The sequence below is a fragment of the Stegostoma tigrinum genome, chromosome 8 (assembly GCF_030684315.1).
Source record: "Stegostoma tigrinum isolate sSteTig4 chromosome 8, sSteTig4.hap1, whole genome shotgun sequence".
NCBI lineage: Eukaryota > Metazoa > Chordata > Chondrichthyes > Orectolobiformes > Stegostomatidae > Stegostoma > Stegostoma tigrinum.
In genome coordinates this window covers 60,823,154-60,945,049 of record NC_081361.1, presented here as the reverse complement: position 1 = coordinate 60,945,049, position 121,896 = coordinate 60,823,154, and the positions used below count along the sequence as shown (strand labels likewise).

Below are 121,896 nucleotides of genomic sequence, written 5' to 3'. Positions count from 1 at the left end.
CATTTAAGATGTATCATTTACGATGAATGGGCAGGGAGCAGAGAGATACAGATCCTTGGAAAATATGAAGGGTCTAGGCCCGAAACGTCAGCTTCTGTGCTCCGGAGATGCTGTTTGGCCTGCTGTGTTCATCCAGCCTCACATTTTATTATCTTGGAAAATAGGTGACAAGTTTAGATAAAGGATCTGGATCAGCGCAGGCCTGGAAGGCCGAAAGGCCTGTTCCTGTGCTGTAATTTTCTTTGTAATTGTTCAATGTAGTTGATTCTTAACCGCCATCTGGGCAATTAGGGATGGGCAATAAATGCTGCCTGGTCAGTGACAGCCTCATCCAGTGAATGAATTTTTAAAAATCTGCTCCATCACTTTCAACGATGCGCATTCATATCGCCCCAAATGTCTCTGTTCCTGAGCGATCTTTAGAATTACACCCTGACAAGATGAAATTTTCATAAGATGTCAATTTAAGAAAAAAATGGTTTTTTAATTTCGTGGGTAATGGTAAAAATAATTTATGAGGAAGACGTGGGCGGTGGCAATTTTAATTTGGTGAGACTGCAAAGCTGAAATTTAAATTTAAAGAGTCAAAATGAAAGAATTTGGAAAGAAAACTGCAAAACTAGCTATTCTTTTGTATTTTTCAAAATAAATGTTTTTAAAGCAATGTTTCATTTCCCTGAAGGCATTACTGTAATTGAGCTTCTCTTAATGGTTTTATTATTGCAATGTTACTATTTATTTCAGCAAAGTGTCTCTTTACAGCATGCAGAGCAGTCCAGCACAGAAGACACGATTTTAACTGCAGCAATCAGTAATACATAAATGAATGCTTTTCGAACTGTTTTGATAAATGTCTTGCTACAAACACTTATTTCACTAATGAGATATAAAACAAACCCTAAATAAAACACTAAATAAAATCCCAACATTCTTGTTAGCCAAAATATGCCCAGCAGAAGACATTAACTGTCAACAGGATGGCAGCATTAATGTTGCACACTTTTTGCCACAAAGGTTTTTCTTCAATGCTGGTTAACTTTTTCTGGATGGCATCACTTTCCTCTTTTGAGAGTTCAGGTTTCTGCTGTACCTTCAGACCACATAAACAAAACAATAGCTTTTTCCATGGGGGTGGTTCCACTGTTTTAACAGAAGTAAACACAGTAAGATCAAACAAAACAAGCAGCTTCAGCTGTAACAAACAAGCAGTGTTGAAAACTATGCTTCTTAAAATAAATGCATCGAGAAATGGATTTTTGGGGTCGATAATAGTCATGCTGACAATATAAGTGTTTTGATGACCTACACAGTGACACATATGCACGACTGGAACCATAGAAGGGGGCTATTCAACCCATCTTGTCCGTGCCACCCTAAAGACATCAGATGTCCTTTCTAATCCCATCTTGCTGCACACAGCCCTGAAAATCCCTGCAGTTTACAGCGCTTAAGGTGTAAAACTTTAAGTCTTAATCATGTCAAGTTATCAGCAAGTTAAAGGAAATATGGAGATGCAGTGCAACTTGTAAATCTCCAGAATTGACTGGCTTGATCAACACTATACTGTTCACTTCACATACACAATATCATACCTAAATGCTTTTCATTGTTAGTTAGGACTTGCTCGTTTTACACAGAAAGATAGGGCTGGAATTTAACTGCATGAGCACCTTGTTAACAATGCAAATCTATTTCTCAGGCCCAGAAAGGGAACAACTTAACTCGTTCAATCTCATTCCCACGTGTAATAAATCAACCCGAAAGAACAACATTGTGGGCTGAAGGGCCTGTTCTGTGCTGTACTGTTCTATGTTCTAACTGCGGATGCTGTAAATCAGGAACAAAAACGGAAGTTGTTGGTAAAGCCCAGCAGGTCTGGCAGCATCTTTGAAGAAAAAAATCAGAGTTAACATTTCAGGTTGAGTGATGCTTCCTCAGAGTTCTGGGGAAGGGTCACCGGACCTGAAACATTAACTCTAAAACTTGGAGACAGAAAAGGATTGTGGATGCTGGAAGCTACAGTCAAAAAATGTGAAGTTGGAAAAGCACAGCAGGTCAGACAGCATCCGAGCAGCGGGAAACATTTCAGGTTGGAACAATTCTCCAGGACTAGGGAGGGGGAGGGAAACCCAGAAATAACTGGGGTGGGGGTTGGAGATGGGGGGTGGGTAGGTGGGATTGAGGTATGTGAATGCAGGTAGAGGCTTAATGTGGTTGGTCAGTGGGAAGGGTGGAGTGGATAGGTGAGTCGGAAGATGGACTGGTTGTGGTTGGAGAGATTTTGAAGCTGATGAAGTCAATATTCACATCCTTGGGCTGTAAGCTCACGAGGCAAAATATCAGGTATTGTTACTCGACCTTACATTTGACCCCGCTCTGACAGAGAAGGCCAAAGATGGACATGTCACCAGGGGAATGGGAGTGGGAATTAAAATGGATGGCAACCGGAATGTCAGGCTGGTTGGGGCATGTAGAGTGCAGATGCTCCCTGAACCAGTCTTCGAATTTGCATTTGGTCTCCGCGATATAGAGGAGACCACATCAGGGGAAACGGATACAGTAGGTGAGGTTGTATGAAATGCAGGTGAATCACTGCCAGATTTGTTTTGGGATCTTGGATGGAGGTGCGAGGGGAGGTGTAGGGGCAGGTGTAGCACCTCCTGCGGTTGCAGGGAGAGGTACCGGTTGGGGCGGAGGGGTTGGTGGGGAGTGTGGAGCTGACAAGGGAGTCGCGGAGTGAATGTTCCCTATGGAAAGCGACAGGGGTGAGGAGGGAAATATCCTTTTGGTGGTGGGGTCCGATTGTAGGTGTGGAAATGTTGGAGGATGTTACGTTGTATTTGGAGGTTGGTGGGGTGGTATGTGAGGACTAAGAGGACTCTACCCTAATTGTTGGGGGAAGGTGGTTTGAGGGCAGAAGCACGGGGAATGGGGGAGATGCAGTCAAGGTTATCCTTAATAACAGAGGAGGGGAAGTGACCGTCCCTAAAGTAGGAGGATATCTGGGATGTTCTGGAGTAGAATGCCTCATCATGGGAGCAGATGCGGCAGAGGCGAAGGAATTGGGAGTATGGGATCACATTTTTCAGAGGAGGGTGGGTGAGAGGAGGTGTAGTCAAGGTAGTTGTGGGAGTCAGTGGGTTTGAAATGGATGTCAGTGGTGAGTCAGTTACTGGAGATGGAGACAGAGATGTCCAGGAAGGGAAGGGAGGTCTCAGAAATGGCCAGGTGAATTTGAGGTCACGGTGAAAGGTGTTGGCAAAGTTGATAAACTGAGCTCCTCAGAGGAGCATAACGCAGCACCAATACCGTCATCAATGTAGTGGAGAAAGGGTGTGGGATGATACCAGTGTAGTTGTTGAAGAGGGGCTGTTTCACGAATCCTACAAAGAGGCAGGCATAGCTTGGGCCCATGTGGGTGCCCATGGCCACTCCTTTGGTTTGTAGAAAGTGGGAAGAATCAAAAGAAAAGTGAATGAGAGTGTTGGTGGACAGGGAATGGTTGGGACTACAGGAGATGAAGAACTGAAGGGTTTTTAGGCCATTCTCGTGGAGGATACAGGTGTACAGGGACTGAACGTCCATGGTGAAGATGTGGTGTTGGGGTCTAGGGAATTGTAAGTTTTGGAAAAGCTGCAAGGTATGGGCTGTGTTCCGAATGTAAGTGGGGAGTTTATGAACCTATGGGAAAAGAATTGAGTCAAAGTAGGAAGAGAAGAGCTCAGTGGGACAGGAGCAGGCAGAGACAATGGGGTCACCTGGGGCAGACAGGTTTATGGATTTTGGGAAGGAGTTAGAAACAGGCACTGTGGGCATGGGGGCAATCAGGCTGGAGGTTGTGGACAGGAGATCCCTTGAGGTGATGAGGTTGATGGTCTGGGAGATGATGTCTTGGTGATCAGAGGTGGGGTCATGATCGAGGGGAGCGTAGAAGGTGGTGGCGATGAGGCCAGACGCTAACTCTCCCAACCAGTCCCTCTACACCAACACTCCCATTCACTTTGCAGAACTAGTTCGCACCCTCAACAATTTTGCCTTTGATTCTTCCCACTTCCTACAAACCAAAGGAATGGCCGTGGGCACCTGCATGGGCCCAAGCTATGCATGCCTCTTTGTAGGATTCGTGAAACAGCCCCTCTTCCACAACTACACTGGTATCATCCCTCACCCTTTCTCTGCTACATTGATGACTGTATTGGTGCTGCCTTATGCTCCTGTGAGGCGCTCAAACAGTTTATCAACTTTGCCAGCACCTTTCACCGTGACCTCAAATTCACCCGGGCCATTTCGGACACCTCCCTTCCCTTCCTGGACCTCTCTGTCTCCATCTCCAGTAACCGACCCACCACTGACATCCATTTCAAACCCACTGACTCCCACAACTACCTTGTCTACTCCTCCTCTCACTCACCCTCCTGTAAAAATGTTATCCCATACTCCTAATTCCTCCGCCTCTGCCGCATCTGCTCCCAGGATGAGGCATTCTACTCCAGAACATCCCAGATATCCTCCTACTTTAGGGACGGTTGTTTCCCCTCCTCTGTTATTAAGGATAACCTCGACTGCATCTCCCCCATTCCCCGTGCTTCTGCCCTCCTCCCAACAACAATTAGGGTAGAGTCCTCTTAGTCCTCACATACCACCCCACCAACCTCCAAATACAATGTAACATCCTCCAACATTTCCATCACCTACAATCGGACCCCACCACCAAAAAGATATTTCCCTTCTCACCCCTGTCCACTTTCCGTAGGGAACATTCACTCCACGACTCCCTTGTCAGCTCCACACTCTCCACCAACCTCTCTGCCCCACCCGGTACCTCTCCCTGCAACTGCAGGAGGTGCTACACCTGCCCCTACACCTCTCCTCGCACCTCCATCCAAGGTCCCAAACAATCCTTCCAGATTTAACAGTGATTCACCTGCACTTCATCCAACCTGATCTACTGTATCCATTCCTCTCAATGTGGTCTCCTCTATTTCAGGGAGATCAAACGCAGACACAGGGATGAGTTCACGGAACATCTGCGCTCTGCACGCACCAACTAGCCCGACCTTCCAGTTGCCATCCATTTTAATTCACCCTCCCACTCCCATTCCCCTGGTGACATGTCCATCTTTGGCCTCCTCCACTGTCAGAGTGAGGCCACATGTGAACTGGAGGAACAACACCCGATTATTTCGCCTCGGGAGCTTACAGCCCAAGGGTGTGAATATTGACTTCACCAGCTTCAAAATCTCTCCACCCACAACCAGTCCATTTTTCGACTCACCTATCCACTCCACCCTTCCCACTGACCAACGACAATAACCCTCTCCCTGCATTCACCTATCTCCATCCCACCTACCCTCCCCCCATCTCCACCCCCAATCCATTTATTTCTGGGTTTCCCTCCCCCCTCCCTAGTTCTGGAGAAGGCTTCTGACCTGAAGCGTTGACTTTCCTGCTCTGACCTGCTGTGCTTTTCTTGCTCCACACTTATTGACATTAACTCTGATTTTTCTTCACAGATGCTGCCAGACCTGCTGAGTTTTTCCAGCAAGTTCTGTTACTGTTCCCACTTATAATAAATTGTTGTTAGAGATCTAAAACAGTGTCAGATCTTATCGTTAATTCTTTTCCTATTTTTCGTTTCAGCCTTGCTTCTCTGTCTCTCAATCTGATCTGTCCCACTATTTATTTTTCTTTCTTTGATTGATTTTGCATTGATTATTGCTGGTTCTCTGCCATTCTCCTTCATTTTGGTGACATTTCATTGGCTTAGGAGAACACACCGGTCCAATTATTCACTAAGACCCCAGATCTTCCATTGGCCTGGTCATTCCATCTAAGATGCCCGCAAGTTATCCTGCAATATTTTTCAATAAAATCTTTTATTCCCTTCTCCTTTTCACAATTTGCAATGTTCCTTGCTGTTTTTTGTTCTATCTTTTTACTTTTTGGTTCAGACCTCTTTTCCCCTTCTCAGTCTCTTCTAGTGAATTTCCAGTCTGGAAAGCATATGATCTGAACAGCATGTCACCGACATTTGTAGATCATTTGGCAGAGAATGCATGTCCTAATTGGACTGGGATCACTGGAAGAACTACTACTAGCATATCTAATGAATAGTATGCGTCAATACCATTGATTTTAGCCCTTTTCAGAAACTCATCTCTCATTTACCTCCTTCATGTAGTCCTTCATCCTCCTTAACAGACTGCACTTCATCATTACTCTCATCTGTCTTTTGTTGGATCCAGGAATCATCCGATTTAGTAACTGGGGCTTCTTCATATCTAGACCACCATGTTAATCGAACCAGCTTTGAAAATATAAATAATTGCAATAATTTACTCTCGGAATTACAGCTGTACGTGCAGAGTAACTTGTCTTGTTGTTAGTACAACACTATATTAAAAAGATGTCTGCTGGAACTTCACTGGTAACATATTGGCCACTTACAACTTTGTGCTCAAATTAGATCAGGAGAAAAATAGCAGGGTACCACTATTTGCAGCAACAATTAACGGCCTCTTGAGGACCTGTCAGGGTCAGTTCCCAATTGCATGCAATTATCCCAGCTCCAGCCAAGACACGAAAGAGGTGACCCACCTGAAAGCAAGACCAGTGTTAGCGTGTCTGGTGGTCTGGGGGATAGCGAGGTAGCAGCTACTTCTACATCAGCACTAGTTTGTGCAGGATCATGGGGCTGGACACAGGCTAGTGGGTGGCTGCTGACATTAACCCCCTGGTGTTTGCTTTCAAACTCCTGCTAGCTTTCCCAAGAGCCCAGCTCCAGAATCCTGGAACTCCCTTCCTAAAGAACTGTGGGTGTCCCTTAAACATCGTCAGTAGCAGTTCAAGAAGGTAACTCATTATCACCTTCTCCAAGGCAATTAAACATGGGCAATAAATGCCGATTCAGCCAACGATGCCCATATTACATGAATTAATAAAACAAAATTCGCATCTGCACTAAAGGTTTTTTAGATCGAGCAGCTTTGGTTCAGACTTTCTGAGCTGCAGCAAAACTCTACACACTGAAGAGGGGGTATGTTTCTACATATTTTGTCCTAGGAGGCAGTCACACCCTTTAGAAGTGGCTCTTATAATTTGGCCAGTGGTCAGGGACAGGGCAGTGTGACTGCAAGTGACACTAGGGCTAGGGATACAGAGAATAGAAGCAAAGAAGCCAAAGCCTTCATAATTGACACAACGGGCTCGAGGTTCTTCATGCTTGTTTAGATGGCAATAGGGGCTGAAAGGTGCATGAGCGAACTGACCATTGTACCATGGTGCAATTTAAGTAGGAGAATCGAATGTAGTGGTAGTGGTGACAATATAGTGAGGATTTACACTTCTCTACAGCAGTGAGAGAGAGGTCATATGTCAGGGTCCCTTCCCCAGTGCAAGCATTCAAGACCTGAGAGGAACTTAACAGTGAGAGGAGAAGGGTCCAGTTATTGTAGACCATGTAGGTACCAATAAATAGGCAAGACAATAAACAGAGCTTGTGTACACTAAGTAGGCATGACTGGAGATGGCAGTGTTGGACAGAGGTGGACAAAGTCAGAAGTCACTTGACTCCAAACACTTCACCTGACAAAGGAACAACATTCCAAAAGCTCGTGATCTCAAATAAACCTGTTGGACTATAACCTGGTATCGCGTGACTTCTGACTTTGTGCAATAAATACAAGGAACTAGCATAAGTTAAGAAGCAGAACCTAAAAGATAAGAACCTCTGGATTATTACTGGAGCCATATGTGAATTATTTTTTATTCATTCATAGAATGTAGGCATCACTGGCTAGGCCAGCATTTATTTCCCATCTCTAATTGCCCAGAGGGTCAACAACTTCAGAGGGTCTGGAGTCACATGTAGACCAGACCAGGTAAGGATGGCAGTTTCCTTTCCTAAAGGACATTAGTGAAACAGATGGGTTTTTCCTGACAATCAGCAATGGATTTATGGTCATCATTAGATTCTTGATTCCTGATTTTTACTGAATTCAAATTCCAGCATCTGCCACGCAGGATTTGATCCCAGGTCCTTGGAACATTACCTGGCACTCCAGATTAACAGCCCAGCAACAACACCATGACACCATAACCTCTCCTTGGTGCAATCGTAATCAGATCAAAGAAATGAATGCGTGGCTCAAAGACTGTTGTGCTAGAAGTGGGTTCCATGGCGCGGAGCACAGTTTTGGGGAAAGAGGGGGTTGTATCACTGGGATGGTCTACATCTGAGCCATGCTGGAGTATAACCACTTAACTCGGGAATAGAGATCCTTTTCAACAAAATACTTAGGTCAAGAGATTCACATTTAGGAAGATACGGTAAATCAGAGTGGAGAAAAGACAAGCGAGAACAGTATTAATGTAAAAAAAATGAAGAACAGATAGTGACAGGATGGCATGGAGAGTACAAATCTGAGCGTGAACCAACAGATATGGCTTGAGGTTAAACAAATAATATAAGGACAAAACTGAAGGCACCGTATGTGAATGTGCATTGCAGAGGGAGGCTAATGTCCTGGGGTCAGTGATTGAAATCCCACCACAACAGATAGCAAAATTTAAACTGAATAATAAAATCTGGAATTTTAAAAAAAGATTAGCCTATTGCTGGTCACCGTCATAAAAACCCAACTGGTTTGTCAGTCCTCTTTAGAGAAAGCAACTTAGAAAGTGAGGAGAGGGTTGGTTTTTCTCATTAATTATGGCATTAGCACAATAGGGAGGGATGATTTATGTTCAGGAAAGCAGTTTGAGAGGAGTTAAGAAAAGATAAAGGCAAGAAGTCACCTGTGGGAATAGCGATAAGGCCCCCAAACACTAACTACATGGTTGGATGGAATATGAAGGATGAAATAATGGAGCTTGTCAAAACTTTTCTACATACACACCAGAAAAATCAGCACAGTTACTTGCAAGAGCACATTTTGGAGTTAACCTGAATTAGGGCATACTAGACCTAGTATTATGGATTGAGACTGAATTAATTAATAACCCCTTAGGATTCAGCAACTAGTAACATGATTGCATTTTATATTAACTCTGAGAGAGAGATTGAGTAGGTCCAAAACTAGCATTTTAAACTTAAATAAGGGCAATTATAACAGGAATGAAAACAGCTAACTGAAGTGAACTAGCAAATTGGGTTAAGGGATAGGTCAACATTTTCAGTGGCAGGCATTTAAAAGGATTTTTCAGAATACACAGAATTGTGACGAGTAGGAAAAATACCAAAGGAAAGATCCACCATTCATGATTAACTGGAAAGAGTGAACATAATATCAAACTTTAAAAAAAAGCATACAATTGTGCAAAAACAGCTGGTAGTTCAGCAAATTGTTTAGAATATACTAAACAGCAAAGAAAGATTCAGGGCTGAATCATATAGTTTTTGACTGGTGGAGTGATTCTCACTGTATAATCTCAAACTGACCACTTTTCCACCATCTCTGTGAGCATCACATCCCATTTCGACTCCATCGTACCATGTGCCATTCCAAAGCAACTTGCCACCCACCAGAGATACCCAAACTGACTGGCATCCTTGGAGCAGTGCCATATTTAAAAGTCCATTGTGCTCCTGGACAAGCACTGTCCATCCAGAGCTCTCATGCCCAGTTCCTAATATTTGGCCAGGGCATGACTGACAGGATGTAATTGGTGCCCCTCTGTGTGGGCATGGTCCTGAAGCTTCTGCTCCCACCCTGGTCCCACGGTGGAGGCCAGGAAACCAACCATAGCAGTCTGGTCTGAGGTTCTCACCCATGTTAAAGCAGCCTCAGCCACCTGCAGGAATACCTGATGCTGTAGATATGAATTCAATGCCTCTGCCACTCCCTAAGTATAATTGTCACCATTTCACTCTGATCCTCAAACTCATTCTATCTCTGCTACTACACACACCTACACACCTCACACTAAGAATCATACTCTATCACTCTCACAAATTCATGCAACATCTTCCCCACTCACCCTCACCCATCCTAAACTTCGATATCACCAACTCTGCTGGGTTGTTTATTGACAACTGCAAAAAGCTCCTGGCTTTGTGTTTTTGCTAAACGACGTGGCAACACAGCAATATTGTGGGCGCCTGCTTTCTCTGGATCGGGGGAACTTTGCAAACAGGCAAGGCAATGCAAGGCAGGAATCCTGCAAGCATTTCGGTACGTTCAGAGCTAGCACTATGACAGTGAATGAAGAGCTTAGAAATGCAGCCTGGTCCAGGCAATGAGCTAGTTATATGTCCCTGAGTGCTCAGTGTCCTTACAACAGTATTGCAATGACAGTTGCCAATGCCACCCAAAACACAGCATCAAATTGCAAAATCAAGCTATATGGAAATGTGCCAGGAGAGTTCATAGTGGCTGGCTCATGGAGTCATACAGTCATACAGCAATGGGACAGCTGCTTCAAGCCAACCAGTCCTTGCTGATCATAATCTCAAAATAAACTAGTCCCACCTGCCTGCACTTGGCCCATATCCCTTGAAACATTTCTTATTCATGCACTTATCCAAATGTTTTTAAATTTTGTAACTGCATCCACCACTTCCTCTGGAAGTTCATTCATAAGCATTTTTTTTTGCGTTTTTGATGATGTCAAAACTGAATCAAAATAGAAAGCTTACACTACTGAAATGTAGTACCTGTAAGAAATCCAAATGTAAAATCTAGAAATAAGCCTGCAATCTCAGGAGGTGATACAAGATCCACACTACCCTCAGTCCAGCATTTTACAACACTTCCCAACATGTCAGATGCCAATGTTTGTGGAAATGGAGAATGTAAAGGCTGATGCCTATGGAGTGTGTCCTGTATGTGTTGGTGCCTAGTGTCCAAAATGGAGGTCATTTGGTTTATAATTTTATATGTTCATATTCTCTACGTACAGCCCAGAAAGCAGAACCCAAATAACTGAAGGCATAACCAGAAAGACTTACAGATTGTTACCAGACAGCTGACATATGGCCCATCAGCCATGATTTAAATGGCAGAGTGGACTTGATGGGCCGAATGGCCTTACTTCCACTCCTATGTGTTATGGTCTTATGGACATATGAATCGTGCGAATGTATGGCTCTGAACAAAAATTGATCTTTTTCACTATTCCTGAAACCACTTCCTTGCTTCGAAAGCGCTGCACTCTTCTGATGTCACAGATTCCCTCTGATATTCTCATTGTCCACTCTCCCCAATCCCACTTCCACCCTCCTCTTATGTCAAAGTGTTTCCTGGTGCAGATGAATCCAGAAATAATATAGGCTTACAACTGAGGCCAAAAGATGTAGAACCATCAATGGGAAGTAGCATCACAGACACTTCAGTATCTCTGCAGTCAATGGCAAGTTGAAAGAAATACCTATACACTGGGTACAGTACAACCAGCAGGTGGCAGCATAACACTAGACAGAGGAGTCTGAAGCAACCAATTAGTATCTGTTACAGAACTTGCTTCTACTGTATTGTAAATGCAGAATGTATCTAACTGAACATCGATCTGTAACTATCCATATATTTTACTGAATGTAGTGGAAGGGAATAAGTTATCAATGGGATACCTGATAACACTACCAGCCATAACAACAGTTTGAATAATATTTATTGTACAGAAGGCCTTACTTCAGAGTAATGCTGAGTTCACTCTCTGCTCTCTGTATAATGTGTGGTTAACAAAATATTCTGCTAAGACCTGCTCCCATCCATCTCTGAGCATGCTTACCACATAAAAAATGAAAAACCTTTTTGCCTAAAGAATGAGAACTGCACCCAAGAGTGCCTGGTACTGCCGTGAAATCTAAACAAAGGCAAGTTACAGGGGAAAAAAAAACCAGCAATCAGAATGCTCGGAATTTCCCCACCCTTGAGAGTTACGGAAGTAGATAAAGGGTGGACGCTGGGAAGTTGTTTCCATTAGGCAGGGAGTCTAAGACCCATGGGCACCGCCTTAGAATTAGAGGGGGTAAATTTAAAACGGAAATGAGGAGACATTTCTTCAGCCAGAGAGTGGTGGGCCTGTGGAATTCATTGCCACGGAGTGCAGTGGAGGCCGGGACGTTAAATGTCTTCAAGGCAGAGATCGACAAATTCTTGTTCTCACAAGGAATTAGGTAGGGGCTACGGGGAGAGTGCAGGGAAGTGGAGTTAAAATGCCCATCAGCCATGATTTAAATGACAGAGTGGACTCGATGGGCTGAATGGCCTTACTTCCACTCCTATGTCTTATGGTCTTAAGGATAGATTTCTGATTACCAATGATATAAAGTATTGTGGGGATAGTGTGAGTAAAAGGAATTGAAGTGTTCAATCAGTGATGATCATATTAAGGGAGGGAGTAGACTAGGAAGGCTGAGTGGCCTGTTCCTGTTCCTAAGCCAGAGAAACTGTACTCAGATCTCCAACTCATATACAAGGTGGTATCAGAGATAATGGGAACTGCAGATGCTGGAGAATTCCAAGATAATAAAATGAGAGGCTGGATGAACACAGCAGGCCAAGCAGCATCTCAGGAGCACAAGGTGGATGGCTTGTGAAATCAACGTGAAAACTGACACAGTTCCAGTCAGAATTCCCCAAGCAATTCATGGATCTGAGGAAACTGATTCCACCTCATCATGTTATGTTAAGGCATGATGGAAAAAGAAACAAATTTCCTTCTTCACCCTCTTGTACAGAAAGTCAGATGAGGAATTGAAACAATCTGCCCTGGAGGCATTATCACAATTAGGGCAGCCTATCAGCTGGTGGTCAGGGATAATCCCTTCCCTGAAGCCCAATGATTCACAATGTATCTGCATAGACCTCAGGCAGTGAAATGAGGCTTTGAAAGGGAGGTGCAGCCCAGGGACTCTTCTAGACCAAACCCTGCTGGAGCTTGGTTTTTACTAAACTGGACATGAACGATAGTTTATGGTAGCTAACTTTAGATCTAGTTTGGGAGATAGTATTACAATTGGCTGGCTTTTGGAACCACATCTGTACTGGATATTTTTCAATGAACCATGAATGGCACGGGTGAAAGGCAGGAGGGAGTTACCCACCACATGGACAACATCCTTATCCATGGATCCAATGTGCAGGAACAAGATACATGGGTGCTTGCAGAACACAGAACTCATGTTTCACCATAAATGTGAGCTCTCTAAACCTAGGATCAATGTTTTCCAATGTATCATCCATGCATCAGTCATCAAAGCTGATCCCTATCAGACAAAAGCCATCAGGGATTCCCATTTCCTTGCTATCTTATAGGGCCTCGATGGTTTATAGCACGGTCAATCGACGGGGGACTCCTCCCTTGTTTGGTGCAGGTGAGTGAACCACTAACAATTACTAGAACAGGGCTAGGGCGGGTATTGGGATGAACACCAACAGAAATCATTTGAAAATCAAGCTCATGTCAATTCCAGTGCTAACTCATTATAACCTAGATCTTCCCAATATCGCCACAGCAGAGACTTCATGCATCAGCTGGGAGCCAGGCTGTTCCAGACTCAAAGAGACAGTACTTTCAGGACACTGGCAACAATGACATGATTCTGTTCATAGGCAGGGCTAGAAAGGCCTATTGATAGACTCTTCACTCTCATCCAGATGGCAGCACCTTCAGATGCACCTTTCTGTCTTCAGAAGTTGTTTCTCGTTGTATCATCATTTTGCGATGTTTAAAACCACTGCCTGGTCCTGCCTCAGCCACTGAAATACCACTGCTCAAGGAAATTCTCACGAGATACACAGCATTGCAGACTTGGTCATTGTAGATAAGTTCACAATGACTACTTCAAATACTTACTGAAGACCTAAGTTTTACATCAATTAGTATGAGAAAGGTGTCTCAATGTTAAAAGCCCTGTTGAAGAAGAATGACGATACTAACATAGTTTTACTAAACTACTCCTCCAGACCACTACTTAATAATCTGGCTCCGGCGAAAGACTATAAACTCAGCTCCTGGCCTATACACTTACAGTAGTTATAAAGGCAGCTCCTGGACTGCAACTGACAGAAACCCAGAAATGGACAAGATCCCTATACACCTGCATTCCGCATGCAGATGGCCTCAAGGCCCTCCGCTTCTTCCTGTCCCGCAGGCCCGACCAGTCCCCCTCCACCGACACTCTCATCCGCCTAGCTGAACTCGTCCTCACCCTCAACAACTTCTCTTTTGACTCCTCCCACTTCCCACAGACTAAGGGGGTGGCCATGGGCACCCGCATGGGCCCCAGCTATGCCTGCCTCTTTGTAGGTTACGTGGAACAGTCCCTCTTCCGCACCTAGACAGGCCCCAAACCCCACCTCTTCCTCCGGTACATTGATGACGGTATCGGCGCCGCCTCTTGCTCCCCAGAGGAGCTCGAACAGTTCATCCACTTCACCAACACCTTCCACCCCAACCTTCAGTTCACCTGGGCCATCTCCAGCACATCCCTCACCTTCCTGGACCTCTCAGTCTCCATCTCAGGCAACCAGCTTGTAACTGATGTCCATTTCAAGCCCACCGACTCCCACAGCTACCTAGAATACACCTCCTCCCACCCACCCTCCTGCAAAAATTCCATCCCCTATTCCCAATTCCTCCGCCTCCGCCGCATCTGCTCCCACGATAAGACATTCCACTCCCGCACATCCCAGATGTCCAAGTTCTTCAAGGACCGCAACTTTCCCCCCACAGTGATCGAGAACGCCCTTGACCGCGTCTCCCGTATTTCCCGCAACACATCCCTCACACCCCGCCCCCGCCACAACCGCCCTAAGAGGATCCCCCTCGTTCTCACACACCACCCTACCAACCTCCGGATACAACGCATCATCCTCCGACACTTTCGCCATTTACAATCCGACCCCACCACCCAAGACATTTTTCCATCCCCTCCCCTGTCTGCTTTCTGGAGAGACCACTCTCTCCGTGACTCCCTTGTTCGCTCCACACTGTCCTCCAACCCCACCACACCCGGCACCTTCCCCTGCAACCGCAGGAAATGCTACACTTGACCCTACACCTCCTCCCTCAACCCTATCCCAGGCCCCAAGATGAATTTCCACATTAAGCAGAGGTTCACCTGCACATCTGCCAATGTGGTATACTGCATCCACTGTACCCGGTGCGGCTTCCTCTACATTGGGGAAACCAAGCGGAGGCTTGGAGACCGCTTTGCAGAACACCTCCGCTCAGCTCGCAACAAACAACTGCACCTCCCAGTTGCAAACCATTTCCACTCCCCCTCCCATTCTCTAGATGACATGTCCATCATGGGCTTCCTGCACTGCCACAATGATGCCACCCGAAGGTTGCAGGAACAGCAACTCATATTCCGCCTGGGAACCCTGCAGCCTAATGGTATCAATGTGGACTTCACCAGTTTCAAAATCTCCCCTCCCCCCACTGCACCACACAACCAGCCCAGCTCTTCCCCCCCACCCACTGCATCCCAAAACCAGTCCAACCTGTCTCTGCCTCCCTAACCGGTTCTTCCTCTCACCCATCCCTTCCTCCCACCCCAAGCCGCACCCCCATCTACCTACTAACCTCATCCCACCTCCTTGACCTGTCTGTCTTCCCTGGACTGACCTATCCCCTCCCTACCTCCCCACCTATACTCTCCTCTCCACCTATCTTCTTTTCTCTCCATCTTCGGTCCGCCTCCCCCTCTCTCCCTATTTATTCCAGAACCCTCCCCCATCCCCCTCTCTGATGAAGGGTCTAGGCCCGAAACGTCAGCTTTTGTGCTCCTGAGATGCTGCTTGGCCTGCTGTGTTCATCCAGCCTCACATTTTATTATAATGGACAAGATGACGTCAGGATTCCAAACCACAGTTACCTTTAAAGGATTTAACCCTGCACGGACCTGATCACACCTCCTCCTGAAACACAGGTTTTCCCAGTATCGGAAAACCTGAGTCCAGAACATTTTTACACACATAGTTGAACAAAAGTGGTTCAAAAACAAATCCTTATGGGACATGACTACCCAACTTCTATCACTCTGAATAACTCCCCTTAAATTCTTACACTAAACTAAACTATAGATATACTTCAAGTAATCATGCTATCTGGCCCCTCATACGACATTATTATGTATCTCTCACGTGGCAGCTTAATAAAAGTCTTCTAAAGGTCCATATATACCAAGCCTACATGACAGCCATTATGCGCACTTCCCATTTTTTAAAATCAAGGAAACTGGATCAATCATGTCATATTTTTAGGAATCAATGCTAATTAATCAATCAATTATATTTTCTCACTTGAAACAATTAACTGTCTCAACATTTATTTTGTCACTGACATTAAGGTGACCAGTCTCTCTCCTTGCCTCTCTCTCTCTGGCTTTCTCTCTCTCTCTCCACGCTGTCTCTCACTCAAACACACACACACACACACACACACACACACACACACACACACACACACACACAGAAATGCTGTCGAATACAGAAAATCTAAAAACAATGAAGAGGGAATTTGCTCTCTCCTCATACAAAAGTCTAATTGTTGGGTCAAAATGGTGCAGGCCAAGGTTTAAACGTGTGATCAATCAAGTAATAATGGTCAGCTGGTTCCTGGGTCAGGCATTAAAAGCCAGTCGAACGTGAAATAGTTGGACTACAACCTTGCACATTCATACTTGTATATCTAATTGCATAAACAGATTTTTAGGACAATAAACTCAATCAAAATCCTTTTTTTAAAAAAAGCATAAAACACAAGATTTAAACTGAGGTGGCAGGAGGATGCAAACCGATACAGGGAGACAGAAGAGGGGTAAAGAAGGGCATAGACAAAAAAGGATACTGTTGGTATGGGGGATTTTAGTGATGTGGACAGGTTGGATAGAGTGGGTTTGTTTTCACTGGAATGCAGGAGGTTGAGGAGCGACTAGGTAGAAGTTTGAAGATTTGAAGATAGTTTGAATTTGAAGAAGTTTGAAGGTAGAAGATGTGAGATTGTGAATGGCATGGATAGAGTGAAAAGCATGAGGCTTTTTCCCAGGGTGGAGGGGACACATTTTCAAGGTGTGGTGTGGGGGTGTAGTTTAAAAAAGATGACCGAGGCAAGCTTTTCACATACAAGGGTGACGAGTGTCCAGAATGCGCTGCCAGAGCAGATGTTGGAAGCAGACACAATACTAACTTTCAAGAAGCAGCTGGATGAATACATGAATAGGAAGGGACTAGAGGGATCTGGATCCTGAAAGTGAAGACAGTTTTAATATGGAAGGGTAAAATGTGTCGGCGCAGGCTTGGAGGGCCGAAGGGCCTGTTTCTGTGCTGTACTGTTCTTTGTTCAAAGGACAGAATGAGAAATAAAGGAGATGGGCAAAGAATTCAAGGAAAAAATTCAAACTTCGCCACAGTGCAAATTATAGACTAGTTGGTCTGACTTCGGTAACAAGGAAAATGTTAGAGCTTTGTGTAAAATAGCACAGCGCTTATAAAATTGTGACAGGATCAGACAGAGTGAGCAAGGATTTACAAAATAGGAACAATGCTTCACAAACCAACTAGAATTTGTTGACAATATGACTTGTAGTATTGATAAGGGGGAGACAGTAGATGTAGTTCACTTGGATTTTCAAGGCTTTTGTAGAGCCTTGAACAAAGAGATTAGAATGTAAAGTTAAAGTGCATGGGATTGGGGATTGGTGTTCTGACATGGACAGAGAGCTGGTTGGCAGACAGGAAACAAAGATAGGGATAAATGGGAAAATAAAGCAAGAACTATGGATCCTGGAATTCTGAAACAGAAACAGGAATTACTGGAGAAACTCAACGGGTCTGGCAGTATGTGTGTTGAGAGAGCAGAGTTAATGTTTCAAGACCATGACTCTTCTTCAGAACTGCGCAACATCGAGGGCCGAAGGGCCTGTACTGTGCTGTTATATTGTATGTTCTATGTTCTATGATGGCAGCTAGGAAAAGGTGGTAGAGATCCTGTGAGGAGGATGCAGAGATGCTTCAGGAATTTGGACAAGTTGAGTGAGTGTGAAAATGCATGGTAGATGAGATCTGATATGGATAAATGTGAGATTAATCACTCTGGTAGCAAAAATCGGAAGATATAGATTATTATCTGAATGGTGACAGATTGAGAAAGGGGGAGGTGCAATGAGATCTGGGTGTCCTTGCACACCAGTTGTTGATAGTATGTATGTAGTGCAGCAGGTGGTGAAGATGGCAAATGCTACGTTGGCCGTCAGATAAAATTCTAAAGAGGACGAGACCTGTAAAGCAGGAAGAATGTTCTTGATAGATGCGGAGTGCACAACCAGACGTCACCATTTAAGGAAAGGGATTCAGACTGAAATGAGGAGAAACTTCTTTACCCAGAGAGAGAAGAACGTGTGGAATTCTCTGTCACAGAAAGATGTCGAGACCAAAATGTTCTCAAGAAGCAAGGGATATAGTTCTTAGGGCGTTTGGGATCAAACGGATCAGAAGAAAGATTACTGAGCTGGATGCTCAGCCATGATCATATTGTATAGAGATTGTAGGAACTGCAGATGCTGGAGAATCTGAGAAAACATGGTGTGGAGCTGGATGAACACAGCAGGCCAAGCAGCATCAGAGGAGTGTGAAAGCTTGACGTTTCGGGCCGGGACCCTTCTTCAGAAATAAAATCATATTATAAATCATATAAAGTCATAAATAAAATCATATCAACAAAATCATATTGTATAATTGAGCAGCCTTGAAAGGTAGAATGGTCTAACCCTGCTCCTGTTTTAAATGGAAACAACTAAACAGGCAAGAATTTGGAATACTCTTCATAGACAAAAAGACCAATTTTACATAGATGTAAAACTAAAAAAAAGTTTCTTTAAACTGTCGTGTAAATGGTCAATGCCTATTACTTACATTTTCTTCCTCAATGGGTGGAGTCACTAGGCTGACAGCAGCGATAACAATCGCAGTAAGTATACACAGTAGCAAAGCAAAGTAAAGGTAATGCATATTCTTGAGGATGCCAGGTCTGTTATCCACATCACCACATGATGGAACGTCATAAACAAACTCAATGATCATTCGAATTAGACCCACAGCCAGTCCTGCCATAAGGCCCCAGAAAGCACCCTGTGACATAAACAAAGATGCCCCATTATTTTTACTGCTGATTATTACCAGCAAAGTCAATTTGTTATCTAACTATCACATTCACTACACTATGGAAATAACTATAACGCCCTGTACTGAAAATAATAAATCTTTTTACGTTTTCATTGTAAGCAAGGAGCACATCTATATACAACTTGCTGTGGTGCTACTCATTTATTTCAATTCCAAAAACAAATATTCCTGTTTTATAGGATTATGAAGGACTTTAAATCAGTGAGCAAATTGAATGCCAAACCCTTGGGGGTGAGAGTGGTGGTGGGCAGTGCATTTAATCTGGCAGAAAGGTAGTAGGTGGGTTCTTGAGGCACCTTATACCTCCTGCCCAACTCAGCTAGTTAATTCGCCTCATCATGCTGCTGCTGGTATTAACCCTGTAGTGAGTGTGGGGGGATCGGGGGAGCAACTTGTAATGGGGAAATACAAGCCACTGGCAGCTCTCACTGCTGACCTGCTTACCTGTAAACCTCCCCACCCCTGTGACCATGGGCCCAGTATTGATACATGGTCTTGGGGTAGGGGGCTGTGTCAGCAGCCGGTCCAACGCTGAGCAGCACTGTAACTCAGCAATGCTGCTGGTGCCCAATTAACTGAGTGACACTTAATACAGCCCACCTTCCTTGAAGGATGAAGTACAGGGATCTAACAAGCTAGATGGATAGATCCCCAACATCCCCTGTAAGTACCACCCAATTCCTGAACTTTCCTATTTATCCTTTTACATGCTATCTGCACTAATCTTGTAAATGCACTGGGTTACTGGAGATATCATATTAGACATTGAATCCTTCACATAATTCTGTGGGAGAAATCCTAATGGCAGCACAAGTCTGTGTTTAGGCTATGTGTTATAGATAAATAATGCTAAAACCTGCTGTCGTGGTTAGAACCAGGTGGATCACTGACTGTGAGATCCTTGATTGGGGCTGTTAAACTGGGTCAATCAGGGAGCCCTGGCTGACAGATATAAACAGGAAGTTCAGGATCTCCTTGCTTCAGGGACTGGCTCTGAGCTGGTTAGTCACAGCTGTGCACATGTAAATGAAGGCTGACTTGGTGACAGGATATTGGCCTCTGTGCAATTATTTGGTTTATCAATAACCCACAAAATAGCTGATCTATATTAATCTAAGTGGTCTTTTTTTAAATCCACTCATGGAATATGGGCGCTATGGGCTGGCCAGTATTTTATTGTCTATCTGTAGCTGTTCTTGAGAAGCTGGTGGTGAGCTGCTTTATTGGACTACAGCAGACCATGTGCTGTGGATGGATCCGTTCAGGAGGGAATTCCTGGGTTTTGATGCAGCAACAGTGAAGGAATGGTGGTATACTTCCAAGTCAGGATGATGGGTGGCATGGAGGGTCACTTAGATGTGGTGGTGTTCTGTTACTGGCCCACTTAAAGAACTTCACCTTAGACAAGGGTGGGTGGACCAGCCTCGGGCTTGCTAGGCTCCCAGTAACATTGCAGACACATCAGGACAGTCAGGAGTTTGGTGGGAAGGTCACCCAGGATATTTCTTGGCACCCCCACCTACAAACCCATTGGCAGGGGCCTGTAAAATCCTGCCTGATATGTCTTTTGGATACTGTGCACTTAGGAAGCACATACATCGAAGAGAAACTGATTGAGAGATCCATGTTCTCCGCTGGTGTGATAATGGAATCACCACAGTAAGGCTCAATGCTGTCAGGACAGATAGAAAAAACAACCAGGCCATCATTTCTTTTTGTCAGTGACTGCTATCACAACGCATGTACAATAAACTTTGTTTAAAATTGCACCTTATGAAGTGGCACTCTCGATAAACCTGCTGAAATAATATACCTGAAATACCTGACATTTTTTATATTATTGCAATCTCTACAATAACCAAATAGTCAGTTGAGGGTATGAATGAGAGGGTTATCTGCTGGGGAATTTTTATTTAAGGCAAAGGTGCAGTATTATTTACGTGATTTATGCTGTAAATAAAGTATAACAGTGATATCTATACCCCCTGCATTACATTATTGTGTGTTTTTACATTGACTGTGTGGACGTTTTGATCAACTGGAATATTTGATCAACCAACATTCTCCTTGTCCCACAGGTATCATAGAATCATAGAGTCCCTACACTTGGCCCATCAAGTCCACACCGACCCTCTGAACGGCATCCCACTAGACTCAAACCCCACATCCCATCCCTGCATTTCCTCTTGCTAACCCACCTCACCTGCATATCCCTGGACATTTTGGGCAATTTAGCATGGCCAATCCACCTCACCTGCACATTCAGAAACATTGAAAGCATAGAAACTTGGACCAGGAATAATCCATTCAGCCCTTTGAACCAGTTCCATCATTCTAAAGAACAATACTAATCATCTATCTCAATGTCATATGCCCACTTTCTCCCCATACCCACTAACGCATTAAAATCTAGAAATGTATCTTTCTTTAATATATTCAGTGACTTGGCCTCCACAGGTTTTTCTCATCTCAGTCTTAAATGGTCTACCCAGGGTCCTGCTACTGTGTTCCCCGATTCTGGAATTAGAGAATCAGATTAAAACAGAATTGGAACTTGACAGTAGTAGCCACCCATCAAAAATCCTTCCAGCAACGCCTGTACTTGTATCTGAAGAATTGTCACTTGGCTGAACCCATGAAGTTATAACCCAGACAGTTTGGTGAAACCACGTCTGATTTAGAACCTCAGTTTTCTGCTGACATAAAGGTGCCATTGAACAGCTTTTTTTTAGTCAATCTTTCGTAACACATTGCCTTTATTGATTTTAACAGACATAATCTGTAAAAGATTTAAAGATACCTTCAGCAGGCTGACCATTATTAGAACATTAAAAAAAAACAGCACTTGTAACAACTCTCACCCCGTGGTGTTCCAAGCCAATAAAGGAAACATTAAGAGGGGCGACCAAAAGCATGGTTGGGGAGATATTGAGGACTTGGATTCAGGCAAAATGAATACATTTTGGATTTTAACACCGGTATCAGAAAGTAACAAAGCTGTGAGATGGTCACAGCAATTCGACTGTGTCACAAATTCCCAAATGGGAAATAAAACCTGTCACTGGGTACAGCATCAAGTTTCCCTGAAATATGGTACAGGTTCTTACCTGCTCATTTACTCTCTTCCAGAATACTGCCATAACGAAGAGTGCAGTGATTGGTGGTGCGAGGTAACTTGTAATGGACTGAATGTAGTCAAACAGCTTGCCACTGTTAGCTGTCTGAATAATGGGGATCCACAATATACTGATGACAACTAGGAAAACAATAAATATCCTGACAAAGAAAAGGAAATTAATGTAGAAGCAGGAGAAAAGAACATTACATGCTTTATTTCCCCTGGTGGGGAGGATAACCATGAAAAATGATGTGAAAACAACCTTCAGGCACATCCTAGGCATGGGTCAGGGGTCCCGTATGACTACTACAGATCTCTGTCCTGATTCAGGTCTGTATGTCAACGACCGACTTTATTTATGGAATCATTTTAATAATGGTGAAAGGACTTATGAGATTTTCTTTGTTATGAGGAAGCAGAACAGCACAGTAAAAACATTAAACAATATGAGTGCTCCTCATTGCCGCTTTGTGGACGCTTTTAAAAATAAAAGATGCATTCCTTTCCTTTCGTATGACTGCTGCACAAATAACTCTCCATGAATCTCAAAACAATCATGTTAAGCAGAGTGGAAGACATATGAAAAACCTCTTTCCCATTTATAAATGTTTGCAAGTAGTAAAGACATTAAGGTCGCTTCACAGAAAATGAATACCAAGATAAGAAAGGAAGTTATTAGGACTGGCTAGAACAGATATTGGAAATTTGAATTCAAAGTCTATTAATTTATTAGATCATACCATGTAGGGGTTGCTGGTTAGGCCAATATATATTGTCCATTCACGATTGTCTTTGAGAAGGTAGTTATTCAGTTAAATTAAATGCATCTGGAATACCATTCAGTTCATAACCATGAAGCGGTTATCAGTCAGAAAATCCCTTTTGGTCACTAATGCCCACTGGGGAACCCTTCAACCCTGCAGCAACTAAAATACTATGAATTTATACTAGTCCCACTTTCTAACACTTGGACCATAGCCCTGAATATAATAACATTTCAAGTGCTCATCCTCGTACCTTACAAAAGTTGCGAGGTTTCCCACCTCAGCTACTATCCCAGAAAATGTATTCCAGATTTTCACCACCCTCTGGGTGAAAAATGTTTCCTCAAATCCACTCTCAACCTCCTGCTTTTCATCTTAAAATTATTCCCTCTTGTTACTGATCCTTCGCCGAAAGGAAGTGGCTGTTTTCTATCTAGTCTTCCCACACTCCTCAATCTAATACACCCTTATCATAAGACAATAACATAAGGAGCAGAATTAGGCCATTTGGCCCATTGAGACTGCTCTCCCATTTGATCATGGCTGACATGTTTCTCAATTCCCATTACTCATCAAAAATCTATTGATCTCTGTCTTAAATAAACTCAATGACTTGGCCTCCACAGCTTTCTGCAGCATTGAGTTGCACAGATTAACCAACCCCTGGCTGAAGAAATTCCTCTTGATCTCTGTTCTAAAGTGCCATCGATTCACTCTGAGGCTGTGCCCTCCGGTCCTCGTCTCTCCCACTAGAGGGAAATCTTCGCTGTGCCCACTCTACCCAGGCCTCTCAGTATTCTGAAAGTTTCAATAAAATCCCGCGTCATCCTTTGAAACTTCATTGAGTACAGACCCAGAGTCCTCAACTGCCCCTCATTTGACAAGCTCTTCATTTCCAGGATATGTCTCCTCTGGAAGCCTTCTGATGTCCGTTCATCCTTGCATAGACATGGGGCCCAAAACTGTTCACAATATTCCAAATGCAGCCGAACCAGAGCTTTTTCCAGCCTCAGCAGTGTGTCTCTGCTTTTGTAATCTAACTCTCTTGAAACAAATGTCTGATGAAAGGTGTAAACCTGAAACATTGACTTTCCTGCTCCTCTGATGCTGCCTGACCTGCTGCGTTCCTCCAGTTTAACACTGTATTGACTCTGACTTTAGCATCTGCAGTTCTTGCTATCTCCCAATGACTTAGCACTACTTAAGTGCTGGTCAGTTGCATGCAGTGTCAGGCCAGATTTTCCTCCTCTCTCGACAGGTCCCAAATTTGTGTTCCACAGTCAGCCTGTTGTCCTTGCAATGGACAGGCTTAAATACTGGCCCAGTCAGTCATGTCCACATCATATGAGTGAATTTTAAAAATAAGATGGTAAACAGAGCTCAACCGCTTCTCTCACTACTCAGCTGGACATTGGCACAGCGGTTTAGTACAAGTATTCCCATGTGAGTTTTGCCACATCAGGGTAACCAAACAAGTGACACTGGCTCCTGGTCACCCTGGCATATGCAATACCATTAATGCACAGTTGTACTGGGACGCTTCTAAAGAGCCTTCCAGCCCCAAGGGTGAGATAGGCCTCTACATCTCACTGTGGTGCAAGTGGGAAAAGTGAGAGCACAAGTGACTTAGGGAAGAAGAGCTTAAACCAATAAATGTTTTCCAGAGGAAGTCACTCTCTGCAGACGTTTCAGAATAAATCAGAGTCAAACAGAACATGAAACTCCTCCTTCAGCAGGAAAACTTGGCATACCTCCATTGGAAATGAAAATCTAATGGTTTCTATAATGTGTGATCAATCGTCAATGTCAAGTATACTCCTGGGTGACAAGTTAAAAGTCTAACAAGTGGCAAACACACCCCGGGGCCCTTCCACATGACCTTTTATTGAATACGGTAACGAAGCTCGTTCTTAGTCTCAGCAAAAGTGTGGTTGTCTGAATCAAGGGCCACCCAAAACAGACAGCACACAACCATTCAGCAGTTTGCTACGTCGATGATTCTTATTCTTATTAATATTCCCCTGTAAATCCAACTTTTGAATCATTTTTGCTGGAGTCTGAACCTACCTGCCAACAATCATCAGCTCCAGTTCAGTGGCATTTGACCGAAATCTCTGCCAGATGTCCATGGTGAAGAGTGTGCTGCTGCTGTTAAAGATTGAGGTGAGTGAACTCATTAAAGCAGCCATCAACACTGCTATCATTAGTCCCTTCAAGCCTGGTTCAAAATAAACAAAGAAAATAAAAGCAGTCATTTTGAAGACAATTTTTTTTTGGTGCAGGGACATGTTGGGGAAAGGGGAACAGCAGCCAACACCCAAAACCTCTGAGTTGAAACCCACAAATCTCTATAGTGTAAATTGAGGCCAGTCATAATCTCATTAGTCACTTACCAAGAAATGCGAGTGATTAAATCCTATAATTACTGTTATAATTAAGAGATGATCCACTTACAGGCATTTGTGGTTGTTAACCAATGACCTCAAAAATGAGCAATCCACCAGCCCTGAACAAAAGGGGCAGATTTTTGTCACAAATATATGTGTTGGGAGTCGGCAAATTTTTCTATTCCTATGCTCTGATTGCACCCTGGGAGAAGCCCACTCATCCTATTTTCATGATGGGGAGGTGTGAATGGGCTGGAGATGGGTCCATCCTCAACAGAGATGGGCCTGAAGTGGCCACAGAAGTGATTGGGTGGCAAAGCAAGATGTTTCGAAAGCTCAGCTAAATTTACCAGGTCATCCGCCCAGTCGCAGAGGTTCTCTTGCCTTCATGGTCTGCCCTATACAAGCCCCACGCCTATCCATATTTCCATGGACAGTCCTAGCTTCTTCCATTCCCACTCAACTGGTTGTGTTTTTTTTAGTCATTCAGGGTATGTGGACTTCATTGACTAGTTGGGCATTTACTGCCTATCCCTAGTTGCCCTTGAGAATGTAGATTCCTTTGGGACTGTGTGAACAAAATCTTGTTGGAACGAGGTTAATGACCCTTCTTGGAACTCAACCAAGTCAGTATAATTGGACCATCTGGAAAAATACAGATTTGGTAACTTTCTAGGCTACCTAAGTTGAAGCAGTTGCCAAATGGCCTTATTATGAACGCTTGGCTGAGTTCCAAGAATTACTAATGGACTCAGTTCAGCTGAAATTGATCTAATCAGCTGCAAAGGGGAGTGCTATTTTGTGTAACCAACATCTTTATTAACTTGTAAAACCTGATTTTTCTTTGAAAAGCTTTTTCAAAGCATATATGTTTATTTAGATAAGACTAAGAACTGTGCATTTCAAGTTTCCTTAGTGCGATGTTCAATGAGTGCTTGAATGACAACTTTATGAGTAAGAGGTGTTAGAATTTTTAAAGGGAGTGCTGAATGACTAAGTTTTCTTTTGTTTCATAATTAAAAACTGAAGCTCCCCCCATGGCCCGTTTCCAAGTCAGGGTGGTAATTAGCTCGGAGTTAAATTGGAGTTTGTAGTCACCCCATGTACCTACTGTCCATGTTCTTCTGGACTGTGGTTGTTATCGGTTTGGAGGGCGATACATAGGGAGGCTTTTCTGAATTCTCTAAATTCTGCAGTGCATCTTGTAAATGTTTATTGCTATTGGGCTACTGAGTGCACTGGTGGAGGAAGTGAATACATGTGGATGCGATTCTAATTAAGCAGGCTGCTTTGTCCAGGATGCTGTCAAACTTGTTGGCTGTTGTCGAAGCTGCACACATCTAAATAGACGGGGAGAATTTCACCATACTCCTAATTTGTGCCTTGTAGATGGTAGATAGGCCTTAGGGTGACAGGAGGTGAGTTACTCACTGCAGGATTCCTAGCCACTGACCCACTCTTGTACTCAAAATAGTTGAATGGCTTCTGATCAATGGTAACCCTCACGATGTCAATGTTCAGGATTCACTAATGGTAATGCCATTGAATGTCGAGTGCCGATGTTTAGATTGCCTCTTATTGGAAATGGTCATCACCCAGCACTTTTGTGGTATGAATGCTGTTTGCCCTTATCAACCCAAGTCTGGATTTTGTTCAGGTCTTGCTGAATTTGAACATGGCCTGCCTCAGTCTCTGAGGAATTATGGATGGAGCTGAACACTGTGCAACCATCAGTAAGCATGCTCAGTTCTGACTTTAGGGTGGAGTGAACATCATTGAGATGAAAATGGTTAGGCTTAGGTCACTGTACTGAAAAACTCTCTGGGATTTACTGTGTTTCAGTGGTAGTGTCCCTACCTTTAGATCAGGAGGTCCAGGTTCAGGTCATGCGACACCAAAGGTTAATAATAACATCTCTGTACAGGTTGCTAAGAAACTATCTACCCTGAGGAATTCCTGCAGAGATGTCCACATTGTTGGGTAAATGTTGATTTTTGTAGCCATACTGGAACAGCTTGACTACGAGTGCAGCAAGTTCTGGAGCATATGTCTTTAGCACTATTTAGTACTGGCAGGGTCCATAGCCTTTAAACTCTCCACGTCATTTGCTGTTACGTGGAGTGAAACGAATTGGCTGAAAACGATATCTCTGATGTTGGAGATCTCGGAAGCGGGCTGAGAGGGATCATCCAAATGTCACTTCTCGCTAAAGATTGTTGCAAATGCCTTGCCTTTTACACTGATGCGCTGCACTCCCCCTTCATTGAGGATGGGAACATTTATGGAGTCTCATGTTTCAGTAAGTTAATCGTCCACTACCATTCATGACTGGATGTGGCAGGATTGCAGAACTTAGATATGATCTGTTGGCTGTGGCATTACATTGTTCTATCACTTGCTACTTGTACTGAGCTTGGCAAAATGTTGCAGCGATTCTCACATATGGTCCATAATGCTATCTCTGTCATCAGTAGGAGAGAGAGATTAATGTGGTGAATGGGGTGCCAACTGCTTTGTCCCAGATTGTATTAGAGTTGCATTCATCCAGGCAAAATGGACAGTATTCTATCACACTTCTGACTTGCACTTTGTAGATGGTGGGACAGCTTTAGTAAGTCAGGAACTGTTATTAGCTACTGAGTTTCTAGCCTCTAGACCACTCTTGTACTAGCAGCATTTATACAGCTGATCCAGTTAATGCCTGATCAATGCTAAACTCAGGCTGTTGAGCATTTATGAGTTTGAAGTTGTCCATTGGAAGAAATGTCCAAGGGCCCGATCTGATTAATCTGATGCAACAGTCACCAAAAAACAAGGAGTGAAATAGCTGCAGGCTGGAATACCAGGTGGAAATTGTCCAGCTGTATTTTGTTACTTGTTCAAAACATTTCCACCGGGTAGTTAAGATTCATCCTAATAAATATCTGATTTAAGTGTTTGACACCTAGCAATTAAGGCTTATGTTGTTGATTTTGATGTTTTTGGGAAATTAACTGAACCCACTGAAATTGCCCAAATAGCAGACATCTTTCCATTTGGAATCCAATGGTTTTGTGAATTCTACTTTTGTGGACAAAGTCTGAATAGGCCGTGTCTTGGAGGAGAAAGGGAAGTTAAGTCATCCTGTGCCAGTTACAAGTTCCACTCCGAGCGACTCACCATCCTACTTGGAAATGTATTGCCATTCCTTTAGTGTCACTGGGAATTCCCTCCATAAGGGCATTGTGGGTTAACCTACAGCACATGGACTGCAGCAGTTCAAGAAGGCAACTCAGCACCAACTTCTCATGGGTGACTAAAGACGAGAAATGCCCACATCCCATGAGTAAACAATAAAAAAACGTGAGCTACAGAGTCAGACTGAACTGAATGGTTTGTCTGCCTGACTTCTGTTGGGAAATTGACATCTTGCTGTTGTGGTGCATAATCTGGTGGAAGAAAATAACTTTCAGAATAATGATACAAAATATATCAATTATGAATTAATAACAATAGTTGACGATTTCAACAACCTTGCCTGCGGAAACACCAGGCAGTGGGCAATGAAACAACTAAACAGGTCCTAAATTCATATGTATAAATTTCTGGAACTAAAAGATATGAGTACACACCCACAGGCATGAGTTCCATCACCAGTTTCGGATACGCTATGTTCGAACACCCAACTCTGACCCCGCAGACAGATTCACACACGTTAGGATCCACACAGGCCACCTGATCTGGAAAAGGTCAAATTAAATTCACATTGAAGGAAATATGGTCGGTAAGAGCGTTTTCATTACTTTTAAAAACATTTCAAAACCACAGATCCTACCTTCAACCTTATTTGTGTTGTAAACTTCTGAAACATCCACCGTTCTGCTGGTTTCACAGAGCCTCCTGAATAGGGTTTACTCTCGGGAATGTGCGTTCACAGCACCTGGTATCTTTAAAGATGGCTTCTGTTGGTGCATGTGCGCGAGGACACAGACGATGACAGTCCCTTCATATCAGGGATCTCAGTTACCTCTGTGCCGTGTGACAGCGATGTTGTGAACGCTCAATAATGAGCTGAGATTCTAGTTAATGTTCGCCATCAAACCGGAGACACAGCGGCTTGGGATGTTGGAGGAGGCTGTCTGAATCCACAAGAAGGCCTTCCAATTTCTGGTTGAAGCCTAACTAAATTACTGCTCTATATAGGCATAGAGTCATTTCTGTCTGAGAAAGAATCAAGTTTCATGCAATCCCCTTCTACTATGCTGCCAGTGTCAAGGTGTGACAGTGGAGACACTAACTAATCCCAGAAATCCAAAATAGAAACAACTGTATTTGCATTCAAATGATATAATTCTAACTGCTGTTGGGTGGCTGGCAGTGCCTAATTTCATATTCCTATGCTTTGAAACCTTCATGATTAGAATATTTAACATCTCCAGGACAATCTGGAGCTTCCCCTATGAATAGAGATAATAAAATGTGAGGCTGGATGAACACAGCAGGCCAAGCAGCATCTCAGGAGCACAAAAGCTGACGTTTCGGGCCTAGACCCTTCACCTTCCCCTATGAATGTATGGATTCAGCACCATCTTTCATACAGGCTGCTGCCTCACTGTCACTTTGAAGTGATGACACCTGCAATCCTCTGATTCTGCACATATTCATATGGTGCTGCTTCTAAACACAGTGTTAGCCTTTTCTCTCTAAAATGCAACAGCTGTACAGTGGGGAGGACAGTGGTTCAGTGGTCAGCACCAGGGACCTGGGTTCGATTCCAGCTTTGGGCAACGGTCAGTGCGGAATTTGCACATTATCCCCGTGTCTGCATGGGTTTTCTCTGGGTGCTCTGGTTTCCTACCATGCTCCAAAGATGTGCAGATTTAGGTGGATTGGCCATAGTGTCCAGGGATGTGTCGGCTAGTTGGATTAGCCATGGGAAATGCAGGGTTGCAGGGATAGGGTAGGTGTCCAGGTGGGATGCTCTTTGGACGGTTAGTGTGGACTTGATAGGCCAGGTGGCCTGATTCCACACTGTACTGATCCTATAACTGAAAACATCATTGTTTGTCACTTTACTAACATAGATTAATTCCTGGATATCAGAAGAGCAATTAGAAATCTGAAGATCCATTCTATGAAAGGCAAGTATCACATTCTGAAACTGTGTTAACAATCGTTTCGAAGCAAAGCCTTCTGTTCTTTTAAGCATCAATTTTATACATACCTGGAAAAAGTGCTCTACTAATCATGCCTGGCCAAACAATAAAAAACATAGGCATCATCTTCAGGTATCCTCCAAAAACTGACCCTGCTTTAGCATGAGAAAGGTTTCTTGCTGAAAGGGACCTCTGTACAATTACCTGTTTATGAAGAGACAACTGAAAATAAATGAAATCAGTTCACAAAGTGTCTTCAACTATCATCTCATTAAGGCCGTCATGGTGGCTCAGCGGTTAGCGCTGCAGCTTCACAGTGCTGGGGATCCGGGTTCGGTTCCAGCTTTGGGTGACTGTCTATGTGGAGTTTGCACATTCTCCCCTTGTCTGCGTGGATTTCCTCCCACAGTCCAAAGATGTGCAGGGTTGGTGGATTGGCCACGTTAAATTGCCCATAGTGCCCAGGCATCTTTAGGTTAGGTGGGAAAGTCACAGGAAATACATGGGTAGAGGAATGGGTCTGGGTGGGATGCTCTTTGGAGGGAGCAGTGTAAACCTGTTGGACCAACTGGCCTTTTCCACACTGTAGGGATCTATGAACAATCTATTAATCATAGCAGCAAAGGGAGGGGGAAAGAGAAGCGTTAGGGAATTATATGATTAGGGGTACAGATAGCATTCTCCGTAAATAGGACTGAGAGTCCCACATGGTGTATTGCCTGCCCAATGCCAAGATAAGGAAGATCTCAAATGGATTTGAAAGGACATTAGACTGGGATGGGGAAGATAGTTGTGGTCCATGTTGGGACCAATAACGTAGGCAAATAGTAGGCAAGGCCCTGATTAGAAAATGTCAGGAATTAGGAACAAACTGAAAGAACAGGACCTCAAGGGCTATAATCTCTGGATTGGTAGCTGAACCACATGCAAGTTAGCATAGAGATAAGAAAATTACGGAAGTAAATGAGTGTCTAGTGAAAGAGGGGTCCCATTTCATGGGCAATGGCATCAGTATTGGGACAAGAAGGAACAACATCTTTGGGATGGGTTTCAATGGAAAGGTTAGATAGGGTGGTCACAGGACTTGTAAATGGGGGTGAGGGCTCAGGGACAATTAATAAAATATCAAAGTCAAATAAAAGATCAGAGAGAGTGACGAAACGGTCTGGAGTCTTTCTTCAGCTATGTCAGGTAATGGCAAAACTGTAAGAAGGGTATTTGATTAAAACAGGTTAGGAAAATAAACGGATAAATAAAACATCAGTGCTGAAGGACAGGTTACAACGAGTGGCCTAAATGAGAGTTCCACATACAAATACATGGAGTGTAAGGAATGAGTTAAATGAGGGGCAGGCACGAATTCAAATTGGAACTTATGATATTTTAACCATTATTGAGACATGGCTGTGAAATGGTCAGGATTGGGGACTAAATATACCAGGTTAAAGGTTTGCAAGATGGAGAGGGAAAAGGTAAAGGAGGTGAAATAGTCTTGTTCATTAGAAATCAGATTACTTCAATGGTGATGGCAAAGTATTCAGTGGAGACTGTATGAGTGGAATTGAGGAACACTAAAGGATCTAAAATTGTAATAGATGCTGTATATAAACTCCCTGGTAGCACCTCTGAAGTGTGAGATTGTATAAATGCAGAAATCAGGCAAGTGTGTAGCAAAGGTAGAGTATTAATGGGTGGACCAGCAGTAGGATTTCAACTGTAACATAGAGAGGCAGGTAAGAACCTGACACAAAGGAGGTGAACTTCTGGAGTGTGTCCAGGAACGTTTCCTACAGCAATATGTGCTGGATGCAACAAGGGGACAAGCAATGTTGGATATAATTTTGTAATGAGTAATGAGCGAGATTTAATTCGTCACCTAAGTGTATGTGACCATTTATCAAATAGTGATCATAACATGATTGGTACGCAATGCAGAATTTGAAAGTGAAAATCATGAATCAGCTACTAGATTTTTAGTTTTAGGTAAGGCTGACTTCAGTGAAATGAGACACAGACTGTCCACAACAAAGTGGAAAGTCTGCTAATGGATAAAACAGCTGATAAACAGTGAACAATGTTAAAAGAAACATTTAACACAATACAAAATCAGTTTGTACCCAAGAGGGTACCACTTCACTGAAGAAAAACAGCAGTAGACAATTAAAGAGTTGAGGAATGGCATGAAACTAAAAGAAAAGGCTTACAAAAATGCAAAAACAGCACACTTCCTGCCGAATGCGAAAGGTACAAAGACAAGCAAAGGGCACAAAACAGCTCTTAAGAGCTTCTAAAATGCATTTTGAAAGGAAACACCAAAGTCAATAAGAAGAAATTTTATAGCCACATAAAGGAAAAGCAGGTAGTCAGGAGCAACGTTGGCCCACTAAAGACTGAAAGTGGGAATATTGTTAATGACTATGTGGAAATGGCAGACATGTCAAATTATTACCTTGCCTCAGTATTCACAGTGGGAGAGGAGGATAGCTTGCCGGAAATCCTAATGAAATTAATAATGGATCGGGAAAAGGGATTGAATAAAATTAATACAAAGAAACCTACAGCACAGGGACAGGCCCTTCGGCCCTCCAAGCCTGCGCCGATCAAGATCCTCTGTCTAACCTGTCATCTATTTTCTAACGGTCTGTGTCCATTTACTCCCCGCCCATCCATGTACCTGTCCAAATATATCTTAAAAGACGCTAGCGTGTCTGCGTCTACCACCTCCGCTGGCAACGTGTTCCAGGCACCCACCACCCTCTGTGTAAAGAACTTTCCACGCATACCTCCCTTAAACTTTCCTCTTCTCACTTTGAACTTATGACCCCTAGTAATTGAGTCCCCCACTCTGGGAAAAAGCTTTTTGCTATCCAACCTGTCTATACCCCTCATGATTTTGTAGACCTCAATCAGGTCCCCCCTCAATCTCCGTCTTTCTAATGAAAATAATCCTAATCTATTCAACCTCTCTTCATAGCTAGCACCCTCCATACCAGGCAACATCCTGGTGAACCTCCTCTGCACCCTCTCCAAAGCATCCACATCCTTTTGGTAATGTGGCGACTAGAACTGCACACAGTACTCCAAATGTGGCCGACCCAAAGTCCTGTACAACTGCAACATGACCTGCCAGCTCTTGTACTCAATACCCCGCCCAACGAAGGAAAGCATGCCATATGCCTTCTTGACCACCCTACTGACCTGCGTTGTCACCTTCAGGAAACAATGGACCTGAACACCCAGATCTCTCTGTTCATCAATTTTCCCTAGGACTTTTCCATTTACTGTACAGTTTGCCCTTGAATTTGATCTTCAAAAATGCATCACCTCGCATTTGCCTGGATTGAACTCCATCTGCCATTTATCTGCCCAACTCTCCAGTCTATCTATATTCTGCTGTAATCTCTGACAGTCCCCTTCACTATCAGCTACTCCACCAATCTTAGTGTCATCAGCAAACTTGCTGATCAGACCATCTATACCTTCCTCCAGATCATTTACATATATCACAAACAACAGTGGTCCCAGCACAGATCCCTGTGGAACACCACTGGTCACAGGTCTCCAATTTGAGAAACTCCTTTCTACTACTACCCTCTGTCTCCTGTTGCCTAGCCAGTTTTTTATCCATCTACCTAGCACACCCTGGACCCCATGTGACTTCACTTTCTCCATCAGCCTGCCATGGGGAACGTTATCAAACGTATGTAAAACACCTGTAACAGGGAAAATAATGGAATTAAACAATGACAAATCCCCAGGACCTGATGGTTTCCAACCGAGGCTGTTAAAGGAAATAAGAGAGAACACTTTAGACGTCTTAACTATAATTTTCAGCATTTCCTAAATACTGGAGTCATCTTTCTGGATTGGAAAATTGCACATGTCACTCCACTTTCTAAGATGGGCAAAAGATGAAAATCTATGAATTGTAGACCAGTCAGCCTAAACGTTAACTTTTATTTTTTTCTTCACAGATGCTGCCAGACCTGCTGAGCTTTTCCAGCAACTTCTGTTTTTGTTCCTGATTTACAGCATCTGCAGTTCTTTTGGCTTTTATTCAGTTTGTCCCTTCAAACTTAAGTAAGCCCTTATTCTCTCACAGACATGCAAACACTTTGTGTTATAAATGGACTCATGGGAATGAGGGTTTATAACAGGTTAAAGGCAAAAGGTGGTTAGAAAATGAGGAAAGGGAAAGAAAATTTCATTAAGTAGTCCGTAATATAGACTGCATAATTAGTTACCATAATAATTTCCAGGAATAGATAAAGTGGTCAAATAATTCAAAATCTACAATTGCTATCACATCTTCCTGTCTTTAGGTTGATGTGGTTTACCTGATCAGTGCACCAGCACCATGTAGCAAGCACTGTAAGACCGAATATGAGCCCAGGCCAAGGGATATCACCAGTGACTGGGTCTCGAAACATGTGGAAAGCATCAGCACGTGGAATGTGACATGTAGTGTTTGGCACAGTAACGTTAGGAATTGCCTGGAAATACTTCTCCACCAGTCCTGAGTACCAACCAACTCTGTGAAATCCTGGATTCAAAAAAGATCCTTTTTAGTGCTCCATACCGTGAGGATTTTTTCAGGTCATTCATACATTTTTTTCTGTAAAATATATCAAAATTACATTAAAATATAATGAGGGCTAATATCTACAATATTGTCCATACTTGTGTAAAAGCTGATCTTGTGAAACTGTTGAGCGTATACCTTTTGGTCTAAAATAACATAATGGCCCTGATTTTACCTAAATCAAACCTCGTTGTGATTAATTACACACTTTAAGATTTTAGCAAAGATTTGTAGCTCAGGTTGTTGGTGAAGTTGGTGACTTGCTCACCGAGCTGGCTTGTTCTTGTTCAGATATTTCGTCACCATGATAGGTGACATCATCAGTGGAGCCTCCAATGAAACGATATTATTCTACTCCACTCCGAATTTATACTGTCTGGTCCGTTACGTTGAGTATTGTCATTTCTGGTTTTGAACTGTATGGGTTGTATATGGGGTCCAATTCTATATATCTGTTGATTGCATTAGGGTTGAGAACTGTTAATTACTACAGTTCATTAATTTAAAGGCTAACATGGAACGTTTCAATTTTCCAGCAGCATTTTCCCAGCCAACTGGCAAGGCTACTGTGTACCAAGTGATCAAACATGGTGCCTTTGAGAAAGAATAACAAGTGTGAAGCAGCATGAGTTAATGAGCATTCACAGAACGATCGGATTACAACCTATGGTGCAGTTCAATTCTGTACCTTGAGAGAAACGAAGGAAGTTGAGGTACAGAATTTAACAAGAGAGGCAGCACATACACAAGCATCATTAAAACACGTGACTAAGTCCTCCATCAGGAAACTAAAATCTTAGTGTCTGCCACCCAAACCCAATGACACGATATCAAATAGATGCTGCTTGGCCTGCTGTGTTCATCCAGCTCCACACTTTGTTATCCTGGATTCTCCAGCATCTGCAGTTCCCATTATCTCTGATATCAAATACCACTGTTTTGTCAATTGGCTTGCACTGGAGCTACAGACAAAAACCTATAAACTTCACCAAGCCAGCAAACAAGGTCATTACCAAGATTGCTGAGAAAATATTTCTTGCAAAGACGATTTGCCATGAGAAGACACAGTTCACAATGGTTCCATTACATAGAGCGGTAGCAGTAAATTCAAGCCAATTGTGATATTTAGGGAGAAAGCTCTCCCTAAAGAGACATTCCGGAAAAGTATTGTCATCGTATTCATGAGAAATGGCAAATGGATGAAGGCAGTTGCAGGAAATGGATCAAAGAAATGTGGAATTAGAGATCAGCAGGACTATGTGTAGAAAAAAATTTGCTCATCTGGGATATGTTCAAATCCTGCTTTGTTAGCAATATGTCATGATGTAAATCAGTCAACATCAATATGGCACTTATTCCTGGCAGTCTTATTGATGTTGTTCAGCACTTGGTCGTGTGTTTGTAAATCATTAAGACAACAAGAACAAACAGCATCCATATGATGATGGTGCACAGCCAGGCCACTGGGAAATTGAAGCATTTCAATGTGAACGGTAAAGAATTTGTTATAGTATATATTTATATCGTGTTGGATGAAATGTGGACAGTTTGTAATTCTATAAAAATAAATAAATGGTGGAGAATTAATCCATATTCTTTAACATTATTGATCTTTTACTTTATTCCATCACAGCGGTCTTTTGTGGTTCAAAATCAAACATGAACGGCAATTCCTTAAAAAAATACTGTTCATGTAAAAGGCAACCCCCTGATTTGTGGCCTAAACAACTGGTCTCATTAATTCGACTTGTGTAAGATACACTCAGTATGTTTTGTATCATGCTGTACAGCACCAACAATCCTGTGAATACATCAATAGCTTTCAGGACCATTGTAGGATTTCTCCAAATTTATGCTTCTAACACTTTAATCATTTCAAAATGCAAGTTTACAGGATTTTAAAACATAGAAAATAGAAGTAGAAGTAGGCCATTCAGCCTATTGAGCTCAGTCTGCCATTCAACATCAGTATATCCCTCGACAATAAGCATACCATTTTGGATACTGTTGGGGGGGAGCAACCTACCAGGGGAAGGCCATAGTGGACAGGCCTCTGGCACTGACCCTAGCCCTGTGGCACAGAAAGGAAGGGGGATTCAATAGTAAGAGGCACAGACAGGTGGTTCTGTGGAAACGAACAAGACGAATGGTTGGTATGTTGCCTCCCAGATGCCAGGGTCAGTGATGTCTCAGATCATGTCTTCAAGGTCCTTAAGGGAGAGGGTGTGCAACCAGCAGTCATGGTACACATCGCTACCAACGACATTGGTAGAAAAACGACAGAATGTGAAAAACGAGTACAGGAAGTTAGGCTGGAAGTTGAAGTCCAGGACAAACAGTGTAGATATCTATGCATTACTACTCCTGCCACGTGATAACAAGGTAAGAAATAGGGAGGGAGTGCAGCTAAATACATGGCTACAGGGCTGATGTAGGAGGGAGGGCTTCCATTATGTGGATAATGGGAGCACATTCTGGGGAAGGTGGGACCTGTACAGTAAGGATGGGTTGCACCTGAACCAGAAAGGTACAAATATCCTGGGAGGGAGGTTTGCTCGAGCTATACAGGATGGTTTAAACTAGGTTGGCAGGGGGTGGGGAACCGGATTTGTAATTCAGAGGATGTGGTATTCAGCCTTCCAACAGACACAACAGGGAGTGAGGTTGTTAATACAGAAATGTGGTCAATGGAGCATAACTGTGGACACAGGGGTGGTTTGAAGTGTGTAATACTTCAATACTAGAAGTATCAGAAATAAGGCAAATGAACTCAGAGCATGGGTCAGTACTTGGAGCTACGATGTTGTGGCCATTACAGAAACCTGGGTAACTCAGGGGCACGAATGTTGCTGGAAGTTCCAGGATTTAGATAGTTTAAAAGAAATAGGGAGGGTTGTAAAAGAGGCGGGGGGGCAGCATTGCTAGTCAGGGCTAGTATAGCAGCTACTGAAAGGTAGTTCAAGAATGATATGTCGACAGAGTCAGTTTGGGTTGAGGTCAGGAACAAGAACGGAGCAGACACTTTGTTGGGGTTTTTTTACAGACCTGCTAAAAGGTGCAGAGAAGTGGAGGAATGGATTGGGAGGCAGATACTGGAAAGGTACAAAGTCACAGGGTTGTAGCCAAGGGTGACTTCAACTTTCCACATATTGATTGGAAACATTTTAGTTGTAATAGTTTAGATGGAGCAGATTTTGTCCAGTGCGTTCACGAAGGATTCCTGACACAGTCTGTAGATAGACCAACACGAGGAGAGGCCACTTTGGATTTGGTGCTTGGCAATGAACCGGGCCGAGTGCTAGACCTGTTGCTAGAGAGCATTTTGGCGGGTGTGATCATAACTCTGTTACTTTTACAAGTCATGGAAAAGGATAGGTACATAAGCAGGGTAAGGTTTATAATGGGGAAGGGTATTTATATGTCTGTTAGGCAAGAAGTGGTAACATAAAATGGGAACAGATGCTGTCAGGGAAGAGCACTATTGAAATGTGGAGATTATTTAAGGAATGCATACTGCGTGTGCTCGATCTGTTTGTGGCGGACGATATGAAGGTGGGTCACATTGTGGACAGTGCGGAAGGCTGTTCTAGGTTACAAAGGGACATTGATAGAATGCAGAGCTGGGCTGAGAAGTGGTAGATGGAGTTTAACCCTGAAAAGTGTGAGGTGATTCATTCTGGAAGGACAACCTTGAAAGCAGAATACAGGGTTAATGGAAAGATTCTTGGCAGTGTGGAGGAGCAGAGGGGTCTGGATAGAATTGTTAAGAAGGTGTATGGTGTGTTAGCTTTCATTAACAGAAGGATCGAGTTCAAGAGCTGTGAAGTTGTGATCCAGCTATACAAAAGCCTGGCACGGCCACATCTGGAGTGTTGTGTCCAGTTCTGGTCGTCTCATTACAGGAAAGATGTGGAAGCGTTGGAAAAGGTTCAGACGAGATTTACCAGGATGTTGCCTGGAATGGAGGGAAGGTCTTACGAGGGAAAGGTCGAGAGAGCAAGGGCTTTTCTCTTTAGAACAACGAAGGATGAGAGGTGACTTGATAGAGGTGTACAAAATGATCAGAGGTATAGATAGAGTGGATAGTCAGAGACTTTATCCTCGGGCAGTGGTAGCTATTACGAGGAGACATAGTTTTAAAGCAAGTGGAGGTAGATATAGGAGAGATGTCAGAGGTAGGTTCTTTACTCAAGAGAGTTGTAGGGGCATGAAATGCATTGCTGCCGGAGAGGGTAGTGGAGTCGGCCTCACTAGAGGCATTTAAGCGGCTATTAGATATGCATATGGATGATAGTATAAGGTACAGGTGGAGGTTAGATAGACCTTAGGTTGAGGGTAAAAGTTCAGCACAACATCATGGGCCGAAGGGCCTGTACTGGGCTGTACAGTTCTATGTTCTAACATGATCATAGCTGATCCTGTATGTCAACACCATAGTTTTTCCCCATATTCTTTGACATCTTTAAGCTCTTGAAATCTGTTCCGTTCGTAAACATAATCAGTAAATTAGCCTCCAAAAGCCTAATTCCACAGGTTCATCATCCTCTGAGTGAAGCAACTTCTGCTCAGTGCAAAACAGCTGACTGTACATCCTGACATTGTGACTCCTTGGCCTGGACATCCCAGCCAAGGGAAACACAACTCCACAAACTGTCTGTCCAGCCCTGTCAGATGTTGCATGTTCGACTGAGATCCCATCTCATTTTTCTAAACTCCAGTGAATACAGGCCTAGATGACCCAATGTCCCCTCGTACAGGAAATCTATGATCCCATGAATCCATCTGGTGAACCTTCGCTGCAGTCCTTCTATGGCAAATATATCTCTTCTAAGGCAGAGCAATCAAAGCTGCATACAATACTCCAGTTATGGTCTCACTGAGGCCCTGTACAGGTGCAGCAATATATCCTCGGTCCTGTATTCAAACCCTCTGGCTACGAAGGCTAACACAGCATTTGCCTTCTTGACCATTCACTGCACCTTTCAAATTTGGGACTATTGTGTAGAACTTTCAAGGTGTCTAAGTAAAAAGAATAAACTGCATCAGAAATGTCTCCAATATCAGTATTGTGATGGAAGTTCATAAAATATTGTGATTATTCTGGATGTGAGATTGCTCGCTGAGCTGGAAGGTTCGTTTTCAGACGTTTCGTCACCATTCTAGGTAACATCATCAGTGAGCCTCCGACGAAGCGCTGGTGTTATGTCCCGCTTTCTATTTATCTGGTTAGGTTTCCTTGGGTTGGTGATGTCATTTCCTGCGTTAACAAAGACCCTATACAGACAACAAATAAAACAAACGTCATCTACAAAATAATAAAATGTGAGGCTGGATGAACACAGCAGGCCAAGCAGCATCTCAGGAGCACAATACTATATTCGAGCTACAGGAACGGTGGTCTCGGCGTCCCAAAACTCGAAGTGCAAATACCATCCGCGATAATCCGTAAACGCGAAGCACTAGACATGTCAAGCGATATAGTCATTCGGGCCTCCTTTCAATATAAAGGAGAGAGCAACACAGAGACAGTTGCGGGACTGCGTGAACTCAAAGTCCTAAAGGAAATTGAAAATTTCCAACCCAACACCCGCGGCAACGGTGAGGGGATGATAGACCTGATGGCTGACATCCAAGACATGATGCCGGTAGCACAAAAGGCAAACGAGGGGCGACCGAAACCACCCAATAGGTATGCAGGCTGGAGGGAGTGGGAATTCGAGAAGTGGCAAAAGCTGGAATGGTTCGTCATCTACAAAATACCTTGCAAGAACTGTGACAAACACTACATTGGACAAACAGGCAGAAAGCTAGCCACCAGAATACATGAACATCAACTAGCCACAAAACGACATGACCCACTATCACTTGTATCCCTACATACAGATGAGGAAGGACACCACTTTGATTGGGACAACACATCCATCCTAGGACAAGCCAAACAGAGACACGCACGAGAATTCCTAGAAGCATGGCATTCCAACCGGAACTCCATCAACAAACACATTGATTTGGAGCCCATCTACCATCCCCTGAGAAAAAGAACAGGAAATGACATCACCAACGCAGGAAATGACATCACCAACCCAAGGAAACCTAACCAGATAAATAGAAAGTGGGAAATAACACCAGCGCTTCGTCGGAGGCTCACTGATGATGTTACCTAGAATGGTGATGAAACGTCTGAAAACGAACCTTCCAGCTCAGCGAGCAATCTCACATCCAGAACCTCAACCTGAGCTACAAATCTTCTCAAAACTCATCGTGATTATTATTTAGAAATTTTGCTTCTAATGTAGGCAGAACCAGTTCTAAGTTTAATCTTAGATAACAAAGTGTGGGGCTGGAAGAACACAGCAGGCCAAGCAGCATCTTAGGAGCACAAAATTCTGATGAAGGATCAAGGCCCGAAACGTCAGCTTTTGTGCTCCTCAGATGCTGCTTGGCCTGCTGCGTTCATCCAGCTTCACACTTTGTTATCTCGGATTCTCCAGCATCTGCAGTTCCCATTATCTGAGTTTAATCTTAATATCTCAATTGCTTTGGTTGAAGAATGGGAGAGTACGGTTTCATTTTGAGTTCTAACAGTTGTGCAGAAGTGTCTGCAAATAGTTGTGCAATCATTTAATTCGAGCTTCGAAAAAAATAACCCTCTAGGTAAATCGATCAATGCCTTAGAAAGACAAGGTTAGACAAGAAAAACAGAGATGGGCAGCTGCCTAGCAACAAGGTGTCACGTGACACAAGAAGACAGAAACAAAAGCCAGATGTTTTGGAAAGAGGAAACAATTCTAAAGGTTTCTTTCAGCAAATGTGCAGGTTTCTGTCGTGGACAACAATGGGAGCAAAGCACTTTGGTCTGAAAGGCACTTCTGAGTGGTTTAATGGCAGTAACAGAAGATTCCAGAAACAGAAGGTTGTAGAAGGAAAGTTTAAGGAATCCATATTAAGAAATAAGAGGGCTATGTTAGCAGTTTGTTTAAGATCTCTTCAAGCAACATTAATTGAAGAAGCGAGTATTGGGTCAATGCAGATGTTTGCAGGAAATAAACCACATGCAGCTTTCCTACTGAACGAGGAATTCTGAAGTAGACAAAAACTGAAAGAACTGCAGATGCTGTAAATCAAGAACAAAAACAGAAATTGCTGAAATTGCTCAGCAGGTCTGGCAGCATCTGTGAAGAAAAAATCAGAGTTAACGTTTCGGGTCCTGGAGTTCTGAGGAAGGGTCACTGGACCCGAAACATTAACTCTGATTTTTTCTTCGCAGATGCTGCCAGACCTGCTGAGCTTTTCCAGCAATGTCTGTTTTTGAGCTTTGAAGTAAAAACTGGTGGACCTTTCACTGAGGTTTTGGCATTTCTCAACCTGTTGTTGAGAATAGATAGGGTAAGTATTTACATCTGATATTTGCAATAAAACTGTTTCAACTAGTTCTTGTTAAATGTAAAATTGTTTGCTTTTATTTTCCCTTTTGTGTAATTAACTTTGATGTTCTTTTGCTAAAAGTACACTGGCAGCCACTTATGGAACCTGTTCAGTGACTGACCACCAGGGTTACAAATTGCAAAACAAAACAGATGATCTATCAATATAACACAGTGTGGAGCTGGAGGAACACAGCGGGCCAGGCAACATCAGAGGAGCAGGAGAGCTGACACTTTGGATCAGGACAGTTCTTACTATCTTTGAGATGGTCTATCAAGCAAGGTTTCACCACAGAATGTAATTTGTCGACTATTACCATCAGCTGGGATCATAACAGTATATGTATTAACTTAAATAAAAGTGAAATACTGTGGATGCTGGAAATTCGAAACAAAAACAGAAATTGATAGAAAAACTGAGTAGGACTGGCAGCATCCATAAACAGAAATAAAGAGTTAACATTTTGAGTTGGATATGGCTCCTCTTCAGAACTGTTAAACAGTTCCATTTCTGAATCAGAAGACTATTGGGTCAAACTTCTCCCAGAACTGAGTGAGTAACGGAGATGACTATACACTACTTACCCAGTGATAATGGGAACTGCAGATGCTGGAGAATCCAAGATAATAAAATGTGAGGCTGGATGAACACAGCAGGCCCAGCAGCATCTCAGGAGCACAAAAGCTGACGTTTCGGGCCTAGACCCTTCATCAGAGAGGGGGATGGGGTGAGGGTTCTGGAATAAATAGGGAGAGGGGGGAGGCAGACCGAAACAAGAGAGTTGCAGTGGGAGAGAGATTCCCTGAAGTTGGTCCAGAGCGAGACTGCCCTCCAACCCCACCACACCCGGCACCTTCCCCTGCAACCGCAGGAAATGCTACACTTGCCCCAACACCTCCTCCCTCACACCTATCCCAGGCCCCAAGATGACTTTCCATATTAAGCAGAGGTTCACCTGCACATCTGCCAATGTGGCATGCTGCATCCATTGTACCCGGTGTGGCTTCCTCTACATTGGGGAAACCAAGCGGAGTCTTGGGGACCGCTTTGCAGAACACCTCCGTTCGGTTCGCAATAAACAACTGCACCTCCCAGTCGCAAACCATTTCCACTCCCCCTCCCATTCTTTAGATGACATGTCCATCATGGGCCTCCTGCAGTGCCACAATGATGCAACCCAAAGGTTGCAGGAACAGCAACTCATATTCCGCTTGGGAACCCTGCAGCCCAATGCTATCAATGTGGACTTCACCAGCTTCAAAATCTCCCCTTCCCCCACCGCATCCCAAAACCAGCCCAGTCCATCCCCTCCCTCCACTGCACCACACAACCAGCCCAGCTCTTCCCCCCCCCCACCCACTGCATCCCAAAACCAGTCCAACCTGTCTCTGCCTCCCTAACCTCTCGCCCATCCCTTCCTCCCACCCCAAGCCGCACATCCATCTCCTACCTACTAACCTCATCCCACCTCCTTGACCTGTCCGTCTTCCCTGGACTGACCTATCCCCTCCCTACCTCCCCACCTATACTCTCCTCTCCACCTATCTTCTTTTCTCTCCATCTTCGGTCCGCCTCCTCCTCTCTCCCTAGTTATTCCAGAACCCTCACCCCATCCCCCTCTCTGATGAAGGGTCTAGGCCCGAAACGTCAGCTTTTGTGCTCCTAAGATGCTGCTGGGCCTGCTGTGTTCATCCAGCCTCACATTTTACTACTGTACCCAGGACCTGCTACATTGATAAAAATGCTGCTTTTAGGGCAGAGATTCAGAATTTTGGAACATCAGGATCTTTTCTGGGTCAGAAATGACCTGTACAAGAGGGATGGTTTGCACCTGAACTGGAGGGGGACCAATATCGCGATAGGGAGATTTGCAGGAGCTGCTCAGGAGGTTTAAATTAGTCTAGCAGGGGTTGGAACTTTGAGCAGTAGTGAGAGAAAATTGATGTTGTGCAGAAATTAAGGAGGTTAAACACATAAGACAGGCAAGAGCACAATGGAGAACGAGAGAAGACTGATAAATTAAACTGCATTTATTTCAAGGCAAGAGGCATGACAGGTAGGGCAGGTGAACTCAGGGAAAGAATGGGGACATAGGACTAGGATATCATAGGTATTACAGAAGCATGACTGAGGGAGGGACAGGTCTGGTAGCTCAATGGTCCAGAGTCCAGATGCTATAGGAAGGATAGACAGGAAGCAAGAGAAGAGGGATAGTGGCATTTTTGATTAGTGAAAGTATAACAGCAGTCCTTACAGAGATTATTCATGATGGATTGTCCAGAGAAACTATATGGTGGAACTGAGAGATAATGAGAAGTGATCACTTTTATGGGATTGCACTATAGGCCCTCCAATAGTCAGCGGGAAATTGAGGAGCAAATATGTAGGGAGATGACAGATGGCTGTAAGAATAATCGGGCTGTAACAGTAGGGGATTTTAACTTTCCTAACATAGACAGGGACAGCCATAATGTGAAGGCCTTGGATGGGGAGGAATTTGTCCAAGAAAACTTTCTTAATCAACACGTCGATGGCCCTCCTAGAAAAAGGCAAAGCTGGGCCTCCTCTTGGGAAATAAGGCAGGGAAAGTGACTGAGGTTTTAGTTGGGGAACATGTGGGGATCAGCGAGCAAAGTTTTATTGGTTTTAAAATAGTTATGGAAAAGGATAGGCCGGGTCCGTCAGTTAAAGTTTATGTAGCGACAAGGCCAATTTTGATGTTATTAGAGACAGGCACTTTGAAAAGACAATGGAGGGTGGGGTGGGGGGAAGCTGTTCACAGGGAAAGGGACATCTGGTAATTGGGAGGCTTTCAAAAGTGAACTAACGAGAGTTCGCATCAGTGTGAAGGGCACGGCTAACAGGAGTATGGAACGCTAGATGTCTAGTGGAGCTCTGGTTAAGAAAAAGGAGGAGACATATCTGAGGGACAGACAGCTGGGATTGACTGAATGCCTTGAGGAGTGACGGGGTGTAGGAGTACACTTAAGAGGAAAATCAAGCGGGCAAAAAGGGGTTATGAGATTGTTTCAGCAGTTAAGATTAAAGAGAATACAAAGAGATTCTACAAGTATATTAAGGGCAAAACAGTAACCAAATAGGGAGAGAATAGGGTCCTTCAAAGATCAATGAGGCCATCTTTGTGTAGAACAGCAGGAAATTGGTGAGATCTAAATGAATACTTTGTATCAGTATTTACTGCGGCGAAAGTCATGGAAGCCAAGGAACTCGGGAAAATAAGTAGTGATGCCTTGAAAAGAGTCCACGTCACAGACGAGGCGGTGCTAGAGATCTTAAAAAGCATAAAGTAGATAAACCCCCAGGACCTGATCAAGTGTATCCCAGAACACTGGAAGCTGAGGAAGATATTGCTGAACGCCTAGAAGAGATATTTATAGTATTGACAGCCAAGGGTGAGGGTCCAGAGACTGGAGGATGACTAACATTGCATCATTATTTAAGAATGGCTGCATGGTAAAGCTTAGGAACTATAGACCGGCAAGTCTGATATCAGTGGTGGGTAAGTTGTTTGAGGGGATTCTGACAGACAGGATCTACAAGCATTTAGAAAGGCAAGGACTGATTAGGGATAGCCAGCATGGTTCTGTGTTTGGGAAAACGAGTTCCACAAACTTGTTTGAGTTTTTTGAAGAGGTGTCCAAGAAAATAGATGAAGGCAGAGTGGTAGATGTTATCCATATGGACTTTAGTAATGCTTTCGACAAGTAAACTGGTTCATACAGTTACAGCGTGGGCGATGGCCCAGTGGTATTATCGCTGGACTGTTAATCCAGAGACCCAGATAATGTTCTGGGGGCCAGGGCTTGAATCCCACCACAGCAGACGGTGGAATTTGAATTCAATAAAATATATGAAATTAACAATCTAATGATGAGAACAAGAATCCATTACCAATTGTTGGAAAAACTCATCTGGGTCGCTTATATCCTTTAGGGAAAGAAACATCCTTACCTGGTCTGGTCCACATGTGACTCCTGACCCACAGCAATGTGGTTGGCTCTTAACTGCCCTCTGGGCAATTAGGGATGGGCAATAAGTACTGCCAAGCCAGTGATGCCCTCATGAAATGAATTAAAAAATGAATAAGTTAATGAATAAAAAAAATCACGTGAGATCCAGGGATAGCTAATCAATTGGAGATTTCATTGGTTTGATGGCAGAGACAGAAGGTGGTGATAGAGGATTGTCGTTTACACTGGAGGCTTGTGACCAGCAGTGTGCCACAAGGTTCAATGCAGTGTCCACTGTTGTTAAGCATTTATTTAAACAATTTGGATAAAAATATAGCAAGCATGGTCAGTAAGTCGCTGATGACACCAAAATTGGTGGCACTGCGAGAAGTGAAGAAGGTTATCTGACAGTACAATGAGATCTTCATCAGATGGGCCACTGGGCCGAGGAGCAGCAGATGCAGGTAACTGCATTCTGGGAACAGAAACCAGGACAGGACTTACACAGTTAATGATAGGGCTCTGGGGAGTGTTGCTGAACAGTTAAGACATAGGCATGCAAGTACATAGTTCCTTGAAGGTGGCATCAAGAGAAGATAGAATGATTAAGGCGTTTAGCACACTTGCCTTCATCGGTCACAGCAATGGGTACAGGATTTGGCTCATGTTACAACTGTACAAGTCATTGGTAGGGCCACATTTGGAGAACTGCACATAACTGCATATACTGCTATAGGAAGGATGTTATTAAACTGGAAAGTGTGCAAAAAAGATTTACAAGGATGTTATCGAGGCCAAAGAGTTTGAGTTATAAGGAGAGGCTGAATAGGCTGAGACTTTGTTCCCTCGAAAGTAGGAAGCTGAGGGGTGACCTTATAATGGTTTAGAAAATCATGAGGGGCACAATAAAGTGAATAACCAAGAACCTTTCCCCAGGATAGCAGTGTCCAAACTAGATGGCATAGGTTTAAGGTAAGAGGGGAAACATTTAAAAAGGACCTGCGGGGCAGATTTGTCACTCACAGGTTTGTGTGTATATGAAACGAGCTACCAGAGGAAGTGGTAAGAGGTGAGTACAATTACAACATTTAGAAGACATTTGGACAGGTACATGGATAGGAAAGATTTAGAGGGATGTAGGCCAAATGCAGGCAAATGGGGCTAGTTCAGTTTAGGAAACTGGATCGGCATGGATGAGTCGGGCCAAAGGATATGTTTCAGCGCTATATGACTTGAGACATTCTGTTGTCTTTCGATAATATTCCTTCCTAAATAAACAGGCTAATTAACTTGATGCCACAGAAATAACATTTTGTAGTATATTGCTATGCACAAATTACAGAGGATCAACAGTACAAAAAAAGGGCATTTGGCCCAACATGTTGATGATGGTTAAAACGTAACACATTGGAAATCAGAAACAAAAGTAGAATTTCTGATGGATGCTCTCTGGAGCCAAACGTTGACTCTGCTTTTTCCCCACAGATATGGCCAGGCCAGCTGAGTTTGTGCAGCAATTTTGGTTTTTGTTTATGTCGTATTTCGCTTTCCAACCAAGTCTGCTCCCAGTTTTTCTACTGCCTTCTTCAAATGCCTGTCTAGCTTGTCTATTATGCTTGACTATCTACGACAAATGAATTTGCTGTGAAGAGTTTTGAAATATATACACAAGATGTAGTTAATGTGCTTCATATTAATGAATGAGTTGTAAGCAGTCAGGCTGCAGACAAGGGTGAGAATATCACTGTTCAGATCTTTGCTTCTGGATATAAAGTCTCCACACTTCAACTATTAAAAATTGATGAGCTTTCATTGTTCTTGCAGTTCCACATCCACCCAACTTCCTCTTCTCCACTACTGACTGCAGGTAGCCCCCAGGTACCAAACAGGGTCTGTTCTTGAGTCAGTTTGTACTCAAGTTGGAACACAATGCACGACAGTATAGAATAGCTCTTCATAAACACAAGGAAACTTTCACATGCCAGATCTTTAAAATAAATATTAATACACTTGTATAGGATCTGATTTGCAAGTACCACACATATATGTACACACACACACACACACACACACAACACAACACACACACGCACTCTCACCCTACCGTATCTTACTCTCAGAACCACAGACTGGACATAACTGGCAACTTCACAGTTCACGTTTTAATGTCGGACAGCAGCTGACAGGCATGATAAAAGCCCAGCCAGACCCATAACCCACTTTGGGGGACTTCAGGAAAGAGAAGTGCTCTGCCCCTTGGAGAGAGGAAGACCTGACCTCCAGAGCTGCTGGCCAATCTGATTGACTAGCTGCTCTAGCAGGTCCTATTAGCATCAGAGTTTAGTAGTGGGCTCTGCCCAGACTTCATGCAACTTCTTGAAGAGGAAATGATAGACTATACAGCTAGACAAGTCCTGTGGTTTCAGGGCAGGGTGGGATGCAAGAGTCTAGGGAAAGGTTGAAGTGTTTGGGGCCAAGTATTTGAGGGCAGGTAGCAAGGAATGAATGGAAAAGTGGCATCTGGAAGTGACGGAGTACAGGACACTCTCCAGAATGATATGCTTCATTACTTGCTGCCTTTTAAGCTGTTTGAAAATGGACTGTTTATTCCTTCCTGACTGTCTGGGTGAAACCTTATTATGGTACGGACAATGTTTTATCTGGGCGAAATGACTGGGTAACATATTATGGAGATCAGCACGGGGGTGATTGCAAAGGTGGTGTGCTTGTGCCACTCTTTGTGATTTTATGTGTTTGTCTCCTAAAAGCATGTCCGTACAGGCTGTAAAATCCATATCCAGTCAAGATAGCTGAATAGCAATCACAAGCAGAAACGCTAAGTGTCTTTCTTCTTTCTACATCATGGAACTGAGGCTAAGGGTCTCAGAACCAAATGACAACAATGAGAGAGAAAATGTAAAAAGGCAGAATTCTGTGTTTACTTAGTTATTTACTTCTTTTATGTATTTGCATGGATGCGTGTTCTGAGCCCACCTCAATCTCACTCTTCTGCCTTCTTCCTATAACCCTTGATCCCCTTACTAACCAAGATAACTCTATGACTTTAAGAAACCTATCTATCTCTGCCTTAAATGCACACAATGACTTGTTCCTCACAGCGGTCTGTGACAATGAACTCCACACATTAGCTATCCTCTGACTGAGGAAATTTCTCCTCTCTGTTCTAAAGGGTTATCCCTTCACCCTGAAGCTGTTCCTTCTACCTTGATGAAATCATTAACTTCTGTGACAACTTTGGCAGTAGCAGGGCGTGATTTCCAGCATACAATCCTAGTGAGGCATGACACAAGTACAACACCATCCTGACCAAGAACTACCACCATCCCCTTCACTGTCTATGCGTCCAAATCCTGGAACTTCCTTCCTAACAAGATTGTTGGTGTATCTGCATCAGATGGATTAAATAAGTTCAGGTAAACAGCTAACTATCATCTTCTCCAGTACACCAGTACCTGGCAAAATGGAATTTGTACCGATGGGACTGTGTCCACCTGAGCTAAGCTGGCACTAAGACCAAAGAGAAAGCTATTGATACAGGAAATGATAAATAGGGATAGAGGGATGAAGGGATAGAGAGCATGAATCTAACAGAATCTACGAGTGGGAACACATTCTCCACATCCACTCTATCCAGGCCTCTCAGTACTCTGTACGTTTCAATGAAATGCACCCCCAATCCTTCTAAACTCCGAGTAGAGATCCAGAGCCCTCAACCGTTCTTCATATGACAAGCTCTTCATCTCCGAAGTCATCCTCGTAAACCTCCTCTGGATCCCTTCCAACACCATCACATCTTTCTTTAGATACGAGGCCCAAAACATTAAGGTCTCCCCTGCTCTCTTAGGAACAGAATTCCATAAAGTAGACAATCTTCTGTCAGATGGACTTCATCCTTGTCTCTGTCTTAAATGGGAGATTCATTATTTTTAAACAGTGCCTGCTAGTTCTAGGTTCTGGCATCAGAAAGGGAAACATCTTCTCGGCTTTTAACCTGTCAGGTCCCCTCTAAATCCCAATTTTTCAACAGATGGCTCTTCAGTCTTCTAAACTACAATGCGTTAAGACTGAACATTCTCAAATGTTCTTCACAAAATAATCTCTTAAAGCCAGAAATCTGCTAAATGAACTTCCTTTGAAGTGCTTGCAATGCAAGAATACTGAGATGAACAAAAGTGTGTTATTGATGCATTGTATACATCTGAAGAACAACTAACTTCCTACTTTTTTTTATTCCATTGCCATTGCAATAAAAGCTAACATTTCATTTGCCTTCCTAACCACTTGTAATATCTGCCTGGTAATTTTTGGTGATTCACGCTCAGACCCTTCTGTACAGCAGCATTTTACTATCTGTCTCTATTTAAACAGTATTCTGTTTTTCTATTCTTCCTGTGGAAGTGGACAACTTCATATTTAACACGTTATACTCCCATTTGCCAAACTGTTCTCCTTCACAACCTATCTAGGTACCTTTGCAGACTCTCGTGTCCACTTCACACCGTGGTTTCTTACCTAATTTTACATTGAGAGAAACATTACCTGGATCTCTAGATTAATGGTCTCACTACAATACCACTTGGCTATTCCATCCTCCAGTGGTTGGTCAGAAAGCATTCTATTAAAGATTTTTTACACTTAAAGAATGAGTGTTTATGAAATACAGCAGAGATTAGTAGCACTTGCTTTTTTAAAAAAATTCTTGTACGGTAAAAGCTTTTGTGGTAAATTGTGAACACTTGTGCCATAATTTTTTCATTTAATAAGTGGGAGTTCAATTTGTTTATAAGTTACTGGTCTATGCCATGATTATAATGTTCACAGTACACTCACTTTTTGTTATCCACTGATCTGTGTACTTGCAAAGTTGGCGGTGGCCACATTTTTTTTCCTATTGAATCATCCAGTTAGATCATGTAGTCCTTCACAGTATACTAGAGCATTATCTGCATTTTTTTTGTTATCTACGGGGACTCTGTGCCCCGGCCCCTGCAGGTAAGAAGATTTGGTGTTTTGCTGCTGTGGTCTGACTAGTGCCTTACACACTTTCAATAAGATCTGAATATTTTTATATTCAATTCCCTTTGAAATAAAGATGGACAGTCCATTTGCCTTTCATCCTACCTGGTGAACATGGACTCCAACATCTTATGATTCAGGCGCAAGTACCCCAAGTTGCTCTGTACTGCAACTTTGTTCAGTCATTCCTTACTTTAAAATATTCAACTCTCCTATTCTTCCTGCCAAAATGGATATCCTCACATTAAACTCCATCTGCCATGTTTTCACCTACTCATTCTATCTGTCTTTGTTCTGTTGTTGATTCTTTGTCATCCTCAATACTTAGCTTCCAATCTAATTTTGTGTCATCCACAAACTGTGAAATAGTACATTTAATTTTGTCATCCAAATCATTAAAATACATTGTAAATAATTGTGACCCAGCTTTGATCTCTATGGCATTTCCACTTGTTGCTATCCTGAAAATGCCCCTTTTTTCCCAACTCTGTCTTCTATTAATTAGCCAATTCTCTACTTTAACTAGTATACTACCCCAACACCACAAGCTCTATCTAATTCAGAAGCCTTATGAATGGTACCTGATTGAGCCCCCTTTTAAAATATGAATATATTCCATCCAGCAGTTCCCCTTTATCTATCCTGCTTGTTACTCCCTCAAAGAATTCTAACAAACTCTAATAAATTTTCAGACATGATTTTCTTTCATGAAGCTATGTTGACTCTGTTTGATTATATTATGTATTTCAAAATGGTCTGCTGCTGCATCCTTTATAACAGACTTTATAATATATATATTCTTAATAACATGTTAAGCTAACTGGTCCATAGCTACCATTTTTTCTGTTTCCCTTGCTTTTTGAACATTGATGTGTCCATTGGCAGTTTTCCAATTCTCTGCAAGTTTTCCAGAATTTAAAGATTCCTGGAAGATTATCACCTGTGCATCCATAATGTTTAGTTTCCTATTTAAAAATCCTAGCATACAACCCATCTGGTCTCGGGATTATTGATTCTGAAGAGGAGACACTGGGCTCAAAACATTAACTCTGCTGTCTTGTCACAAATGCTGCCAGACCTGCTGAGTTTCATCAGCAATTTCTGCCTTTGTGTTAGATCTGTAGTTCTTTGATTTATTTTACATCCAGGGGATTTATTGGTCTTTAGGCCCATGAGCTGCTCCCGTACTTTTTCTCTAGTGATGGGTCTTACAGAACACAGAACACAGATCAGTACAGGCCCTTCGGCCCACGATGTTGTGCTGAACTTTTACCCTCAACCTAAGGTCAATCTAACCTCCACACCTGCCTTATATTATCATCCATATGCATATCTAATAGCCGCTTAAATGCCCCTAATGAGGCCGACTCCACTACCCTCTCCGGCAATGCATTCCATGCCCCTACCACTTTCTGGGTAAAGTACCTACCCCGACGTCTCCCCTATACCTAACTCCACTCACTTTAAAACTATGCCTCCTCATAATAGCTATGTCCATCCTTAGAAGAAGTCTCTGGCTATCCACTCTATCTATACCTCTGATCATTTTGTACACCTCTATCAAGTCACCTCTCATCCTTCGTTCTTCTAAAGAGAAAAGCCCTCGCTCTCTCGACCTTTCCCTCGTAAGACCTTCCCTCCATTCCAGGCAACATCCTGGTAAATCTCGTCTGCACCTTTTCCAACACTTCCACATCTTTCCTATAATGAGGCGACCAGAACTGGACACAACACTCCAGAAGTGGCTGAACTAGGCTGTTGTATAGCTGCAGCATAACTTCATGGGTCTTGAACTCAATCCCTCTATTAATGAAAGCTAACACGTCATACGTCATCCTAACAACTCTATCCACCTGGGTGGTAGCTTTCAGGAAACTGTGGACATGAACTCCAAAATCCCTCTGCTCCTCCACACTGCCTAGAATCTTTCTGCTAACCCTGTATTCTGCTTTCAAGTTTGTCATTCCAAAATGAATCACCTCACTCTTTTCAGGGTTAAGCTCCATCTGCCACCTCTCAGCCCAGCTCTGCATCCTATCAATGTCCCTTTGTAACCTAGAACAGCCCTTCGCACTGTCCACAACATGACCCACCTTCATAACGTCCGCGAACATGCTAATCCACCCTTCCATCCTTCATCCAAATCATTTACTAAAATCACAAATAGAAAAGGACCCAGAACAGATCCTTGTGGTACACCACTTGTAACTGAGAGCCATGTTGAATATTTTCCACCCAATACCACCCTTTGTCTTCTAAGGGTCAGCCAATTCTGAATCCAATCTGCCACATTTCCCCCTATCCAATGCCTCCTTACCTTCTGCATGAGCCTATCATGGGGAACCTTATCAAATGCCTTACTTAAATCCATGTATACCACATCCACTGCTCCACCTTCATCCACACGTTTGGTCACCTCTTCAAAGAATTCAATAAGGTTTGTGAGGCATGATCTAGCCCTCACAAATCCACACTGACCATCACAAATCAAACTGTGCCTATCCAAGTGATCATAAATCCCATTATCTCAGAGCCCTTTCCAATAATTTATTCACCTTGCGCTTATTTCTTCTATTGTTTAGCCCCTTGATTCCTTAGTATTTTTGGAATGATAGTGTTGCCCTCTACTGTGGAGTCTGATGCAAAGTATTTATTCGACTCCTGCCATTTCTTGGTTTCCCTTACTACTTCATTGTCTAACGGGCACTTTGGCCTCTCATATTTAAAGAAGTTTGTTCTGTACATTTTTATTTTCCTTGCTAATTTGTCCTCAGTTTATTTTCTCCATTTTTTTTATTTTTGGTCCACTTTCTGATGGCTTTTAAAACTTGCCCTATCCTCTGGTTTACTCCTAACATTTGGGATTCTTTCAATCTGATGCTCTTCTTAACTTCGTTTGTTAACCGTGATTGATGCCGATCTCCCTGCTTTTTCTTGCCTCCACCCGTATGGAATCTATCTAATCCAGTCCAAGATCATTTCTTGTTGTCATACTCAACTAATCTTGCAATAACAAAGCTACCCCACCACCCTTCATTTCCTGATTTTCTTTTTGAAAAATCTCATATCTCTCAATATTCAGTTCCCAGATTTCATTTCCATGTAACTATGTCTCCATAATGGCTGTAAGATAATACCCATCAACCTCTATTTATGCTGTCAATTCATTCATTTTGGTTTGGATACTACAATCATTTGAGTCAAAGAGCCATTTTTTTTTTCTTTTTTGCAGCACTTACTCATCAACTTTATCTTTTCCTACCCCATTCTGGGTATCATTATCAAAGCAGTTCCCCTGTATTGCTACTATATCATTTACATTTGAACAAGGAACAAGAACAGGCCACTCGGCCCTTCAAGTCTGCTCTGCCATTCAATAAGATCACGGGCAATCTGATTTGAACCTCAAGTCTACATTCCTGCATATCCCTGATAATCTTTCCTCCCTTATCAAGATCTATCAAGTTCTGCCTTAAAAATGTCATGATTCTGTATCCACTGTCTTTCCGAGGAAGGGAATTGCAAAGGATTACAACCGGCGGAAAATTTTGTTTTTCTTCATCTCTGTTTTGAATGGGCCACCTCTTATTTTATTTATGTGACCCTAATTCTAGAATCTCCTACTTTTCTTTGTTTTGTAAGCCCATGTAAACGTCTTCCCAAACATTACCCCAGTTAGTTTAGCCTCGATAACAGCTCTCAATATTCAATGCTCTAGGGCACTGGTCCTAGCTTGGTTCATGTGAAGCTATCTCATTGGGACTGCTCCCTTCTATCCCAATACTTGATCCAGTACATCATGAGCTGAATTTAACTCCTTGACTTTATCGATCCTATATCAGTCTGCCCTTGTCTTGGGAGTATTCCAGAGATTATTACCTTGGATAGTCTCCTTAGTTTCAGTTGAGCTCCTAATTGTTCAAAGTCTTTCAGCACACCCTCCATTCCAGTCTTATCAATGTGGTGAGTACCAACATGGATGACAATAATTGGATCCCTCCCTTCACACTCCAAGTTCATCTCCAGTCTTGAGGAAATGTTCTTAATCCTTCCACCACACAGACACCACAGTGTTTGGGATTCCAGCTCACAGCTGCAGAGAACATTATCCAACTTCTCTAATTTTACTGACTCCCACCACTACCACATTCCTATTTTCTCCCTCTACTTGAATACCAGTTCACTTGTCCTTCCTGCCATCCCACTTTCATCCATATAGCTTACAAGCACTTCACAACTGTTGGGTAACTGCAGGGTCAAAGTCTCATCAATAGCTGCTCCTGTATGTGTCTCATCTACAATCAGTTCTGCTGGTCTTTGATCACAGCCCATGACTGAATGACATAATCTCAGAAATGTGCCTACCTCCTGGAGCAAAGTGTCCCAGTAAATTTCACCATTTCTGAAGTGGCACAATGTCTTGCAGCTTGGGGCGCAGCGCTTCAACTCAGACCCAAACTTATTTGAGCTGCAAATGCTTGTTCCAGATGTGGAGTGAATGGGGAGGTAGTGGAGTGTCCTTAGTGTCCAGCAGCTTCCACATACTATAGGCACAACACATCATCAACCTGCCATCTCTATCGTATTTTATTTCAGTTATTAACCAAATCACTCTAATCATGAGTTTTTAGATATGATGAATACCCACTCTAAACATTTTATTTATCTTAATTTCCTTTCTTACATGCAAATATCAATCTTATACTAATATATCTTATATTTTAAGAAAAAGGAAAAATAATCTGAAAACCCAAACACATAAAACAACATATTTTCAGTTTAAAGACTAGAAATATACATCAGTCTTATTCAGGAATCAGCTGCTTTATTTCGGCAAAAGAAACCAAACATCTCTCTCTCCTCCTACCACTGAACACCTTGAGATGCTCAACACCTGCACTCTATTGGAAGTTGCGTTCCTTGAGTACATTTGATTGTAAGTCATGGTCATTGAGATGTACAACTCTGATATCCTGTTGTAAGTCACACTCAAGAGCTAAATCACACTAAATTGGCTGCTTATATATGCTCCCAAGAAAAAGGGCCTCGATCAAGCAGTTCATGAGGATTAGGCAAAATTAGGTTTTCACAAATTGAAGATGTAAACATTCTTATCTAGTAAATGCAAGAACTTTGTCCAAAGCTGAATTGAGCTCATGCACCAAATGTATATGATCCAAGCCAAAAGGCGTTGGTTCACTCACTGATTGGGAATGCAAGTTCAGACAGTTTTTAATGAGGGCACTCTTTCAAAGCACCTCATAAAAACGAACCTGCTCAAAGCTCAAGATTTTGAATTGTAGGTTTTACTTTAACACCAAATACAAATTACCATTTAAAGTAGGCTTAATTAAGTTTACACAAATTAAAAACTTAGACAGGCTTCTTGAAAAGATGATGGAAGCAAGAGTCTGAATATTATTATGGCAGCAGTTGACTGATGCTTGTCAAACAATAAGTGCAAGGTTTTTAGGGCTGGGCTGATAAAAGGACTTGAAGTTTAACTAGATCAGTCATGATCTTATTGAATGGCAGAGCACACTTGATGGGTTGAATAGCCTCCTCCTGCTCTCAGTTTGTACATGTCATTAAGGGTGGGCCACAACGGATATCTTTGACAGTGACACCCTCATCCTATAAATGAATAAAAACAGGTAGAAAGTGCTCTCTGCTTTTAAATGAAACATGAGAAGCTTCACCAGTAATCTTACTAGAGTTGCATTAAACCAGATGATATAGGAGGATCCCTGGTGAATTTAGTCAGTGCTGTGAGAGATAATGGGAACTGCAGATGCTGGAGATTCCAAGATAATAAAATGTGAGGCTGGATGAACACAGCAGGCCAAGCAGCATCCCAGGAGCACAAAAGCTGACGTTTCGGGCCTAGACCCTTCATCAGAGAGGGGGATGGGGGGAGGGAACTGGAATAAATAGGGAGAGAGGGGGAGGCGGACCGAAGATGGAGAGTAAAGAAGACAGGTGGAGAGAGTGTAGGTGGGGAGGTAGGGAGGGGATAGGTCAGTCCAGGGAAGACGGACAGGTCAAGGAGGTGCGGCTTGGGGTGGGAGGAAGGGATGGGTGAGAGGAAGAACCGGTTAGGGAGGCAGAGACAGGTTGGACTGGTTTTGGGATGCAGTGGGTGGGGGGGAAGAGCTGGGCTGGTTGTGTGGTGCAGTGGGGGGAGGGGATGAACTGGGCTGGTTTAGGGATGCAGTAGGGGAAGGGGAGATTTTGAAACTGGTGAAGTCCACATTGATACCATATGGCTGCAGGGTTCCCAGGCGGAATATGAGTTGCTGTTCCTGCAACCTTCGGGTGGCATCATTGTGGCAGTGCAGGAGGCCCATGATGGACATGTCATCAAAAGAATGGGAGGGGGAGTGGAAATGGTTTGCGACTGGGAGGTGCAGTTCGCAACAAACAACTGCCCGAAACATCAGCTTTTGTGCTCCTGGGATGCTGCTTGGCCTGCTGTGTTCATCCAGCCTCACATTTTATTATCTTAGTCAGTGCTGTGTTTGTTAACCAGTGACCTCTGCTGGAAATTCTATACCTGTGCAAACTTAGCTGTGAATCTGCTTCCTAACCTATTATTAAAGGACACACTGACACCTAGGTTCGCGGTATTATCTGCAATCCCATATGGAAATCTAGAGATGATACTTACTATTGAATTCATTCCAGTTCAATCTCAAGTTAACTATTTCCATCATCATTGAAATGCTCATTGCTCACTTTTTCTCCAGCTGCTGCTATATAAGTGTCAGTGACAAGGCAGGAGCTAGCTCATTAGCTCCTGTCTCTGCCGATCTTGGAACTTCAGGGAAAGGGTGGTGATGTCCTTCAGTTCACAGTCACACCTTACAGTGACTGCTTTTCCTGCCCTATTAGAATCTTACAGTAACGCAACAGTCATTTACTCCAGAGGGCCTGATCTAATCATTAAAATTGTCGTCCAATTAGTCCAATGTGTTGTCCCTTTCCCAAAGCCCAGCAAGTTTTAGACATTATGGAGTGAAATTGGTCTACACCAGTGACTTGGAACAGACTCACAGCAAATCCGCAGCTCATCTTTCATCGCACCGGTTTTTATTTTCCATTCGTTACTGTCCTCCATGAGGTCATTTCAAAAATCTTCCACGGGCCTCAATGTGGATTCCATCCGTCAAGAGGCAGATTGAACATGAGCTTCGCAGCAAGGTAAGTCGAATAAAACTACAGGGCAGCAGGAACCTCTATACATATTCCTCCTTTGGCTTCAACAGGGCCTTTGACTCTGTCATCTGGAGGATGATGGAATATCTTCGTCAAACTTGGCTGCCCCTAAAATTCATCATGACCATCCTCTATCTGCTGCACAGTAGCAAGCCAGCTGTGATCTCACCAACAAATCCATCAGGGATCCAATAATGAGTGCAATCTGGGGTCAAGCAAGCCCATCTCATCAAAACTATTCTCCATCTTCCTTGCTGCAACACTCCATCTCATATTCATTAATCTTTCTACTAGTTTGGAGGTAATCTGCAGGATGAGCAGGAGCCTGTTCCGCCTGCATCACCACCACGCCAGCACCATGACGACCCTGGCCTCCATTCTCAGCTGCAGCACACAGATGGCACTTGTGTGTGCCCACTCAGAGACCAAGCTCTAAACCAGCTTCGATGTATTCGCAGAGGTGTCTGACAGAACAGGCCTTAGACTAAACATTCAGAAGACAAAGGTGCTCAAACAGCCTGCTCCAACTGTGTAACGGTGCCCTCTAGCTGCCCAAATTCATGGCAAGCCACTGGGCAAAAACGGATTGATTCTCATACCTTGGGAGCCTTCTTTCAGTGAGATAAGACAGGGACAATGAAATTCAACATTGCCCCGGGTGTGCCAGCACTGTCTTAAACTATCTCAGAAACCCAGCGTTTGATGATAAAGACCTCAAGCCCAACGTTAAGCTCATTCCTACAGGGCAGTTGTGTTACCGTCCATCCTGCATGCAGCAGAGATGTGGACAGCATGCAGGAGGTATCTCAAATCCTTTCAGAAATATAACCAGCGAAGCTTCCTGCATCTCCAATATTAGAACCTCTCTCATCAAAATTCCCAGCTTCGAAACATCGGTTACAGTCACCCTGCACTGTTGAGTGGGCCACACAGGACTCCCAAAATGAGCACTCTATCCTGAGTTTTGTCACAACCAGCCAGGATCATACAGAAGATGCTCTAGTGGCATCCACGGAGAAATACAAGATCCCCATTGATGGCCTGGTGGACCACACAGGGGCCAACCACATTGAGTGACTTTGATGGGCCCAGGTGGAGGCAAAACACAAGGAGAGGCAGGAACTTACAAGACCCACCTGCTACAGAGTTTGTAGAACCAGGAATGGCCTAGTAAAGTCAAACTCAGGACACACAACACCAGAATGAAAGAACGTCACCCTTAATCCTGAGGGCCTGCCTCAAAGAAACATTAGAGCTCATGGTATAATTTTGTGATAAGGGGCCCATTGTTTATTGTGTTTGGGTAAGTCAAATCACAGAAAGTGTACATAAAATGGAGAGGCAAGGAGCCTCCACCAGTAAACCATGCTTTGATCAAAGGCAAAATGTCTTTACAACTGTTTCCAATGAATGGCAAGGAACTTGTTCAGGAATAAGCAGAGATTCTGCAGGAAAATAAAGAACATCGGAACGTAGGAAGAAATGTAGGCCATTCAGCCCCTATTCCAATGACAGCATAGCTGATCTGTGGCCGAACTTCACATGCCTGTCTTTGGCTTGTATCCCTTAATGCCTTTGTTTAATAAAACTGTACTGATGCAGCATCCAATGCAATCTGTAGAAGAGAGTTTCAAACATCTACCGGCCTTTGTGTGTAGAAGTGCTTCCTAACATCTCTCTTGAATGGTCTGGACCTAATTCTCAGGCTACGCCCCCTGGTTCTAGAGACCCCAATCAGTGGAAATAGTTTATCTTTATCTACGTTGTCTTTTAATGTTAATATCTTGCAGACTTCAATCTGATCATCCCTTAATTGTATAGAAAACAGGCCTAATTGGAAAGTTTCTCCTCATAACTTAAATCCTGAAGTCCAGGTATTCTTGTAAACCTATGTTGTACTCTTTTCAAGGCCAATATATCCTTCCTACGATCTGCTCACAGTACTCTAAGTAGGGTTGAACCAGGGTTTTGTATAACTACAGCATAACATCTGCGACCTTGCATTCTAGTCCTTTAGATATAAAGGCCAGCATTCCATTAGCTTTCTTGATCATATTGTGACATTTTAAAAATCTACGCCAAACGCCACTGTTTTCCCCATTCACTTAGTCTATCAATATCTCTTTGTAATGCCATCATCTACACTGTCGCTACTGCTGCCTAAATTTAGGTCATCCACAAATTTTGATAAATGACTCTCTATGTCATTATCCAAGCCTTAATAAATAATGTGAATATTTGAGACACTAACACAGATCCTTGTGGAACACCAAGCTGACGTTTCGGGCCTAGCCCCTTCATCAGAGAGGGGGATGGGGAGAGGGAACTGGAATAAATAGGGAGAGAGGGGGAGGCGGACCGAAGATGGAGAGTAAAGAAGATAGGTGGAGAGAGTGTAGGTGGGGAGGTAGGGAGGGGATAGGTGAGATGCTGCTTGGCCTGCTGTGTTCATCCAGCCTCACATTTTATTATCTTGGAATTCTCCAGCATCTGCAGTTCCCATTATCTCTGACCCTTGTGGAACACCACTGGTCACATTCTCCCAACTTGTGTACCTACCCATTGTTGCTACTTTATGTCTCCTGCCACTCAACCAATTCCCCCTCAATGCTGTGGGTTTCTACTACAGTTAATGGTCAATCATGTGGGAATTTATCAAATGTCTTCTGAAAGTCCATATCAACAATACGCCTAGACATTCCCCTGGCAACTTCCTGAGTCACCTTCTCAAAAAATTCAGTGAATTTTGTCAGACACGATCTATCCATCATGAGTCCATGCTGGCTCTCCCTGATTAACTTAAAATCTTCAAGGTGATCAGTTATCCTAACCTTGATTATAGACCCCAACAATTTCCTCACATAAATGTTAGCTAACTGGTCTGTAATTCCTAGATTTTCCTCTTCCACCCTTCTTAAGTGTGACACAAGCAATTTGCCAATTCAGCAAAATGACTAGTATCTAGACTCTGAAAAGTATAGTTCGGGTGTTTACAGTGTGCTACCCTGCTTCCTTTAACAGCCTTGCCTGGAAACTGTCAGGTTCTAAGGATTTGTTGCTCTTTAGTTCAGTTAATTTCCACATTCCTGATATTCTACTTAAGTTAATTTTACTCAGTCCGTGTTCCCGATCCACTATTAATTTCATTAGGATTTCCAGCAAAGCTCTTCTCTTTTTCTACAGTGAATACTGAGGCAAAGTAACTATGCAACACATCTACCATTTCCCCACATTCATTGAAAATATCCCCACTTTCAGTCTTTAGTGGGCCAATGCTGCTCCTGACCACCTGTTTTTCCTTTATGTAACTATAAATTTCTCCTTTTGATTCCGTTGTCCCTGGCAAATCTCCTTTCCTCACCAATTTTAGCAACTCATTGTAGAGATTGGAATCAAGGCCAGGTGGATCTCATTGGACCAAGTTAACAACCCCATAGTCAATCAGGGAGCCCTGGCTGACAGATATAAACAGGATATTCAGAAAGTCTCAGTCTAGGGACTGGCTTAAGCCAGCTGGTCAGACCCTGTGTACATGTACACGGTGCAGGATACCGGCCTCTGTGCAGTTAGTTCACTCATATTAATTGCTTTCTCGTCCTTTGCTGGTTTTTGTATCATTCCCATTCAGCAGGCTGCATGCCTTCTTTTGCATTTTTGTTTGCATTTTCTTTTACTTTTATGCTGGGCCATATCTCCTCAGTTGTCCATGGCTGTTTTCTTCCAGTGAAGTGCAGTTCCCCCTCTCCACAAAGGTATAAACTGGTTTTGCTTTGGGTTAAATGCTTCTTCAATCATCCTGATCAGAGGCTGTTGATCTGCCAGCAGAGCCAGGAGTGTGACAATGATTGAAATGACAAGATTGGTGAGATAAATTCTAGCTGAGCAGGAAATTTAGAGAGAGAGAGGACATGTCAAGCAACTGATTTTTTTTTAAGAGTAGACATAGACTTGTGCGGCACAGACAGCATAATGTGTTTGAAAAAGTAATAATAATTACAGGGCCATAAAGTTTTAACATAGATCATACATCTCAGACTCATGAACATTAGGCTAGGTTTTCAATACAATATAGGAAAATACACATATTTAATGAAATATAAAAGCTTTTCGGTGAGTTATCCTTCCCAGATAATGCAATCAGAAGCTGCTGATAGTCTATTTATATTAAAACCTTATTGGTGTCCAGCCCGAAGCCATCATATTCCAGCGAACAGACAAATGGTGGATGTGTGGGCTTTAAGTCAGTAAATTGAATATACTCACCAGCACATATTCATTCCTCTCCATACACCTAACTAATGTGTACAATTTTTACTGAAAGACTCACCAATGAACATAAGTGTGATAGCTCCAACCACCATAATCACCGTCTGTAGAGCATCTGTGTAAATCACAGCCGTCAACCCACCTGTCAATGGGAAGACAAAAATATCCATTTACTGAGCAAATAATCCCAGACTGAAAATAATAAATCCGATATAAACATTGTCAAGCTACTCCCTGAAGCTTTTAGATTAATTTAAACTAAGAGAAGTCTTTCTAGAATACTTCAGCATATGGAGTGAGAGAGAACTTATGCTCTTCCCAGCATAAATTTCAACTTGTTTTATTACATGTATGATGAGAAATTATACAAGGATCTATGAAACGTTCAACACAGAAGATATATCAGGACAGAATGCCAATTTAATAGTGAGAAAACGGGACATGTATGGAAGGAAGGTTTGAGAGAGTTGTGTTTATTTACTTAAGTAAAAGGGATTTAAACTCAATATTTTAACCTCTTCCTTTTATTTTGTTGCGGACTGGCAGAGAATTTGAAATATTAATCAATTGGACTTTAGCTCTCAAGTGCCTAAGTACATTCACGATACATGTTTATGTAAAATTTTCCCGTCTTCTTTAGTTTCCTGTGCAATGCACCAATTAGATAATAAATTAATGTTGGCCTTTGTTAACACTGCTATCGAACATGATTTGATCTTATTTCAGCTCTGATGCATGTGCTGGGTGGTATGTCTAACAAGATGTTTGTCAACTAATAATACAATTATCAGTGGGGGGAGGAGAGGGGACGAATGATTATCTTACAGTTCTCGAGAGGAGGGCAACATTTTATTTTCTTGAATTTTCTTTTTTTTGGAATATCACTGTATATTGGAGTTCTAATGGTCCATGATATTGTGTGTTACACTACACAGGTTTGATGCAGAGTCCTCACATAACCTCCGGTGTAATATTGGGAAAAATGCTGAATAGAGTTTTACTTTTACCGAGCAGGAGGCAGGGCTGGGAACATGGGGCTATGTTTAAAGATTGACAAGCACTATCTCGAGGCAATAACAGAGCAACACAGATAAGGGGCAGAAATTTACAAGAAGTTGGCAGTGAGCCGATCGATGTACAACAAGCCAAAATGCATTGTGGGCAGGTTCAAACAATACACCTCTCAATGGGGAAGAAGTCTAACCCTCTAGACCTGATGTCCAATCTGACTGGCCAGCAGAATCAGGGTTCTATAGCGGGCAGTGCCAGGGCTACAGGTAGGCCTACAAAAGAGGCCCTTTAAGGAGAGGTGATAGCCTGGTGGTTTTATCGCTGGGCAGTTAATCCAGAGACCCAGGTAATGTTCTGGGGACCTCGGTTTGAACCCTGCCATGGCAGATGGTGGAATGTGAATTCAATAAATATCTGGAATTAAGAGTCTAACGATGCCCATGGACCCATTGCCGATTATCAGAAAAACCCATCTGGTTCACTAATGTCCTTTAGGGAAGGAGACTGCCATTCTTACCTGGTCTGGCCTACATGCGACCCCAGACCCACAGCAATGCGGTTGACTCTTAACGGCTCTCTGGGAAATTTGGGATGGGCAATGAATGCTACCTAGTCAGTGACGCCCTCATTCTGTGAATGAATAAAGAAAAAAAAAGTCCAATGGATCCATAGATCCAGATAAGTCAGGGCCACTTGTCAAGGAGAGTATTGTCAACTTAGGAGGCAGGGTGATCGGGGTTAGGGTGGGAGGTGGTGAGAAGTGAGTTTTAGAGTATGTAAGGGTGGGAAGGAAAGTGGGGAAATTGCTATCTTCTGGGGGGATGCCCTGAGAAGCAAAGGGCACCCTCCAATAACAGTATCTCCTTCCTTCCCACTGTTTTAAAGCATTGTGCCCACTCTTACTCACTGCTCAATGCCAACTGTGTTACAGTGTAAGCAGGACAACATTGAGGTCAATCAGCAAGGGTGGACGGGGGCCGGTGCAGAAATGTCTTGTCCACCGTTTTGTAGCCAGGCTTCACAGTCACCATTTTGTCAAAATGTGACACTGCCAGAAGAAGGGATATTATTTCAAAAATAGTTTTTGAACAATCTATTTTCGGTTCCTTCTTTGATTGCCTGTCATTTTCAAACTGAGTGGGGGAATACACTGTCAAGCTTTTGTCCATTTGTTTCCAGAAATGGCTCCTAATGAAACTGCCTCAATGCATCTCTTTCTTTACTTAAATTCACTGATTTCCTTTGTTTCTTCCTTTTAATGAACTACGTGATCTGGGAATCATCATGAAACAGAAACTCAGGTTTAAACTCATGCCTGACATCATGTTTTTTACACAGAGAGTGGCTCGTATGTGGAATGAACTGCCAGATAAAGTGGTGGATGCGAGTACAGTTACTATGTTTAAAAGACATTTGAATAAGTTCTTTAATAAGAAAAGTTTGCGGGGATATGGGCCAGGTGAAGGTAGGTGGGACCAGTTTAGTTTGGTAACACGGTCAGCATGAACTGGTTGGACTGCAGTGTTCTGTGTATTGGTCCCCTCAAACCCATTGATCAACCATTGATAAAAGACAGAAAATATATTACAAAATGTGATGTAGAATGGAATTATAAAGTTGGTGTATTAGGAATAAGATTAGACTTGCTGCATCCAGGGCTTTACTACAGATATCTAATCTTGCGCTTGGATTCCCACGTATAAGCCGAATCAAGTTGAAAATGTGAGTAATATCATATTATTATGCCCTTATTATGGTGAAATTAACCTTTTGGCAATAAATCAAAAGAGCCAACAAGCAAACTGGCAGCAAGTTCTACATCTCATTTGCTTTTATTCTCTGTTGTACTAATTTTGGCATTCAAAATTTTAGCAAAGATCTGTAGCTCGGGTTCTGGGTGAGGTTGTTGACTTGCTCACCAAGCTGGCTTGTTCTTGTTCAGACGTGTTGTCACTATGCTAGGCTTCATCAGAGGCTCCACTGATGATGTCACCTAGCATGGTGATGAAACGTCTGAACGAGAACAAGCCAGCTCAGTGACCAAATTCCTGCATTTTATTGCTATGCTTCAATTAATTATACTTCTACTATATTTCACTCTACTAATCTCCTAAAATAATTCCACATTGCCCTAAATTTATCATGTCCCAAACTCATACATAATATCAGTTTTGCTCTCCTTTCACTCAAGTAAAAACATTTTTAAATTAAAGAATTTCATCAGAAAATTAAATTCACCATTTGTAACCAGTTGTAATCCAATTCAAACTGTACAAACGTATGAGTAATTACCTCAAAGTTAGTGAAACATCTATTACGCTTGAAGTTTATGCACTGGGTACAGGCATCACTGACAACAGAGAACAATTGCTCCTGTTTACAGTTTTATCTTTGCAGTTTGCTGGTAATATTTCTTTATATCAACAGATTACTGAAACATTTTCAATTAAAATGAAATCTGTGTCCAACTGCTTCATCTTTGCAGATCTTAGTACCTGTGCTTAATTTTCAAAAAGTTAGCAATGCACATTTTGCTACATTTTTGTTCTGTTATGTGAAAGGAATTACAAATGAGCAGGATTTTATTGAAAAAATATCTGACGTTGCACTACTGCTAACTATGGAAACAGAAGAATGCCCTCTTTCTCTGACTTTTTAATACTTCGAAAAAGATTTAAATAAAGTTCAAGCAACAGCTACCTTTTAATTGTACCAAAATCATGCAATAGAACTTGACCATAGGACTTAAAGTTGTAGTTACATTCTGGAAAATTGTGACTGTAGGTAAAACAACTTTAAGTGAAACATGGTTTCCCATGGGCATCAATGCTAAAGAGAGAGTTAGGTTCCCTTGGACAATTTTTGTTTGGAGAAAACAATGTGCAGGTTGAAATGCTGTACGATGTGTGAGGATTCACGATGGTGTATTCAAGTGTATTGAAGTATAGGATATTCCTACTTGAGATTACTTGTAAAATAAAACAAATCACTAAATATAAAAATAATACAGTATAATAATATAGCTGTATAATAATAGTTTTCACACAAAGGGTGATGAGTGCCAGAGAAGGTGGTAGAAACAGACACAATAGCAGCATTCAAGAAGGATGTGGATGAATACATGAACAGGAAGGGACTAGAGGGATACAGGTCCTGTAAGTGAAGACAGTTTTAGCATGGAAGGGCAAAATGTGTCAGCACAGGCTTGGAAAGCCAAAGGGCCTGTTCCTGTGCTGTACTGTTCTTTGTTCTAGTTATGTACTGCAGAACCTTTCTCAGCAGAAAAGAAACTTCAAAACATCATTAACATGAAATCGTGCGCATTCGTACATGTCTATATTCATAGGTAAATAACATTTAAAACAAAATAAACAAAATGTAGAAGAAATAAAATAAAAATGTAAGTACTAGAAATTAACATCAGCATTCCACTCACCCGATAAAATTTTAATTGGCCAGGTTCCATCTACTGGCTGAAGTCGGTCAGCGCAGGAAGAACGAACTGCACTAATTAACTGAGATAACAAGGTGAAGAGATAATGGGAACTGCAGATGCTGGAGAATCCAAGATAACAAAGTGTGGAGCTGGATGAACACAGCAGGCCAAGCAGCATCAGAGGAGCAGGAAGGCTGATGTTTTGGGCTGAGACCCTTCTTCAGAAATTTCGATTTCTGAAGAAGGGTGTAAGCCCGAAACGTCAGCCTTCCTGCTCCTCTGATGCTGCTTGGCCTGCTGTGTTCATCCATCTCTACACCTTGTTATCTCAGATTCTCCAGCATCTGCAGTTTCTACTATCTCTGCACCAATTAACTTCCAACACTAAGTCGGGCATAGGATTTCAGTACATGTTCAGAATGGCAGCCAGGACAGAAACGGATACCTAGGGATTCTATGAAAATAACTCTATAGCCTGCTTACTCTCAAGACCTTATCCCCATTTTTCCATTCCTGCATTCAGAGTCTCCAGTTTCATCTGGTTCACACGTCCGTCTTCACTCCCACCCAGACACATCCCCCTAAGCCAGCAGTTCCCCTGTCTAACCCACTTAACCTAAACAACCCTGGGAACCATGGTATGGCCAGTCCACCTAGCCTACACATCTTTGGACTGTGGGAGGAAACAGGAGCACCCAGAGGAAACACAAGCAGACATGGGGAGAATGTGCAAACTCCACTCAGACAAACTCTGCCTGAGGCTGGAATTGTACCCAGGTTCCTGGCACTGTGAGGCAGCACTGCTAACCAATGAGCTACCACGTATTTTGTCACAAACAATGCCAAGCTGAAACCCATAAAGTTGAACAAACAAATTATCACTATTTTCTTAACAATGTTGAAGAGAAACAATGCTGAGTCAATTTTAAATTGGAGACTTACTATGTAGTAGAGCTTTAAATACTTCTCTTGAATTAACTTTTTGAGTGTGCTAATATATATTTCAGGACAGTAAGAAGATGACTTACGTAAGAATTCTACCAGATAAAATCTACGCATTATTAAGACATGGGTTTTGTTTTAAAATAAGGAACAGCTTTTTGAACTACATTGTCCAGTTTGACTTTCAGGACCTCACAGGATCCTTAGAAATCTGCAAACTGTATGAGTGTGTTTTTAGTCAAATGTTAAAAAGCAAGCACAACAAGCATATCTTAACAAGTGAAAGAACAGTATAATGGAGAGACAACAGAAGCCATATTGTGGCTCTCTTTTCTCTATTTTCTCCAATGAATGATTTTTTTTTAGGAATAAACCCTAAAAATTAACATGAACTACCAATCCTACATACTTAAACTCTTTAAAGAGATTATATAAACTAGAATTCATGTCAATTTTTTGTCATAGTGACATTTGGCAGAGCTATTACAAGAATCTACTGTTTCAGGCCAAGGAAGGACTCGCTGTTCTTTACCATCCATATCTTATCTGAATCAGGCATTTAGTTTTACTGGCAATAACCGCCTAGAACACTGTTCTTTTTTTCACAAACTTACCAGTTTTTATGGTTTATTTGTTGTCTAATGTTATTGCCGTTGCCATCAATAAATTAACTATCAGGCTGCATATACATTATTCAAGCTTTAAGGTATGAATACAGTGGCCTCCAAACCTGGCTTCTTGTGTCTTCCCCACATTTGGTGTTATGCTTTCCAGATGTCTACACCTTAAGTTTCATACTTCTCAGCCTGTGCTTTTGCCTCTTTCCCTCTACCTTTAAGCTGCTCCTTGAAACCTATCCCTTTGATGAAGCTGATGATCACCAAGTCAAGTGTACCCTTCTGTGACATCTTCTTAACTTTGTCTGATCATGCTGCTGTGAAGTACCTTGGGATGTTGACACTTGAGGTCTATGTAAATGCAGGTTGTATTGTAATCACTCAATCCGTCGGAAAACGGCACTTTTCCCCATCGAGATTTCCTGGTGTTACCCTGAGCACACAGGGAACCAGCACAAGAACTAAGAGAATTTTTTCAGTGAAGTATCAGTGTGATTTCAGAGCAATATCAGTATCAGGTTCACCTGTACATTTTCCATACTTCAGAATAATTTGTAGCATAGGGACAAGAAACAGTAACTAAAAGTGATACATGGAGGATTTCTCATTCAGAGTGCAGAATTGTTCTTATATGAATAATTACCAGCTACTGTGTAAAAGGCAGTCACTGCCAGCAGAACCACTGTAGAAAGGTAGAGATTCCAACCCAATGCAACTTGGATGAAAAGGGCTCCAGAGAAAATGTCAGTCTGAAACAGGAACACATTTAAAGGTAGGCAAACAATAACAAAAGCTTCAGGCTTATTAATTAGTCAAAAAATTGGTAATAATTTCCCATCTGATTTAAAGTACCAAATATAGTGACATGAGAAAATTTAATCAACAATTTTCAATGATGTCACTTTTGTTAAATGATTTACAAGTGTTTACCAACTTCTGCAAATCATTTATTTATTACAATGTGATCTTTATGTACATCAGTTTCTTCTTTTCTGGCCACTTTTGTGGAGCCATCAGCATTTCATACCTTCAAAGATCTTTGATCTCCAACATTCCATTTTATTCCATTACGCAGAGATTAAGGTAAATAATTTACAGCTGACTACAGGCAATAGGCTTCTGGCCTTAACTCAAATAACAAAACCTCTCCTGATTGAGGCTAGGAAAATCAACATTGTTCCATACTGCCTTGAGGGTAGAACTATGGTCCAGGCACATCCGAATGAGAAAAATGGGTGAAATTTTATGCCCAAGCTCCAGAGAAGAGTTTGGAGGCAGGGGGTGGGTGCATGGAGACCTTTGATCAGGAGGAAGAAAGCAATATGGGAGCTCGTCATTTTACTGATATTCCCCAATCAAGCTTCAGGCAAAGTCCCTCATTTTGCAGCGGCTGGTGGGGGAGTCACCAAGTCAGACAGCTACTCAACAAAATCAATCAGGTTTAGTTGCAAACAAAACAATCTAACGGATGTTTTAGCTCCCGTCCAATTCTCATTTTGCACATTTGTGTGAGAGCCCTGACTCCTATTAACTTGCTGGAAAAGCTCCACACTAGAGGAAATTTTGCATGATCGACAGTTTCCTCAATATTTATATTTTCTAATCAACCTGTTCAGAGATTTTATTGCACGCTACTGGAGAAGGTAGGATTTGAACATGGGCCTCCTAACTCAGGAGTAGGGATGCCACCATTGTGCGACAAGACCCCCATCTGGTTTGATGTTTAGATATTTCTAACCAGCCCGTTTACAGCTATTATTACACACCTCTGGAGCAGTTAGGACTTGAACCCAGGCCTTCTGGTTCAAAGGCAGGGGCACAATCACTGTGCAAACAAGATGCTGTCCAGCTCACTGTTTCTCTAAAGATGACAAAACAGGTGTCAGGTGCTTATAGGTTCTGTTATTAATATTTTAAATGTATGGTTAGGGACCCTTTTGTGGTGCATTGGTACTGTCCCTGCCACTGGACAAGAGAGGCTTGGGTTCAAGTCCCAGCTGCTCCAGAGATGTGTAATAACATCTCTGAACAGGTTGGCTAGAAAAATAGTTTAAGTATCTGGTTGAATGCATTTTTATGGGGTTGTAGTAATAGCCGTTCATAAGGAACTTTATGAATTGCATCTGTAGATGCTATTGCTACCTGAGGGTTCAATAGTTCTGTACAGAGTAAATGTTCAGTGAATGAGCATGGGGTTCATATGAATTGCAATGAAATATGAAGGGGCTATGGGGATGAGTGGAGGGGTACGGGTTGGTATGATAAGAATGAGGGACTATCAGGGTGGGCAGCAGGCAGAGATTGCCTTGGTGAATGACTGGTTGGAGGAGGAGCTGTGAGGTGTGAGAGCTAGATGGCCTATAATTATACACAGCAACTGAAATGAAGTCCCAAAGAACTGAGAAGACCTTATAACCAGTTCATGTCGGCATTCAGCATCTCCAGCAGCTGTGTCTGACCTGCGTCTAGGGACAGGTGGCTCAACTCCAACAACACACTGCTGCCACCCTGTTTGAAAATTACACCTTTCGGTAGATGTTCTCCTGAGGTAGATGTGCCAACCTGGGAAATTTCCTAATTTCCTCAACCATCTCTAATATGATAGCCCAGGTCTTGATTATCAAACACCAGAGCTTGGACTAACTTAACTCTTCCTATTGATAAAGTGTGTGTCCTTTGTCAATTTCACACATCCCTCAGGAAAAAGACCGGAAGAATCATCAGCTCATCAGTAGTTACATAAACCAGACTAGAGTACCTCTTGACTGCTGGTTACAAATGGTCAGAAGAAGAAATTCAGGACTGGAGCACCGTGGGTAAAGATATGAGGAAACAAGACAGTGATGTTCATTTAGGTATAATGAAACTAAGGTGAATCATATATAGCAATGAAGAAATAATTCGGTTTGGTGTTACTTATATTACTTGCGAGGTGTTCCAGTTTAGTGCTTTCTACACATCCATAAGATTTATGGCGTTGTCACTTCTTTCCACGAACGTGAATTGTGCTCAAGAATAGCTTTCTTTTATTGCAACTAATAGCACAGTGCCAGGTTTCAGCGAGAAAAAAAATCAATCACAACAAAATGACCCTGGATGTTGGTAAAAATACTATATTAGGTCATCAGTGGGAGAAACACTCCCTATCTTCTTGCACACTCAATAACTCTCAGCAAGAGATAGCCAACTTGAACTATTTGTGCAAGAACAGAATAAAATGCCATCAGTCATTTATGTTCCAATGTCAATGAGCTAGGTCCAAAAAAACAGCACTGAGGGTTATAATCTGGAGAGTAGGAGCATGTACAAGAAGAAGAGGAAAGAAAGAAATGAAAAGATCAGAATGGTATAAGAAGCTTTAGAGAGAATTGGAAGGCAATACAAATCAAAGCCGGAGAAGGAATAGATTAAACAAATCACATTTCTAAGGTCGGCAGGAGGGAATGCTTGTTGTCTTAGACAGAGACATTGTTAAAAAAAACTGCATCGGTGGTACTGTCAGCACAGTTGGTGTTAACCTAATATCTTCCCTCCCAGGCTCCTGGGTCACCAGGTTCTTTTTGGCTTTACCAGGTTTGCCATCTTACCCGTTGCCACTTCATCTGTGAAAACAATCAATATCCTCTGACCACCTCAGAGATGGTGCCTGACCTTCAGACTATTTCCAGCTACTTCTCCTTGCATTCCAAAATTTGCTACGGTATTTTGCAGTTTTGATGAAATAAAGAAAGATTGAAAAATAGTGAAGGGAAAATTTGGGCTAAGAGAGTGTTGCACATATAAGACTAATGTGAAAAACTTCACTGCGAGAATTGCAAATGAACTTTTGAGATTGATATTGAACTGAAGCAGTTCATGTGATTTCAATATGAAACATGGAAATCTAACTTAGGTACCAGCAATTCATGGTGCTTCTTCGAGCATAATCTAACAACGGGAATATGAGACTTAGTGCAGGAATAGGTCATTTGGCCCACCATTCAATACAGTCATGAATGATCTGGTAGTACTCTCAACTCCACTTTCCTCTCTGTCTCCCATAATCCTTAACCCCCTTGTCTACGAGAGATCTTTTTAATTCAGCCTTGAATAAATTCAACACTCCAGCTTCTGTTGCTTTCCAGGGATGTGAATTCTAGGCTGATAGCGCTTTAAGAGAAAAAAAAATTCTCAATCTTTATCTTAAAATAGATAGCTCCTACTCCCAAACTCTGTCTCCTATTTCTAGACCCTCCCACGAGAGGAAACATCCCAAGGTATGCACCCTAATAAGTCCTCTCAAAATCATATGTATTTCAATGAGATTACATTTCATTTTTTCTATACTCCAACAGGTACAAGCCCAAACTGTACAACAGTTCTTCGTAATACTACACCTTCTTCCTGGTTATTAATCAGTGAACTTTCTTTGAGCTGCTTTCAATGCAATTATACATTTTTGTAATAGGAGTTGCAAAACTGCAACAGTACTCAAAATGTTTTCACCAAGATACCATCTCAACAACAGTAAAAGTTCCCTGGTTTTATATTCCATTCCTCATGTAATGAACGCCAATATATGATTTGTCTTCCTAATTATGTGCGTATTCACTTTTCGCGATTCATTTACCAGCATACTGCATTCTCTAGACCACCAAATTTTGAGATCTCTCTCCATTTAATCTCTGTGCTGTTTTTCTATTCTTCCCACCTAAGCGGCATTCATATTTCCCAATTACACTCCCTCTGCCAAAATCTTGTAGCCTCAGTTACCCTGACAACACAGCATTATTTCTCCCACTCACCGATATCTTAGTGAACATGTACAGGATAAGGGAAAGCACAGACATGTAGATTCTGATTCTCTGTCCTCCGAACCTTTTCTTCAAATACTCAGGCATAGTGATCACACCAGCAGCAATGTACACAGGAACAAAAATCCAGCCAAGTGCCACGAGAACCCAAGAAGCCTAAAAAAACAAGAAGTACAAGAAGTCAGTTCTCCGCTTGTGTTCAGAGTAATATCACATTGACAAATCATATTAAATCCTGCTGAAGAAATGTAAAATTTCCAATCAGTTCCCAAAGAACACATGGACATTGTTAGTTTCGTTTCCAACTCTTCTGTAAACTGAATATTGAATGTGTAATATATAATGTGTTATGGGGATTATTTTATATTTTGTCCAGTGTTCAAAATCATTTAATATTTAAGAATAAACAATTAACTGTTGGGAAAAAAGAAGTGACTGTGAGCAGATCCTTAAACAGAGCCTTCCAAATCCACGGCCACTTCCATGTAGAAGGACAAGGCCAGCAAAAAGTCGGGAACACCACCCCCTGCAAATTCCTCTCCAAGTCACTCACCACCCTGACTTGGAAATATATCACTGTTCCTTCACTGTCGCTGGATCAATATCCAGGAATTTTCTCCCTAATGGATCTACCTAGAGTACATGGTCTGCAACAGTTCAAGAAGGCAGCTCACTACCACCTTCTTAAAGGCAACTAGAGGTGGCCAGTCCCAGGAGTAATTTTTTTAAAAATTGCTTTATGTGTGCTGCCTACTTTAAGTTTCATCTTGAGTAAATGTCAGGCCACAGGCAGAATCTTACAGGGGACTGAGTGACATAGGTTTTAATGATAATTTATGGACAGAACTGGGCAATAGGCTTATTTTGATGTAAGGATGACTTTCCTGCATCTCTTACCTGTCTGCCAAATGGTGAGGCAAATTTCTCACCAGGCAGCAACGACTTGCCAATTAAGGGGGAGTTACAATTTGTAAACCACCTTATTAACAGCACAACTCACCTTGTTAACATTCAGCTTTCAATCTTATAAATCTGCCAAACAACCTAGACGTTGAGAATTCTCCAGACGGAAGTCTGAGCTGTTCGCCTGGTGGCTTCAGCTTGCCACAACTCGAAGGGGGCCTCTGCGTTGCTCAACACCAAAAGAATCATCTCAGAGTAAGAGTCACAGTCACCAGCTGCACATCCTGCTCTTCCAAGAACACTGGCATATGACATTTATTGAACCCTCGCATCCACTGTGGAACCTCTCTGACCCACTTGCAGTCTGTTTAGAAAGCACAGACACATATTGCAGGGCACACCAGTCACTAGCATCGACAGGCTGGGGCAGGGACACTGTGCACTTGGACAGGCACCCAGTTCATGGATTAGACCTGGCTGTATGTCAGGCCTGCTTGCTCAGTGCCTACTCACATAGTGCTCACCTGCATATTCCCAGCATTCTTGCCTTTCTAGGTCATGCTTGCCAGGAGGAACTGAAAGCTACTGCATTGACGTGTTCCCGCGTGCGTATGCAGAGACAGGCCGCTTGTTATGTTTGTCAACAGCGATCTGCCTGGTGCGAGGGTGACATCCAGCTCTACACCTTGTTATCTGAGCTAGACAAAGCCTTCCTTGTGGGTGTTGGAGCCCATCTGCATCAGGCGCTAACACCAGACAAGGCCCAAATGACACGTGGTTCTGGGAAATGTGAGTTGGGTGCAGAGGACCGGACTGTCAAATAGTCATTGACTATAATGCTGGCATGTTGTTTGCATCATGAGGAATTTCAGCCTTTACCAATTTTGATTGCGTTTGCCTTGAGTGGTTCTAAATAAAAGCCCATGCTTGGAATGATCTGTTTGCTTCCCTGTACATGATGTTTCCCTGCCGGATAATGACAAGTCCAGTGGGTAGTGGGCAATGGGGAAGAGATTAGCAGTCAGTTAGACAGGGTGTTCAGAGGGAATGTAGCTATGGATAGGTAGGCGGCCTGGGGTTTAATAGCAAGTAGGCTAAGAGAATGAGGTTGGATGTGTAAGAGAGAGTCAGCCATGACAGTTGTGTGTCATAAAGAGCTTGGCCTTGTGGCCATCGTTGGCAAGGGGCAGTGCTGCATTGCCAAGCTCACCTGGGTACATGTGGCCTTTTAAAGACATCACATCAACAAAAGATGCTGGTCTTTTGGTGGTTATCCACTGCGTGGTGAGTTGTACTGGGAACACAGTAGGATGGGGATAGAATTGGACATGAGACACATGGTAGGTTTGCTAAGATATGGCAAAGAAATCATCTGAGCCTCACAGCAGGAATCCTAACAAAATATTTGACATTACTTGTACTTAGCCAAAAACTGTAAGATTAAGCCCACAGTGATAATTTAGCATCCACTGTGACAAAGAATAAATATTTTTGTCTTATTTTAACTTGTGGGCCATCCTTGAAATTAATTCACTATTTGTAAAATTTCAGAAAAATGAACTGTGGACAGAAACTTGATCCAAGTTTCTCAAGCAAAGTATCAAGTTTAGTTCAATTGTTAGGCAAGTTATCAGGATCAGCTCATCTTTTAATCGTAGGCAAAACGAAATTTTTGCTAATGCTGGAAATGTGAAACAACATTAGAGGATACCGAAATAACTAGCAGGGTCAAGCAGCATATGTGGAGGGAGGAAATAAATTGAGCATTCAGGAGCAGCAAAGACGTATTCCCTATCAACTTTCCATAAAAGCCTCTGATTCACAGGACAAGAGCGCTTAGGAATCCATGATAGTCTGTCCATGTCTGTCAAAGATTTGCTAGAATATGGTGCAGGAATCACTCATTGCCAGTGAACGAAACAGTATAGGCAATTCCGTAAATGACTGGAATAAATCCAGTGGAATAAATTAGTGTAATATCAGAAAAAATTAGTTTATTATTCATTTCTCTATTACAAAAACGAGCTTTCGATTCCAAATCAGGGCGTGATAGCTAACTAAGGGGAATAATGATTCTAACTAATTCAAGAGGAGTTTGGTAACTTGCAAATTTTTAATTGACCGTACTATACCCTGTTCTATACAAAAGTGTGAGAAATTAATCTGGTAAGGTGTGTTAGATGAGTCATTCCAAGCAAGACTGTTATTGTATTGGGTGATTTTAACTGCCCCAATATTGACTGGGACTTTCTTAGTGCCAGGGGCATAAATACAGCAGAATTTGAAAACGTATTCAGGACAGCTTCTTGAATTAATAATAATAATAATAAAAATAATAATACTAATGAGCCTGGCCAGGTGATTGAGGGTTCCATGGGGGAGCATTCTGGGAACAGTAATCAAAGTTCTGTAAGTTTCAAGGCGGTAATGGGCAAGGATAAAACCAGTTCTAGGCTGAAAGTGATAAATTGGGAGAAGGCTAATTTCAACAGTACTAGACAGAAATTAGAGGGAGGGTGGTTGTTTGAGGGTTAATCCATGGCTAAAATGTGGGAACCTTTTAAAGGCCAGTTGATCAGAGGTCAGGACCAGTATGTTCCTGTGATGATGAAAGTAAGGATAAGTAATATTTGGAAAGAGTATCAGAGATAATGGGAACTGCAGATGCTGGAGAATCCAAAATAACAAAATGTGAGGCTGGATGAACACAGCAGGCCAAGCAGCAACTCAGGAGCACAAAAGCTGACGTTTCGGGCCTAGACCCTTCATCAGAGAGGGGGATGGGGTGAGGGTTCTGGAATAAATAGGGAGAGCGGTGGGGGAAGGGGAGATTTGGAACTGGTGAAGTCCACATTGATACCATTAGGCTGCAGGGTTCCCAGGCGGAATATGAGTTCGCTTCCCTTTCCCCCACTAAACCAGCCCAGTTCGTCCCCTCCTCCCACTGCACCACACAACCAGCCCAGCTCTTCCCCTCCACCCACTGCATCCCAAAACCAGTCCAACCTGTCTCTGCCTCCCTAACCTGTTCTTCCTCTCACCCATCCCTCCCTGCCACCCCTAGCCGCACCCCAATCTACCTACTAACCTCATCCCACCTCCTTGACCTGTCCGTCTTCCCTGGACTGACCTATCCCCTCCCTACCTCCCCACCTATACTCTCTCCACCTATCTTCTTTTCTCTCCATCTTCGGTCCGCCTCCCCCTCTCTCCCTATTTATTCCAGAACCCTCAGCCCATCCCCCTCTCTGATGAAGGGTCTAGGCCCGAAACGTCAGCTTTTGTGCTCCTGAGATGCTGCTGGGCCTGCTGTGTTCATCCAGCCTCACATTTTGTTATCTCAGTAATATTTGGAAACCTTGGATGACAAGAGATAATGAAAGTTCAGTCAAAAAGATAAATGAAGCATAAGTAAAGTTTTGAAAACGGAAATCAGACAAGGCCCTTGAGGAATATAAAGGAAGCAGGAAAGTTAAACAAGGAGCCAGGAGGGCTAAAAGTAGCCATGAAATGTTCTCGGCAAGTAGGACAAGGAGAATCCCAAAGCATTTTACAAGTGAATCAGGAGAAAGAGCGTAGCTAGGGAAAGGGTAGGTCCACTGAAGGACAATGGAGGGCATTTATACATGAAGCTGGAGAAAGTGGGTGAGGTCCTTCAAGAGTACTTCACAACAGTATTCATCAAGGAGGGCACAGATGAGGATAAGGCTGGGGGACGGGATTGTTGATATGCTCAGGCATGTCAAGAGTAAGGAAGAGGTGGTGTTCGGTATCTTGAAAAATGTTAAGGTAGATACATTCCCCAGGCCTGATGGGATCTATCCCAGGATAATGAGGGAGGCTGGGAAGGAGACGGCTGAGGGCTTGCTGAAGCATCTCTTTAGCCATAGTTAAGGTCCCAGAAGAAAACAGGCAATGTCCTTTCTTTGTTTTAGAAGGCCAACAGGGACAATCCAGGAAATTATAGATCAGTGAGTCTTACATCAGTGGTAGAGAAGCTATCCAAGAGATTCTTAGGGACAGGATTTACTCACATTTGCCGAAGAATGGACTTAATACGGGTAGTTGGAATGGCTTTATGCTGGGCAGTGCTTCTCACAAATTTGATTGAGTTTTATTTTGAGGAAGTAATGAAGATGATTAATGAGGTGGGGACAACTTATGTTGTTTACATCAACTTCACTAAAGCATTTGACAACGTTCCTTATGGCAAGCTTGTCCAGAAGATTAAGTCATGTGAGATCCACAGCAAGTTGGTAAATCGGATACAAACTGGCTTCATCTTAGAAGACAGATGGTAGTTGTGGAGGGGCATTTTTCTGACTGGAGGTCTGTGCCAGTGGATGTTCCACAAGGATCAGTGCTGGAGATTCATCCAGACAAGTGTCAGATGATGCATTTTGGAAGGACAAACGCAACAGTAAAATGTATAGTAAATGGCAGGATCCTTGGAAGCATTGACATACAAAAGGATCTTGGGGTGTAACTGCCTAACTCTCCATAGCAACACAAGTGGATCAGGTGGTAAAGAAACTGTACAATATTCTTGCCTTCGTCAGTCAGGACAGTGAGTATAAAGGTTGGCAAGTCATGTTGCTACTGTTTCAGGCTTTAGTGAGGCCATTTTTGAAGAATTCTGTGCAATTATGGCCTCCACATTATAGGAAGGATGAAGTAGACCTTGGACTGGATGCAAGAGGTTTACCAGGAGTGTATTAGCTATAAGGAGATGTTGGGCAAAATTGCTATTCTTACTCATCAGAGGCTGAGGAGCGACTTGGAAGAAGTAAATAAAATTATGAAAGGCAAAGATAAGGCGGAGAGTCAGGGCCCTTTTCCCAGGGTGGAAATGTCAAACACTCAGGGCCACAGGTTCAAGGTGAGAAGTGAAAAGTTTAAATGGGATGTGTGAGGCATGTTTTTTAAAACATAGAGGGTGGTAGTTGTCTGGAATGTGCTGCCAGGGTAAATGGTAGAAGCAAATATAATAGCAAGGTTTAAGAGGCATTTAGACAGGTAGGGAATAGAGAGACATGGACCATGTGCAAGCAGATGGGATTAGTTCAGAATAGCATCATGGTGGCACAGACATAGTGGCTGAAGGGCCTGTTGCTATGCTGTATTGTTCTTAGTGGTCTTGTAGTTCTACTTAACATCAACAGTGTCACCACCAACTTCTAATACAAAAGCAATGAAAAACAAGAGTTAAGACAGCATGCAGCTGGAGGATCCGAGATACACAGCAGGTCAGGCAGCATCAGAGGAGCCAAAAAGCTGACGTTTCGGGTCGGGACCCTTCTTCAGGAATGAGGGAGGGGGTGGGAGCTCTGAAATAAATGGAGGGAGGGTTGGTGATAGTAGGTAGGTAGTGGTGGGGATTGGTCAGTGAGGTGTAAGGAGTGGATAGGTGGGAGAGAAGACGGACAGCTCAATGAGGTGGGGATGAGAGGGGGGCTGGTCTTGGGAGGAGCTCGGGGGTGGTGAGATTTTGAAGCTGGTAAAGTCCACATTGAGACCCCTGACCTCATCCCAAGACCAGGCCCCCCTCTCATCCCCGCCTCATTGACCTGTCCATCTTCTCTCCCACCTATCTGCCCTCACACCTCACTGCCCAATCCCCACCACTACCTACCTGCTAGCACCGTCCCTCCACTCTATTTATTTCAAAATCCCCTCCCCCCCCCCATTTCTGAAGAAGGGTCCTGACCCAAAACATCAAATTTCCCGCTCCTCTGATGTTGCCTGGCCTGCTGTCTTCATCCAGCTCTACACCTTGTTATCTCAGATTCTCCAGCATCTGCAGTTCCTACTATCTCTGAGAAACAAGAGTTAATGGGTAGAATCTTCCAAGCCTAGAGGTGGAAAGTGAACTTAATTTAGTGAATCAAAACCCTGCCACCCTCCAGCTCTCAACCAAATTAGTCTGAGTCTAGGGAGGGTAAAGCCGCACCATCCCACTCCCCACCAGTTCCGTCCCCAAGTGATCCACTAATGACCATCTAAACACTACAACTGTCAGCTCCAGACAGGATGTGAAAGATGGCCTTTGATGTTTAATGATTTAATTTTATTTTCTGGTTTCTAATATTTAGAAACAGTCATTTGTTACAGCTTAATACAGCCTGAAACAGAATAAACGAGACAGTTCTGTTTCAGCAAAAGGACAGCTTTGGAGTGAGAATGAAAATTGTGGGTGGAAGAACAGAAGGCCATTATGTAGCCAGATTGGGTTCAAAAAAATGCAGTTTAGGGTAAGAAGTGGCATACAGTAAGTTAGAAACAATAACAGCCGAACCTACATTCCATTCAAAACCTCCAACAGCAATACCTCCTGCAGCTCCTGTTCCTGCCAATCCGACAAACAGGCCACTGCCCACATTACTGGACATGAGTGATGCTCCAATCTGTTAATATATTGAGAATAAAAGATAAATCAAGTAGGTTATACTAGTTTCAATGTTAATTTTTTTTAAAAAATTGAACATATTTCATTTTGCAGCACTTTCCAATATCTATAAGATGCATTAATATTAATCCAGCTGTTCAATTACTATTTTAAGCATACCTATTCAGAAAATTCAAATCTTATGATAGAGACGTTGAGTGATATAGACTCTTTGGTCTTAGTCCCACTTGCCTGTGTTTGACACGTATCCCTCTAAACCTTTCCTATTCATTTACCTGTCCAAATGGCTTTTAGCTCTTCTTACTGTACCCACATCTACTACTTCCTCTGGTGGTTCATTCCACATACTGACCACCCTCTTCTTTATAATTTTCAGATTTTTTTTCCTGAGTGTGTGAATAAGGAAATGGATTCCAAATACTGCTTTTTCCTCCCCTCACTGGTTTCACCATTACTCATTCCTAACTGCAAACATTTATTATCGCAGTTAGAAAACAAGGTATCTTGGCAAAGAGCCAGCTAGTAACTCCAAAGGGCAAATGGGAAAAGGGAAAACTGATTTTATGAAGAGCTTTGGGATTAAAGAGGGTATTTTTACTGCTCAGAGATGAATAACCTTTCTCACTCAGTTTCCTTTCCTTTTTTTCCACCCAATAGATGGGGTAACAAGCTGGAATCAGACCACCACCAGAGGCTGCAGACATTTTAATCGGAATAATGGTGTAGTCAGAAGTCCTGGTTTATTTAGAAATCAACGATGTAGGAAGGGAAATGAAATTCCCCTGAGACCTCCTCATCGTTTTCTTTCACGAGCAATCTAACCTGTTGCATATGAATTTCTCCAAACTGCTGGGCAGAGCCATGACTTTGCAGTCCTCATGATGTTACAATCTATAATGGTTCTGTTACTTCCCTAAAATACACACTGTTGCAAAACTAGCCTTTAATTCTGATTAAAGGAAGTCAATTACTCTGACTGTTATTTCAATGTTTTGAATCCCTGGATGAGATTTTCATCTCAAGATTTGAAAATCCAAGTTAAGGCAGTACTGACTTTGCCAATCCAAATGTATTGACTGTTCCTATTTCTGCAATATCTAGAGACACAAGTGCTTTCAGTCTGTGATAATAAAATGTGAGGCTGGATGAACACAGCAGGCCAAGCAGCATCTCAGGAGCACAAAAGCTGACGTTTCGGGCCTAGACCCTTCATCAGAGAGGGGGATGGGGGGAGGGAACTGGAATAAATAGGGAGAGAGGGGGAGGCGGACCGAAGATGGAGAGTAAAGAAGATAGGTGGAGAGGGTGTAGGTGGGGAGGTAGGGAGGGGATAGGTCAGTCCAGGGAAGACGGACAGGTCAAGGAGGTGGGATGAGGTTAGTAGGTAGCTGGGGGTGCGGCTTGGGGTGGGAGGAAGGGATGGGTGAGAGGAAGAACCGGTTAGGGAGGCAGAGACAGGTTGGACTGGTTTTGGGATGCAGTGGGTGGGGGGGAAGAGCTGGGCTGGTTGTGTGGTGCAGTGGGGGGAGGGGATGCACTGGGCTGGTTTAGGGATGCAGTAGGGGAAGGGGAGATTTTGAAACTGGTGAAGTCCACATTGATACCATATGGCTGCAGGGTTCCCAGGCGGAATATGAGTTGCTGTTCCTGCAACCTTCGGGTGGCATCATTGTGGCAGTGCAGGAGGCCCATGATGGACATGTCATCAAGAGAATGGGAGGGGGAGTGGAAATGGTTTGCGGGCCCCAGCTATGCCTGCCTCTTTGTAGGTTACGTGGAACAGTCCCTCTTCCGCACCTACACAGGCCCCAAACCCCACCTCTTCCTCCGGTACATTGATGACTGTATCGGCGCCGCCTCTTGCTCCCCAGAGGAGCTCGAACAATTCATCCACTTCACCAACACCTTCCACCCCAACCTTCAGTTCACCTGGGCCATCTCCAGCACATCCCTCACCTTCCTGGACCTCTCAGTCTCCATCTCAGGCAACCAGCTTGTAACTGATGTCCATTTCAAGCCCACCGACTCCCACAGCTACCTAGAATACACCTCCTCCCACCCACCCTCCTGCAAAAATTCCATCCCCTATTCCCAATTCCTCCGCCTCCGCCGCATCTGCTCCCACGATAAGACATTCCACTCCCGCACATCCCAGATGTCCAAGTTCTTTCAGGACCGCAACTTTCCCCCCACGGTGATTGAGAACGCCCTTGACCGCGTCTCCCGCATTTCCCGCGACACATCCCTCACACCCCGCCCCCGCCACAACCGCCCCAAGAGGATCCCCCTCGTTCTCACACACCACCCCACCAACCTCCGGATACAACGCATTATCCTCCGACACTTCCGCCATTTACAATCCGACCCCACCACCCAAGACATTTTTCCATCCCCTCGCCTGTCTGCTTTCCGGAGAGACCACTCTCTCCGTGACTCCCTTGTTCGCTCCACACTGCCCTCCAACCCCACCACACCCGGCACCTTACCCTGCAACCGCAGGAAATGCTACACTTGTCCCCACACCTCCTCCCTCACCCCCATCCCAGGCCCCAAGATGACATTCCACATTAAGCAGAGGTTCACCTGCACATCTGCCAATGTGGTATACTGCATCCACTGTACCCGGTGCGGCTTCCTCTACATTGGGGAAACCAAGCGGAGGCTTGGGGACCGCTTTGCAGAACACCTGCGCTCAGTTCGCAACAAACAACTGCACCTCCCAGTCGCAAACCATTTCCACTCCCCCTCCCATTCTCTTGATGACATGTCCATCATGGGCCTCCTGCACTGCCACAATGATGCCACCCGAAGGTTGCAGGAACAGCAACTCATATTCCGCCTGGGAACCCTGCAGCCATATGGTATCAATGTGGACTTCACCAGTTTCAAAATCTCCCCTTCCCCCACTGCATCCCTAAACCAGCCCAGTGCATCCCCTCCCCCCACTGCACCACACAACCAGCCCAGCTCTTCCCCCCCACCCACTGCATCCCAAAACCAGTCCAACCTGTCTCTGCCTCCCTAACCGGTTCTTCCTCTCACCCATCCCTTCCTCCCACCCCAAGCCGCACCCCCAGCTACCTACTAACCTCATCCCACCTCCTTGACCTGTCCGTCTTCCCTGGACTGACCTATCCCCTCCCTACCTCCCCACCTACACTCTCTCCACCTATCTTCTTTACTCTCCATCTTTGGTCCGCCTCCCCCTCTCTCCCTATTTATTCCAGTTCCCTCCCCCCATCCCCCTCTCTGATGAAGGGTCTAGGCCCGAAACGTCAGCTTTTGTGCTCCTGAGATGCTGCTTGGCCTGCTGTGTTCATCCAGCCTCACATTTTATTATCATGGAATCTCCAGCATCTGCAGTTCCCATTATCTCTGCTTTCAGTCTGTGGTGTCCCCGCATAGGCCCAAGACAATTAGAAAGGAATGCAGGTGCTAAGGTAGGCTGCTTAGAAGACCCATTATGGTTTTCTGGGATAATAACACAGCTCTGCACATCGTTCCTGCGTCCATTCCAAGACCCCTCACAGGACCCATGCATCCTCCATCCTTTTCTGTTGTCTCCATAGCCATTCATTTCATATTCATAAGACACAGACTTCAGCAGCCATGCATAGCAATAGAAGGCATTTGATACATGTGATATATTTAAAGCTTTTACAATCTAATAAAAATGGCAGTCACACAGCAATTCATACTTCACAGAAAGAAATCTCCACACAAAAATATCAGTTAGCAGCTAAAGCAGGCTATTCAGCTCCTTGAACATGTTCTACTGTTTGACAGGATCATGGCTGATCTGCTTATAGCCTCAGCTTCACTTTCCTGTCTATCTCCAAACCCAGTGAAAAATATTACTTGCACTTCAGTGGCTTTAAGTTACAAAAGAAAAGTTAATCAGAAACCACAGATAATCATATGACAATCTCTGAGAACTGCAATTAAACCATTTTCTTAGTCCCATGACGTGTAAAGAGCATCTGTGGAATGGTTTTTGTAACTCTGCCAAGCTTTCACATTGGTTCAACTGTCAAATTACAGCTCCAGACAATGGAACTAAAATAACAGAATGTACATTTTGTATTCCAAAGCAGATACCTTGTCAAACAAAAAAAGTACAGTCGGTAGCTTTTTTTAATGTTTAAATAACAAGCCTTTTGTTCAAAGTTAAAGTCATCTGGGCATTTAAATTATTATTTGGATCATGACAGGAGGCTGTCTGACCATTGTTTCCTGCAGTTTTTAATGTATAACAGTTTTTCTTTCCCCCAGTGAAAAAAAACTACACAATGTTGATCAATGTAATGGTCAACATACTTTTTCGGAACAGAGCCCTGTTAACGTAATTAAAATATCTAACTAGTATGAAGCAATGAAAATGACATTTCAGGCTGCCAGAACATTTTAGATTCACCTTTCAGAATGTTTTCAACTCCTCCCCAGGCTTCTCAAGGTTTCCAAAGCTTCTGAAAGGTTTCTAAAACCCACTTGCCCCAATAAAAGTACTGCGGGACACTAAATACAAATTTCGCCTCAGCATGTCAATGGCAACCTCATCATTAGAGGACTTACATGTGGGGTCATGACCCGAACCCGATCCAAACCCTTCTTTGCCACCAACCGGAAATTCGTGCGGAGCTTTTGTGAGAAAATTCAAATTTGCGGTCTGTGGCCTCAACTTTACTGATTCCTACACCCATTTTACACCCTATTGGATCAAATGCCCCCTACCTGCAAACTAGCCATAGAAAGAGGACACAAGATTCTGCCAATAGCTATGTTCACTATAGTACTATACTGACTCCTGATTAAGAAAGCCTTGATTTAAACATTCCTTTCCTTGTTTACAATTTGTCCATGGCCTCATTCCTCCTTATCTATAAAACTCCTCCAGCTTCACGATGCTCAGATATATCCTGCCTTACAAGCATTGCCAATTTTAACGGCTTCATCACTGATGGCTGTATCTTCAATTGCCTCAGCCTTGAACTTTGTAATTCCCACCCCAAGTCTCTCTGACTCTTCGACACTCTTCCCTTCTTCAAAATCGTCTTTAAAAGCCAACCTTTTGACAAAAACTTTACTCATCTGCCCTAAAACTGCTTATGAAGAGCGCTGTGAGAACGGCAGGGCAGCCTGAAAGCACTGCTGGTTTAAAGCAGTGTCATTGCAAGAGAGCTAGCAAGTTAACATGAGATCCTAGAGAGTTCCTCTACTAAGAAAGAATACGCTGATGAAGTTACAGTACAGAAATGTAGGAGGCAACTGAAGCACTAGATGAAATAAAATTGAGAAAGAAAAGGCATTAAACAACTTAAAATTGATATGTAACCAGGTACCTTTGCTCAAAAGCATGCAGAATTTTACAGTCCCACCTGTTTAACTCTGGTGATGGGAAGTTTTTAGAAACATTAATGTAGGAGAAGATTAGCAGCAACTTGGTCACATTTTAAATAATTTACAGCAATCCAGCTTGGACTTGTTGAAAACACATTTAATCTTTTACTAACAAAACCAGAAATTGCTGCAAAAGCTCAGCAGGTCTGGCAGCATCTGTGGAGAAAAATCAGAGTTAATGTATTGGGTCAAATGACCCTTGCTTAGAGCTGAATTCACAGCAGCTGCAGTTTTTATTCAGTTTTCATGTTTCACTAATTTCATTGGGGCCTAGATAAGGGCACAGAAAGGTCAGATCATGGAAATGTGATGATGTGTGCACATGGGCTTCAAAAGGCCATTGGCAAAGTACCAGTAAATAGGCTTCTTGGCAAAGTTGAAGCCAATTGGATAAAAGGGACTGAGTCTACATGAAAAAAATACTGGCAGATTGATAGGGAACAGAGAGTAGCACTGACAGCTGTTTTACAGACCGGAGGTCGGATTATACCAGGGTTCCCAAGGACAGTATTAAAACCACTGTTTTTGTTGAGATATATTAATGATCGGGACTTGAGTATGCAGCACCCAATTTCAAAACGTGAAGAGTTATGCACTATGAGAAGGAAACTGCCTAACTTAGAGACAGCATACATAGCCTGGCAGAATAAGTGGACAAGTAGCAGATGAAATTTAATGAGAAGAAATGAGTGTGTGTACATTTTGGTGGTAAGTATAAAGCAAGTCAATTTAAAGCATGCAATTGAAATGGGCATATGTATGTGAATCATTGACAGCAGCCGGGTAGTTGAGAAAGTGGCTCATGATGCATTCGGGATCCTGGACTTCATAAATAGAAGCGAGTTCAAAAAACAAGGAAATTATGTTGAAGCATTATACAGCACATGCTTGGCCTCAATTGGAATGATGTATCCAATTCTGGACACCATCCTTCAGGAAAGATGGAGCAGCTTTATGAGAGGCTGCAGGTGAAGATTTATGAATATAGCACTAGCGTTGGGAGAGTTCCATTACAAAGATAGATCGGAAAAGCTAGAACTGTTCTCCTAAGAGAAGAGAAGTTTGAGGGGGCATTTGATAGAGGTATTCAAAATCATGAAGGGGCTGGATAGAGTAGATACAAAAAAGCTGTTCACATTGATTCAGGCTTCAAGAGCTAGGGGACCCCATTTAAGATGATTGGCAAAAGAATCAAAACAGACATGAGGAAAGAGGCATGAGGAAAACCTTGTTTTTAAACCCAGCAGGTAGTTAGGGACTGGCATGCACTGACAGATTGCAGTGGAACTTGATTCAACTGTGGTTTTCATAAGGAAAGTGAATTATTATCCAAAAGAGAAAGAAACTGCAGGGTTATGGGGAAAAGGGTAGGGTGGGACTTGCTGATTAACTCTTGCAAAGATGAGACATGGACACAATGGGACAAATGGCATCCTTCCAAGTCTGTAATTTTCTGATTCTACATTCAAGAATATTTAAACTCAAATTGATAACAGAATATTATATTGTTCAGTCCAACTTTGCTTTCTCCTGCTCCTGTGAGAAGTCTTGTGACTTTTATTATATTGAAGGTACTATACCAATGCAAGTTCTTGTCATTTCTGGAAAAGGGAGGATGATCTGTAGTTAAAGCTTCAGGGGTGCAAAGGAAGTGAAAAAGTAAGGCAGCAAATCAATCTTTAAAATTGCTTCTAGTGTTGAATATTTATGTGCGTGTTCATGCAGGCAGGTTACTGAGTAGGCAGAAATGGGCACGAATAAGGACTTCAGACTTGGGGCATTGAGGCTATTTCTATAGAGGAAGATGAACAGGATATGTCTCAACAGCGTTGCTAGTCAAGTCTTTTCCAGCAGGTTAATTAATGCTTCAGGGAGTGTTTCAACAAATACATCAGAAGGATGAGCACCAGGATGAAATATGTGAGAAGGAACCAAGGTGCACCAAGTTGAAGCAATATTGTAGAAAAAGAATAGTTCAGAACTCAGAGGAATCAGGCAAGTGAAAACACAACGTTTCCTACAATAAATTTTCAGTGCAAATGCATAAATGCACATGCTGTAAATAAGGCTGATGAACTGTAAGCACAAGTCACAGCATGGAATGTTGATACTATAACAATATCAGACCTGAGTCAAAGAGGAAGAATGGAAATTTAATATTCCCAGTAATGAGGTATTCAGGAAAGATAGGAAGGCCAAAGAAAGGTGAATGGTGGTTTTAATCAAATAGACTATGCCTGCTTTAAAAGGGGATGATGCAGTTGAGCAGTCAAAGATAGAATCCACTTCATTAGGACTAAGGAACAACAGTGGGGCTATTATGCTGTCAGTCTATGCCACAGACTTCCATATAATGAGAAAGGGAAGCAAATTTTGCATGAAAATTATAGAACAATGCAAGAATTTTAGAACTGGGATCATAGTTATGGACCAATTACTCTTAAGTATACTAAGATAGTTACGATGCAAAAAGCAAAAGGGGAGAAGTGTCTCAAATTTTTCCTAGAGGAAGGAAATAGGGCTGAAGCTAATTCCTAGTCAGGCATCTAAACTGGAAACATTAGCTTGCTTTCTCTCCATAGATGCTGACCCAGTGTCGCTTCCAGCACTTTTCATTCACAGTAGGAATCGGAACCATTTCTCAGTCAGAGAACAGTGAGAAGGAGCAGTCGTAAGGTTTATACTAGTTACAGAAGTGTATAATGAACAACCAATTATAAAAGTATTTCACTGGAGGAATATTGGCTTCAAAGTGCTGTAATGGAACCTGCCACAGTTCATCTGGATTCAAAAATAAATCAGCACAACTTTAGTTTAATGATCAAGGCTTTCAATAAGGAGATTATTGATTGCAGCTACAGAGAATTTCCCATATGGCAGAAAGGAACAGCATTCCAATTTAAAATTCCTTAAATGACTAACAGACCTGGCTGAGGTATTAAATGGCTTTTTATCATCCAGTTTCACCACAGCTTGATGCAATTCAGCAGTAAGGAACAGCCACATTGGAGGTTTGCCAATGTGGTGCCATCCTTTAACAAAATGTGGTAAGGAAAAGCCAGGGAGCTATAGACTGACATCAGTGGTGGGCAAGTTGTTGGAGGGAATCCTGAGGGACAGCATTTACAATTATTTGGAAAGGCAGGGACTGATTAGGGATAATCAACTTTGTACATGGGAAATCATGTCTCACTAACTTTATTGAGTGTTTTGAAGAAATGATAGAGAGGACTTATGAAGGCAGAGCGGTGAATGTCTATATGGACTTCAGTAATGTGTTTGACAAGGTTCTGCAATGCAGACTGATTAACAAGGTTAGATCACATGGAAGACAGTGAGAGCTAGCCATTTGGATATAAAATTGGCTCAAAGGTAGGAAATAGAGGACAGTGGTGGAGGGTTTCTTTTCAGACTGAAGGCCTGTGAACAGCGGTGTGCCACAAGGATTGGTGCTGGGTCCACTGCTTTTTGACATTTATATAAATGATTTGGATGTGAACATAGGAGGTGTGGTTAGTAAGTTTGCAGGTGACACCAAAATTGATGGTGCAGTGGACAATGAAGAAGGTCACCTCAGAGTACAATGGTAGCTTCATCAGATGGGCTGACAAGTGGCAGACGGAGTTTAATCCAGATAAATGTGAGGTGCTACATTTTGGAAATGCAAATCAGGGCAGGACTTAACCACTTAATGGTAAGGGCCTGGGGAGTGTTGCTGAACAAAGAGACCTCGGAGTGCAACTTCATAGTTCCTTGAAAGTGGAGTCTCTAGTAGTGAAGAAAGCATTGGGTGTGCTTGCCTTTATTGGTCGATGCATTGAGCATAGGAGTTAGAAGGTTATGTTGTGGCTGTGCGGGACATTGGAATTTTCGTTTCCCTGCCATTGGAAAGATGTTGTGAAACTTGAAAGGGTTCAGAAAAAATTCACAGGATATTGCCATGCTTGCAGGGGTTGAGCTCTAAGGAAAGGCTGAATAGGCTGGGGCTATTTTCCCTGGATTGTCGGAGGCTGAGGGGTGACCTAATGGAAGTTTATAAAATCATAAGGGGCATGGATAGGGTGAATAGTCAAGGTCTTTTCCCAGAGTAGGAGAGTCCAAAATTAGAGGGTAATAGTTTAAAGTGAGAAGGAAAAGATTTACATGGGATCTAAGGGGCAATGTTTTCATCCAGGTGTATGTAAGGAATGAGCTGCTCGCGGAAGTGGTGGAGACCGGTACAATCACAACATTTAAAAGGCGTCTGGATAGGTGTATGAAAGGGAAAGGTTTAGGAGGATATGGGCCAAATGCTGCTAAATGGAACTAGATTCATTTAAAATATCTGGTCAGCGTGAACAAGTTGGACCGAAGGGTTTGTTTACATGTTGTACATCGTTATGACTACATGACATTGGATAGAGTAGAGAAATTTTTATGAGTGAAGTGACACATTTTGGCTTAACTGATCATTATTATTATTATTATTTAAACACTACACTTAGCCACATTAAATATTAACACATTTCAAAACAATTGACTGCTTACAGGCCACCAGGTCATGGCTTTTCCAGCAAGAAAATATCCTCCCACCGTACTCTGGTTGGCTTTTACAGATGACTGTAATACAAAATAAAATTTAGACGTCAGTTCCTTATTCAGAGTCTAAAGGAAATAGAACGGTGCAAAGTTTAAAAATAGGCGATATACAGTATACCAACGTCGTCGAAATGCAGTTACGAATCTATGTCGATGAACTGATTGAAACTTAATTGTAATCCCAGCACTGCTATAACCTAGGATTATTACCCTCTCTATCTCATCCAATTACATTTCTCTAAATGTACGTTAAAGCATGCGAGCATCATGAATAATTTTCGTAGAAAGAGAGCTTTTGAAACTTAGAGGTAAAATTCCTCATGCTGCAAGATGTGTGTGTTGCTGGCTCGTTACATGAAACTCTTAAGTTTAATTTTCAGCGGACGATATCTGTGTCAGGATTAATTTTAGTTTTGAAATGCAATCTATATCTAATCACTAAGCGTCTTAAAAATGTTTTTAAGAATGTAAGTAAAAGTTAACTGTCACCGATGTTCGTTTAAGTCTCAACTCACCCATATTCCAATACCAACAACAATCACAAAGTAAACGAGAATCACAATGATGTCTGGTGTCTCCAGAGTAAACATTTTCCCAAAGCACACTACAGTGGATGCTGCAATTCCGCAGTGAAAACAGAGGGAAAAAGCTCCACACTTTGTTATCTCAGCTCCAAATACTCAGCAGTTTACAGCAGCATCTGCACAGAGTGTTTTCATCTATGTGACCTTTCCTCCGAACTGCGTAAAGTTAGACATGTAATAGCCTTTCTGTCAGAGATGGGTGGGACAAGGATACAAAGGAGGTACATGATAGGAAGAGGATTGCATGGCAGGAAAGTTAGGCTTTCCGGGGTTAGTGGAAGTGGTGCAAGAGGCAAGAGAAAGAAACAAAGAAACAAAAGATGTGCCTGCAGCAGGTGCGCTGTCTCTTAAAAAAAACAAAACTAGCCGTGAGGAGGACACAAAGTGAGACAAAGATAAGAACAGGAGTTAGAGTTCAAAGTTTTCATAAGGCCACCTTTTACGAAGTTGAGGAGTGATTTAGCAAAAGTGGATCAGAAACAGCTACTTACTGATGAATAGTGTCAGAGCACATTTCGAGGGGTACAGAGTAAAAAAAAAGTTCCCACACTGTAAGAGGGTGGAAGAGCTAAATGCAGAACCGTCTGGATGCAAAAAAATCTTACAGGGTAAGGTAAGGCAACAAAGGGAAGTGTATTTTCAACACCAAGAAACCAATACTGCAGAAAGCCAAGGCATATAGAAAGTGTATGGTGAAATCAAAAAGGAAATGGAGAAAGCAAAAAGAGGGCTGAATGAATATTAGCAAATGAAGTCAAGGAGAACCCAGAGATTTTTTTATCAATTTTTGAAGAATAAGAACATAACTGAGGAAAAAGAACACACAAGTCTTAGGGAACGATGTCTGGAAGCTGAAGATGCGAGCATGGACCTTAAATGAATATTTTGTGTTTGTCATTCAAATAAAGCAACAATGCAGTAATTGTAGTTGAAGATGAATGTGAAATATTATGTGTGATAAACATTGGCAGAGAGGAAGCATTGAAGGGATTAGCATATTTGAAAGTGGATAAAGCATCAAAACTGGATGAAATGTACACTAGTGTTCAAAGAAGTCAGACAAGGAATAGTACATGCTATGGCCATCATTTTACAATCTTCACTGATTGGAGATGTGGTGTCAGAGAATTGGAGAACTGTTAACATTGTACCTTTGTTAACACATGAAACAACAAAAAGACAAAATAATGACAGTCTAGTCAGTCTAATTTCAGTAATGAGGAAATCATTGGAATCAGTTCTGAGAGACGGGACTTTCACTGAGAAAGGCATGGAGTAATCCAGGACATCAGCATGGACTTGTTATGGGAAGATCGTACCTGATTGAATTTTTTTGAGGCGGTATCAAGGCAGATTGATGAAAATAATCAGAGATAATAGGAGCTGCAGATGCTGGAGAATCCAAGGTAACAAGGTGTCGAGCTGGATGAACACAACAGGCCAAGCTTTCCTGCTCCTAAGTTGCTGCTTGGCCTGCTGTGTGCATCCAACTTTACACCTTGATGAAAATAATGCAGCTTTTGTTGTCTACATGAATTCTAGCAAGACTGTTGACAAGCTATGGCAGGTTGGTTTTAAAAAGAAAGCTCACAAGATTCAGGGAAGTGCAACACAATGCATACAAAATTGGCTCGGCAGCAAGTGACACAGGGTCATTGTTGATATTGAGTTCTGATGAAGAGTCATTGGACATTCGAAAAACTTTGTCTTCTCACAACAGATGCTGTTAGACCTCATAGAATCCTGACAGTGTGGAAGCAGACCACTTGCCCATCAAGTCATACTGACCCTCCGAAGAGTGTACCACCCAGACTCGCCCCCTACCCTATGGCTGCAACCATGTGTTTCCCATGACTAATCTGCCTGGCCTTCACATCCAAGACACAAAGGGCAATTTAGGTGGAGAAACCTACTCGAGCAATTTCTTTTTATTTGGTAATTGTTGCTGGTTGTTTTTGTGACTTGGAAGGCTGTTCCCAATGGGGTCCGCAGGGATAAAATCTGGGTGCCCTGCTTTTTTTGGTATGTACTTAAAATTTGGTCTTAAATGTAGAGATCATGATCTAGAAGTTTGCAGATGCTGCAAAAATTGATTGTGTGTTTGATAGTGAGGAGCAAAGCAGTAAAATATAGGAATATATCAGTGGACTGTCTAAGTGGTCACAAATGTTGTGAATGGAATTCAACCTGAAGAAGTATGAGGTGATGCATTTGGAGATCTCAAATATGGCAAAGAAATATACGATTAATGGGACAGTACTGAGAGGAGTAGATGAAATGAGTGACATTGAACTGAATAACTGTTGGTTCCTCAAAGTATCATGACAGCTTAACAGGGCAGTTAAGGAGGCATTTGGAATGGTTAGGCCACAGCTTGAGTTCTGGGGGCAGCACTGGTCACCTTGTAACAGAAAGACATAATTGCACCTGCAAAGGTACAAAGGAGATTTGCAAGTGTGTTACCAGGTCTGGAGAATTGCAGCTATGAGGAAAGATGGGACAGGCAGTGGTGGTTTTCCTTACAATAGTGGAGACTGAGGGGAGATTTGATTGACCTTTTCAAGGTTGCGAGAGTGAATGGGCAAGATCTCCTTTCCTTAGCAAAGAGATTGAGTAGGTAACATAGATTTGAATTGATTGGTAGAAGGATGGAAGGGGAGATGAGGAAAACATTTTTACCGAGGATGGTGTGGATCTAGAACTCACTGCCAGATAGGGACAGTGGGAAAGAAACCCTGAACTGATGTAAAAGGTATTTCAATGGGCACCTGAATTCTTGTAAAGTTTGAGAGAACGGACCAGTTGCTGACAAACGGAATTAGGCTGGGTGACTCATTTTTGGCCAACGCAGGATGATGTGTAAAACGACCTCCTTCCGTGTAATAAACTTTTCTATATCATTTTTAAACATTCCAACTATCTGGAGAGGAGGCATGTGCAGGAACGTGGGGGAGAGTGACAGTCCATGATTTACTATACTGGTGGGCCAGTACAGGCTCAATGGGTCAAATGGCCATTTTATGATAATGGTACCCAAGTCCATTCCACAGAAACGGCCAAGAGCCCATCACCTTCCCGCAGCAGCTTCCCAAGTAAATGTAGCAAAGGTAACACCTGCCCTTTTAATTCCTCTCTCCTCACCATCCAAGGTCCTAGACACTTCTTCCAGTTAAAGCAATGATTTACCTATACTTATTCAATCTGGTATCAGAGATAATAGGAACTGCAGATGCTGGAGAATCCAAGATAATAAAATGTGAGGCTGGATGAACACAGCAGGCCAAGCAGCATCTCAGGAGCACAAAAGCTGACGTTTCGGGCCTAGACCCTTCATTAGAGGGGGGGATGGGGTGAGGGTTCTGGAATAAATAGGGAGAGAGGGGGAGGCGGACCGAAGATGGAGAGAAAAGAAGATAGGTGGAGAGAGTATAGGTGGGGAAGCAGGGAGGGGATAGGTCAGTCCAGGGAAGACGGACAGGTCAAGGAGGTGGGATGAGGTTAGTAGGTGGATGGGGGTGCGGCTTGGGGTGGGAGGAAGGGATGGGTGAGAGGAAGAACAGGTTAGGGAGGCAGAGACAGGTTGGACTGGTTTTGGGATGCAGTGGGTGGAGGGGAAGAGCTGGGCTGGTTGTGTGGTGCAGTGGGGGGAGGGGACGAACTGGGCTGGTTTAGGGATGCAGTTGGGGAAGGGGAGATTTTGAAACTGGTGAAATCCACATTGATACCATTAGGCTGCAGGGTTCCCAGGCGGAATATGAGTTGCTGTTCCTGCAACCTTTGGGTGGCATCATTGTGGCACTGCAGGAGGCCCATGATGGACATGTCATCAAGAGAATGGGAGGGTGAGTGGAAATGGTTTACGACTGGGAGGTGCAGTTGTCTTTTGCGAACCGAACGGAGGTGTTCTGCAAAGCGGTCCCCAAGCCTCCGCTTGGTTTCCCCAATGTAGAGGAAGCCACACCGGGTACAGTGGATGCAGTATACCACATTGGCAGATGTGCAGGTGAACCTCTGCTTAATGTGGAATGTCATCTTGGGGCCTGGGATAGGGGTGAGGGAGGAGGTGTGGGGACAAGTGTAGCATTTCCTACGGTTGCAGGGTAAGGTGCCGGGTGTGGTGGGGTTAGAGGGCAGTGTGGAGCGAACAAGGGAACCCTCCTGCAGCCTAATGGTATCAATGTGGACTTCACCAGTTTCAAAATCTCCCCTTCCCCAACTGCATCCCTAAACCAGCCCAGTTCGTCCCCTCCCCCCACTGCACCACACAACCAGCCCAGCTCTTCCCCTCCACCCACTGCATCCCAAAACCAGTCCAACCTGTCTCTGCCTCCCTAACCTGTTCTTCCTCTCACCCATCCCTTCCTCCCACCCCAAGCCGCACCCCCATCTAACTACTAACCTCATCCCACCTCCTTGACCTGTCCGTCTTCCCTGGACTGACCTATCCCCTCCCTACCTCCCCACCTATACTCTCTCCACCTATCTTCTTTTCTCTCCATCTTCGGTCCGCCTCCCCCTCTCTCCCTATTTATTCCAGAACCCTCACCCCATCCCCCTCTCTGATGAATGGTCTAGGCCCGAAACGTCAGCTTTTGTGCTCCTGAGATGCTGCTTGTCCTGCTGTGTTCATCCAGCCTCACATTTTATTATCTTATTTCAATCTAGTTCACTGTACCCATTGCTCAGAATGTGTGGCTTCCACTACAATGGGGAGACTAAGTACACATAGGGTGACCACTTTGAAGAATTTCTCCGTTCAAGCTGCAAAAATGATTCCAAATTTCTTATGGTGTCTCGTTTTAATTCAACACGTTGCTGTCACACTGAAATTTCTGTACATAACCACTGTACTGTTCCAGTGCAATTCAGTGTAGACTTGAGGAACAGAATCTCATCTTTCGTTTGAGGACTTTACAGCCTTTCAGCTTCACCGTTGCATTCACCAATTTCTGACGATAATCTCTGCTTCATTTTATTGTTTTGCTCTGCTGTTTTTCTTCCAGCCAGCAGCACACCTGCATCTTTTGTTTCTTTGTTTCTTCTCCTTACTCCATCATCATTACCTTTGACCTTCGAAAGACTACACTTCTGTCCTTCAATGTCTCTTGGCTTTCATTCTTAAACATTCCCTTTCTCCTTGCCCCACACACACCCCAGTTCAAGACCTATTTAATTCCCAACTCTTCCCAGTTCTGATTAACTCCTGTTTCTGCCTGCAGATGTTGCCATAATATGCTGAATACTTGCAACATTTTCTGTTTATATTTCAAAGATTCTTGAAGCTTCGCTTACCACTTCCATTCTATGCTGCATCGTTATTAATGAATTTTATAAGCTGTGATTCTTTAAAAATGAACTTTGGACATTGTTAATTATTAACGTGTTATTGAAGTAGGTTACTGGGAAAATGTGATAATTGATTTCCCCCACTGCCCCCCCCACCCCGCTAATAAACTTTGTACAGCTTGGAGACACCAAAAATTCAAGATCACCAAAAATACAGGATCGATTGTTTGTGCCCTAATTAATTCTTCAAACTGTATGTTTCATTGTTCAGGATATGTGTTAACATTCATGCATAGAGTGCATTTACTGCATTGCTGCTTCCGATGATGATAATGTAAATTATTACTTTTGAATATAATTTGTTAACTCAACAGACATTCATAGCATAAATAGGCAAAAAGAGGCACTCCACCACTGAAAAGGGAACCAGCAATAAAAGTCTCAATTGCCCAAGAAATTTGCCTTTCAGTGGTCTCCATCAACCTGGGGCAGCATCAATATCTTCACCAGTTGAGTTGACATGATCTTTTGGAACTCCATGAGCTCGTATCTTTCTATGGATATAAGCAGACAGTACATGCTTGGAACAATGGTCATGTAGCTTTGATTGTAGTTGCTTTCAGTTTAGAAAGAGGAGCTGTTAAAGTTTATATGTAAGTCTGCTTCAAGTCCATATTTATGAAGTGTAGTGTCAGATGTGAGTGGATGAAATTGTGTGGAATTTAAAAGGTGTAAGAGAACCAGCTACTGTAAGAAATAGCAAGAATTAATTAGGCATATAATCTGCAACTCTGCATTATTGGAGAGTCAGGCTCGCTTTGATTTTTCCAGTCCCTGCTGCTATGGAAATGAAAGATGATATGAAAGATAATGCAATCTCAATGGCAAACTGTATTGGCTCAAATACAGCCACAAAGTTAAGCAGAAAATGTGAATGGATAAGAATAGTAACTGTGATATCAGTACTGGTGTAAGAGGACGATAAAATGTATTACAGTCTAGTCCTCACAGAGGAGCAGGAGGGTTAGACTGAAAAGCATTGAAGGCCTCAATAACCTATTTTGTACTCTCCATTAATATTACTTATCAACTGTATGTGTATTAGATCAGAATTTGGTAAGAAATATTTGTACTTTGGCCAGCAGAGAAAATCAATGCTACAGTAAATAAGACCGTCGACATAGGAGCAGAATTAGGCCATTCAGCTCATCACATCTGCTCCAGTATTTAATGAGATCATGGTTGATGTGATAATCCTCAATTGGACTTTCCTGCCTTTTCCCCATAACACTCGATTTGCTTACTAATTAAAAACTCTGCCCATCTTAGCCTTATACTTAATGACACAGCCTCAACAACCCTCTGCAGTAAAGAATTGCACAGATTTAGTACCCTCTGAGGGAAGAAATTCTTTCGCATCCCAGTCCTAATTAGCAATCTGAACGCTGAAATGATGCCCTCTGTTATTCGACTCTTCACGAGGTGAGACAACCTCTCCATATTCGCCCTGTTAAGTCCCCCCCCTTATGAATTATGTATGTTTCAACAAGGTCGCCTCTTATGCATCCAATTAGTGCAGGCTTAACATACTGAGCTTCTCTTCATAAGACACTCAGTCCAAACCCGCACTCAACCTAGTGAATATGGGGTTTAACTATTGTGGAGGATACCACACATGAGTGAAGGAAGCATGTTGAGCATGGGAAATGCAAAGCTTTAACTGCAAAAAGCTGACTCATTTTGTTTAGCTGGACTGAAGAAAAGTAAGCTGATAAATAATGAATCATCCTATACTCTGGAACAGACAGACACCATCAGGTTAAAAGGTGATAAGTGGTTGGTGCCAGGTAAAATGACGACTGTAGAAAGACAGCATCAAGTGAATGTGAGATATGAGGTAGACACCACTGCTATGTGCAAAATCATGAACTTCACAGACACATGTGAAATGGCTCAAGATCGTGACCCAAAAACGAAGCCATTGAAGGTTAACAAATTGTGGACTGGATGAACACGGCAGGCCAACCAGCATCTTAGGAGCACAAAAGCTGATGTTTCAGGCATAGACCCTTCATCAGAAAAGGGGGAGGGGAAGCGGATTCTGAAATAAATAGGGAGAGAGGGGAAGGCGGATCAAAGATGGATAAAGGAGAAGATAGGTGGAGAGGAGACAGATAAGTTAAAGGGGCGGGGATGGAGCCTGTAGAGGAGAGTATAGGTGGGGAGGTAGGGAAGGCATAGGTCAGTCCAGGGACAGGTCAAGGGGGCTGGATGAGGTTAGGAGGTAGGAAATGGAGATGCGGCTTGAGGTGGGAGGAGGGGATAGGTGAAGAGAAGAACAGGTTAGGGAGCTGGGCAGAGCTGGGCTGGTTTTGGGATGCATTGAGGGGGAAGGGGAGATTTTGAAGCTGGTGAAGTCCACATTGATACTATTGAGCTGCAGGGTTCCCAAGCGGAATATGAGTTGCTGTTCCTGCAACCTTCGGGTAGTATCGCTATGACACTGCAGGGGGCCCAGGATGGACATGTCGTCTGAGGATTGGGAGGGGGAGTTGAGATGGTTTGTGACTGGGAGGAAGCCACAATGGGAACAGCGTATGCAGTATACCACATTGGCAGATGTGCAGGTGAGCATCTGCTTGATGTGGAAAGTCTTCTTGGGGCCTGTGATGTGGGTGAGGGAGGAGGTGTGGGGGCAGGTGTAGCACTGCCTGCAGTTGCGGGGGAAAGTGCCGGGTGTGGTGGGATTGGAGGGGAGTGTGGAGTGGACAACGGAGTGCTGGAGAGAGTGGTCTCTCCGGAAGGCAGACAAAAGCGGGGAAGGAAAAATGTCTTGGGTGGTGGGGTTGGATTGTAGATGGCGGAAGTGTCAGAGGATGATGCATTTTATCCAGAGGTTGGTGGGGTGGTATGTGAGGACGAGGGGACAGGATGTGAGGAATGAGTTGCGGGAAATGTGGGAGACACGGTTGAGGGTGTTCACTGCGGGGGGGATGGTGCGGTCCTTGAAGAACAAGGACATTGAAGATTAAGTTGTGGCTATGTGATGAAACAATGCTTATTCCAGTAAGAAAAATGTTGAGAACCTAATGCAATGAAAAGAAAAGGATGTAGTTACAGACAGTAGACACTAAGTAAAATCCACTTATCTGAGCTAAAACAATCGAACTGTTGGATCCTACAAGTGCCAAAAGAAATTTGCAGTATTTTTCAGTGTACCAAGATATTGAGCTGCTGAACAGATCCTTAAAAAATTACAAAGATGTTTCATGAATCTTCGATGTTTTCCTGGTGAATTTCACCCTGAAGTAGATCCAAGCATGGGACCAACTTAGCATCTGGCAGGGAGAGTTTCAGCTGCTCTCAAGTCCAGAGATTACAAGAAATTTCAACCCCTTCAGGCTAGATTTGCAACATAGTAGCAGTGAAACAACCTGCCAAACTGTGAAAATGCAAAGACCCGGCGGATTTCAATAAAGCTTTGAAGAGGTTTCACGATTCCATACCAGATATTAAAGATATTTTGTCGTAACTGGTCAACGCAAAGGCTTTTTCTACCCGAGATGTGAAGGATGGAAACTAGCAAATTGAAGGTGTATTAAAGCAGCATTTCCTGACTATATTTTGTAGATCATATGAGAGCCATTTGGCTTTTCAACATCTGCAGAAAAGTATCAGCACATTCAGCATGGTACAGTCAGTGATCTTCCCAAAGTGGAAATCATCATGAATGATCTGTTGGTCTATGGATGTGAAGATATAATGGAAGCAGCCACTGCAGACCACAATCAGAATCTACTGTCATGCGAGGGAGAGCTTATCTATTGAACCTGAAGCTGAATAAGAAATAGTAGGAACCGCAGATGCTGGAGTCAGAGCCAACACAGCATGGAGCTGGAGGAACACAGCAGGCCTGGCAGCGTCAGAAGAGCAGGAAAGCTGACGTTTTGGGTCGGGACCCTTCTTCAAAAATGGAGGAGGGGTAAGGGGACACAAATAAATAGAGGAGGGGTGGGGCTGGGTAAGGTTGGTGGGATGGTGATAGGTGAGTGCAGGTAGGCAGTGGCAGGGATTGGTCAGTGAGGAAGACTTGTCCGTCTTCTCCCCCACCTATCCATGAGTGAAGCTTAGAGCAGAGCTCTTCACTCTTACTGATAATTGTGCCACTATCCACTTCCTCAGACCCTGATCTGAGGAAGGGTCACCAGACCGGAAACTTTAACTCTGGTTATTTTCTTCACAGATGCTGCCAGACCTGTTGAGCTTTTCCAGAAAATTCTGTGTTGGAATTAAAATCCCCATTGTTAAAAACCCCTTCCATCTCACTGACGAAGCGTCCCGACTCTAGATGTCAGCTTTCCTGCTCCTCTGATGCTGCCTGGCCTGCTGAATGAGAAAAAGATGCAATTTTAGGTGCTTGTAGTCAAGTACATAGTTCACAAACTGACAACAAAAAGACTTTACTCTGAACCTTATAAGATTTGAGTAGTAATAGAGAAACAGGAATCAACAAATAGCGATGCAATGATTTATTGCCTGTGTAAGCTATGTAACAATGGTCTTGTCGAATTTGTTTTTAGTGTGTGAAGCTCTACTGAAGGTCACTGCAAGGGATGTTCAGAACAAGAAGCAGCTTTCACTTGCATCATTTAGTGATTACATTAATATAAAACAAAGATCTGTGGATGCTGGGGATCTGAAACAAGAAAAAGAAATTGCCGGCGAAACACAGTCGGTCTCTTAGCATGGGAAGAAAGCAGAGTTAATGTTTTGAGCCCAGTGATTCTGCATGAAAACTGATAGCAGCTGGGAAAATGCTGACAATGATGTTGGGGATCGGGAGTCTGATTCTGTCCTTTTTTTTTTTACCTACCCTGGTCCTGTCATGAAATGAGTTGCTTTCAGCGCAGCCAATTCATTCTTTCTTGATGTCAACTCTCAGTATCACTTAGTCAGTTTCTCTGCTCTCCAAGCCTACTATGTATAATCTCCTTGTTTACCCCACCCCTCTCACATCTCCCCCTCTCTCTCTGGGCTTTGTCTCCACTTGTCTACTTACTTCTTTCCCTATTTCATCTTCAGCAGAAATACCACTTTTTCCTAGCTACTATCAGTTCTGATGAAGAGTCACCAGAGCCTAAACTTTAATTCTGCTCTCTCCTGTCAGTTGCTACCACCACATATATCTATTTCAAAATGTCGACAAATCGTGTGACTTCATTGCAGAGGTATCATTTGGAAGGGACATATGAGAAAGGGAAGCAGACGAACATTCCTGACATATTGTACTCCGTATGAAGAAAGTTGAAGATATTAATATAGAGTGTGAAATCAATGAAAAAGGATGTCTTGAAATCATCATGAATAGACCCATAGCTTTAAAAGAATATTGTAAATTTAATGACGAAATGATTGCCTAAGTGGCATTTTGTATAAAGGAGCCAGAGTACAAAGGAGCCAAAGGAGTTGAGAAAACAGATGTTGAAATATGTCCATACAGCCATAATGGAATCAAGTTTAATCTGAGCAAGGGCTCTTTATTGGACAATTGTGAGAAATGAGATGAAGAGGACTTCAGTTAGTGCGGTGCTTATCATGATTAACAAACTAAGCAGCTAAGGAACTACTCATCACTTACAAAATCTCAGACAAGCCATGAGTGAAGCTTAGAGCAGAGCTCTTCACTCTTACTGATAATTGTGCCACTATCCACTTCCTCAGACCCTGTTCTGAGGAAGGGTCACCAGACCGGAAACTTTAACTCTGGTTATTTTCTTCACAGATGCTGCCAGACCTGTTGAGCTTTTCCAGAAAATTCTGTGTTGGAATTAAAATCCCCATTGTTAAAAACACTTCCAAAATCGTTTTTTTAAAACATGGACTGATGAAGTCACAGACTAATTTTTCTGAAGAAGGGTCTAGGCCTAAAATATCAGCTTTCCTGCTCCTCTGATGCTGCTTGGCCTGCTGTGTTCACCCAGCTCTACATCTTGTTATTTATGACTAAAACATTAACTTTGTTTTTATTTCTACACAAATATTGTTTAACCTGGTTAGATAGTTTTGAAATTATTAAAATCAATACGTGCTGCTTTTTTGCCTTATTTTTAAATTTCCAGTAATTCTAAGTACATGCTGAACTGTCTATTACTTTTACTGGGTGATGCATTGAGATTTGTATGGGACTGGATACGCAGAGACTTGGAAAGATGAACTGATGAATTAAAGTGGCTTGCTGATTGATAGGATGGGCCATTCTAAATTAAGAGTTTTAAGACAATCTTGAAGTCCTTACTAATGTTTTAAAAACTTGCATTTGTCCTGGGAAGGCGATGGCCTTGTGGTATTCTCACTGTACTAGTAGTCCAGAGAGCCAGGTAATGTTCAAGACACAGCACCTAATGGAATTGAATTCAGTAAAAATATAGAACCATTGTCAGTTGTAAAAATCCATTTTGTTTACTAATGCCCTTTACAAAAGGAATCTCCTTCCTTACCTGGTCTGGCCTCATGTAAACCCAGACCCACAGCAATGTGGTTGACCCTTAATTGCCCTTTGAAATGGCCTAGCAAGCAGTTGTATCAACTTCTACAAAGTCTTTTTTTTAAAAGAGCAATGAAATCAGACAGAACAACAGCCTGACATATTCATACTCATGGAATCACACCTGATAAACAATGTCCCAGACAACACCATCCCTGAATATGTCCTGTCCAATTGTCAGGACAGACCCAGCACAGATTGCAATATAGTGACATATGGTTAGGAAAGAACTGCCCTAAGAGTCCTCAACATTGACTCCAAGTCATCTCAAGACATCAGGCCTAATGTGCACATGGAAACTTCTTGCTGAGTAACGTATGATTTATCAGTACTCCTCCATAGTGAACATCATATGGAAGGTGGAAGGTTTAGAATGTATCCTGGGTGGGGTCTTCAATGTCCATCACTATTGGTTGACTCGACAGTACCACCACCACTAACCAAGCTGGTTCAGTCCTAAAGGAAATAAAAATTAAATTGGGTCAGTAAGGGAATGAACAGACAGAATAATCATCTCATCCTGACCAATCTATGTGCTGCAGATACATCTGTGACAATCTTCGTAAAAGTGAACATCACATGGTCTTTATGGAGCCAAAGTCCTGTTTTCAGGCTGAGAATATCTCATAATGTTATGTGGCACTATCTCCCTGCTGAACGGATCTGGTGACTCGAGACTGGGCATCCATGAGGCATTGTGGGACATCGGCAACAGCCAAATTGTACTCCAACATAATTCATAATTTGCAACTTTATAGTCAAGCATATCCCCCACTCTACCAACACCATCAAACCAGGGATCAACTCTGGCTCAATGGAGTGTGCAAGAAGACACGTCAGAAACAGCATGAGGCACATTTAAAAATGAGGTAGCGACCCGGTGAAGCTACAAAACAGGACTGCTTGTGTGAAAAACAGCATACACAGGAAGTAATAGGGCTAAGTGATTGCAGCATTAGGGATCCAGGCTCGATTCTAGTCTTGGGTGGCTCTCTGTTGTGGAGTTTGCATGTTCTCTCTTTGGTCTCTGCCCCCCCCCCCCAGACCAAAGATGTGCAGATTAAGTAGATTGCCCCGGAGTGTTGAGGGATATGTAAGCTAGGTAGGGTAGCTATGGGAAATGTGGGTTAACGGAGATAGGGTGGGATGTTCTTTGGAAGGTCAGTGTGGGCCAAATGGCTTCAATCTACAATTTTTTTTTAAAGAATCTGTTGCCAATCTCTTGCTTTTTCGTCATTCCCTTGTTCACTACTTGCAACCAAATAACATCCAATGCCTTCTTGAATACCTCCACCACATTTGACAGTGCACCCCATACCCTAATTACTTGCTGCATGAAAATGTTTTTCCTCACCACCCTTACTTCTTTTGTACATCACTTTAAATCCATACCTTCACGTTCTTCAGAGATAATGGGAACTGCAGATGCTTGTTCTTTTTTTAATCTGTATCAATACTGCCCAGCCTGCTCACAATGTTGGAAACCACTCTGTCTTTTTCACTCTAAGGAGAACACTCCCAACTTTTTCTTCAACTCATACCAATGGATCAGATGTAGGTCAGTTGCCCTGTCACATCCAGTTGTGAATGGTAGTGTATAATTAACAACTTACTGGGGAAAGATGCTCCACAAATATTCCCCTCCTCAATAATGGGAGAGCCCAGCATATCAGTGGAAAATTTAAGGATGAGGCACGTGCAACAAATTACAGCCAGAAGTGTCGAGTGGATGATTTATTTCAGCCTCCTCCAGACATCATAGATGCCAGCCATCAGCCAATTGATTTGACGCAAATGATATTAAGAAAAAGCTGGTAACACTATATACTGTAAAGGCCATGGCCTGAGGCAACATTCTGCCAATAGTACTTAATATGTTTGCTCCAGAACTTTCTGAGCCCCTACTAAGCTGTTCCAGTACAGTACAATTATCCAGCAATGTAGAAAATTGACCAGGTATCTTTTGGCTACAAAAAACAAGAGAAATCCAATCCAGCCAATTACTCCTCCTCAGTCTTTTCTTATTCACTCATGCATGTGGTTGAAACAGCCCATCCCTTTGAGGTGGTGGTGATTTGCGTTTTTAACCTGCTGCAATCTATTTTATATAAGTAGACTGTTAATGCCATTAGGAAGGGAGTTCCAGGACTTTGACCCAAAATAATAATATTTCTAGGCCTGCCCTGAATGGCTTGGAGAGGAAGTTGCAGACTGTGGTGTTCCCATTCATCTATTGCCCTTGACCTTCGAGATGATAGCAAGCAAGGGTTGGAATGTGGCTGTCTGTGGAGCCTTGGTGAATTTCTGCTGTGTGCCACTGGTCAAGGGAATACATGTTTTGGAATATAATCCTTTACCCTGGAAATCCAGACAGTATTCAATCACACTCCTGATTTGTGGACAGGTTTTGGGGAGTTGGGAGGTGAGTAACTTCAGTGGAGGATTCCTAGACTCTCACCTGCTCTTGAAACTGAAGTGTTTATATTTACTTATATGACAAATCAGATTCAGTTTCTGGTCAATGGTAACACCCTGAGATGTTGATAATGGGGATTCAGTGATGGTAATACCATAGAATGCCCAATGAGGATGGTTAAATTGTCTTTTGTTGGAGACAGTAATTGCCTGCTATTTGTGTAGCATGAATGTTACTCACCATCTGTCAACCTGGATACTGCTTCATTTGGATGCCGCTGCTTCAGTATCTGAGGAGTTGTGAATGGTGCTGAATATTGTACAATCATTGGCAAACATCCCCATTACTGACATTATGACAGAGAAAAGGTCACTGATGAAGCAGCTGAAGATGGTTGAGTCTGCCATCAGTTAGCAGTAGAGTGATGATAGATGTTACCAACAGTGCTTCCAAGCAGCATTTGCTTAGCAATAACTTATACACAGGCTCAGTTTGGGTTCCACCAGGGCCACTCAACTTCTGACCTCATTACTTCCTTAATTCAAATATGGACAAAACAGCTGAATTCCAGATGTGACGCGATAGTGACAGCCCTCAACATTAAGGTTGCACAAGACTGAGTCTGGCATCACAGTGCCCAAGTAAATTTGCAGTCAATGAGAATCAAGGAGAAATCTCTCTGCTGTTTGGAGTCATATCAGCACAAAGGCAGATGTCTTTGGTTGCTGGAGATCAGTCATCTCAGCTCCAAGACATCTGCACAAGAACTCATCAGGGAAGTGCCTTAGGCTGAACCATCTTCAGCAGCTCCATCAATGGCCTTCACTGCGAAAAAAAAGTCAGAAATAGGGATTTCACTGATGATTGCCGTGTTTAGCACCTTTCATGATTCCCTAATCCAGCAGTCTCTATTTAATGTCTTTTATTATTTATGTGGAATTTGAGGACATTGGGAAATCCCTTTTATGTTACATTGCCAGTTCCTCTTATCCTGTTCAGAGATAATGGGAACTGCAGACGCTGGAGAATCCAAGATAACAAAGTGTGGAGCTAGATGAACACAGCAGGCCAAGCAGCATCTTAGCACAAAAGCTGACGTTTTGGACCTACAGCCTTCATCAGCCTGTCCTGTTGTTTTTTTTTAAATGTCATTTTCCATATTCAGCTTGGATCTCACTTGTATAATCAACCTGACATCTATTGTATACATTTTTTCCTGCTTCATTTTACTATTCAGCTCATTTGTTATCTAGGATGTTCTCATTTTATTTGTCTGCCTGCTCCCCCTTGTCAAGATGTGCCTTGACTATTAAACTAGCTCCTCCTTAAAGGGAGTCCATTATCCTGTCAGTTTAATCTGTCACTCTTCGAATTCAATTCATCTGCGCCAGGGTCTCTCCTCACCTCATTGAAAATGATCTTCTTCAATTTTTTTTACTCTAGATTGTGCCATGTCCTTTTCCATAGCAACAGGATACTTTTGAGCACTGTCTCACAAACATACTTCTACTATGATTCCACTCACACTTGATTCACATGACCTCACTCCCTGGATCTCGGTTGAACAACGCTCCGTTCCCCATTAGATCAGAAATATATTGATCCAGAAAATTCTCTTGCACACACTTCCAGAAACTCTTCCACACCTCTGTCCTTTACATTATTATAATCCCAGTCAATGAGATTGAATGAAGTCTCCCATTATAATTACTCTCATTTATTACACATTTGTAACTTTCAGACAAATTTATTCCACTAAACCTCACTAATTGGTGGTCAATAACATAAGCCCAGGGGTGTAATAGTGCCCCTATTGTTTCATAGCTCAAATCAAGTCGATTCTGATCTTGATTGCTGACATAACAGCCTTGACTTTAACTCAAAGCCAGTTTGAGGTAGGCCATAAATTCACTTGCTACAGCAAAAACAAGGCCTCTAGAAAAGTTAATTACTGGGTGTTTCTTTCATCCCTATGTCTAAACTCCATTCCTTTCCAAAGTTGAAGCAGTGGAAGTGGAATGCTTCTCATCCTCTAAGTTCTCATGATAGAAAGAAACATGCAAAGCATCACCTTTACTCTTTGTCTAGTCCAGAGGAGAGCAAAGTATTCTCTTGGCCTTTGTTAGACATATGCCATATTCCCTAGGTTAGCCTCATTGAAAATTCTTGTGCTCAGACCACTGGAGTTAAATGTGCAGTTAGGTCTTAATCTGATAGAGATATGCTTACCAAAAAATGAATGGTGACAGCTTTCGGAAAACTGTTAATATATAATGCATGTCTTGGGTGAGTAACTAATGCAAATTTTAGTCATTTCAACTGGATTAGTATCCACTTTCTCCAATAGTTTAAAATCATCTGTCTGTATTTCAAATGCAGCATGACCTAAAATATTAAGGGAAAACTGCTCAGAAGTACAGAGATAGTAGGAACTGCAGATGCTGGGGAATCTGAGATAACACAAGGTGTAGAACTGGATGAACACAGCAGGCCAAGCAGCATCAGAGGAGCAGGAAAGCTGACGTTTCTGGTTGAGACCCTTCTTCAGAAAAATGAAGGGACTTGACCCGAAACGTCGGCTTTCCTGCTCAGAAGTATTTTGTCCTCAAGGGAATATAGTATCCATAGGTTTTACGTTCAATTTACAGATCCAATTTCAATATGTAAGGAGTTATTTTTCGTACAACCCCGACTGCGTGTTAATTTCAGATTGTTGTAAATATTATCCTATTCATAGGATAATTATTATTGAATGCAAGTACTTGTAACCTGCTACAGTAAATATTCCATTAAAAAGACAGTAGATGTCTAACGTAAAACTCAAACGAGGCTAAATTTTCTCAATATAACCAAATATATCCATACAAGCGCAGTCAGGAACTGGAAGTACAGAATAGTTGTGTCGGGTGATGGTGGGGAAAATCTCATGAATAGGAAAATATTTTCTCCTAGCATTTAAGCCGTATCATATTAGAAATAAAAACAAGATTTATTCCATGGCTTTTCCATAGAAACAAACTTGATGTCAGGAACACAAATGGATCAGAACATACAAATAGAACCACTACACACCATTACACAATAGCACTGTACATCAGTCAAGGTATCAGTGGCTTCAACCCGCCAATTAAGCAGTCTGGTGACAGTTCTGCATTTCAAAATCCTAAAAGTTACTTTTTCTTCCAGAATTGGCTATAATTGTCAATTTTAAATTCATCTTCATATTGTTCCTCTTTCATTCTGGATCTCTTGGGATCACGTTTGCGCATTCTTGCTTTCCGTTCAGCTTCTGGCAGAAGGGAAACATCAACTGGCATCTGTAACAAATCATTTAATTATATTCAAGAAATTGTTTTCAAATAACATTGATAGTGATTTTTCGGTGTAATATCAATGAAACGCACAAAAGTTACAACAGAAAAACAGATACTCTGGCTCAGCACATGCGACAAACGAACAAACAATGTTTTGGTTTTAAGAGAAAGAGTATGAAAAACTTCTACAATTTTGAAATGATCATGATGAATGAATACTGCAGAAGATCCTGAAGCATCTTTTTCAATGAAACAACTATTTATATTTGACTTCACCTTTACCTTGAAGCAAGCTTTAATGATAGACTACAAAATAAGTTTTAAGATAATTTAGTGAAAGTGAATTAAAACTTTCCTCTAGTGGGGAAATCCAGAACAAAGAAACAAACTTGAAATTAGAACATAGGCTGTTCGTGGTGGAGTCAATAGCATCTTCAAGCAAAATGCTGGAGAGCTGGAACTTTTTCCTCAAAATGCTATTAAAGCAAAGTCAATTAAAAATGTCAAATCTAAAACTGCGTAGTTATGGCTCTAAAATTTGCTGGATTAGTTGAAACTAAGTTAAATACAATGGAATAAAAGGAGGAAAAAAACATATAGAGCCTGGTGATAACCTAATGATTAGCAAGGTCATTGGTTTTAAAGATTTTCTCTGTTTTGCTGAAGGAATACGTACCTAGATTGAGTAAAATGACTTAGCAGTAATGGACTGGGACATCAACTCTGGTAAAACTGATGTCTTGTTTAAAAACAAACACACTGAATCAGATGTGATAATATTGACTATTTATGAGCTAAATTTGTGGCTGGCATTGAATTGAGCCATGTAAATATACAGTTGATTGGTTGACAAAGTGTGAACAAGCTAAAGCAGAAGTGCTGTTAAAAACTAGATACAAGCCTCTTTCCATTGAGACACAAACAAGCCCTAAGGAGTTAGTGATCAAACTGATGTGAAAAATGACATGTTTCTGATGTTTGCCAGCGGTCAAGTTGATCATCTGCTGGAATAACAAGGTGTAGATCTGGATGAACACAGCAGGGCAAGCAGCAGAGGAGCAGTTTCAGGCCCACACCCTTCTGAAGATCTAGGCCTGAAATGTCAGCCTTCCTGCTCCTCTGATGCTGCTTGGCCTGCTGTATTCATCCAGCTCTGCACCTTGTTATCTCAGATTCTCCAGCATCTGTAATTCCTACTATCTCTGATCATCTGCTGGAGACTGGACACTGTAAAAGCTTGAATGTGCGGCTTCTTTGCTTGGAAAGAGTATAAAGAAGGCTTAGCTCACAGTCCAAATCAGGAAATGGAGAATTTAGATCAATAGCTGGAAGTTGGAACAGGTTGGGTTGATCACCTACTCCACACAAGTTTATGAAACAGGTTTACTTGCGCCTGTAAGCAGTGTATGGGAAGATGCAGTATTTTTGATGTGAACTTTAATCAAGATCATTGGGTGTATTTTGTTGTTAGAACTGCCTTGGGATACTGATATCCAGAGTAAATCCAAAAGGGAAATTGGGAATAAAAGTCTTCAGCTTGGCATAGTTTATTTGGTAAGGATAGTAAGATTTGAATGAATTACGATTCAACAGAATGCTTAGAGGAGTTGGATGGTCTATTCTTGTTCCTGGCTGTTCTTGTTAATGCTGTGAAATATTCGCAGTGAATGAAATCTGTGATGTCAAGCACAACTAATACACATCAGCTTAATAAAACAACAACCTTTTCAGGCTTCACCTTCATTAAGTAGTTGCTGTTTCTCATTTCAGAAAATAAAGGAATAAAAGTCTTGTCCGGGTGAAGCCTATATTTTATTTAAAAAACGTTCTTCAACTCAATCACAGCATCTACAATAGCACATCTGAACTAGAAGGAGGTCCTCAAAAGACAAAAACTCCAGGCAGAAGTATCTCCCTGACTGTACTCTGGGATACATATTCCTCTCCTGATCAATAACAGCAAACTAAAAATGGGGAAGCTCGATCTTTGTTGTCATACTGACATCTTCATTTACATTAGCAACTGGAAAATTATAACCCCATATTTCATGGCACAAAGCCATGTTGACTATCCCCAATCAGTCCTTGCCTTTCCAAATACATGTAAATCGTGTCCTTCAGGATGCCCTCCAACAATGTGCCCACCACTGATGTCAGGCTTACTGGCCTATAGTTCCCTGGCTTTTCCTTGTTAACTTTCTTAAATGATGAGACCATGTTAGCCAACCTTCAAACTTCCAGTGCCTCACCTGTGACTATTGATGATAAAAATATCTCAGCAAGGGGCCCAGCAATCACTTCCCTAGCTTCCCGCAAAGTTGTAGTACTGGGGATTCATCCAGCTTTATGCATTTTAAGACATCCAGCATCTCGTCTGTAATATGGACACTTTTCAGAATATCACTGTTTATTTCCTCACGTTCTCTAGCTTTCATATCCTTCTCCACAGTAAACACTGATGCAAAATACTCATTTAGAATCACAGCCATTTCCCGCGGTTCCAAACACAAGTGACCTTGCTGATCTTTAAAGGGCCTTATTCTCTCCAGTTACTCTTTTATCCGTAATGTATTTGTAGAATCTCTTTGGATTCTCCTTAATCCTATTTGCCAAAGCTATGTCATATCCTTTTTTTGCCCTCCTGATTTCCCTCTTAAGTCTTATACTGCTCTAAGGATTCACTCAATCCTTACTGTCTCTACGTGATATATGTTTTTTTTTCTTTTTACTGACCAGAACCTCAATTTCTGTAGTCATCTGGCATGCCCTACACCTACCAGCCTTGCCCTTCAGCCTAACAGGAACAAATTCTCTAGACTCTCATTGTCTCATTTTTGAAGGTTTCCCAATTTGCAGACATCCCTTTACCTGCAAATATCCACCTCCAATCAACTTTTGAAAGTTCTCACTTAATACTGTCAAAATTGCCCATTCCTCCAATTTAACTTTTAGATAAGGTCTACCCTTTTCCATAGCTATCTTGAAACTAATAGAATTATGATCAATGACCCCAAAGCACTCCCCTACTGACACCTCAATCACTTGCCCTGCCTTATTTCCCAAGAGGTCAAGCTTTGCCCCTTCTCTAGTAGGTAGATCCATGTAGTGAACAAGAAAATATTCCTTGTACATACTTAAACTCCTCTGCATCTGATCCCTTAACATTATGGTAGTCCCAGACTATGTTTGGAAAGTTAAAATCTCCTACCATTACCACCTGAGATCATCGTACAAATTTGCTTGTCAATTTCCCGCTGACTATTGAGGCATCTGTGGTATAATTCCAATAAGGTGACCATCCCTTTCTTATCTCTCAGTTTCACCCAAATATCCAGGTTTCCATAAAAATATCATATTCTGCACCAACTTTAATATCTCAGTTTGGAGGTAGAAAATCTTGCTACATTGTATGCATCACAGGCAGTGTGAGCATTGTGTTCTTTGCACATTTTCTTTCTTTACCTTTAAATGCAATTTGCTCAAAGTTAGCAAGTTAAATGTTTTGTTGAATGTAATAGCTGTGATGATGGATGTTAATTCCTGCTGAAACAAGCATTGTATTGAATAAACTACTAAGGGTTGAATAACCTGTGTTGTGATCAAGCGATCAGGGATTGAAATACTAATTCAGATATGTATATTTCTTAAAAGCCAGAGACTAGCTGGATTCATTCTGTATCAAGCCTGTGCTGTATCTGTTCTGGGAATGTTTGATGGGGACAATGTCATTCTCAAAGAATAGACTAAGCTTTATTCCATATCTAACCCTGTGCTGTCCCTGCCCTGGGAGTATTTGACGTGGACGGCATAGTTTGTTTCTTTTTGTTTAAAACAGTAGGCATTAACTGGATAAACTGTTAATTGTAGGTATTTAACTGTAGATAAAGAAGGGAAGAAATTGGAATGTCTGTCATCACTATTCATAGTTCCAGGATGCAACATGCATGTTAAAGCATATGCTGACACAACTCTGACTCCTTTTGGAACTGGCAGACTGGACAGCTGGTGTGGATCAGATTGGTGCCAATAGCAAGGGTTCAATGCCCATTCTAGTGGAGGTGGATTTAGGAAGTGCTTCCATGCCCTCCCCATGATGGAAGTTGTAGTGCTGTGGATTGGACCTGTCTTCATTACAAAATCTGGGGCAAAGAACATCCCTGTTGATCTCAGGGATGCGGCTATCATCACAGCTTTTGAGATAGAAGACAAAGTGGACAGTGGGGACTATTAAGGAATCTCCCTACACTCCATCGCAGGGAAGACACTGACCTAAGTACATGAATGGGAAAGGTTTGGAGGGATATGAGCCAGGAGCAGGTAGGTTGGACTAGTTTAGTTTGGGATTATGTTTCTAACCTGAGGTAATAAAAATAAAAAAAGGGCTGGAAAATTAAGCAAGACAAGCAGTAGCTGTCTCTCCACAGATTCCAACTTTTCTATTCTTATTTCAGATTTAGTACTTTGTTTTTTGCTTTGCCAAGATAATTTTTGACATGGAAGAAAACGTTAAATACTTTTTCCTATGATAATATTCATTTCAAAATAGCTTGAGGTGTTTTGAGTTTAAATGTGGAAAAGGCAATTACAAACTTACAAATCTGCTCTTGTATACCTCATCATTTATCTTGGAAGCATGAAAGCACTTAAGCAAAAAAACAGTTTAGATCTTTTCAACAAAATTGCTTCTTTTTGCCTTCTTTCCCCCCCACCCCAAAAAAAAGTAATCCTTACTGTAAGAATTCTTTTAGGTTCCTTGTATCGAATATTGATAGTGGATCCATCAGGTCGAACCAGCAAAACAGGATAGAGTCTGGCATAAACCTGTCTTCCACAGCGAACTACCGAAGTTCTATTAGAATTGTTCCGCCGGGGCATACTGTGCACGGGATACATAGCAGGAGGCAATCTTTCAGAAGATTTTAGCTGTAAAGAACTATTGAAAATAAAAATATTTACTAATAAACTTAAAGCAAATGATTACTAAAACATGTAAAGCACATGCACAATCAACCACGTATCAATCCTGAGTGTGGACTTCTGTTATGATGCAAGCAGTTAGAATAAAATATATAATTCAGTTTGCACGAGAACGACCATAACAAGTTAAGCTGTTTATTACAAATTCAGATATTTGGATTTCTTTCAGAGATAATGGGAACTGCAGATGCTGGAGAATCAAATATAACAAAGTGTGGGGCTGGATGAGCACAGCAGGCCAAGCAGCATCTTAGGAGCACAAAAGCTGACGTTTCGGGCCAAGACCCTTGTCTTGGCCCGAAATGTCAGCTTTTGTGCTCCTAAGATGCTGCTTGGCCTGCTGTGCTCATCCAGCCCCACACTTTGTTATATTTGATTTCTTTCAGTTCGATTAATGAGCTACAAGATACTAGGAGATTAAGTAATCTTTTCCTCTGGCTATATTTTGCCCTTTTAGATTTAAAAAAATTGCATTTGTACAATGTCTTTCAAAACCAAAGGATGCCCCAACTCCCAAAGTAAAGCACGTTCTAAGTGCACACTAAGAGTTGTAATGTGGCAGCTGAACATGTACAACATATAACCGATCGGGTTGTTTTAATGCTGGTTTAGGGTGAAATATTAGTCGGAGTATCATGGATGACGGTGCTGGTCTTCCTCAAACTGGTGTAATTTATGTTACCCGAGACATGACCTTGATATATTTTCTTGTCTTAAAGTTGACATTTCTGACAGTATAGCATGCCAACAGCACTGCATTGAAACATCAATTAAAACTGTTAGCTGTAGAATTTGAACCCACAATCTCTGTTTCAGAGACTGAAGGACAAATAACTGAGCAATGGCTTACTGTGGAAAATATAATCCATGGTAGATAAACAGCCATGTAATACTTTTATTTCTTCTAATCTATTTTTCTTAGTCAGCACAGGCATTTTTCTGATAGTCAGCGATTTGTCCAGCTCAAAAATCAGGTCAGCAAAGATGTGCAAACATTGCTCATGGAACAGCTGCCAGAACAATTAAAATCGGAAATGGTCAAGAGAACCTGAATTCAAAGAACACTGTCCTCTGTGGGTTTCCTTGATTGACAGAGGTAGTGGGGTAAAGAACCGCACAGACACCTGAAAACAGGGATGGGAACTTTAAAATCAATATGTTGCTTAATTGGGTTTCAGTATGTGCTAGTGACGACTGGGACAATAGATAGATGGGGTTTGATGTGAGCAAATACATAATAAAAATTTTGTATTACCTCAGCTTTATGGACACTAGAGTGTGCATATATGTATGTATGTCTGTGTGTGTGTATGTCAGCCAGGAGCAGTAACAGAAAGACTAGGCCTGAGGGTGAAGAGCAGCAGTGAAACGATTCAGTAAAAGTTTGAGGATCATGGTCAAGGTCAGTTGGATCAGCAGCTAAACCCTAAGAAGGACCCCCTAAAATTCAAACAGGATGGCAAAAGTGACATCAGTGCAAAGCAGGAAGCTGATTGGTACATACTGGGTCAATAGTTTTCTTCACTTTAAGTAGCCCAGTCTCTGTTCAGCCCGCAATACGTAGGAAGTCTCAGCCATTCCTAACTGACCGGACAACCACATCTGCAGGAACCCGTGACTGGTTTGATCAGCGTTCACATCAGGTTTTGGAGCTTGAGTGTTGGCTGGAGATACAGTAGTGCAAAAAGGCTCAGAGTTATGTGGGCATTTTTAAATGCTGTCGCCCTATATTTTACTGAAGTGTAATCACAGAAGGATTGGTTGACCACCAAGCAGAAGCAGGCAGATACTTAGGAAAGCCCAAGAAAGTGTCTCACACAAGAACAGTTTTTCTGTTTTGGAAAATGATGACAGTGTTAGTTCATCGAGGGAACACCGACAAAACCCACTGCACAAGGGAGGAACAGGTAGAGAGAACAAACAATATTGGCATGGTTCTCAATAGTTAGGGGTGCAGACCTCACTCCAGGATGTGCTGCCTCCCTGGTAACATGGTCAAGGATATCACTGAACAGTTGCAGCGGATTCTGAGGGAGGGCAAACAGTCAGAGGTTGCGGTTCACATAGGTATAAATGACAGGCAGAAAGAGGAATGGTGTTCTGTAACAAGAATTTAGGGAGCTATGTAACAGATTGAAAAGCAGCACTTCAAAGGTTGCAATCTCTGGAATATTCTCAATAACACGATTGTAGGAACAGGCACAGATCAGATTAATCATGGCTGAAGAGTTGGTGCTGGCCAGTGGGCCTTAAAATGGGATGGTGTAAAAGAGACAGTGTCTTAATACTGATCAAAGAATCAATAATTGTAATAACAAAGCATGACATTTTCGGAAGCTCCTCAAACAGGCCATAAACAGGAGACAGAGAGTTGTAGTGGAAAAAGAGTTTCTCAAAATGGAGAAATGTGACCAGTAGTGTTCCACACAGATCAGTGTTCAGATCACTGTTGTTTGTGATATACATAAATGATCTGGAGGAAGAGAGTTTTTAGAAGATTTGTAGCTCAGGTTGAGGTTCTGGATGTAAGTTTGCTCGCTGAGCTGGAAGGTTCATTTTCAGACGTTTCAGCACAGAGGAACTATGAAGAGCAGAAGAAAATCACCTATACAGCATATTCAAAAAGAACGGGTACCCAATGAACACAGTCCGCTGATTTCTCAGCAACAAACCCAAACAAACAGACAAAACATGCCCAGAAACCATAACCACTCTCCCCTACATCATAGACATCTCGGAAATGACTGTCAGACTTGTCAGACCTCTTGGCATCATGGTAGCCCACAAACCCACCAACACACTAAAACAGCAGCTAATGAACTTAAAAGACCCTATAGAGACAACAAGCAAAACGAATGTCATTTACAAAATACCTTGCAAGAACTGTGATAAACACTACATTGGACAAACAGGCAGAAAGCTAGCCACCAGGATACATGAACATCAACTAGCCACAAAAAGACATGACCCACTATCATTAGTATCCTTACGTACAGATGAGGAAGGGCACAACTTTGATTGGGACAACACATCCATCCTAGGACAAGCCGAACAGAGACGCGCACGAGAATTCCTACAAGCATGGCATTCTAACTGGAACTCCATCAACAAACACATTGATTTGGAGCCCATCTACCACCCTCTGAGAAAAAGAACTGGAAATGACATCACCAACCCAAGAAACCTAAACAGATAAATAGAAAGCGGAACATAACACCAGCGCTTCACCAGAGGCTCACCTGATGATGTTACCTAGTATGGTGATGAAACATCTGAAAACGAACCTTCCAGCTCAGCGAGCAAACTTACATCCAGATCTGGAGGAAGGTATTCGTCTGATTCGCAAGTTCGAAGATGACACTAAGATTGGTGGAGTAGCAGATAGTGAAGGGGACCGACAGAGAATGCAGCAGAACATAGATAGACGGGAGGGTTGGATGGAGAAATGGCAGATGGAGTTCAATCCAGGCAAATGCGAGGTGATGCATTTTGGAAGATCCAATTCAAGAGCGATCTGTACGGTAAATGGAAAAGCCCTGGGGAAAATTGATGCACAGAGAGATCTGGGTGTTCAGGTCCATTATACCCTGAAGGTGGCAACGCAGGTTGATAGAGTGGTCAAGAAGGAATACGGCATGCTTTCATTCATCGGACGGGGTATTGAGGACAAGAGTTGGCAGGTCATGTTACTGTTGTACAGGACTTTGGTTTGAACATATTTGGAATACAGTTCTGGTCGCCACATTACTGAAAGGATGTGGACGCTTTGGAAAGGATGCACAGGAGGTTCACTAGGATGTTGCCTGGTATGGAGGGTGCTGCTACGAAGACAGGTTGAGTAGATTAGGATTATTTACATTAGAAAGACGGAGGTTGAGGGGGGACCTGACTGACGTCTACAAAATCATGAGGGGTATAGACAGGGTGGACAGCAAGAAGCTTTTTCGCCCCAGAGCGGAGGAGTCAATTACAAGGGGTCAGGATTTCAAGGTGAGAGGGGAAAAGTTTCAGGGAGATATGCGTGGAAAGTTCTTTACTCAGAGGGTGGTGGGTGCTGGAACGTGTTCCCAGCGGAGGTGTTCGAGGCGGGCACAATAGTGTCATTTAAGATGTATCCAGACAGATACGTGAATGGACAGGGAGCAGAGGGATAAAGATCCTTGGAAAATAGGCGACAGGTTTAGATAGAGGATCTGGATCAGCACAGGCTTGGAGGGCCGAAGGGCCTGTTCCTGTGCTGTAATTTTCTTTTTTCTTTGTTCTTTAAACATGAAACTTGAAATGCAAAAGGGGGAAATCATATTACTGGGATGGTACTATAGATCCTCACTCGCTGACAGTCAGGGCAAGATAAAAGAATGGATATGCATGCAAATCTCAAGAGAAATGTAAAAATGATGGAGCAATAATTGGGGATTTCAACTTCCCCAGTCATAACTGCGATAGACAAGTGTGAAAGGTTCAGATGGGGTGGAATTCTTAAACTTTACCCAGGAAAGCTTTTTAACCCAGCTGGTGGTTGAAGTGTGAATGCAGGAGCATTTTGGTAACACTGACTGTAACTCAGTGAGATTTAAAGTAATTATGGAAAAGGACAAAGATGGACCAGAAGTAAAGATTCTGAATTGGGGAAGGTTGATTTTGATATCAGGCAGGACATGATAAAAAGTGGACTGGGAGCAGTTACTTGCAGGAAAATCTACATCAGTGCAGTGAGTGTTATTCAAAAGGTTTATATTGAGAGTGCAGAGACAATATATTCCCATGGGGTGAAACGTGGGACCAACAAGTCCAGAGGAACTTAGATATCCATGCATGTGTGAAACAAGATAAGGCAAAGAAATGGAAGCATATGGCAAATATTGAGGACTGTGGATATCCTAGAACAAGATGTATAGGAAATAAGGGAGTTATTTTAAAAAAAAAGAGATTATAACTACAAAGAAGGTACATGAAATAAGAAACACTGGTAAAACTAAGCAAAACTCAAAAGATGACTTATCAATATATAAGGGAAAGGAAAATACCAGGGAAAGCGTAGGGGCCATGAAAGATCATTGTGGCAACCTGTGTGCAGAGCTGGAACACTTGGTTGAGGTTTTAAATGAGTACTTTGCATCTATATTTACACAAAGAAAGACGATGCAGATATAGAAATGTGACATTGCTGAATACATTAATATTGAGAGGAAGGTGGTTTTAAGAGTTTTAGTCAGCTTAAAAGTGGATAAATCTCCAGGCGCAGATAAGATATATCCTCGCTGTTATGGAAGGCAAGAGTAGCTTGCATGCGCTCTGACAAGTTTCAAATCCTCCGGCCACAGAATAAATGCCAGAAATTAATGTGTTACCATTATTCAAGTTGTTGATAAGCATAAAGCAAACAACTACAGGTCAACAGCAGCAGGAGGGAAACTATTGGAAAAAGTCTGACAAACTGAAATTTTCTCCACTTAGAGGGGCTAGGATTAACCAAAGATAGTCAGCGTGGCTTTATCAGAAGGGAAGTCATTTCTAACAAATTTGACTGAATTTAGTAGGTGACCGGTGTGTACATCAGGGTAGTGCAGTTGAAGTAATCTACATGGATTTCAGTAAGGATTTTGACATGGTATTTCATGCAATACTGGTTATGTAGGTAAAATGTAGCCATGGAAATTTGGTAACATAGATCCAAAATTGGTTTAGTGGTAGGAAGCAGAAGGTGACAGTCAAAGGTTTTTTTTGTGCATGAAAGCATATGTCCAGTGGCATACACCAGGGTGTGATGCTGGGTCCCTTGCTGTTTATAGTGTATATTAATGTTCCATAGTATACATTAATGCTCTAAAACTGAGTGTAGGAAATACAGTCAGTTATGTTTGCAGATGACACAAAAATTGACAGTGTGGTAAACAGCAAAGAGGCAAGCTTTAGATTACAGGACAACATAGTCTTGAAAAGTGTGAAATGATGCATTTTGGGAGAACTGACAAGACAAGGGAATACACATGAATGGTGCAAAGGATCAGAGTGACCTTCATGTGGTGTCATTACATCCTTGAAGGCACCAGCACAGCAGATAAAACAATTAAGAAAGCACATGGGATGCTTCTCTTTATTAGTGGAGGCACTGAATATGTGAGTAAGGAGGTTACTTGTAAAATTTTAATTAGGCTGCAGCATACATGCAGTTCTGGTCACTGCACTATAGAATGGATGGGTTAACACTTCAGAGGTACAAAAAAGATTCAGCAGATGTTTCCTGGGCTTGCACACATTATGTAAAGATAGGCTGCATCAACGGGGGTTGCTCTTCTTTGAGCAGGAAAGGCTAAAGAAAGGACCTGATCAAGGTGTACAAAACTGAGCACAGATAGGGCATATATGACGAAACCTTTCCCCTGAGTGCAGGAGTTAATAACTCGGCACATAGATTTAAGGTACAATGTAGAGGGATTTGAGGAAAAATAAGTTACGTGTGTGTGTGTGTGTGTGTGCATTTAAAGAGTATTTAGATAAACATGAAAAACACAACAACATACAAGGTTATGGGCCGGTGCTGGAAAATAGAATTCAAATGGATGGACGCTTGATGAGTGTTATAGACACGACGGGCCGAAGGATCTGTTTCTGTGTTATGAAACTTTTAAGATTCACAAGTGCATTGGAACGATCTAGTAGGGATAAGGAATTAGTAGACAGGGAATGGGCAGTTCAGTCGCAAAAATGCGTTCAGAGAATCACCTGAAATTTAAAGTCAGAAGCTCAAAGTGTCTCCTTCAACCTGAGAAAGTTGTTCAAGGATACAATAATGGTCTAATAAAAAGTGATGTGCAAGACATCAAATCAGATTAATCCTGAACCTCAAATCGCTGACAACCACTTTATAAGATACGAAACCAATTATTTTCCAAATGAAACATAAACAAAGGGCTGCTGCAAAAAAACTGCATCAAAACTGATCCAAGAATTGCTTCAACAAAACTGGCCAATCCCCAAACAGAAACTTTTAAAACCAGACACATTCTCAGCCTGGGTATAAGAAAATGCTCAGTCCGACGGACTTGAGCTGGAAAAGGTTTGAAATTTAATTTGTTTTAAGTCTCACGCTAGTTACTTACAGCAAAAACCTCCACAGCCGCACAGCGCTGCCCAACGCCATCTCCACCAGCCCCCGGAAGTGTTCAGCGCATGTTCGCGTCACAGGACGAACAGCGGCCCAGGACAAAGGTTCCGCCCGGACACTGACTCCCTCACTACGCAGCCTCCAGCTTTGATCACCTTTCCCCAGGTTCACACCGACTTAAAATTTATCTCATCGTTTTAGAAATGGGTGTCTTTCCCAAACTGATGTCGGCAAACAACACTGTCTACTCGGACGTACCTTTACGTTATCAATGTGTTCGTTATTTATGAATTGTAAAATGTATTATATGCATATGACATGAAAAATTCCTCTCCTAACCCAACTATATTGTGATTTGTGATAATGGAAACTGCAGATGCTGGAGAATCCAAGATAACAAAGTATGGAGCTGGATGAACACAGCAGGCCAAGCAGCATCTCAGGAGCACAAAAGCTGACATTTCGAGCCTAGACCCTTTATCAGAGATATTGTGATTTGTATTAGTTGCCAACTCTGCTTGAAGATTTTCCTAGAGGAATCATCACATGACTGT

At 42.5% G+C, this 121,896-nt stretch overlaps 2 protein-coding genes across 4 annotated transcripts; both read right to left on the bottom strand.

Annotated features, from left to right (window-relative positions):
* Window positions 1-728: 728 nt before the first annotated feature.
* slc5a9 (solute carrier family 5 member 9) lies at window positions 729-97,035 on the bottom strand. 3 transcript variants are annotated; one of them, XM_048540048.2, is made up of 14 exons: window positions 96,990-97,035; window positions 91,063-91,134; window positions 81,032-81,136; window positions 73,821-73,985; window positions 69,680-69,785; window positions 63,092-63,172; window positions 34,872-35,077; window positions 30,603-30,738; window positions 29,011-29,118; window positions 25,080-25,230; window positions 22,238-22,406; window positions 18,861-19,076; window positions 6,169-6,307; window positions 729-1,140 (listed from the first exon to the last, which is right to left on the bottom strand). In XM_048540048.2, the coding sequence occupies exons 1-14, from the start codon at window positions 97,008-97,010 to the stop codon at window positions 935-937; spliced, it is 1,881 nt and encodes a 626-aa protein (XP_048396005.2). In that variant the 5' UTR covers window positions 97,011-97,035; the 3' UTR covers window positions 729-934. The 3 variants fall into 3 exon arrangements, with proteins under 3 accessions (XP_048396005.2, XP_048396003.2, XP_048396006.2); XM_048540046.2 differs by lacking the exon at window positions 96,990-97,035 and adding an exon at window positions 91,629-91,992; XM_048540049.2 differs by lacking the exons at window positions 91,063-91,134; window positions 96,990-97,035 and adding an exon at window positions 81,414-81,576.
* An 11,878-nt stretch (window positions 97,036-108,913) lies between these two features.
* On the bottom strand, window positions 108,914-121,465 carry mrpl55 (mitochondrial ribosomal protein L55). The gene is made up of 3 exons (XM_048539589.1): window positions 121,338-121,465; window positions 113,989-114,190; window positions 108,914-109,260 (listed from the first exon to the last, which is right to left on the bottom strand). Exons 1-3 carry the CDS (start codon window positions 121,376-121,378, stop codon window positions 109,114-109,116), a joined length of 390 nt encoding a protein of 129 aa, XP_048395546.1. The 5' UTR covers window positions 121,379-121,465; the 3' UTR covers window positions 108,914-109,113.
* Between the last annotated feature and the right edge of the window lie 431 nt (window positions 121,466-121,896).

What these genes read in the sequence shown, in the direction of transcription:
- slc5a9 (XM_048540046.2), bottom strand. Translation starts at nt 91,703, where the DNA reads ATGTTTACTCTGGAGACACCAGACATCATTGTGATTCTCGTTTACTTT. An exon ending in TTGTTGGTATTGGAATATGG is followed by an intron (nt 91,135 to 91,628) that starts GTGAGTTGAGAC and finishes TTTGTATTACAG; the next exon opens with TCATCTGTAAAAGCCAACCA. An exon ending in GGTGCTGGTGCACTGATCAG is followed by an intron (nt 30,739 to 34,871) that starts GTAAACCACATC and finishes CTTCATAAACAG; the next exon opens with GTAATTGTACAGAGGTCCCT.
- mrpl55 (XM_048539589.1), bottom strand. Translation starts at nt 121,378, where the DNA reads ATGGCGTTGGGCAGCGCTGTGCGGCTGTGGAGGTTTTTGCT. An exon ending in CGGCTGTGGAGGTTTTTGCT is followed by an intron (nt 114,191 to 121,337) that starts GTAAGTAACTAG and finishes TATTTTCAATAG; the next exon opens with TTCTTTACAGCTAAAATCTT. An exon ending in AACCTAAAAGAATTCTTACA is followed by an intron (nt 109,261 to 113,988) that starts GTAAGGATTACT and finishes GATTTGTTACAG; the next exon opens with ATGCCAGTTGATGTTTCCCT.